Raw genomic sequence first — 126,755 nt, forward strand, 5'->3', positions numbered from 1 at the left:
CCTCCTATACCCAATATACCCTTATTGTGGTTGTAACTTTCATGTCCTTCACCTTCTTCTTTTGGGCACCTGTGAAATTTAGACTCCTGCTTTGCAATCTAATCACCAAAAATGACCCCTGCCCATCTCCAGCACCTCACAGCCTTTTGATGGCAGAGGCTGTTTGGCACCTTGGTGAGATTGTGGTGTCAGAAATGACCCAGCAACCAGTCTGTGACCAGGACATTTTTTTCCCCCTCCAAAGTAATGCAGATTGTTGTGGGAGAGATCAGTAGAAACTGGGGATTTGTAGCAGGGGGCTGAGCATCTACACAGCTCTCACCAAGGGCAGGGGATGCCAGTGGTGTCTGCCAGTGGCTTGGGACATCTCCTGGCCACTGGACAGATAAAAGGGTGCTCTCAGCCCTGCTTCCCTGACACTGAGGCTGGTGCCACCAGCACCACTGGGCTCTTTGCCATGGCCCCACAGTGCCACAGCCTCAGCACTGTTTCCAAGCTGGGAAACACAGCAGGAGACACGCAGGGGGTTAGAGGTGAAGTGTGGGATCACTTCCTCCCTGCCAACATGGGTCCAAAACACATTTTTACATGTGTGCACACATCACTGAACAGTCCCTCCCATTGTGATCACTGGGATTGCCTGGACAATAACCTACCCTCTGTGTTTGTGTTTCCAGGGGCTGTCCTGCAAACTGTCACGTGAAAGGTGTTTCACTCACAACAACCCAAACGAGTTTGGCCATGCTCACATCTCAGTGCTGGCTGGGCAGGGTCACGTTCTCCCAGCCCAGGGACACACCTGTGTCCATGTGGGGGACAGCAAGTTCAGTTTTCTTCCTATTTCCACCCTAGAAAATTACCTAACAACAATTAATGCCAGTGTTTAGGTAGTATATAACAGCAGTGCTGTAATGTGCCAAGACAAGGAAGGGCCTGAGAACAGCAAAACATTGTTTGTATTTTCAGCTCTCAGCTCTGAGTTAAATGAGGGTTTCAAATACGTGGCATGAGTCCTCTTGGATCATGTTTAAAATAAATTTTGTATGTTTGGAAACAGTGAAACTAGAAACTGCAACAACAAATGTTGTGTTTGGGGGAAAAGATAGCAGGGAGAGAAGAAACAAGCCTATCTGGAGATCTTATCTTCGTTTATCTTGGGAGGACAATTTATCTGGCCAGCACTGGAAGTTGATCATGGTTGGGTGGTTCCCAGCAGCCACATTTGGAAAGGAAAGAGAGGCAGCAGTAGGCCAGGTAGATATCCGAGTACTTCCATGCCTGCTCCTTTAAGTCAAATACCAGATGTTCAGGCTTTGCCTGTAAACCTTTAATGACTCAGATGAAAACAAAATGTTTGCTGCATTCTCTGCCTGGCTCCATTTCAACACCACACAGTGCACACATATCCCCCGTCACCTGCACTTGCCTCTTTGCAAATGGCACAGATTTGAGTTTTGTGGCTATTTCCAGGACTCCTTAGCTTTCCCTTATCCATTCTAGCAGGAAAAGAGATGGAAAAAGCTAGATCTAATTAAGCAAAACAGACCACAGTGGTCACTGGTGCAGCACTGGTGATAAGTGCTTTAGGAGATCATTTGTTCAGCCTGCATAAAACTCCATCCTGCCAAGGAAGTATATCCTGATGAATTGCATATATTTATGGATATATTCCATGTGTAAATTTTAAAATCATGCTTATTGCACAACAGAGACTTTATCCAGTTCCTGTGATGCCATTCTTCCTCAAAATCTTCACTAGCACAAACATTTACAGGTTGCAGTGACCTGCCTGTGTTTTGGCCTGACACCTGGGAAATATTTTTATTACACAAGGTTTCCTTATCTGCTCCAGCAATAAAACTAATGGAGCCAGGTGTCTGCTAGGTCCTGTCTGCTTGGGAGGCAAATGAGAGCCCTCCTGTGAGCTCCTGCCATGGCTTGGGATAGTGGCACTCCTCCCAGTGTTAACACCAGTTTAGCATCTGAGATTGCCAGTGGATTTTGTTTCTAATTAATATTTGCAGGGTAAAAGACATTTATTTGTATAAATATATAAAAGGGTCACATTTTACAAGCCCCAGTTCCCATCCAAAGTCACTGCCTTTGTGAGTGAGGCCCACTCACCTGCTGAAAAATCCCTTGAGCCTGAATGTGTTGAAATAATTTGGTGTCTCAAGCTGTATAATATATTAAATGAATCACAGTACAAGAAACAGATGTTTATTCCAGTGAGTGCAGGACTCCAGACACAAAGTATTTGGTTACTGTCTGTCTCAGATAACGGTACAGAGAAAAGTTGGGATTAAACATTCTACATGTGTTCAGTGTAGAAACTTTAAACCTTAAAAATGTAGCCTGGGTTCTGTGCCTGGCCCATGGGAACAAACCTGCAGTTGCCATGAGGCATTCCCAGGCTGTGATCAGCACCTGGGCACAAACCTGGATGCTGGCACATGCCCTGCACATTACACCAAACTGTGAGGATTAGGTGCTTTACTTTGGTGTCTGGCCGTGTTCCTTAACTCGTGTGCCCAAGGGACAGTGATCCATAGCTGATATCTGTGACAGATTTGGGACATCTAAGACCCCACCTATGACATTTCAGTTCTTTAGATACCGTTGTCCTGAGATCTAACTGCAGAACTGGGCTTTTAACATTAGCTGCTTTCCTTAAAATAAAGGCTCATTATATTTGATTAGTTGGTTTTGTCTGTTAAACCAAAACTCTAGATTAGGAGTGAGAAAACCTGAGCTGATTTTTTTTTTTTTCCCCCAAATGAAACATGAAATATGAGGCACTCCAGAGAAGTCTGGAGGCCAGGGTGTCTCTGTCAGGCTGGCTGCTTGACTCTTAGCAACTTCATACAGGAAATGTTTACTCAAAACTCTTTACAGGAGAAAGCAGGAGCCCGAGAAAGCAAGTGAGGTAACTTTTCTCTCTGTGTTAAGATCATGCATATACAGGGATGCTCCTTGCCTGCAACTTTTGTGCCCTGCACTGATTCTTTTATCATCAGCATTACCCACCTGAGTCCTGCTTGCAGTCATTTCTAAAAGACCTGCAGGTCCAGGCTGTGCTCTGTGCTTGGGGACCCTGAGGGATCTCAGCCTTTGGCCCCACAGGAAGGCAGTCAGTGCTAAGCAGTGTGACCAGATCTCCAGCAGCTCCTGTCACCTGCAACCACTGTCCTTCAGCTGGCAGCAATTGTGGAAAGGGAAAAGCACCATTTTTACATTATAAAATCTGTTTAAACAAACAGACCTTTGCTCAGAGAGAGCTTTGCCTCCTCCCACATCCCACCAATTGCTGTATCACAGGCAGTGCTTCCTGGCTGCAGAACCTGAGCTTCACTCATAAAGGAGGAAAGATCTGCTTCTTTTCTGTTCCTGTTTGCATCCCTCACCACTCTTGAAATGAGCTGTATCCTGAGTTACTCTTGTACAAGCCTTCCCATTGTTCGCATCACGGGTTATGAGTTCTGTCCCTTTGAAGAAATATGAGCCATGTTATGGAAAAGTGAGAATGATGTTGAGTCTGCACGAGATACTCGTGGATGTGACATACAGGAAAAGGATGAGTGCTTTGCTCTGTCCTCATGAATGAAGCCACAGGAAGGAGATGTGACAGGGCACTGGGTGAGCTGCTGAGAAATTTCCATGGTTCCTGATTCTGCACTGGCTCAATTTGCATCCTCACCCTGCATTTTCATTGACTGAAAATGTTCCTCATAAAGGGCACCAAAAGTCTTGTCTCTGCTAAAAGGTTTTTTAAATACCTGGCACCAGTGACTCACACTTGATTTGCAACATTTGTATCATGAGATCAGGACACAGGTACCTGAGTACAAACATCACCTGGCATTGAGCAGACCTGGTTATATGCACATGCTTGGGAAGGAGAGGCTGGGAAGCAGCCCCACAGGAAGAGATCTGGGGCTTTGGGTCGATGGCAAATTAAATATGAGTCAACAGTGCCTGTCAGTCAAAAGGGCCAACCATGTGCTGAGGTGCACCAGGCACAGCATCACCAGCTTGTCAAGGGAGGAGATTGTCCCACTCTGCTCTGCACTGCTGCAGGGTACTCTGTGTAGTTTGGAGCTCCTCAATATAAGAAGGGCATCAAACTATTAGAGCTTGTTCAGAGGAGTTCAACTAAGATGGTGAAAGGCCTCAAGGGCAAGACTGAGAGGAGCAGCTGAGATATCTTGGTTTGTTCAGCTTGGAGAAGAGAAGACTGAAGGGTGTCTTCATTGCAGGCTACAGCTTCTTTGCAGCAGGCAGGAGATGGGCAGGTGCTGAACTCTCTCGGGTGACCAGCGACAGGACAGGAAGGAAGCTGTGTCAGGGGAAGTTCAGACTGGACGTTAGGAAAAGGTTCTTCACTGAGAGGGTGTTGGTCTCTTGAACAGACTCCCCGGGGAAGTGGTCACTGCACCAACTCTGCCAGAGTTGAAGGAGCATCTAGTGGATGCTCTCAGTCATAGGGTTTATTTGTAGGTGATACTGTGAGGAGCGGGGAATTGGACTCAATGATCCTCATGGGTCCCTTCCAGCTTGAGATATTATATGATCTTATGACAGTCATTGGTCCCTTGCCCAACTTTCCACACTACACTGCTCCTATATTGTCATCAGTACCGCCAGCTGAACATATGCAAGGATGGGAGAAAGCACTTTGTGCCGATAGAGACCTCTGATGGCTGCAGTCTCCTCCCCAGAATGCCATTACCAGCCACACAAGGTGTATATTGCTGGAACAGGGGAAAATGCCAAAATGCCACAGACAAAGGCCTGATGCAGGCAGATGCTGAGCATCACCAGTCTGGAGCATTTGGAGTTTGCTGCTGGGGCTCTGTGCCTTGCACTGTCCCTGGGATCACTTGGCATTTTGTTCCCCAGCCCCACTCTCAGCCCTGGCAGTGCCCATGCTCACCAACATGGGCTGTGCTGCCCAGCCCGAGCTCCTTCCTGTGCTCCTGCAGGCTGCTATCATGTGCAAAAAGGAAGGAGAAGGCAAAACAAGCACAGCCAGGAATCATATAATATTGCTGCAGTCCTGCCAGGAAACAGACTGTAGAAGTTCCTGGATTTAAAAGCCAGGAGATGAGTTTTATTGTTAGTAGTTGTTATAGCAACCTGAGGTGCTGGAGAGTAATACATGCTCGGCAGACTCTGACAAGTTCAAGACTGTTGCCTTGCTGCTAAATCTTGTTGCCAAGGCAATGCAACACAAGGCAAGAGCCTAGAGAAATGAATACTGCTGACAGCTCATGCCAGCAGGCCTGTGCTGATTAAAAGGGAACTTTTAAAAGTGATGTTAACTTAAAAAGCGCAGCAGCAGAAAGGAAATGGGAGCACAGATATGGAGGAGAGGATCCAGAGGAGGAGCAATGGGTTAATGTCCAGCAATAGGTAAAGGAAAGCATTTGATTAAAAAACAATGTGGCTGAACAGGATGTCTTAGCTTGTGATGCAAGAAACGCACCTCATTTTTGGAGGGAGTAAAAACAAAATTACAAAATCTTCACTTTTCAAAATTTGTTCAAATTTGTTTAGCCTGGGCAGTATTGCTGTAATTTGAGTGGAAACTTTGGCTTTTTCCCAACAGTGTTGACAGCAAAAATAATTTTCTCAGTAAATTTGTTTAGTGGCACAAATATTGTTGCTGCTGTAGTAAAAACCATGAAGTAGCTCAGTCAACTTTCAATTTTATGTTCATTTCCAGCCTTTTAAAAATGCTTCATGGCGAAAGGTTAGCTGGAAAAGAGATGAAGCTGCAAGCTGATTATTCTCTCCTGTCTATGATTCACTGTTAATGATGACACTATACTCTGAATTGAAGGAAGAATATTACCCCAAGGACCACAGAGTCAAAATAAATGATCAGCACTGAAGAAGACAGGTAATTACATTAATTTCAACTAAACATACAATATTTTTACATTGCTATGGGATACTAGGGTTCTGAAATTCAAGTACTGCAGAAGTACCTCAGACACACAATGATCTCAGATGAACTTGTTGACTTGTCAATTGGTTTGTGAATAAAAGCATAACATTTCTTGGACAATAACCATAGCAGTATTCTGTTCCACTCCCACTTATGACCCATATATTTTACATTTCCATGAATTATCAATATCTATAAATGACCTCATGTTTTCCTATTTCATGACTGCTCCATCATGTGCAACTTTCAGTACAGTAGTACTTTACCTGTGTAAGAATTTTTTCTTCTGGCACCTGCTGTGGATCATGGAAAAGTCAGGTCTGCAAGTACTTTGTATTATATAAAAATGGGAAACTGACCGGGGAGTGATTTGCCAGTTGTGCTGGATTTTTTTTTGTGTGTGCATTCCTTGGCAGAGCCATCTCTATTGACCTTCATAAAAGTCAGTTTTTTAATTAACTGTGAAATATTTTTGTACTATTTTGAAGTTCTTAAGCCGTGGGCCAGGAAGCAGGCAGGTGACTGGTCATATGCTTGTAGCCATCATTTGGTTTTCAGCAGCTAAATTATACTCAAAAAAGCTGGCAATGTGTTACTTGCACCCTTACTACTGTTACTGGCATTTTTCCACAATTGCCACAGCTAGCTGTGAGATATTATACAATCAGAAAGAAGGGAAAAAATATTCAGGCAATTGTGAAGGGAACATGGCATTGCCCCAGAGGATGTTTTTATTTTGAGACTGTCCATTAGATAAAGAAACATGAGAGTCCGAGATCTAGGCATTAGGTTGTTTTTTTTGTTTGTTTGGTTGGTTGGTTGGTTGGGTTTTTTTAATAAAAAAGAAAAAAGAAACTCTATTTTTAGTCTTAGTTTAATTTCTCTTCTGGTGATTCCACACGTGGTGTTATTTCTTAATATATTCAGGATAAGGTTTTGAAGCCTTCCAGAATATCCTTTGCTTTTTCTGAAGGGAAGCATACACAGAAGTTAGGCTGGTAAAAAGGCAAAACCATATGGGCAGGTCAGACAGCAACATCAACATTTAGTTGAACTGCAGGGACCCCAGAGCACTTCCAAGACCTGGCTCTCCTATCTGCAAGTCCCATCTGCCCCTAAAGCCTGTGACAAGAGGTTCCTTCTTGGAAGCTTTCTAGACCATGTTTACCAGCCCGAGCCTGTTGTGTGATGCCTCCTCCAGGACAGATGGGATGCACAGGGGAAGCTCAGACCCCCCCAGGAAGAACCAGGGCTGAAAAGCACTGCAGCTAAACACACCTTGGCACAGCCTCTAAAATATGGATGCACAGCCCAAAGGCATCCCCCTCTGCTTCCTTCTGCCTCCTGTTCCCCTTCCCTGCTGTGCACTTGCTCGAGAGCCACCCCCAGAGAGCAGGGAAGCAATGTGGAGCTGGGACAGTGTGTCATCAAGATAGCTACTGATAGCAGAGCAGACAGAGCTATTTCCAGAATGATTAATACTATTAGCACATGCTGAAGCTTTAGGCTAAACATAAGCTTTAGAGGAATGGATTTTGATGTAAAAAGTGAATAAATGAGACAACTGTCAGAACAATGAGTGGTGAACCAAGTAAAGATTCTTAGTGTAGGAGATGCAAAGCACTGCCTACTGGCCTGTTTTCACTGAACCTGCTGGTAAAATTCCCCCTGCACTTCAGGCTGGAGAAATAGCTCAGCAATAGCATGTGGCACAGAAGTAACCCAACCAGCAGGCACCAAGGCTGCTCCCACAACTAATTAGCTGCATGGCATTTGAGCAGAGGCACGGCGATGGTAACACCCCAGGATCCAAGGCACCGATCCTCCCCCAGCCCAAACCATGCTCCACTGCGCCTGGAACCTCTTTGAAGATCTTTGTGCTGCCCTTTACTGTACATACCTTGAGTGCTTGCAAGAGTACCAGTGTGAGGGCTCGTCTGTCACTGAATAAAAAGCACGTCTCAAAAGGGCCATCTGACTTATGCTGTCTTCTCATAATCCCCATTCCAGAGGTCTCAAATGCCATAATTGAAAACCTGCTGTTCATCCCCTGAAAGTCAGGTTTAACTTATTGTAAGCAGCTCCCAGAAGGACAGTATTTTGCATAATCAGTTACAGGGGATATGTGTAGCATTTTCCTGTTTTTCTTCTCCTGACACTTTCCTACAGGAGAGCAAGTAAATAAAATGTAGGCATAGCTGAGCAATGTCCTCTACCCCACTTCCTTTTATTTACCCCAATCATCAAGTCTACTTGTTTTCTTATGGCTATAGCATTGTATGTACAATTCTTAGTTTCATTTTTGAAAATTTATTCTTATTTTTCTTACATAAGACATCTTAAGAATAGATGTCTTGAATGGATTCACCAAAATCAGGTGGGTTTGTTACTTTAGATCCGTGTCTGCAAAGAAGTCACATGCTTAGGGTGTGTGTTTGGAGTAGCTAATTCAGCTTGGGCCCAGCCACATGATTCCCCTTTCGAGTCTTGCCTTATGGCCTCTGAGGAATGCTGCATTGGCTGCGAGGGAATTACTAGGTCTTGGCAAGACATGTTAATATCTTCGCAAAGACTTGTTAGGGACCAAGACTTCAGCCTCCAACTATTTCCTCTGATAAAGCAGAGTATTCACAGCAGTTCATTAGTCTTGAATTGCCAGATTGACTTTGAGAGAAATGAAAGTTCCTCAGAAACCAGAAGGGGTCTGTAAGTAAAGCTGGCTGGTGTTGGCTGCCTGCTATCAGGCTTCAAAACAGAAGCATAGTGTTGGATCCACTTAGACAAATCAGTGGCTCAGGACACTTTAGTCAAGGGTTGGGAAAATAAGCACCCAGATAGAAGAAATGTTATGAATTATGGCCATACCTGCTGTAATGGGATTTGAAAGACCATCTGTCAGGACATGGAAAATTTTGACATAGGCATGCAAAATTGATGTTTTCTCCTGAAGATCTACCCATGTTCATACACCAAATTTGTAGCAGTAACAGAATTACAGTCTTGTTTTATAACAGAATTACAGTCTTGTTTTATAACAGCAGTTGTTTGGGGTTTTTTTTAACACTCAATGTATCTTTCCATTAGCATCCAACATTACACTGATAATCCTTGAAAGCACCAGAACATGAGTATCATATCTGCAGCTGGATCTCTCTGCTAGGAAGCTCGTTACACAGCGTGGAAAGAATTTTTGCTATCTCATTTTGAATCATTGATAACAATATCACAAGTGAAGGGAATGTATTGTTCATCCATGAGATGGGAAGGAATCATTCCCACAGTCCCAGCACATAGCTGTCCCAAGCAGCTGCTTGCAAGGCAGAGAGGCAACATCTGAGTTACACATTCTGCAAACCAAGAGCAGTTTTACCTAAGTGTGGGGGGCACAACACTGGTGCAAGGGACAGAAGGTGTATCACAAAACAGGTCCTCCAATGATACAAAGCACTTGTATCATTGAGCTGAGCTCCAGAGCACAGCGCAGAGAACATTAAAGGAGCCTGAGAGCTGGCCCCTAGCAGCAGCAGCCAGCTCCAGCAGCTGGAGTGCTCCATCCAAGGAAGGGTATCTATCAGTCAGATGCTCAGAAATCCCAGCTGACTCACGGCCCCATTTCTTGGCTGCGCGCTGGCCTCTTTACACCTCTGGTGCTGGAAAAGGAAGTGGAACAGCCGGTTCTCATGTATACGTTCAACAGCTTTGAAAAGCCCCCCGTTGTAGAAAAATGCAGCAGAGCTGCGAGGTCTGGAGCTGGTTTCCTATCTGAAAGCCAGGCAGGATGCCTGATCTGTAGCTGCAGTTCAGCTTGACAGAGGGCCAACTCCAACACCGCTGTTCTCATCTGCTTCAGTGTCAGCTGAACACTTGTGTGCCGTTTTCCCATCCAGCATCATACAAGCCTAAACCAAAGACTAAAGTACCCCCAGCTTTCTATAGAGTGGTGGCATGAATTACTGTCTTGTTCAGTGCCATTTTCTGTCACTCAACAGACACTGGGATCCAAATCAGGGCCCCAGTTCAGCAGCTACTCTGTGACTTGTCCCATTCCAGCCTCCCTTGCCCTAGTTAGACACCTTTGAAGAACTCACTACAGCCATGCTTAAGCCCTGAGAAAAAAAGCATCCCAGCAGAAGGGCAGAGAACCAGCTCAATCAACCATTCACAGTGAGATGTGTTCAAGCCAACTAATGGGAAATCCTGTGTCTACGTACCACAAATACACAAGATAACTCACTGTCCTGCTTGGCAGAAGAGTGTTATTGCCTCTTGGGGAACAAGCCTTCCCTGATCAAAGATTATCCTTGCAGAATAAATAATCAAACCAAACTAATGCATGTGTATGTGTGTGTATGTATGTATGTATATGTATATATATATATATATATATATGTATATAGTTCACATGGATTCATTTGACATGTTGCATATGCGCCCATCTGATGGGGTAGAAATCAATGGGGAAGTTGTAACTACATGGAAAGAATGGGAATTTTCTGGTGAGCCTCAGCATGGCAGAGACTGTTCTCAGAGGTCGTAAAAGACTTCTGCAGCCTGCTAATTATACACTAGCCAAATCTTATTACAAACAAGTAATAAGTATAGGCACGTTCGTTGGTTTTGCTAATGACATTAATGTCCTTTTTGATGATTTGCAGAGCTCCAGGAGGCCAGAGACTCAATTTGTACTGATGTATCTCTCACTCTGGTGAAGTCTAGGAAACTCTGGACGTTTGATAGTTTTTCACCATCTATATTTAGACAATCCAAGATCTGTTTTCTGCACAGTAGTTTGAGCTGCTTCATCTGCTCTATAACACACACATTCAGAACTCTAATTAGATAGTGGATCTGTGTATTATTTTCTGGTATGTAAGTGTTTGTATGTAGAATTACACATTTCTTCTTAAAGGGAATTTGTGCTTTTACTTCTCCACAGTTTCCTTATCTCCCTCAGCTGTGACACTGAAATCTGCTCTGTAGATTCATTTATCTTTCCCCTGTGGAGTCCCAGAGAGTTCAGATATCCCAGTTAAAACCACAGGCTTTGCAATTTAGGATAAATCATCACAGGGTAAGAGACAGACTTGGAACTGGTAAGTACACATTCTGAAGAATTACCAGGATTTGCTGGGCAAAGAGAAGCAAAGGTTTTTTTTCTTTTCTCTCTATCCACATACTTCTGTGAATGATTTGTTTTGAGTTTCCAGTGTCTGTTTGCACAGACCTGATCATCGGTCCCTCTGCCCTTCTCCACTTCCTGTCTGAGAACAAATGGAGACAGTCAGCAGCAGCAATCTCACATCCTTTTGTATGAAAACCACTGAACACAATTTATCCCACCAGGGAAATCTGTGCTTTAAGTCTGTGAGTGATCCACTGACTTCATAGGAATATCTCGGGTTGTTTTTTTTTCGGCCTGCTCCAATGGCTGCAGTGACAGAAGGACACTGCCCTGAGCACACTCTGGCATGTTGCAGGCGGGTGCCAGGAGCTCTCTGTAGGCACTGCTGGCCCATGCTGCAGTTTGGGGAACCCTGCTGTGCTGGGGCAGCCAGCTCCTGCCCCAGCTTTCGATCCAGCCATTCCTAGCATTACGCATCCCTGGGAATACACTCAGAAACTACAGATGAAGTCATTCCCAAGAGTCTGCTTAGGTATTTGGGCCCCTTTACACTGAGAGGAGCTAAAATCTTACACTCTATGAATGGTTTTTAAAGGGAAAGTGGAACTCTTTTTATAGCACATTCGCTGTTTGCTAATCTCGAATTGGTAAATTATTAACTCCTCTACAATTTGTTTATCCTTATTGTTAGATACTGCACTAATACACATTCTTCTATCTTCCTTGCCTCCTAAGGAGCTTTGGGAGTGACAGTTGCTTATCAAAATCCAAAATAAAACATTATTCATGAATTAATATTGTTTGTGCATATTAACAAATCTGAGGCTAATTTCATTGCCGTGCTGTCCTTTCAAGCGATCCATCAAATATGAAAAGCAACAGTTGGCCCAAACTGCTGTGAATTTGACTTGATGTCTAAACTTCGAAACATTTGTCCAGGAAATTACACCACACACCCCTCTGCGGGCCCTGAGATAGCACAAAAAGCACAGCCTGCAAAGATACCTCACCACTGAGGAGAGGGGATGACTCTATCTTTGTCCTATATTCAGTTTGTTTGGGGTAATGAAGAAGAAAGTGGAACTCCAGAGTAGTTACACAGAACCTTTTTCAGACTCACTGAGTCAACATGCACATCCACCAGCCCATGACCTTATGCTCCCATACTTCCACGCTCCTCTCCCCCAGGCAGCTGCCCTGGGCTTCCCGGCTGGTGTGTGTCTGGTGAGAGCACACCCATGTCAGAGATGGCACTTGAGGTTCAAGTCACCATTAATGTGCTGACAAAGAATCCCTGCCTTGTTGTTCAACCAACACAAACCTGAGTGTAGATGGTGCTGAGGCAACAAACATGGGTTTCTTGATGCAAAGGGATGTGCTGTGCTCCAAATGCATCATCAGAATCACAGATTAGCGATGTCTTTTTAAAAATGTGCTCTGAACATGAGTTTTTCCTTCCAAAAATAACTTTTATTTTGTTCATATTAGAAGAGCAGGATGTTCTTTCCTGTCCTGAAGGGATAAGGAGGAAATGAGAACTATGGGGTTCTTATATGGTATGAGCTACTATTCTTCTGGACTAGTGCTGTGAATCTTGACTTTTTTTCTCCCCAGGCTTAGCATTTTATTCCCCATGGACCTCATTTTGCATTCATTCATGCTGATGTTACTTCAGTGAAGCTCTCTTTGATATCAAAGGCATTCCTCCATGTTTACAACCTCTCTCATCCTAAGGCCACAAACATTAGGAGGGAGGCAAGCTACCAAAGACAGTGCATGCTAAGTGTCTCAATTCCCTTTTCAAATGAGATAAAGTTGGTTGAGAGACATGAGTGGGGGCAGAAAGCATGCTTTCCTGTACTCTGTGTTCAAGGAAAGAGACAGCAGTTTGGAGGAAATGTGAACGTAATGGACTGTACATTTGTATGCCATTGTACCGAGGTCTGACAGGAAACACTTGGGGCTTGATTCAGGAAAAAGTAAATCGTATCCCTTTATAACACTCTCATAACCCCGGTTATCCTGCAGTATTTGACTACATCCCTGTCTTTAATGTATATATTCTCACAGCTCTCTCCAGAAGACCAGAAGGAAATCTGGTCACTGGGGAGCAGGGGAGGCATGGGAAGAGATTTTACAATATTTTCCATCCGATGGCCCTCCTGAGTGACAGCAAAAGACCAGCAGCTCTTCACTTTTAAACCAAAGGGACTCCTGAGCAGCTGCCATTATTGACTGCTACTATAAGCAGTTCCTTACATGAGGAAAGCTGCAAATACCAAACCTTGGGTAATTTCTGAGCAGCCTCTGCCAAGCCCGTGAGAGTTTTTTGTTGCCATTGGCTTTCACTGTAATGTGTAGATGGTTGCAGTGAGTTCCCACCACATGTGCAGGGCCAGAGACTCCTCAGCAGGCACTGCAGAATCCCTTGGTTAGAGGTTCGCCCTGCAGCAACATGGAAAAGGTTCCAGCTCTCAGCATTTAGCAGCTTTGTTCCTCAGGCAGCCCGCTGGGCTCTGTGGGATCTGTGCTGCTCCCTGGAAATGCCTTTAACTGCTCCCAAGGGAGCCTCCCTCCCGGAGTGACCAGGGTCAGGGAGCTGTTACAGCCCTTTGTCTGTGGGGAACATGCAGTACCACCAGGGTCTGGCATTTTGCTGTACAGCTCACGAAGCTGCAAAGATTGAAAAAGAAACCAACTCCCCACACGTGACCCAGAAGAGATGGATTGAGGACATAATGCCCTTGATTGAAAAGGGAGGCACCCAGGAAACCTCGTGGTATATTTATATATATATATATTTCTTTTTAACTAGAGCTAAAGTAATTTGGCATGTGTGTCCCCTGAGCTGCTTCCTAAACCACAGCTGCATGAGGAATTATCTAGCTCTTAGCTGAAGTAACTTCTCAAAAAAACCCCAAACATGTAGGTCATTAAAGTGCTAATAAAAAAAAAAGTTGATGAATCTCTGAGCAGTGCTCTGATTATCTCTCAGTGGGGAATGAAGAACTCATTAACATGAGCTCCATGCCACTCCCTCGTCCTTTCTCTGAGTTTGGCATAAAGCAAGGAAACAAATGTTTGTGGTTTGGCCAAGTTTCTAATGAGTAGCTCAGCTAGGTCCACTGATTAGACACGTGGCTTCACGGAGGTGAAAAGGCTGCTCTACCATGTAAAGTGGCAAAGAGTGGCAAAGAATTTCTGCCACACTGGGTTCCTGAAAAGGAAACACTTTACTTATTCTGTGGATTTTTTTACTACGTGTTTAGCAAGAAATGTACACAGAGAGGGTTTCCTTGACCTGGCTGACAGAGAGAAACAGTGTGAGGTCCAGAGAGAGTAACAAAGGCAGGTGTATGTCTGAAGGGTCACTCTCCAAAAATTGTTGCAGCTTGCTGTGTGTTTGGTTTCACTTGTTAAGGGGGGGTTTAATGCTAAGATACAGTCGCACCCCAAAAGAACAGTCCTGCCTATCATGTGTCCTCCCTGCTCTAGATGTTAGCTGTGCCACTCCACAGAAGGATTTCTGCCCAGCAGCCCCCAGGCACCGCAGGAGCCCGCAGGCAGAGGCCTCCATTTGCTGCATCACCTGCAGGGCTGCAGCACAGAGATCTGCCTAAGAATGGCCCACACCACTGACTCTCCAGAAGCAACTGGCAGCTGTTTTGAAGGAGGGAACAAAAGCTCCAGAACTAATGGGAGAAGTCTCTTCCATGCAGGAAAGTTTCTCCTTGATCATGCTTGTAATCCATTTATAGCCTGAATCATCAGTACTTGTCAGCTTCATAATCCTTCCAAGACTAAAGTAGAACTCATCTACATGCCCAGGAGAAGAAAACTCACCCTACAATAAACCTAAAAGGCATCTGCTGGGATAAGCAACTGCTGCCTCTGAAATTCAAATATCAGGGCGTGTGATCAATGTCACGCAGCACCTTAGCACTCCTGAGACATCAAGTCTGTCCCCTGCTGCTGCAGACAATGCATTGTATAATGACTTTAATAAACTACAACTCAAAAGCAGTGAGATTTTCCATTCCAAATACCCCCTTGGGAAAGGCAGTATTTGATTGCTCTAATGGTTAAGAAGTCTCTTCTGGTTTCCAGCTCAGATTTGTGTGTGGCCAGTTCCCATTCAATCACTCATGTGCCAGCACCCTCTCTTGTAAGAGTTGTCTGGGCCAGACCTCAGAATTCAAGGCAAATCCCGATCTACCAATCTCATTCCAGTATCACCCTCACTTTCAAAACCACACCTAAAGTTTGTAATTTCTTGGCCTCTTCAGGTTCAAGGTTTATTAAAACATGATACAGCTGTAAATTTTTTCCAAAAGGAAATTAAAATGAGGGGATGAACATAGATGGAACAGCCCTACTAATTCCATGAGTGTTAAACTGAATTAATAGGCAAATTGGAGAAAGCAAATTGCTCCAACCTTCATAGCACACTCCGCACGTAGCTATATATTCTTCCTGTGCCCAAGGTAAGTTTTAATTTCCAACAGCCACCAGATAGTTAAAAGTCCTCTATTAAATAACAGATGCTGTGCCACCTCATCCCCTTATTAGTGGCCGGTACCTGCAGATTCCCGTGGTGTGGTCAGGTGGAGCCTGAGCTGGGTACACATTTGCAAAGTTAAAACGTGCTCTGCACCCTCTCCGTATTCAAATCAGACACCCCATGGCTGGACAGTTTGGTGCCTCAGGCGCTTTTTTCTCCAAGGACCTCTCTAGCTCCCAAGGGCCCTTGCCCATCACTTTTCTGTGCTGGTCCTGTAGCTCCTACACTGATGTGGTGGCAGCAGCCAGCCAGGCTGGAGCCTTTCTGGTGACTCCATCAGAAGAGGGTCCTGGCACACAGGGTCTTCATCCTACCCTGCTCCAGCCCTGCTGCTTTCCCCATGACCACAGTCCTCGAGGGGCTCTTTAAAAGCAAGCAGTACCCAGAATTAAAAGGTTGTGTCCCCCGAACCTACATGGAGTTAATGTGTAATTTTACACCTGTAAGCAGCAGTGCTGATTTCAAAGGGACCTTCTAAGACTTTCAAACATATTTTACAAAGTTTCTACTTGATCCTGCTTGTAATTCACTCCTTGCCTGGATCATGAGGACTTGTTGAACTTGAGGAATTCTGCATCTTAGAAATAATTAAAAACATAATTAAAATACAGAAGTTTTTTTTTTTTTTTAGTTTGTTCTGTTTTGGTTTTTTGTTTTGTTTTGGGGTTTTTTTGCATAAAAAGGAGAACTATCACCACTTCTGTGGCTACAAACGTTTGATCAGAGCCGCTCAGATGTAACAAAACCAGCCCTGAAACCGAGAAACCAAGTAACTTTGGGTGGGGAACCAAGAAGAGGGATGATTTCAGCCGCAAAGAGGAACAACTACAGAAAGCCAAGAAAACAAAAAACAGGGAGGAAAAAAAAAAAAAAGAGAGAAAGAAAGGACAGTGTTTGCCAAGATGACTTTAGAATTTTGTGCAGCTTTTTTTAGCCAGGGCTGCTCTCGGCAAAAGAGCTTTCTTCTGAGCAGGACGAGCCATCTGGAGAAGCCGTCTGCCGCCTTTCAGCCCCAACAACTGTTAAAATTTCTCAAAATTTCACTTCCAACCCAGGGTTTTGTTGTTGTTGTTGTTCGTTTAGGGGGCGTGGGTTCTTTATTCCCTTTTCCCGCATACACCTCCCTGTATCCCCTCGCCGCCCCAGCCGTGCGCCGGCCACCGCGGAGTCCCTGTCCAGCGCCACGGCCCCTCGGGGCTCGATGCTCCAGCCCCGCACTGCAGGTACAGCAGGGGCGCGGGGCGGGGGACAACAATGGAGGGCAGCCGGGCCGGAGGACACTGGCGGTGCCGCCGCCCCTCGGCCAAGTTGGAAGCCGTGGGAGGGCGAGGGAAGGCGGCCGCAATTCCAACTCGGCCGAGGGGCGGCCGGGGAAGGGCAGCGGGCGAGCCCCCGCGCGCTGCCAGATAGTGATCCACGGCGGGCGGGCAGGCGCGGGAGGAGGAGCCCAGGTGTCCCTTCCTGCCACATAGTGCGCCGCCCCTTTCCCCGCCCGCTCCCGCGGTGGTGCTGGCGCTCCCGCCGCCGGGCGCGGGGATGGACTGCAGCACAAAGGCGCGGGCCCGCTGAGGTAACGCTGCCCGCGCTGCGGGCACCGGCAGGGCGACGGCGGGGGAGCGGGGATCTCCCTTCCCGCCGAACGCGGGGCCGTGGCCGCCCCGGAGCCGCGGTCGGGGAAGGGGGGGCGGCGGCGGCCGGAGGCCCCGAGCGCTCCGCGCGTTGCCGCGGCCGCCCCGGGGCTGCGGGGGGAGCGCGGGGCCGCGGCCGGCGGCGGGATGGGGCGGTGCGGGGGCACCGCGGGGCCGAGGGGGAACTTGCCCGCGGGTCTGCGCCAGCTCTCCGCCGGGGGAGATGCTGCAGTGCTGTCGTTCTGCCTCGCCGCTGGGCTGAGGAGGAGGACGGGGCTTTAAATAATGCGCCTTCGCTCCGAAACTCCGCTAATCAAATAAAACCTTGGGAGTGATCGTTGTAACTACGGACTGTCCTTGCTCCGCCGCAAGGCTCCGGACTCCCTACGCGTCTCGGAAAACTTCTTAAAATCTACATTATTTGGGGTTTTTATAGTGGCGCGCAGCTCCACCTTCGCTGTGGATCGCGGTGCGGAGAGCCCGGGATTGCGCTTCCCGGTGCAGGCTCAGGCATTCCGGTCACGGCAGCGCGGACCCACCGGCGTGACCAGCATCAGCCCAGCGCCGCTGCCGCTCGGGCTCGCTGTGGCACCCAGCCCCCTGCTCTGCTCGCAGTTTGGAGTTACCTCCATTCTGTGCTTGTCTTAGGGAGGAGGAAATTCAAGATTGCTGCCTTGAACTTTAGGCTCCAGAAATGAGGATTTACGATGGGCCTTTTGGGAGTTTGTTCCTCGGTGTTGGTCAGTTTTCATCTCGCATTAAAAAGCTCATTTAGGAATTCAGAGCGGAGTTATCAGTCAGTGTTCACCGCAGACTTCAGGGCAGGCATGGCTGAACGATGGGATTTTGGCCGGGAAGCCCTGGAGTGGCTCTGTAAGGAGGGTAGAGCATGCCTCAAAAGCAACAACGCGGTCGTGGAGGTGGGTTGCCTCTGTTTCTGTCTCAGCATCATTATCTTACAGGCAGGTTGAGCCTGAATCTGCTGTTTTTCATTCACATGTCCTGGACTCGTGTCTGGAGGGTAGTGATGTGATACCTAGTGGAGGGAAAATGTGTAGGCATGTGCCTCATCTGTGTAGTTCCACTATGTGGAGGAGTTAAGTTTAAAAAAACAAATAGATAAAATCAATGACAATGAATATCTGGGCCAAAAAAATGAATGGCCAAGGGTTATAAAAGCATGAATGTATGGAATTGCTGAATTGTGTGGGAGAAGTTGCTGCTTAAATGAGCTTTGGTACCAAAGGAATGAAGCTGACGAATGTAACCTCAGCCTTTCAAAGAGTGCTTTGGTGTGCCTGGGGCAGCTTCAGGCTGTCTCGCTTACCTTCTGGTCCAGTTGCTGATGGCTGGAGTGAAGCACAGGTGTGGCAGAAGTATGGCTGTGTGTGATCTGCTGGGAAGGGATGGTGGTGGCTTTTGGGGGGAGCGGTGCAAGACAGGGCAGGTTCTGCTCGTGTCTGATTTGACAGCAGTTCTGCTGTGAAAGTCTCCCTTTTGCCTCCCTGCCAGGGTTTGCCTTGCACCAGGGAGCTCTCAGGACTACACACCCGGTCACTTCAGCCTTGCTGGCTGAAACCGTGTGTTAACGAATTGTACAAACCTCCCTGGTGGCATCCAGTGCTTGCAGGGAAAGAAAGTGTCCACCCAGGGAACAGCATGAGCTCTTTGGCTGTTATCAGACAAGCTCCTCAATGCTGATTTGAGTAAGAAGTGCATGTATTTCTCAATGAAACAAAATGAAAATTGTGTAACTAATAGAGTATACCAGTTTTAACTTTAGATGTTGTCACGTTACTGACAACTGTGTTTACTGTTAGTTGCATTATTTCTCAGAAGATATTATTACTTGAGTTTAATTTTTGCTGGAAGAATGTGAAGTCCCAGGCAGGAAGGGGTGGGCTGCTCAGGGGTTGAGTGTTTAATGATAGAGGTTAGTGCACAATGATGATGATGATTAAGCACGTCCTTAATTCCTGACCAATAGATGGAGTGCTGCTATGCTTTAGGATATCTGAGGATTTAATGGTCTCTTGGTTAAATCAGTCATTATCCTTGACTCTTGCCTGAGGATTGAGACAGCTGACATTATTTAAGGGAAAGGTGATTTTAGGGTGGTGCTTTCAAGCTGTCATGTACCCCACAATCATCGAATCCAAAGAGAAGGTCCAGGTGATGCCTCTGACACCCCGGGCTTTGCAGTGCTTGCAGGGTGGTTGGACTGGAGTGATCTGGGGGAACGGGGCAGTTTCACTGCCTTGGCCAGCAAGGTGTACTGCAGCCCTCGTGGTGACCCTTTGCTGGTTATGAAATGAGCTGCTGGACAGGGCTGGCTGAGCCCAGCTGGGCTCAGTGTAGCTGTGCTGGAACGGTCCCTGTTGCATGTGATGTTAGAGGTGACATTGCACGCAGGGGTTGCCTGCTTTTGTTCAGCTCCACTTGTTAGAGGCCAAATGACCTGGCATAACACTCTATTTGCTGTGAAAATCATGAGAAATTAACATGTAAGAGTGAAAATTGTGAGAAATTAACACGTAAGAGATGAGAAATGAAAACTGTTTTAAGAAAGGCCGGCATTAGTTTGTTTCCTTTTGAAAGGGAATGTTTTACGGATCAAGAACTGAACTGAAAGAAAGTAAAAGGCTGCTGGTTCTTCCCTTGTTAAAATCATTGTTGCCACTTAAAACTGCAGTGCTGTCCTTGCTGCGCTGTGGATGGTGCTGGAATGATAATGCTTAAACAAAACAATTTTAATTTAGGGGAATAACTTGCTTCACGTTGAGATGGTGCATAAAATTGCCTTTTTGCTAGCGCTTTTTAAACTGGATATGAATTCTAGTTTCTTTAAAAAATGTCCTGTAACTTTAGCAGCCATAGTAACCTCTGGCTATTAATTCCCCTGTAAATCAATTTTGCATTTTCATACTGCTGCTGCTTCAAAAACCGAGTTGGTCATTGTTTTGGTATTGACTTAGAAGTATGCAATCTATATTTTTTAATGGCATTGCTTCCCCTTACATCACAGGCTTTTCTTCAAGCGATGTTTTGAAATGCCTGTTGCCATATGAGAGATGGTGGTGTGGCTTCTGGTAGGATTCTTGGGGGTTAGTTGTCTTTTGTGTCATGTTTTTTGGCAGATGAAGATGACTAAAACCTACTTGACCCTTAGGGAACAAGCAGTAACTTACTCATTGTGTGTTAATATTAGTTCTGTTTGCCCACAGAGTCCACTCTGCTTCTATACTAACTCTGAGTCACTTGACACATGGGAAAACACTTTTGTTTCTTTTCTGTATTCAAGATAACACATGTCATTGCACATCATCACAAATGGGATTTTGAGGGATTTAATTTAAAGATATCCTAGCAAGTACATGGCTTTTTTGCAGATAATTTGTGATCCAGATTATTAGTTAAGAGAAACACATTTTAATTGGTTAGATAAGAAAGTATGTTCAGGTATGGCATGCTCTAAATCTGGGCTGGTGGCAGAGGGATGGCAGTTCAAAACTGTAGCGTAAACTGGAAAATGCTGACTACTGAAAACTTGAAATTTTCTACAGATTCATTGAGAAGTTGGATAGTGGGAGAAGGCTTGAGAGCATCAGACCTCAGTGGGAAAGTGATGGCTCCTGGTGTTTTATTGCCCCTGGATCTTTGCAGTCTGTGAATGTGATGTAGGTATCTGTTTATTTAGGAGAATATTAAACATCATTTGTGTCTTACGGTAGTAATGTCAATTCCGCTTAACAAGGATGCAGTCAGCTGTTACAAGTGCTAATTAGGGAAATATTCCAATAGCCTAATTCATTGTTCTCATCTCTTAAACTGTCGTGGTCTTGGCTAGGAAGAAACTCTTCTCTTGCCTTGTATTGTCTAGCCTGTTAAAATCCAAGTGACATCAAAGCAGGAGGCAGTTTTCATGTGAGTCAGCAGCTGAGGTGAAGACCTGTAAATCACGGGCTGGTGTGAGAGCGGGGCTTGCTCTGTAGCATTTCACCTTGTGTTTTCTTGACCCACAGCGGCTAACAGCTGGCAAATCCCTTCTCCCTTGTGCGGTTGGAATCTCCTGAAGTTACTTCTCCAGCTGAAGTACGTGGCAGTGCTGAGCAGCACGGAGTTGACAGCAGTTTGCTGCTGTTCCCATTGTGGCTGCGCTGCCCTGAACGAGTACCTGGTGTTACTGGCAGCATTTCAGCCGAGAGCTGAACACTGCTGTGTTGGCCCAAGAGAATTCATTGAACTGCTTTGAAAGTCTCTGCTTGTTGTCTTCATCTGTACCTGTAATTACTGATCGCAAGCTTTTTTGGTTTTTTTTAATATTAATGCATATATTCAAGTGTTAAATGATATGGGAGTTTTGTTGTTTTGTTTTTGTTTGACTTTTTTTTCTTGTAGAAAACAAGCATCCCTCTGCATATCATCCATTGGTATTACACTAAATGCAGCCTAGGTTAGAGGCCAGGCGGACCTGCATGTTCTGTTTGCAAATACACAGTAAATGTCAGCCCTGGAAGGACACCTGCATGTGTTCTGATGGTAAATAGAGTGCAAAAATAGGAAAAGCTTACTTGATGGGTAAAGCTTGTTTAACTATTCAATACAGTCAAAACAAGGAAGGAAAAATATAATTGTAAATATGTATTATATTACCCCTATTATTCCCTCCTACAAATGTAGACCAGCTTTTCTTTTTTTTTTTTGGACAGCTCTAGAAGTCTTGGCAGAATATTGTGGGAGCAGTTTGGTACTGAAGTTGTCTGTGTGATTCAAATAAATAGTTTCTAGAGCAATGTAAATTATAAATTGGCTGGGTTCAGAGAGATTGCTGGTATTAATGTAAGTCATTTCATATAATCCAGTATCACAGTACTGTCTTAACAACCCATATGATGTTTTAGTCTTTATGGATGTATATACAAAAAACCTCTGTATTTATAAAGAGCATCACTAAGGCCACAAAGTCAAGTGTTTGAAAGCTGGATAGTGCTTTCCAAAGAAAATATCCTCAATTTAAAAATTAAATTACGGCATTGGAAAGTACACTTAGGAGCCCTGTTGTCAGTAAGAGAGGAGTGTTTTGGCTCAGATGCTTCAGATCTAGCAGACACTTAGCAGAGGCAACCTTCAGCCTAACATGAAAAATTAGGTGAAATTGAAAATAGAATTTTGGGACGGAAACAGTGGACAATACCAGGCAGTGCATCCAGCTCTGTCTAGAACTGAATACAATAACTCGAAAGTACTGACCTCATAAGTACCTTTGTTTTTTCCTGACTCAGATACACAACCATTTTTAGGAGTGTTAATGAATTGTATAACAATTTCTCCAGGCTCCTGGTCAATGCTAAAACAGGAGTAAAGCACAATTTAAGCAAGCTGCCTTTCAATATTATTTAAATTATTGCTACACACCAGGCAACATACCATATTTGCTGTGTATCGTAAACCACCAAAACCTAACCTAAAATTTTGTTTTTGGAACATACAAACTGTGTTTGAAGGTATACCCTGTGGCAAGTCAGATCAAGTGTTCTCAAATGATTGTTTTCATCTGTATTCACTACAGTTCTTTGAAAGTGCTGAGATTTAGGGTATAAGAACTTGCATATGAAAATAATACCTGGCATTCCTATGCTACATTAGCCTATGTAGCTCTCCTGATACACCATTACTGCAAAAATAAATGAACACCTAGTTCAATATATATTTCTGTTACTGTGTTTAAATTATGATAGTACCCACAACAAGCCCATCATCCTGTTTCAGATCTTGATTGCAGATGAAGCTTTGCACTAAATACCTGGTTAAGGGATAATTGTCTTCGTAGTGTTCACAGTTAATCTGTACAATTTCTGGCTTTCAATTGCAAATGTCTTTAAATGCCTAAATATGTATAAACATAGAGGCAAAGGCAAAATGCTTCTAGTAACTCAAATGTTTTTGGATCCAGCCATCAGGGCAGAAGGCAAAGATGTTCATGGTCTTTAATTCACCCACTAAATAGAAGCGGTTCCCCCCTAGGACAAACTGTGTATTTTCAGGCCAAAGTCTGTGTAACTTTCTTATTCCTAAAGTTACTGAGGTTGTAGAAGCATTTGTGGGTGTGTGGTGGTTTTTTTTTTTCGTTCCCATCAGTGGGCATAATACTGAATACAAATGAGATTTCTTACTGATGTGCTGATTGGAATGGGTTGGCTGTGCAGAGCTGTTTGTCTTTGACACGTAGCTGACTTGGCATTCAAAGGACACGTGCATGTTCTGTGTTAAATGGCTTAAGGACTGGAGTGACACAGTTGGAGAGCTTGGCAGATACCTCTGTGTGTGCATGATTTGGAACAAAAAACTCCATCTTCTAAGACAAACTGTTCAAAGTAGATCTCTCAGTCAAAATTTCATAAATATTTTTATTGCAAAGATTTAATCCTGAGCATCTCAAGAAGAAAAAAGGACTTTTGATGCATGTTTTAATAATGGCTAGTACGATGTTTTGTAAAACCAAGTATGTCTGTAACCAGCAAAGCCCTCTTTAGGTGTTTGTTTTGTTCCTTATCAACTTGATCAAAATTACGGGTCTCGTATGGAGCAGGAAAAAAAATGCAGAAGAATTTGCAAATACATTGAATTTATGGTGTTTCAAAATAAATAAATTAACCCAATACAAAAGCAGAAACCAAACCTAGTGGTCTGGCAGTCAGGTTCCCCCCTCCATTTTTTACTCTGTTTCAAACTTTGTTTAAATACTTCTGCAGTATGCAGAGAGATTGAATACATCTGTGTAGTGCTAGCATGAGAGAGTGTGCTCAAAAACAGGTTAGTTCAAAAAAAAAAAAAAATCTTGAAATGAATCCAGGTAGCTTCCTAGTTAAAACATATCAAATAACATAAAGTATGTGAACTCAAGACAACTCAGTTTAACTATATAAAACATTCAAGCTGTAAAGCATCAGGAGGTTTTTTTATAGGTGCCTGGATAATTTGCCCTGAGGTGGCAGGGGGGCAGATTGGGTTGGTTCCCTTTTTACATCAGATGTTTTCCTGTGAGCCAAGAACTCGGGGAGAAGCTGAAATACTGCTTCCTCTTTAAAGGGTTGTTGCATATACATTATGCTCTTTGTGTGTGTTTGCTTAAACGCAGATGTTTTTAAAGGTCTGTGCCCCTCGTTTTAACATGTCCTAATATAGCTCCTGGTTAAGGGCTGGATTTCAAAGACTGCGTAGTTCTTCTCAAGCACCACACCATTCAAAATGGAAACTTTTGCTGTCTGGTCAACAGAAAGTGTTCTTTTGCCTTGCCATTCCTAACATGAGTGTTTTATTGCATGTCAGTGCTTCTAATCAAATCAAGTGTCACTTAATGTATTGACTGGTGGGATCCAGTGTCCTTCAAAGTATCTTAAGCCTGAAAGTCTCCAATTGCCTGAATCAAGGCGCTGACTCTCAAGCGATGGACCCGAAGTGGCCAACGGAGGCTGTTAAGTGTGATTATTTCTTCTGTACCAGCAAGGTTGGCCAACATTTCAGTCCAATCCTTTGGGGAATTCCCCATTCCTTTGGAGAATCTTTGCTTAGATATGGTGATTTCCATCTGAGGAGAGATTTGGCAATCTGAGGAGACAGGAGGCAGGAGCGCTCTGCTCCACAGGCAGGGCCAGCAGGAGCCCAGGCTCATCCAATGCTTCCAGTGCCAGCAGCTTCATCTGCCTGGTCCTTTCCTAGAGCTGGAACAGCAATGTGTGCATGGGCAACGGTTTCCAAGGACCTTGAGTGCTGTATGGCACTTGTCACTGAGGTTGGGTCTGTGAACTCTTTCACAAGAACCCATGAGACAGACCATGTATATTGGTCTTATTGTCCCAATACTTGTCTTAAGAGATTCTGTCTCTCCACTGGAAAAATGATCAGTTTCCTTGTTGAAAAAGGTTGAAATTCTCCCCTTTATGGGAAAAATATTTAAAAATCAAAACAAAAAACTCCCACGTGCATCACTTCCTTTCCTATTAATATTAGCTAGTATATTGCCTAAAACTAATGCATGTGCAATGTTGATTAAAAAGAATTGGCTAATGGTGAGAGTAAGAATAAAAAATTATTTATAGCCTGGGCTAGCCTTTAACAAGAGAAAATAGCTTGAGGTATACCATGTAACACTAGTGTCTGGCTACTATCAAACATGCTGCAAATATATAGTAACAGATATTGTGTGCAGTAAATTTATCTTTGTAGTAGAAACCTGATGTTGTTGCTATTCCCAGGGGCTAAGTTGAATTACATTATTACTGAGGCTGAGCTAACAGAGCTTTGCTTATAGTATACATACAGACAAGGGCTTCTTCACAGAGAGGTGACCTCTGCTGTATTTTGGTTTCAGATTTCACAGGGACCCATTTCAAAGTTTTTAGCTTCAGTCCACACCCTGCTGGTAGCTAGCTATAAAACTCTCTTTGAAGTAAGTTAAAAAAAAAAAAAAAAAAGTCTGTCCTTTATTACTTTGATAAAATCAGATAAAGGTCATTTGTTTACTCCTTTTGTGATATACACTGCTGCCACTGTTCCTTGTCAATATAAGTGATACTTGAAAGATGGAACTAAAGCAACAAAATTACTGGTTGCAGTGTGCAAATGCATAGTGTAAGTAATTATCTTTTTTATGGGTCTTTTGTTTATTAGTTAACTTGGAGAATGTGCACAAGCATATATTTGTGCCAGGGAAGCTATTATGGTTGATATGGCATAATGTAGTGTACTCCCTCCAAGGTTATTCCACCCTCTCTCTAAACTTTTTTTGTGTTTCTCTCTCTCTCTCCAAAACCAATTTAAAGAACCAAATTAAAGCCCTGTAATCCTATTTAAGAGCCCTGTCGAATAAGAAGTCTGCATGTCACCGTTCCAGTAAATATAATCACCTCTTTAGTGTAGTCGCTCCTCTCTAGGATAGATTTCCATCCGATTGAAACGTGTGGGTTGTACATTACAACCAAGCTAAAGGGGATATCCTGCTCTTCCCTCCTGGTCCTGTGGTCCTGCCTCATCCTCTCTTGTGTAAGCCCTGCTGAACTTGTGCAATTCATTGTGAATTGCGGCAGAAAAGCTCCTCTCCCCCTTTGACTGCATTAACTCTCTTTAAGAAGTTGAATTCACTCAAGAGAGGGTTGAGTGAACACTAGGGTGTGTACAAGGTGTCAAACACAATGCAGAGAAGGAGGGAAAAGGAGGGTAGGCAGATGGGGCACTGTCAGTGCCAGGCTCCAGGTAGACTCCAGCCCCTTAATCCTGGTGTGGCGATGCTCTGCAGGTGGGCACTGCCTGCAGCACTGGGAGGCAATGAAAACTGGATGTGGAAGGTGTCGGTGAGCCGAGTCTTCTGCAAGGGGACTGGCTGGTAGGAGAGCAAGAGTGATCAAACCATTTCTCTAGGCTTTGAGATACAATGCAGCAGCCCCCAGATTGCAAGGTTCCCCTTTACCCTCCCAGTGCCCTCAGAATCTGAGGGGGAGCAGTCATGTTTAAAGGCAGATTCTGGGATGAATGCAATGTTTTGGCAAAGCGACATAATTTCAAAACTATTTTAATTAAAATAATCTCAGCGAGCTAGGCTGTGTGGCTCTCATATCCCAGCTGCATGGCTGCCAGTGGGTGACAATCCTGTGTGGTGTGCTGGTCTTGGACACTTTGTGTTGCCTTCCACAGCAGTCTTCCCTTGCCTCCAGAGCCTGCGTAGCACAAGATGCACAACTGAATTTTCTACAGTAAAATTCAAAGGTTTGCACTACTGAGTAGTATATACCATTGCTTCTCTTACTTTTTCTTTATTTCATAAGTTATATATAAGAAGTGGAGGCTAAATACTGCCATAGGAGAACTTTATTACATCAAGTAGGCCACACTGTCTATATGTAGAGAACAAATTCTTTCTTTGCTGAGAGGGAAGGGTGGGGCTGCTCTTGGTTCTAGTAATGAAATTCTGCATATGTTTAAAAGATAACTTTATATATAAAGAACTCAGAATTCCATTGAAGAAAATGTATACAAATAAGTTGCTTAGCATATCTCAGCGAGCCACCCAAAATACTAATGCTAGCTTGCAGCCTCTTACGTGCCTTTGACAATGGCATTGCCTCTCTTCTCCTTCCATCCAGGTTCTCATCAGTTAAACAATGTGTAAGAAAACCTAGCATTGCTTTAAACAAACTTGGCAGAAGAATTGTTTTAGAAGTGTAATGCCGAGTTCCTAACAGCAGAAAGCTCTTTGCTGTTGGAGTTGACTGAAATTGTTCCATCTCTGTGCAGGTGGTGAATGATAGAAGCTCTCAGTGTGAATAGCTGTCCTGCAGATAGCACTTTATTGTCTGCAGTGCCAGGTCCTCCCAGCTCTCTCCTGCACCTCTCTTCTCCTTTTTTCTCTTCTTCTAGCTGCAGAGAAGGATTGTCTTCCAAGGTTTGCATTTTCTCTGTTTCATATGATATGCAGGCTTCAGTGTAGAGACTTAAGGAGTCTTATCAAAGTAATACTGGCTCAGTCAGAGTAAAGATGCTTTAGTTAAATAGACTGTGGCTGTGTTTAAAAATAACAGCTCTAGCTGTGTCAGCGTGTTGGACGACCTGATACTGACTTCAACAGATAGAGCTTCTGAAAATTACTTTGCCTGTTGCAGTATTGCCCCAGTGTGAACTTGGTTTCTCTTGGTAGCATTTCAGTGTTAGATAAACCAAAACAGAGCCCCCAAATTTTAAATATGAGTAGCCATATGGCTTCAGAGAAAGCTTGTTGTAGTGGGCACCTTTTGAATGCACAGGAGTAGCAGCAGTTTTGCTCCTGTTCACATTGTCAAAACAGCAGTGCCTGGGTTTGGGTGCAAACACCACCCTCCTTTAAGCTCAGTTAGTTTTGTGTTCTCAGCTGTTTGACAGTAAAAAGGTGGTGTGGGTATCTTCCAACCCGAGGTCTGTGTGGGACTGCCATGCTTGCACACGTAGCCTGTTGCTTTCTTGTAATACTATAGTGTGTGGAGGGATTTGTAGTAATTCCTGTGCAATTGTCTCATTTTGCCTCAGCCCTGGTGTGTCCCTGACTTCTGCCTTTCTGAGGACTCATTTAAAGCACTGATGTTCTTAAATAGTCTGGTTAATGAGAACTTTTTGAAAATACTTTGTGTTTCTGATGTTTATTCTGTGTTTTACAGTTCTTGTCATGTGTGGGTTTTCTGTCCTTTTTTTGTTTCTTGGCAAGGAAGACAGTATTACATTCTTGTACCAAGAGGAAGAGTATTAAGCCTACTCATAAAAAGAAGATTTATTATCAAATGTAGTTTTTCATTTTGTCCATTGGAAATATTTTTTTTTCAACTCTAACCATACCCAGATTACTGGCTTCATTCATACAGTCGTTGTATCAAGTTTGGATGCTGTCTTTGTTAAATTATGGCTCCTGAGGGTTTTTTGTTACAGGGGTTTCTTCAATCAGGGGAAATGAGGATATAATAAAGAGGATTCAAGGACCAGACACAATGATTCCATATAACTGAAACAAACAATGCCAGATTTGGCTGATGTTGGATTTTCCATCAAACTTTTTTTATTGGCGTTCATTCATTTTACTTTAAGCAGAGTTTAAAATTGAGGCAGTTTGAGTGCCTGAAGGAACTGAGAGACCAATAGCAGATGATTTGGGCAATACTTTTAATCACTATATCCTATCTTTGTGCATTTATTTTGAATTCTGGCTTACTCAGGAAGTTGCCTTGATTCAAATGCCATTAGAGTAGTAAATCCAACAGGAGACATCCAGATTCACTGAAAGGACTATCACTAAAGCCAGTGTAACAGACCTGACTGTGCCTGCGGTTTCTGAAACACTGATTCCAAGCATTGAGCTCATGCTTAGTGAAAAGCAGTGCAGTTCTCTGGCAGAGTGAGTACCTGACCTTCATTTCTGTAGCCTCTCACTCGCTGCAACTCCCTTAGCTGTTATTGGTATATTTTGTGTTTTACCACACTTATAAAATGTTATTAAGTGTAATGTGCTAAAATAGGGACAAAATAATCACAATGCACTTCAGGATGCAAGCAAAATTGCTGTGAGATTCTATATATAAATGACTGTCAGCCAGAAATACAGTGTGAAACGAGAGCGCAGGGTATGCTGGTAGCTTTCTCCCTTTCTCATGCTGAGCACTGCCAGAAGGGGAATGATGCTGAATCTGTTTTTCACTGCTTCTGCTATGCCAGAACATTGGTCTTTCAGGGTAGACAGTGTGCACTGCTGCAGTTTTCTGCAGATACTTCTCAAGGAGAGAGGAGGAGAAGAAAACATAGTATTAGTTTTGACATTTACAAACTAAGAGATACTACATTAAAGCTGAAGTCAAAACTGTAGCTGTTGCTTAAATGTCCTTTTAATTATTCTAGAATGCTTTGAGGTATTTTTCCCTACCCTTCTTCTCAAAAACCTCTGCATCTGTGCGCATTGGATGCAGTAGTTGAATCATACCCAGTACACAAAACTCTTTCCTCTTCCCATCTTTTTCTTCAATATACCTTATCCAATTCTTTATTCAGAGAAATCTAGGAGAAGCTTTCCTAATGCTCTTTCTCTTATTAGGGTTCAATGGCATAACTAAGTTCTGTTCCTGCATCTTTTCTACCTTTAGTGGCTTAGAAGTAAAAATGGTAAAAATGAAAGCCCTTACAGTGGCCTAACATGCAGCACTTCAGAGGAGGAAAATTCGATTTGTCATGGAGCAAAAAGCTGTATGTGATTTGAGATTAGCACTTGCAGTGCATCAGCCCTGTGCATTATGGTCAAATTTATTTGACACAGTGTTTTTAGACTTTTTATGCAATATGTGGTAAAGGAGGATTCTGCTTGATGAAAGAAAGCAAGCTGACAGAAGGAGTAAAACTACATATTGCCCCAAGGATAAAATTTTGAAAATATTTCTCTGGATTCCAGCAGTGGGCATTACATAAGAAAGAAAATAAGTTTGCCCTGAAGTGCCTAAGTTATTGAAGCATTTGAAAAGTAGGATTTGTCTATCCAGAAATTTATTGCAATGTCTACTTGTGACCAGAGGTGACACGAGTACAGATGCTTTGTAAAGAAACAGGATCTACAGTAACCTGTGGGTTTTGAGGATTGCAAGGTTGTGTAACTCGGTGTGAAAAACATAAAAGGTTACAGCTGATATCTTCAAATTATTTATTTACCTTGCAGTTGTGTGAAATTAAGTTTCCTGAGAGGTCTGAGTGATGTTATTTACTGTAAGAGGATCTGATCTTGTAGTTGTTTGTTCTTTGAGGTAAACTGAACTAGCACAAATGACCAAAAGTGTGCAATTGTGCAGCTTTCTAATGAGAGTGCTCTCTTTGGTGTATTTGGTAGATCAGCGTTGAGGGGTGGTGGTTGTAAGAGCAGAAAGGAGAACTGTCATCACTGTGAGATGCAGTGACTTCCTTGTAGCATCTTGTGAGGAGGAGTTTGCACTGGACTTGGACCCACAGCCACTGAGGCACAGCTCTTTCTTTGGCTCAGCCCTTAAGGGAGCAGAAAGGCAGGAGGCATTCACAGCACATTCCTGCTTTGAATTGCTATTTGGAGAACACTCTAAGGATGCTGGAAGCCTCAAAACAAGGCAAACCCAAGTCGGGCTTGGCTGGCTAATTAAGGTAGCCCAGCAGAGCAGTGAACAGCACACTCGGGTTATTATGCCTGCATACAGATTCTTGGTACAAGGGGCCTGGATCTGTGCGTCCTCTCAGCTCTGTGCAGATAACACCCAGATAACAACTCTCTGTTAATTCTCAGCTCATTATTCAGATTGCTGTTATATTTAAATATTCTGTCTGCATTTTGGCTTAATCTCTGAGCAGACTTGGGCTGTGAGGTTTTTTTTTTTTTCCAAACTTGTTAACGCAAGCTGTGTAAGTGATGCAGTATGTTATTTTTCTCCTTTTAAGATATTTTATCCCGTACTGATGTGACAGCTGTTCATGTTCACCCATCTTGGCAACAGTTAAACCCTTCATGTTAAATAGTTGGCAGCTGGTAGATGAATGAAGGTTTTGCCATTGATTCATTAATGTGTCCAGAAACCATCTGTAAGGTTTTGGGTGTTCTCAAGCAATTCCATTTATTTGTCTTCCCTCTGAAGAAAATAAACAAATACACACACATCCTCATTTGTTTCTCCTACCCCCATCCATAGGTAGGCTTCTCAAACTGGGGTTTAAAGAAAATGCTTTGCTAGCAAGGCTTCTGTTATAAATAGTAGGTAAGTGCACCTACGCATCAGGGCTCTCTTTTTAAGTGAGGCTGTAGCAGCTGAAGTTGGGAGGTAATTTTTAAATACACTGCAGATAGACTGCATGTGGGCACAGCCTCTCACCTGCATCACACCCACAGACCAAAGTAGCTGGAAACACTTGGGTGAGAGCAGAGCTGAGCTTCAGAGCTTGGACACTTCAGCAGCCTCTCTCACTGAAGAAGCTTTTCCTGGTGGAGCAGGAGCAGGTGCAGGTGCTTTGCTCTCCTCTGGGCTTGGAGCGATTGTTTATCCAGCCTCGCCAGAGCTTCCTCTCTGAACAAGGTGTAACCACACTTTCAATCAATTCCCCCACTAAAGACAGTGTTTATACAGCCATGCATATATATTTAATCCTGTTGAAAATGATTCTCAAAACAGATGTTTAAAGCTCTTGTTAAAGGTCGCTTGGGACATTTTAAATAGTTGTGCAAAATTCCAGTTGTCCCATCTTCCTGCCTCCAGAAGCAAGTAGCGATGTACTTGTTGATTAGAAATTGGCTGGTCGTGAGAGGATTTTAACATTTCAGCTCCATTCACATCATCTGACACTGAATTTCTTAGGTGAAAGTAGGACTTTCCTCTGTTTTGATTTTTATTTTTTAACTTTTTCATCATTTCATATGACCTTTTTAATACCTTGCTTGGAAAAGATAATCTAGATTAATCAAATATATGAGCTTTACCAATAAATATAGGTGCTCCTAAGTGGTGCAGTCCTCTGGAAGAATTACTTAATTTTATTTTTTAAAGGTCTAATCAAAAGATAATTTGGGGAAAGTGGTTGCTTTCTTTTCAACTGTTGGTTCTCAGTGATGTCACTGGTAGTTAACTAACCCAGCTTTTCAAGTATTTTCATTCCTTCTATAAATACATTGCTAAGGGAATAGTGTCAGTAACCACTGAACATTTACTAGTTTGACTTCATATGATCATGGATGTAGAGTGAGAGTAATGTTTATATAGAGAGACAATTTTTGTTAAGCATTGGATTCATATGAATATGAGCTTGTCTGATCTAATTCAGGAGTGTGTTTGTTAAGAGGACTGTTCTTAATTAATTCAATACTTTGATATCAAATATGGTGAAAATCTCTTAGGTTCAAATGTGGAATGATGCAGTTAGTCTTTCTGTACTGCTTCTTTTCTGTTGTGAAAAGAGTTTGAGCTTTATTCTAATTTTCTTGAGGTTTTAGATAGGATTTTATAGATCAACAAGCATGAAACAATGGAGTTCTTATTCAGACTTCACTGATTTTGAATTTAAACTTTTCTGTTGTTTCTGTTCTTGTTGTTGGTTGCTCAGGGTTTTATCAGAATTAAACAACCTTTTATATGCTAAGCAATCCTATAGTACACTAATAAAATCTTTATTTTATATATTAATTGCCTTACTGAGAGCTCTCTACATTTTTAAGAGATTTCAAGGATGATATTATTAATCAAAAACTTTGCTATGTTTCAGTTGACTTTTAATTTTCTTTACTTAAAACGCTACAAATAATTGCTTAGAGTGTCTACAGTTTCCGCAGTTCTGCAAGCAGAGTTGTAGTAACTATTTTTGCACTTTGAAAATCAAATTACAAGTCAGGTGCAGTGCTAGCTAAGTAAGGAAGCTCAGTCTAGACTTAGATATTACCTGCATCTTTGCCTTCTCACAGCTGGTATAGCCGTGAGCTGCTACAAAGCAGGGTTTCCTCAGTAGCATGCTCAGGTTTTTTTTATAAGAGTGCTTGAATTATTTTTTTGGTGGATTTGTGAAAGGGGGGGGGGGGCATGCAACTTTTTCAGTTCTAGGAAACATTTTGTTTGTGAGTTAAGAGAGAAAACATAGAAAATGGGTGAAATTCACATAGAGAGAATTTCTCCTTAAACATTAGGTTCAGGATGTAGGCCACATCTGTAATCATGTTTTTAGAAATGAGTCCATATTAAATGGATTCTCTGCCAACAACATCTGGTTGCACTTTATGTACGTGTTTTCTTTCATAGAGAAAGCAAACCATATGACATAACCTCAGTCAGATAAAATGATTGTTTATAATGCTTTGTTTATTTATATAGCACCACAAGATGAAATACATCTTCATCTGAAAAACCTTGCAGCAGATTACCAAGGTGAGCAGATGACATCTGCATTTCCAGATGGCTGGTGTGGGGCACTGTGTTGTGTGGTTTATAAGCCCTGCTTAAAGGCATATAAAATTAGTAGCTGAATTTGCTAATTGAATGGGGGCTAATAATTCCAGGTGCCTTAATGAGGAGTGTCCCACATTCTGTAGTGGGACTGTGATGCTGGAAGTGCTCCTGATGCATTGCATGGGGTCAGAAAGAGCATTTCTGTGCAGTGACAAACCTTCACAGAGACAATGCCTTTTAGGACTGGTAGTAACCCTCTGGTAGTGGCCACTGCTCTGAGTAAAATTTGAGAGTAGTGATCTGCTTTTATTAAAGTGGACAGCCCTGCAGTTGCTGTGCTGAACATGGATTGTTCAGACTAATTTCAGCAGGCTGATCTTAACTGTGCTCTTAGAAGTGGCTTCTTTGCTTACAAAACAAGCTGTCTGTGGGGCTTGTAGTGGTCCAGCCTGGACTCACCTCTTGGGTTCTGCTTGGAAACAAGCCAAAAGATAAGAATTGGAAATACCTTGCAGACATCAGAGGTGTGATATGAAAAAAGAGTGTTGGGCTGTGATGCCCTGGGAGCAGGGGGAGCTACACAGTGGGGTGTCAGCTGTTGTAATCCCAAACAGCAGATCTCCTCAGCACGTGCCTGCCAAGGTGTTGAAGGGTGTCAGCTGTGTCTTTGTCACAAGAAAGTTGAGCCACCTGCAGCTGTAGAAGAAGCTGTAGATGAAGCCATGTTTAACTGAGCATGGATGGTACTGTACTCCTGAATCTGAGATATTTGAAAGGAGCAATTTCCACATAGGCCAGCAATTATTTCAGAAATAGCTTCATGTAGCAAAAGCTCGATGGGAGCTTTTCTACCCGGCCAGACTTTGTGTGTCAGTGAGGGACGTACTGGGGAGGGAGGCAAATATCATCTGCTGCAGGGTTTATTTCTTCCCTACAGTCTCCTATTGAATGTGCACAAGGAAAGAGCATTTTGACAATTTGTACCCAGATAAACTATCTTTGTGCGCTTGATGACCTCAACTGAGGTCCAGGGTGTCTTTCATTTTGCATTTCTTAACTGATTATTCATACACTAAAGCTGCTTAGAATATGCAGTACTCAACAAGTAATAATTTATTTGACTCTTCATTGCAACTGATTAACCTTTCTGTTAACAGCATAACTTCTTTTTTTGAGTCAGTCAAAAAAAAATGAGAGTGGTTTAGAATAGATTTTTCTTGCATTACCCAAACAAACCAGAAATTTAAATATTGTGGCTATTAGACCTTTTAAAATTAGGCACCCTAATTAACAGAGCTAAGCATCACTTAATTACTTAATGTAATTAACAGAATATCTATTACCTTTTTAGTTGCTAAGCTAAAAGGTTTTTACTCGAGTACAAGCTTTTGCTGTGCATGATGACCCTTTAAAGGCTTTTGGGACTCTGTCCAGCTGGCAGCTTGGCATTGCTGAGCAGATGTGGCTGGTCTCTGGAGAGCTGATCTCTACTGCTTAGCTTTATTAATTCCTGACATTCATATTGATCTGTGGGTCCAAACAAAAGTAAAGAGTCTCAGGTGGAAGTGGCATAATGTGTGGCTTCCTGTTGGCCTTTTCCTGCTATTTTCAGGATATATTTTGGTATTATTAGTCTTAGCAGCTCTTATTTTGTTGAATATGCATGTGCATGTTTTACTGTTTCTTGGCTTCATGTTCTGTTCTTGGTGATTCATAGAGCATCAAAATGCACAGAAATCATGTTCTCAGCACTTTGGAAGACCTCCCCAGATAATTCTGCACGCTGGTTGTTCACAGGAAGCAAGTGGGCGTGCTGGAAGAGCATTCAAGTTTCCCAGAAGTGCTCATGATCACTCAGGAACTGCTGTGCAGCTCCCTTCTGAGAAGCATTCTTCACTTCTTCCAATTATTTAATATTTAAAATATTGAGGTTGGGAGGAAGTCCATTTTTCCTGTAATAAGGACAGGTGGTGTTGAAAAAGCAATTGAAAATGTGTGCTGATGGACTGAAGTTTGGTTTTTCCTGAGATGCACTTTACATCCATAAAAAGCAAACAGTAGTAAGTTTGACAATAAATTCAAATAGCAAGTGACAGATTTTCCTTAGTGTGGGGAGTGTTGTAGCCAGATGTTCTGTGCATGGGAAGTTTTTGTGGGCCACCCATCGATGTATTGTTATCACAGTAGTAAAATGAAGGTTTTTTTTTTTTTTTAATGTTTATCAAATTCAAGAGGAAACATGAGGAGTTTATGAATAAGAAGAGTATGACCAGACGTTGGCATGTTGGAGGCACTGATCGCAGGCGGTTGCAGACACGGTTCTGAGGGTCACAGTGGAGCATGCCAGTGGGCTGTGGATTTCCCCCTTCAACCACACTCTGTCACAAATAAACATGGTGATTACTGCAGCACAGGCTCTGCACTAACACACACTGCTGACCTCATCCCCAGAAACGCACAGCACCAGCCAATTTCTGATATAGCTCGGGAAAAACATTTATTTAAATACTTACCGAAAACAGATGTTTGGGAGTTTTGTTGGGGTATATTAAAGTCTTCTAAAAAAATTTTATACCCTGAACTGTAATTATAGTAGCTGATAGTTTATACCTTTCCAATCCTTGGACTCTGAGGCCATGCTTTCATAATTTCTCCAAGGGAAGCACTTGTTGGTCAGAAAGTGGGTTCAGATTGAGACCACCCAATAGTCACCGAGTAGAAGTCACGGCAATATGTGTGTTTTCATTTAGTATAAACATTTTTAACTTAATGACTTCCTGTTTCTAAGGATGAGAATAATTTTGCTTAAAAAAGAAGGAGGAGGAATACTGAAACAGGAAACTTGCATGCATGACTGTCTTTTGCTAACAAGCCTATAGGCAGATGCAAACTTAGGAGAAAGCTCATGAAATGTTTTGATAATTGCAACTTGTAATTCCTTAGGTATTTGTCAAGTAGTTATGGTTGTTTTCCTACAAACACACAAACTTGTGCATTTTGCCAACAGAAATGGACCAAGTAACAAGAGTTTGTTGACTGGAACAGCAAATGAGGGGTGAGTTCATGTCAGGAAGACAGAGAGGGGAGAATACAGACAGTGTTTTAAGTAGTGTCGTAATAAATGTTACACTGGATAGGATTTCTGTTTAAGTAGGTAACAAGTCCCTGTTTACATTTTTGAAATCTGGTCTGGATAGGCTATAGATATTACTATAAAAGAGCAAAAAGAAAAGCTTAGCTAAAACCTCACAATCAGACTTGAATCATTAAAACATTCAACAAATTCAATCTGAAGGTGTCTCTCCTAGTTTTGTTCACTTTCCTAACTGAATTTGATGTGCAAGTTCTCAGTGTGACTGCCTTGTGGAAGTAGCACATGAAAGTGGCTGGTTTTTTTCTTGAGTTTGGCAGTTTCAGTGGTGGAAAAAGTGAGTTGCAGAGATAGGTAAGGGCTTGTATGTGCTCCTTGGCTGAGGTGCACATACTCAGGAAATCTTACAATTCTGTAGTACTGTTTTATTTTACACCTGGGTGTGGATAAATTCTGCTGGCCTTCAATGTGTATCTCATGCAGTCTTGCATCACCATTTAATGGAGTGTTCTGTTTGATCAGCATAAAATCCCTTCCTTTCTTTAAAGTAACTTTTGTTGAAGGGATCCAGGTGTGTGCAATAAATGCCTTTAGCCTAAGCTGAGGATCTTGTTAGCAATGCAGCTACTGAGAGGTGACTTTAAAAAGTCATGCATTTATTTTCCTGTATTGTTACTTTCATAGGTTTTCTTCATACCTTAAAACTAATAAAACTGCAGCATGAAATTTAGTATCTTGTGTTTTATCTGTAAGTGGCCAAAGGTGTTAGAAAGGAAAGCCTGGGTGGGAAGTGAAGACTGCTGCACCATAGAGCAGACAGACTTTCCTGTTGCTCTTAGACCTTTCAGTCACTGTTAGCCATAGGTGCCACTGAAATTCCTAATTTTGAATTTCCAGCCTCAATTTCTTAAGCTGTGAAACTGTCTCATTAAAAGCCTAACCTCCCCTTAATAATAAGGTTTTACACTTGCTGAAATTTGTCTTAATAGCATGGGCAGTGGTGCAAGGAATTTTTTAGTACCAGGCAAAGAGGACAGCAGTGGTTTCCACTGCCTCCCTGGCATGTCTAAACTGGGCATTCTCATCTATTCAGTTTTAGCCCTTCCTTTGGTAGGTCACTTGATTTCTGCATGGTTTTCTTGCTGTGTTAGGAAGAAGTAGGCTGAAATGAAGAAAATCCTACCTCCTAAACATGCCTGGAGTGTGTGCTAGGACTCATTTCCACAGCAGGCATTAGGAGGTTAGTTCCTTGCTCTGGATATGGCTTTCTTCCACTCTCTTAAGCTGGTTGTGCTCCTCAGCACAGGAGCTTTTGAGTACAGCCACACTTTGTGGATATTTTGGATACAAAACCAATCACACTTGGCTTGAACGAAAGTAAATCAGTGAACAAGTTTTTTTTTTTTTTCTTGCTTTAGTGTTTCTAGCAGGGCAGTAAGAGGCACTCTCCTTCTGTTTGGAGAAATACAATTCATCTCTCTTGAAATAACCCACAGAGTATGTTTTGTAAGGAAAGGTTTTGAGATTCAGCAGGGAAAAATGCTTCATTTTATGTTTTTTATAGATATCTATAAATATATATGTGAATCCTACTGAATACAGAAGGTAATCTTAAGAAAGCGTGTTCTTGCCAAAGACCAAAGTTACTTGATGTTTCCACGTTGTGTTTACAGCTAAAAACATTGTTCTGATTTGCATTCAGAATGATGTATGTGACAGGCCATTATCTGGATTATTCAGTGTGTATAATTAGGCATTTAGTTTCTTTTCCTTTCAGAGTATCTGTGCAGATTTTAAAAATTTGAAGTAAAAATTATCTGTGCACTTTGATACAGCATTTGCAGAATTAATTTGAGAGGTTGGTCAGAAGGATTTGTTTTGAAGCTTTTGTGCCTAAAATAGGAAATAGGTTCCATTGATTTATGGACAGAGATGAGTATTGATGTGTGTTCTGCAGTGGAATAGCATAGTGGAAATAATACCCCAGCCTGTGGCAATGTAATTGGGATTTCAGGGCTGGGCTGTCCCTCTGGCTGTCAGGCAAACAGTTTTACTCCCACTTAACACTGAGGTTTTGAGGTGCATTGATGTTTTCTTTCTGAAAAGGAAAGCTGTGCAAAAAGAATTCACTGCCCAAACCGACACAGCAAACCAAGAGAGTTCCTTCCCTCTCAAGTTGAAATTAGCCTTACACGAACACCTGTATTGAAACTGCTTTAGAAACATTTTATTTTCAATTCACAATCTAGTTTTCACTGAATGTAGAGGGGACCTGGATTTATATTGAAATGTGAATTTAAAGTAATTTTAAAAAGCAAACAACAAACCCTGTGTATACTCAGAGAGAAATTGTGTTGCTGTGTTTTGAGAATGATGGATAACGAGTTGTTTTCCCTCTTGCAGACAGGTACACGTGTGCAACCTCTGTTGCCAAGCAGTGAGTTATGTGGCTGGTTGATAGGAGGAATGTTTCATTTCAGAGTGTACCAGGTACCTCAGAAGTTTTAAATTCTCCAAGGAATCCTGATTATTTTGGCCTGGAGGATCTCATCAGCTGGAGTTCCCTGGTGTAGCTGCCCTTCTTGCCTGTTTGCCTCCTGAGTGCAATCCCTGCACGTAGGGTGCAGCACCAGCTGGGGAGAGCATCCGGAACAGCCCCATGCCATCAGGTTGGAGGGATGCTCTCCAAAGTCCAGCTCACCACACTGGGGAAACCTGCTTGGCATTCATGGTGTAGAAACCTCTCTTGAAAATCAGCACCTTTTATCTGACCCACTTTGAGTTCTTGGACAGAAAAGTTTTCTGCCATACTAGTTAAAGATTTGTTTTTCCTCTGAAAGAGGAACCACGAGATGTGGGCAGTTAGATTTTCTAAAAGTCACAGCAGAGCCTCTGCATGCCTGAAGGAGCAGACTATATTAAGTGCCAGCTGTATTATTTTTAGTGTCTCTTCCTGCGCTGCAGCTGAGAGGAGTAGGCTGGCAGTGGCTGTGAGCTGGTGTGCATCCTGCTTACACCTCTGTGCTCTCCCTCGAACAGATGAGTGCCTCACCAGTGAGGCTGCCAGTTGAATTGCTAATTCAGGATGCCAAAGATCCAGTCCCTTAATCGGTTTGGAGTTTTGCTTCATGTGCCTTCTTCAGCTGATGCTGTGTTTGCTACAGAAGCAGCACAAACACAGAAATTTTGTCCCTTGGATTCTGCCCTGTTTCCTTAGAAACTAATTTCATACCATAGCTGCAGACTGAGCATCAAGTCACTTCTTGTTCTCTCTGTTAGAAACACATAAAACCAAATTGAGGCAGACTAAGTGCAAATATATTAGTCCTCACTTCTTGGCAGATTCTTCTCTTCTTTACAGTGAATATTCTCCTACTAATCATTTTTCAATTTGGATGCTCTAGAGAACAGGGTCCATTAGGCTGTGATTGATATTCCTTTGATTAAAGTTGTGAGGAGTTATCACTCCTGGAAGTAAAACTTATTTTTAGTAGTTTGCATAAAACGTTCAGCTTGTGTCTCAATAAAAGGAAGTTCAGGGTTGCCTGAAGGTTTATCGTCCATGTCTTCAAAAGGAAAAAATATTGCAAAATTTGGGGGAAATTTGAACAGCTTGAAATGGAGGGAGGGAAGTCCTTTTTAGTACAGGTATTGCTCAACTGATAACAGATCTCCTGGGGTTTTGTTTCTGATAAGTAATTTGGCTGTGCTTCCCTAAAGCAGAGATGTTGCATCCTCACAGCACTTCAGCTACTTTTAATGACAAACTGTGTTTATTCGCTCTGCTGGTCTTTTGAGTTTTGGAGATAAGGAGGAAAAAACTGGGAAGGGACAATGTTGAATCATTCTAGAAACTGGCATCCTTAAAAGAAAGAAAACAGAATGTGGTAGTGTTTGGGTGAGTTATTTCAGTAGTTATTTTTTCATGTGGGCATATATTCATTACATTTTTAATTCATTGTTACCTCTCTGTGGCATGCAGACGACCATACATCTTTAATTGAACTTCTAGTCCTTGGTATTCCAGAAGAGTTGCTGAAGACACAAGAAGATGCTTGACATGATCATTAAAACTCATTATGCCCCTGAAGGGTCACTTTGTTGAATTAAATTCAGAGGTTCAGCTTGAAAATAAACAACGTATGTAGTTCTCTTAAAGCAAACACCCCTCTAGAAAGGTATTTTTCTTCCTATTAAGTGTTTTCTAATTAATGTTACGTTGGCATTTTTCCGTCATACAGGTATTAAATTAGCTCATTAAACTGAATTAATATTTGAAATTAGTCAGATGTTTGGGTCAGGCATCACGAAGCATTGGGGCTCTACAATTCCTAGTTAAAAAGCTGAATGTCAAGCATTGCTCATTGCTTTCATTAATTTTCCATGTAACTAAGACACCAATCTGGCTTTCATTTAAACTTGATGCAGATTTCTGGTGCATGTCAAGTGGAGCAGAGTAAATCTGCAAAATAGCTTTTAATGATAAGCTATAGTTATAGACTACCTTTGATCAAAAGAGATAGTGTGCCCTGAAAAATAGGGTTATAAAATACTAAAAGGCAGACTTATACTGCAGCTCAGATAAAATAAAAAATAGGTGGGGTTTAAGGACATGTGGTTGAAAGTAAAACCAGTTTGAAGTAGTTTCTTGTGTTCTGCAGTTTGTGCTTTTTCAGTACGTTTCCTCAGCACACTGGATCAGCAGTGTTGGGACAGGGGTCGCAGCACAGATAGTTTGACGAAAATGCAGTTTAGAAGAAATTGTGTGCTCCTCTGTCCTGGAGGAGCCAAGATGCAGCAGTCATTGCCAGGGGGAGGAATGCCATTAAAATGGATACAAGTCCAAAAGTAAATGTTTGTCTGTGTTCCTTTTAAAATTTGTCTCTGATCTTAGTTTGGCAATAGTTCATTTTATTTGCAAAGCTGTCACTTTTACTGTCTAAATAAACACTTTGGTACAATTACTTCTATCCTAATCTATCATTCATGAACTTTCATGCTGTTTGTAAGGGCTTTTGTGAAGACTGGGTGAAAACTGAGGGGAAAAATAGTAATTTCTGTTTTAATTTTTTTTTTAAGGCAGCACTAGGAAATGATAAGCGAATAAGTTGTATGACATCAGTAGAGCTCGTGAGGGAGATTGAGTGGGGTCCCCAGAGAGAACAGTAATTTTTTTGAAAAAATAAGAACTTGAAAGATAACTATAGAGACAAGACAGAAAGATAGTAAGGAGATTTTTTTTTGTTCATGAGCAAGTTTGACTTTCTTCTTAGTAATGTAAATACAGTCCAGATGGCTGGAAAGTACAAGATGCTCCCAGGGGTTAGGGTGGAGGTTGGCTGAATTAAGCTTTGCAGAAGTCAAAAGTGAACAAGTGAGATACAGAGTTTAAAAAAATAAAACTATAGTTGATTTTGATCCTTTCTCAGGTTTAGGGGCTGAATTGACTGTTTCATGAGCATAATTGAATAAAAGACTATAAAGAGGCAATGTTTCTGGTTCATAATGTCATTATAAAGTAGGACAAATACTGATGAAAACCTAATTTTCTTTCACCAGTGGAGTTGGTCAGTTTGTAAACAAATCATAACCTCAACTTCCAAATACAGCTTGTTCTAATAAATAAGGGGCTTGGTATTTCAGTGATGAAGAAAAGTGTTTCAAGATCTTTATGAACATTATTAGCTTTGCAGCAATAATTTAGTGTCGTGGATCCGGCTATGGCTTTATCCATAAGTTAATGCTGGAAGAAAATAATATCATACATTTGAAGTTTATGTTGTGAAACATCTTCTGATCATCTGTTGTCAGGCAAAAATTCCTTGTGGTGGTTTTGTCCTGCCTTGATGCAACTGGGCTAATTGCCCCACTAATCACCATTGGGAGCGTGGGGGAAATCCTCTCCAGCCCCCTCAAACTTCAGCTGCAGTCTTCACTTGCATTTCCACTGTTCTCTTCTGTTTGCAGGCACAGTATGAGGGGAGTTTTGTCAGTCTCAGAAAGAGCTGCAGAATGCCAGTAACCTTGCTGGGAATACTCAGAAGTAATGTTGCTGCAGTAGAATGATGCTAACACTTCAGCTTCAGAACTGAAAGACAAAATAGTATGTCAGTGCAGGTTAAGAGGTGCTGTGGATTTGATGGCTTGCAAAGTAAAACCAAAATAGCATTGAAAGAAAAAGTGAGAATAGAAAGGAATTAGTGTCTGCTCAGGTGATTGAAGCATCAATTTAACAAGAATCCCTTCTTCCTGAATGGACGATTTTAGGACTGATGTGACAAAGGCAGCTTGCAAAAAGAATTGCTGAGAAATTAAACAGAGTAATTGCTAGGTCTTGCTTTTACTTTATAGGAGAAAACATATGGAAAGAGTCCATATGAATCTTGCCTTGCTTTGTATCCTTAGGCAGACCACTACTGTTATACCAGTGTTGTAATTGTGAATATTTAAGTGTATTTTTTACATGTTAATCTAGTGCAAATGCAAATACCTGAGTGAGTTGAGAAGTTGGTCTTGTTTCCTTGTGTGGGAAATGGAACCCAAGGGAGCAGAAGTCTTGCTCCATGAATTGCTCATTCCTTTCTTGAAGCTTTGAGGCTCTGTAGGGTCTCTTGGGCAGAGTAGGAGGTGGGTGGTCTGTGTACAGCACCAAGAAGTTGCTTCCAGTTGTGCATCTGAGGTGGTTGGCCAGCACAATGTGTCTGGGCAGTTCTCATGGCAGGAGTTCACATGGCAGTGGAAGAGGAGGAATGGGCTGGTGGTGCTGAAAACAGAATGCAGAAGTAGCATGACAGAATGGACTTGCAATGGGTGGAGGGTAGGATTTCTTACAACCATTAGTAGTCTTGGAGTTTTGGAAGGAGTGTTTATTGCTAGGAGTGGGATCCTGCAAACCACAAGGAAGGAGTGATTGGAGCGGATGGTTTCTGGTGAGAAACCAAGAGTAGCTTTGAAGATGCTAAATTATACATGAGTTGGTGGGGTCAGAGGACAGTAATGAGACTGCAGTAAAAGCTAATGGGTTGAAGTTGACACTGAGAGATTGGCAGAAAATGTGAGACTTTGTCTCAGGGAGAAGAAAGCAGGAAACCTGTGTTAACAAAAGGTGAGAAAGGATCATGCCGGGCCTTCACATTTCCTTTTGTTTTTAAAAAGGAATGTAAGATATTTTTTCTTTCAGGAGAGATTTAAAATCTCAGAAGTCTGAATACAAAAATATATGTGGAGTGAGACCACATATTTAAAAAAAAAAAAAAAAAAAAAAAAAAAAAAACAACCAAACGGGGAAAAAACAGGTTCAGGGGCATTAAATAGCAGCTGAAAACCTTGGACATAGCTTGAAAATTATTTTGCTTAAATAGTTTTGGTGTAGCTTTAACCTATGCTTTTTCATTTTTCATAAGGAAGGCTAAAGAAGCACTGTCTGCCTCCTCTTGACAAGCTTTTTGGAGCTGCAGTTAGCACTTGTGTTTTGTCTGGTTTGACTAACCCATTACTGGAAGAGATGCAGTATATTACAGTATATTAACACACACCTTCTCTCATGCCAGTCTCAGCAGGGACCTCACCTCATTTGAAGGGAGCAGAGGGAGCAGAAGTGTATAATGCAGTATAAACTACTTCCCTGAGGCCAGTTAGAAGATCTGTTGCAAAACTGTACCCTGCAGTCAGATAAGGGCATTCAGATGATTTCTGACAGTGTCATTTCCCGTTGCTTAGACTGTATTTATGTGAAAATTTAGTAATGCAGTACTTAAAATACCCCACCTGAAACTAATTTTATTATTGCTGAGAAACAGTCATTAAGATAGATACCAGAGAGCAACTCTATTCTTTACAACACCAAACTGTTGAGCACTGGGCCTTTGTAAGTGGGGTTTATCAGAAGACAAAGGTAAAATGAAATAGCCAGTATTACTATAAACAATAACCCATAAGGTAAGTATGAATTAACACCTTCATTTTCATATGTATTTATTTCAGTCAGAAATAATAATGAAAGGTTTTCTGTTTGCTAATTCAACTTGAGTATGGATGTTACATAAATTTTGCCTAGTAGTTTCTTGCCATTCTGAATATGCGTCTTGGTGCAGTGACTGTAGGAAAAATTAAAAATGAACCGTGCATTTTAATGAAAACCAGCAAATAATTTCTTGCATCACTTGGTATTGCTATGTTCTAATTATGGTGATCGTGGTGTGCTGTTACTACTGCCTTGCTTTACAGTCTGCAGAGTTTGGGTAGTTCTCTAGCAACACCAGGGAGATTAAATTGAAAAGTTTTTGATGCATATTTTTTCCTGAGGATGTTGACAGCAGTAAAAGTAAAATATAGTTTTTGAGTTCTATTCTAAATTTCAGCACACTTTGATGTATCGGCTAAAGGGTTTTGTTATCTACTTAAGATAAAAACTGGAAAAATAAGTTTTGCTGTACTATTATAATTAAACCAAGCTGTTTCTTTGTATAATTTATGTTTAGAGCTTCAGAATCATCTACACAGGAGGGTAGGTTTCACATGTTTGTAACTTCAGCAAAGTTGAATTCTCCAAGACCAGCAGTGTGCTGTGATGAAAGGTCAGCTTTTGAGAGTTCAGTGGGCATCCCTTTGAAATAAAAGCTCAAGAAATGCAGTAATTTAAATAAAGCCTAGCTTGAAAATTTTAGCTACTGGTTTAGTAACTCCTGGTAAATGGTTTTGTATGTGAAAATATTATGGGATGTAAAGGCTATTTTATCATTGATGAGCTCAGACTGTGGAAGTGCAGTATTGACATGTTTCAGTAATGGTGGTGACCTCTTCCTCTGCGGAGCCATTGGAACCTGTTTGTTGTCAAAGCCTTGTGGCTCTGTTTGGGACACTAGAGCCATATTCATTCTCCTTTTGGAAGAGCATGGAGTATTTTCCTATGTTCCCTCTTGAATGGGTAATTCCAAAATTTGAAATCCTGTAAGAGTGGTTTCCTTTACTACAAGAGTAATAATCTCTCTGCCATGGATTGTAAACACTTCCATACTAGCAAAGTCTTTTTATGTCTCTATCTGAAGTTAAGACATTTGTCTGTCTTTTCTACCATCCAAAATTCTTGACTTGTTTGGCAAACTAACTCCATAAAGCTTTGTCTTTCATTGGCTTTGTTTGTTTTGGTTTTTCCTTTTGAAAACAATTTGGTCTCTTTGTAGCACATTCCAGTTTTGTTCTCCTTTTATGATTTGTTCCTCTTGCTTTCCTTCAGCTTGAATTGAAAGAATTAAGTGCAGTTTTAGCTCTGATTAAAATCTTGCCTTAATTGAGTTGCAAATTTGCAATGACATGTATTAGTCAGGGTGCTGATGTAGCACCTTTCCCATTCCGAGTGCCTTCCTGAATTCTGACAATACTGTTTTTTCAGTTGCCTATGTTCATTTATCCTATATTTCTCTCTTCAAAGCATGAAGTTCCGCACAGAGTGTAAATTGTTTTCTCTGTGATGGTGACTTGTTCATTATCTGACAGGAAAATTAAGTCCCTTTGTAAGTCCTGTTTTGCCTTTCCTTTGAAGTGTCTCTGATACTTGGTCTCCTTGTGCAGTTCTGAGAACCGTTGCTGTACAGATCCACAACATTTCCAGCTTCCTTTGGAGGGATTCATAGTATCAGTTGGCATTGCTCAAATAATCCTAAATGAAGAAGGTGGTGAGGAAATCTATCCATTAGATTTACATGGGATGTCTTCTAAGGTACAAAGAGTAGCATTGCTTTACCTTTCACTAACTCAGCTGAGTACCAGCCCATGTTTTTGTGCCTCACCTGCCTTACTGTCAGGGAATGTGTCTTGTTACTGATATGCTGAGTTATGGTTGGGGATAGGGGTCTGTTTCAGGTTGACAGGGATGCTAACAGTATTTAGGGGAAATTCAGCAAATAAGTAGAAGATCGCATTTTTGTTACTCAAAGGTGCTAAATAATTAGACAGAAATTCTCTCTGTAACCCTTAGGAAATACATTTTTGTTAAGTTTCTCAGGTGCTGATTTGTAGTAAAGATGTCTTGTGGCCCTGGTATGACAGTTCTGTATTCTATTATATCATCTGTTTTGTATGCTGAGTGCTGAGAATGGAAAAGATGGAAGCATGGTTAGATTGTCAGTTGTTTCCAATGAAGAAATCTCTGTTTGGTGGAACTGTTTGCATTCCTGTGGTCAGCAGTATAAGGAAATACCATGTTATGAAAAATTTCCAATTGTTTCCTTAAGGGCTCTTAGAGTTGCACAATCTTTTGATGGTTTTGTTTGTTAAAAAAAAAATGAACTTAGTTGCCTGCTCTTCAGTTTGGAACTCTTAAATATTCTCTTAAATATTTACTAGAGCTTTGCTTTTATACTCAAGGTTAGGATTCAAACCAGAAGTGTATTTTCCTAATGCACACTGATCAGCCATTATAATATGAGTAGCTGAGGAAGATTATCATTTCATTCCAGGGCATGTTTCTTTGGGATATCCCAACAGTTTCTGGACTATCCATCACTGTGATTACTCATAGTTTCTGAATGCAGCTCTAAAACATTACTTCTCTAAGAGAGGCAGAGGTAGCTCTCAAGTAACCAAGTGGCTTTTGTACTTTAATTCTCAAGATAAATGGTATTTCTGACACACAAATTCTTTTGTCCTACAGGCTGAAGCCCACATTTAGCACTTAGTTTGTACTTGCATTTAGGATTTGTGTAGTGTGTCTGATTTCTGACATATGCGGTTATTTAGATGTATTGAAAATTTATTTGAAGCTGTTCTTGTTCAATATCTGTCTAATTGCTGTCATCTCTTGAGTTCTTGAGTTAAAATCCATCTCTCTTCCTAATTTATTCATCCAAGAATGTATATTGTTGTTGTTTTCCCTGATCTGAGAGCTGACTCTGAGTTTGTTCTTTAATGTGTGACTGTTACTCCTTCTCAGATTTTCTTTTTCCCATTCTTGATATGATCTGCATCCTTTGTTATTGATTATATGATTTTATTTTGGGTATGGAGACATTTAACTGATAAACAAGAGCTGAGAATGTGACCTAAACAATGCAAAGTGCAATGAAGACATTTCTTGATGAGTGCCTGTGTAAAAATTTCTTGCTCATACTCCAGGGGTATGAGCAAGATGGGTAGAATGGGATGAAATACCCTGGTGAGTTAAGCAGAGGGAATTAAGTCATAGCACTAAATGGAAGAGTAGTTTGATAATTGTCACATATTTTTGTTGTTGTTTTAATCATGAGAATTTTGAAGTGGGGGGGATGAACAGCTTGTGAAAGTGCATTGAGTGGCAGTAGGGAGAAGTGATGCGAAGTAGAAGAAAGAGATTGTAACAAAGAGCTTGTGACAAAGGACAGGAAAAAAAATTGCTCAATAGCATATTATGTTTGCAGTGTCACAGTTTCTGGCTTTCTCCCACAGTACCTCCTTCTACTGAGAGCGGTAGGATCTCCAGCCTCTGCAGTGCCCAGGGGTGGGGACAGAGCTGAGCAAGCTCATTGCTGTCCTGGGGCTACGCTGGCCCTCCTGGGAGGGAGCAGTGCTGTGCCACTCTAGGGAAACTGAAGTGGTGTCAACCACCTCAGATATGGGCACCTCTGTGTTCTGCACACCTGTGCTTCTAGACTCGAAGCTGGAAAATTGGAGAGACTGAAATTTTCCTGTTTGAGAGTGGTCTGTCAATGCCCTCTGGCAACAGTAGCTGCTAGCCTGGAAGAGAGTCTCTTCTTGCCTGTGAGGGCTACGCTTAAAATAACATATCAGGAGCTTGCGTAAAAATAGTATTCCCTTATCTCTAACAGTGTGAAGTAGATGAAAAATAAACTGTACTTATGCCAAGAATAAACAGTCACGTTAGAGTGTTTAAATTCCTGATGCTGTGGAGTACTCACGCTCTAGCATGGCATTTTGGTGCCAATGAATTTCTTCTTCTTTCCCCAGTCACTGCCATTGCTTTGTGTGTTCTGCCAGGGAGCACTTGGCAGGACAACAAAATGAGCAAATATGCCCAAGCCCCACAAAGAGCACCTAGGTAGAGAATTCTGTCCCCTCAATCTCCCCTAAATCTGTATTCCTGACAGTCTTGTAGCTGTTTACCCGTATTATACCTGTAATACTCCGTATAAGTGCATTGTTCATTCCTAAATGCAAACCTGCTGAGCAAGGCACTGCCTTTATATAAGTAAATAATTCAGGGAAAGTAGTCAATTTGAGCAATAACACGATGCAATAACATCTTATTTTTACGTTTCTTGGAATTTTGTTTTTTGCTTTTGAGTATCTTCCAGTAATTTTGTATAATTCTACTTGCATTATTTTTGTGCACATTGGTTTTTTTGGAAGTCAGTTCTTTATACCTGAAATTCATAGAGCACATTGAATAATCCAGCTTTTAGTGCTGATGGGAAATGGTATAACCAGGCTGCTGAAGTGTTGAAACTGGTGAAGTATTTGTAGTGTGATATGCTGAGAAAACCTAAGCAGTAATGCTTGAGGATACTACAGTGCAGTCATGAAAGAATAAAAAGGAAAAGCTGAGAATGGTTGAAAGAGTCTGTTACAGCCTGATGAATTCGAATGGGGTAACAAGTTGGTGAGAAGTACCAGCCTTGCCTTATGGTAGGCTGAGCTCAGTGTTTTCACAATGCATAAAATGTCTAATGTCTAAACAATAGATCTAAGAAAATGTAGTATATGTTTTGTATGCATGTATGAAAGGAAAGAGTCTGGCCCCTGTCCCCCAGAAAATAACTGGTTTTTCTTGGTGGAGTGGCTGAGGGAAAAAGGAAGGTGATGGAAATAATTCATCATGTTATACTGAAGATAACTTGTGGTCAAAGCCTGTGAAGACAAAAGATGATAGAAGTAAACAATTGCTATTTTATTCACTCATTTTGCTTTCATGTTGGAAGATGAATGCAGGAGGAAAACCCATTCCTGCTCAGTGGTGGGAAAGGGTCAGAGCAGGGCGGTTGTTTCCGTAGAGCTCTGGGCACTGGCCGCTGTCAGTGTTCAAAGGGAGGTGTTGTGTTCCTGTGCTGTGCTCCTGTCCCAGCACAGCAGCTGCTCTGGAGTTCACCTTCCTCAGGGCTGCAGGAGGAGTTGTGGATTGTGGCTGTTATGCTCTACTTTAAAAATGCAGCAGGTCGTCTGGATTTTCTGAATTGTAACCTGAGATTTCCAGCTAGGCACGCTTAAATGAGACTTCCCTTTGAGATTTTGTTGTATGAAAAATGCATTATATGACAACAAAATAAAATGTATTTCAATGAAAAATTCTGAAGAGGGGTTTAAGAAACTAGATGTCATGTTGATGCTTTAAGTATACAGTATATTCCAGTAATGTTGAGAAGCCTGCCAGGAGTCAGACATGTCTTTTTTCTGTTTTACAGGTCAACTGTATTACTAGAGAGGAGGAGAGCTGTGGAAAAACTCAAGGTACCTAAAACATTTTATTGCCTGAATTCTTATTGTGTCCTAGTGCAACAATATTAAGGGGGAAGAGGGAACTGAATCAGTGAACTGCCACTTTTAAAGTGGTTTTATTAAAAACCACAGACAAAAAAAAAATCACAATAATTTCATTAATGTGCGAAATACTTCTGTGGGATGAAGTTTTACCTTAGCTTTGATGTGTGTACAAGAGTCTGAATAAAGCTGCATAATACTTGATGTAAATATATAATAGAACTGCATAGATAAAAGGGTATTGAGGTGTCCTGCAAGTTCCAGCCCCAGTGAGGTGAATATTCCCTCTTTGTACAGTGGGGTACAGGCAGCAGCTGATGATAAATGTCATCAGAGAGTGTGGTGATTGCAGCTTTGACTTTCTTCAGGGCAGTTAACAGCAGCTAACTGCTCCATGTACAGTTCCTAAAGATGCAAAAGGAGTGGTATGAAGATGGCAGAACCTGACAGCAGCCTGGATTCTACAAGCTGGAACTGGGGACTTTTATACGTTTTTCAGACACGTCTGTTAATGTCTTACAAGTGTATCTGTGGTATAGATAACATATATTGTGTTGTGGTCTTTATCTTAATAGGAGCAAACACTCTTACAGTGGAATATTTTGGGGACTTGAGTGCCTAATCTCTTATCTGAAGTATTTTTTGTCTAGCACTCTTTTCTACAGCTCCCCAGGTCTTTATTAAAATAAGACAGTGTTATAACTTGCATTTTCATGTCTGTTATGTAACTAAAAAGACTGTATTAAAATAATCTTGTTGCTGGCACTTGGATAGGGTTCTTTTGAAAGATTTTTCTTAGTTGGAGAAAGTTTTTCTCCTTTCTTTGCTGTGAAGTATTATCTGTGAGATGCTACATGTACCTCGCAAATGGAACACTATGAGGCAGAAGCAAGGAAGAAGTCAAAATATTATCACTTCATCAAAATGGAGAGACAATGGCTTTTAGTAATAAAAGCTGATTTTATACTTCTGTGCACTTCAGACTGAGAGGAGCTGAGTTGCCTTCTTCCACTAAGAGTGCATCAACTTGTTACCTGTGAGTAGTGACGTAGTGAACTCTGGTCCTTTCTGCCCTGTTGATGCTAAGTTTGAGTTTCTTGTAGCTGTGTAGGTTGCTTGTGCCACACATGCAAAAGCAGTTTGCTACAGAGGAGAGTAGAGTTTATATGGAATTAATTTCTCAAATTTCTACTATAAATACAGCTTTTAGAGACAAGTTACATTAAGTCTTTGTGATTGATTGAAAAAATAATGGACGTTTTCTTTTTGTTTGAAGAGTATGAGAATTTAAAAGAAAGGGCAGCGCAACTTACGGTTCTGGTAAGAACAAAGTATGTTCAGTTCTTGACCTGCTGGTGGTAGTTATGCTTACATTGCAGGTGATACAGAACTACTCTTATCTGTTATTTGGACAGAATTGAAAATATAGGAGAGCAAAACCTGTCTGCTGTCCGAGAGCAAAACCAACAGTGTTGTCACTGATGTGTTCATCAATAATGCCTTTTATTTCAAGAAACTGGGTAATTTCTTGGTCCCTTCACTTTTGCTTTAAGAGCATTCAGTTCATTGGTTCCACCTTGAAACTGAGGTCTTCTGTGATTCTTGGAGTATTTAAAGTACAAGATGTTTTCCTGGGATCTTGGGAGACTGCTAGACATGGAGCCCCAGTGTGGCTGCATTCCCTACAGTGTTGGACTGGCTTCTCCTGCAGGCTCTTGGTAAGATGAGAAGCTGGCAAAAGGCATAAAAAGGAATTAATGTGTAGCTGGAAAAAAGATACAAGGGACTCTTAGACATTTTATCTGGCGTCTCCAGTGCTGAAGGAGAGGTTTCTATCTCTTTGCTCATTTTAGACAAGGGATTTTACTCTTGACTTTTTTTGCCCCTCACTGTGCAGAACCTGTCAAATCCTTTTCCTGACACTTTCTCCCCCATCAGTCCCTCAAAAAGACTTCAAAAGAGATTTTTCCCAACTGCAAAAGGAACCAGGCATGGCCTTTCTAACTCACCCTACATTTGAAGCATTGATAAGTAACATGTGGCTGGCTCCAAACTGCTAACTTTCCCAGCCATTTAAAAAAACACAGACTATGATTTTAAAAGAAACTACAGGATTGTTCTCTCTTCTTTGCAGTTGCCTTCGTGCAATATGTCCCAAGAGGTTTGATTCTTTTCTGTCTGAAGCAGTGAGAATTCACTACTGTCTTTCTGATTAACACATATTGAAAAGAAATGTCAATTTTTAAAAACTTTTCCATATGGGAAGGTTTTTTTTATTCATAATCTGTGTCACGCTCTTTAAGTTGTAACTTTCTTTTTCTTTAATGCCTTTGGATCATCACTATTTGGAGGTGCCCTAGCAGAAAGAAAAATATTATTTTTAGAACTTGAGACTCGGTAAGAGGAGCCTGGAATCAAAATCTACTGTCTTGCATAATTGTTTAAACCTGCCACGGAGTTTGGCAAAGGTATAGACTGACAGGTCTTTTCCATGAAATGTGGTTGGGGCTTCATCTTTAAAGACAGAGTATGCCTGAGGACAGCCCTGGTCCTTTTAATAAGAGTTAAGCTCGCTTGAAAGGCAAGGCTGAAGATGAAGAAGAACATAACCTGGGGGGTTTTGAGCTTATTCAATAAGTCCAATCTGATGAATCTCATTATAATGATGGGAGAGCATGGTAAAACAATGACCTTCTTATTTCCTGCTCTAAGGAGCAATCTAAAAGTAAACTGTACAAAAATACAGTAAGATGCAAGACTAACATAAATCTGTTTTCCAATCTATCACCTGAATTGATTTTTCTTTTAAAAAATAGTAATAAACCCCTAATCCCTCCCTGAAATACGGATAGTGTAGCTGTATTGCCCATTTAACTTGGTCAAATAAAATTCAACATTGTCTCTTAGCTGTTGGGAAAGCTGCACTCTCTTCATGTTGTCCCACATGGTTTGTGTGAGGAGAGCTCAGATCTTGAACTATTGAAACATTCCAAGGGTTTGCTTGGGCTGTTTTTGAAAACATTTCACAGAACTGTAAGATTCAGCAAGTTGGTAAAGTTGATAGTTCTTTTTCAATGTCTCTCTCTCTCTGATATTAAGCATATTTCTAAGCTGCAGGTAGCATTACTCATTTAGACTTTTAAAATCCCCTTACACGTAGTACTGAGGAAGAGGTCATAGTAGGGCAGAGCAGGACAGTTGCCAAAGTATTTTTGCATGTTACCAGTGTAGAGTTGACTAAACCTTTTGTCTGTGCCTTACTGAAGTGTCAACCTCTAGTGTCCCATTCCTGCCACCCACACACACCCTGTTTTCCAGGATGACTGCAGCAGCTCTGCTGAAGGTCATGTTCCTAACTAGGCTGCAGTAGTGTTAATAGTTTTGAGCCCTGGGCTTTCTAATCCTTGAGAGAGGCTAGATGTGTTTGTGGGACTATTTTAAGCATGCTCTTGAGTGCTTTCCTCCCACCCTGCTCAGTGCATCTTTCAACATTCCCTCTCCATTCTCCAAACAGCTCTCACCCTTCCAGCCCATCGAGGAGGAATTGGGATGAACATTGCCTCAAAATCCCTTTAGGCATTATGTTTCCTAGGGTCAAGCAAGGGAAAGTGTTTAATAGGTGTTTACTCCTGAATGTACAGTATTTCATGCAAACATGGCAATACTGTGTTCTCCATCTTCTGTCAGCTACCAGCCCTGATGGAACCATGTTTAATCATCCTAGAAGCCTGGGGTCCCCTGGTTAAATGTAAATTTATTGTCCCCTCTGAGCCCCATTGTCAGTGAACTTCCTGATTTTGGTCAGTTTTTTAATTGGTGCCGTTTAAGTTGCCCAGATGTGGCTCTTCAAATGTCAGTGACTGTAGATAGTCCTGTCTGCATGAATGATGAAACAGAATATGTGACACAAATGTATTTCTGCCTTAAATGCCTGTTTTCAGTAAAAAGAAGTTGTCTTGCAATCTGATAAAAAAGACAAAATTAAACACGGATTTGGGCTTATGCCCATTTCATACAATTATGTAATCTGATACTTTTTTCTCTAGAGAATCAATTTAAAGCTTTTTTTATTCCTAATATGAGAAGTTTCATTGCATAGAAGTCTGAGTCTTTGATTTTTTCTCACTAAATATTTGTAGTTGCAGACAGTAATATTTGTTCATGCTGTATCTGCAATCTGTGTTTTTCTTGTTTGGATTGAAAGGTAACCACATTAATTGTGAAGATGATTTGCATTTAACGTCCTGCATTGGTTGGTCTTCTCTTTCCTGTTGAGATGAAGAAACACTCTGGAACTCAGTTCCTGTTTACTTGGCTGTCTCAGCCTTGTCCTGTGTGGATGTGGCAATGGTGCTGTATCTCTTCCACTTCTCCAGCTTTCCCTGCTGGTGGTAGTGCTCGTGCTGAACTGAGCGGTTCACTCTGACCAGTTCACCAAAGCACTGGAGCTCTGCCCAGATACTCATAACAAATGAAATAAAATGTGGGATATATACTGTGCAAGTTAAAGTAATCAAAGAGAATTAAAAGAAAAAAATAAAAGGAGATCCTGTTCAACATTTCTATAGTTGTTGCCTTTCTCCTGAAAAAACACTTGCTTTGTGTGTAGCTCCTGTTGCTTTTAGTACATAAGTGAAAGAGCTGTGGGGTTGTTGGTTGTGTTTTTAATAATTATTTTAAAAGCACAATAATTTTCAGCATAGATTGTTGCTACAAAATAGAACCTGGTTCTATGTAACCTTGGCACCAAATGATGATTGTCTTGTCTCAACAGAGCCAAACCTAAACTTTCTCTGACATATACAGACTAAATTTGAGCACTTGTACTGCTTCTCTCACTGTGATGGAAAGCTGGAGTAGCTTAGAAGTTGAGTATGAGGAAGATTAATAAGTAAAACAGGAAAACATCACTTTAGGATACTTCCAGAATTGCTGCTATCCATAGCAGTAAGGAAGGCTTATCCAAATTCCTGCAACCTTTTAAATGCGCATAGGGTGCTTGAAGTAAAGATCCCAATCCCTCCTCAGGCATGCTGCTAATCCCTGAGTTTGTACAGAATTCTGTAGCTGTTACTTCTGCTGAGGATTTAGGAAAAAAACATTCAGGCTTTCCAAGGCAGCACAGCTTTCAAAGGCTTTATTTCACTTATGTTAAAATACTGATTTGTTGGTGCTGCTTTTTTTTTTTCCTTTTGTCTTTTGCTTTTTTTTCCTCCATGAGTGCCTGGAACGTGTTGAAGAGTGTTGGATTGCTCTTTGCTGTTTTCCGTTTCCGAGGTCCTTTTCATGGAAACAGTTTGCTGGCAGCAGATAAGTTTCTGTATCTCGTTCCCCGTCAAATTCCTCAGTCCATGTGATAAAGAGTTTCATGGGAGGCAGGAGGAGGAAGAGGATAGCATTCATGTGAATTCACTAATTGCAGCAGGGAGCATAGGAGCTTGGTGGGCACCTCCAGAAGGAATTGTAGGGAGTTGCTGGGCATGGGAGAGAAGCAATGGAGCTCTGGCATTCACCACACAAAAACCTTTTCCAGCTGACACAAGGAGGCTGTTAAAAGTTAGCAATACAGATTGTTTTATCACATCCTGTTAATTATAAATTAATGAAGAACAGCTCTGCAAAGAAGAGCTGATGTAATTCTTTAGTTGTTTGTGACATGGCGATCAGATTTTCAGCTCTTTCTGTATGATGATGGAATTTAAGCTGGAAATGCTGTTCAAAATTGCACACTGGTATATTTTAAATAATCAGGCTTATAACTGCAAGAGAACAGATCTACCTTAAAATTAAATATTTTTTCCAAAAGATAAACTCATTCTATTTTGCTAGCATTATAGCTGCTAAATAAATGGCTTTAAATGTGTCTCTCTACATCTACCACATTGTACTTAATTTTTTTTAATTGCTCCTTGACTTAGGAATAAATCTGTCCCTGGTGACTTAAAGCTCCTGAATCTTTGTAAAGCATAAAAAACCCAAATGTGGCTAGATGTGTATTAGCTCGCCATTGTGTGTTTACTGTGGAGATTGTTGGATTTTATCAGGTTTGGCTTTATTAATCAGCTGAATAGAGTGAATGAGAAATATGTGTTTTAAAACTGGATTTTTTTTCCTAAAGTAGTTGTAAATCTTGAAACTCTCCCACTCAATACCAATTTAACTTCAGCAACAGCCTGTGGGTTTGTGATTTTTTCCCCCCCTTCACTTATTGAGCTGTACTCAAAAATTATAACATCCTTAGCAAATGTTGATATTTAGAAAGTCAGGTTTTTTGTTTCACCTCTGCTGAAGCTGGATTTGCATAACTTCTTGACAGTTCAGTTGTAGTAACATGAAGGCTTTCTCTGCTAATGACCAATGACTCTTCATGGAAAAGAGTCTGTTAAATGTGGAAGTAAGTTAAAGGCTTGGCTTTGTTGTGTGTCAGGTTAAAACAAACACAGTCAAGTTCTTTGCAGCTGATGCTCCCTTAATTCTGCTCCTCCTGCTAACTGAGACTTGCCAGCACTCAAGTCTCTGCTGGTTATCAGCGTAGAGTGCTAGGAACTGTGATTTGTGTTGTGTCATCTTAGGCTCAGGGGAGTCTTGGTTGAAGGGGAATGGGGTAAAAACAATCACTAACAAAACATGAAAGTCTGATTTCTTTATGCTCCACATTCAGGAGCAGTTTTGCAGTGGTTGACAGTTGCTGCTATTGCCCAGTGTCTACACCTTAAGGTAGAGATAAGGAGAGTTTCAGGTCAAGAAGTTCAGTTTGAAGCTTATCTATACCAGTATTTGGAGTATTTATCTTCATTTTAAATTCATTTTAATCATGTTTTTTGGACTACAGTAGCGCAGCTACACAAAGTAGTGAGTGAATTGCTGAATGAAATGTGTTTATTCTCCATGGAAATGGACCACTTATACTTCACAGAGGCTGTTAGTTTAGATTGAGTTGATTCTTCTAATAAACTAAAGCAGTCAATTTCTCAAATATTACAATTAAACATCAGTAAAACAAATCCATTTGCATTCTGTTTGCAGTGTTTGAGTATGTATTCCTTAAAAACGAAAAAAAGTATTGAAACATTGTAACACACAATACCAGTAGTGGTTATACTACATTGAATGTATTCCTTGATGTTTGGGGCATCAACTTGCTACCATGAAGGTATGGAAGGAAGCAGTTTTGTGTTTCCAAAGCCTGAAAGCCTGTGCATACAAGTCTCCAACTTGCTGAAGGCAGTGGCTTCAGAAGGCATCAGTGTTGCTCTCAGTACGTTTGTGTCTGGGATAGCAAAGCTGTTCTTCCCTGGCTCCCAGGAATGTGTTTGTATGATTCAGGTTCAGTGGTCTGAGCTGGGGGACTGAGCAGTGCAATTTCCCTGCCAGCCTTCTGCCTTTGCTAGTCATAAAAATGAAAATGCTTGTTATAAGGAAGTCAAAGCCTGCAGGTAGCAAAGTGGCTTTTAAAGAATTAAATAGAAGTTGGATAAAATATATACCCATCTACTGAAGACTTCGAACTTTCTGTTGTTGCTACTTTTTCTTTTTAAGAGGCAAGGAGGGGTTTATACAGGGTTTAGGAATCTCTTAGCAACAAGGAACCATCTTTCAAAAGCTGAAGTTTTTGCTGAAGAAAATATAAAGGGGAAAAAAAAAACTCACAAATTAAATTTTAAAGTATAATAAGTCTGGCCAAAAGATATTCTGAGAAACAATTTGCTAAAGATACCAGAGCCAACAATAAATCCTTTAAATTGAATCATTTCAAGTACATCAGGAATGAACATCCTGCCAGACAGACTGGAGAGCTGATAGATGACTGAACTATAGAAGAAATACATGGTGAAGATAGGGCACAGGAAAAAAAGCTAAATGATTTTTATCCAAGATGACTTTCCTGAGAGATTTTGGGCAGAAACTTCACTTTGTAGGTCATCTTTTGAGAATTGGTCTCAAATTGAAATGTTGGTAAAAAGGATTTTTAGAACATAGAAAAAAAAAAAGTAGCAAATTGCCAGGAGTAGATACCATTTACCCAAGAGAGCTTACAGTAACCACCAGTGACAACACTGATCTGGCAACTGTGATCTGTTGCTTAAAATGGCTACGAGATCAGAGCAGGAAGATAGGCAAACACAATTTCAGTGTATTAAAAGCATTCCAGGAATAGCCAGGGTACCACAGACCTGCAGGTCTGTACAGGCAAGTTGGTATGTTTCATTAGGAACAGAGACCACAAAATTGGTAAACACGTGGGCAAATATGCGGGCAAAAACTTATCTCAGGATTTGAGAGAAGTACTCGTGTACATTTCAGATAGATGGCCTTTAACCTTGGGGTGGGACATGGAGTTATTTAGGTCTCATTTTCCTCCTCTTCAGCTTGCAGAGTTGAACTTGCTGTTGGTGTGAAATGCAAAAAAACCCCAATCATTTGCTCTGTCATCATACAACTCTTTGAAAAATGTACTTACTTAACAGCCAGGAACAGAATATTATACCACAATGTAACTTTGTGATAAATTAGATGGACCTCAATAAATAACTGGATTATAGGAAACAGTGGACTGAAATTAACTGTGTTGCCTCAAGAACACTAGATGACACATATGTAATAAAAATCTGTGACTGCTGATGTACATTAATTTAGGTGTGAATGTTTGTTTAATTTTGGTCAGGTTCTGACCACAAGATGTAGGTGAAGCTTACTTTGTGGTACCTGTGGCATTGTCAGTAGACAGACTCCTATGGGATCTGCCAAGTCTGAATTTTCTCCTGTCTGTGTATGTGACTGGCACACATCACACTGAATGTTTGTGACTCTTTCGTACATTACTGATAACATACACTTGTTGGTAAGAAGATACAAAATAAATAAGGTAAAGTGTCATATTGGCATCCTACCAGGCTTTAGGAAGAAAATATTGTTTGGACTAAAAGTGGCTTCAAGCTTTTTCATGGCTAGAGCCTCTTTAAGGTACTTAATGATGGTGAAATAGCTTTAAAGTGAAACCAGCCCAAAGGCCTTCTCCAGCATCTGTCAACTTTGCACCAGTTTTGTACCAAAGAATTACAAAATGACCAAAGGTTACCAGAAAGGTGAGGTTTCTTCCATGGAAATATTTTCTTTCACCAAATCTCTCCCTTAGGCTTTGGGAGTATACACTGTAGATAAAATTATGCTATTCTCTTTCAAGCATAAAACATGAAGTTTGCACCATTGCTATTTTGCACATTGTGTCATATGGAAGAAAGCATATGTTTGTAGGTGGGTACTGATAAGCTTGTATGATTTAGAAAAGTATTCAAAAATCCTCTCATCTTCACCATAGCTTAGTGTTGCGTGTTTGTCATGCATCATGGCAATTCAACCCTGGCTCATCTAACTGTCATATAAGGAGGAGGAGAGCTTAAATCAGCTTTTACAGAATACATTTCAGTGCAGTACATTCAATACTGCAATAAACTCTTTATTACCATGAATACAGCAAGGTGCTTGTAGTGGGCTGATGGATGCGAGGGGTTTGTTGTTGCCTTTGTTCCACTTTCAGCATGAACCATTAAAGGATTTGTACTATAAAGGAATGCTTTGTTTATTTACATGTCATGCTAACACTGAGATGTAGAGACCCTAGTACCATGCTGATATCAAGAAGTGTGAGTTGTGCAGTGCATTTGCTAACTTTTGGGCTCATTTTTCTTTCTTGACAGCAACAGTAAAATACAGAAGTCAGTCTTTGAGATGCACATTAGCTTCAAGCACTTACTGAGAATGGGAGAGAAAGCCTTGTCATTACTTTAAAAATAATTTATGGAACTCGTTAAACACTACTTTCTATTAAGCTTGTTTGCTTTATAGTAGTCTCCATGGATGAACATTTTTGCAATCAAATAAATTTATATTTTGATTGCAAACCCAATAAAACATATCTGCTACCTTTCCTCTGTTCCTCCTTCCTTCACTTTTCCTCCTGTTCTATTCCCTACATGTTGAGATTTTATTCTTTTATATTTTTTGAGGAATTGGTCATATATTTTTACTTAATGATTGTTGTGATGGCAGCTCTTGCACTTGGTATTCTGAAACCTTGTTTGTGCCAGGTGACGGTTTCTCACAGCATATTTTAGTCTACACTCACACTGTTGCCAGATCTTGGGATGTGCTTGGCGCTGTGAGGTTCTTGTTTTATACTGTGTTGTATCTCACTGCTGAGAATTAGTCTGTAATATGTGTTGTTGACTTGGGCAATGTAAAAAAAAAACCCTGGTTGTGAGATGCATAGAAAAGGGCATTATCTTTTGTGCAGGTGAATTGCAAGAATTTAATGAATTGTTTTTATATCTGCCACTTGGATTTTTTCCCCCTGGGCTAGTAAAATAGTTAAGTGATCTCTTCTTACATGTTCATTCTGTATTGCCTGTAGCTTGTCAGTGTTTCAGAGCAGCACGTGCCTTGCATAACATGAGATCTCTGCAATATCAGTGCCTGCTTGTGGACTGTGTGCCTCTGTTGGAACAACTCTTAGTCTATGGCACGGCCAATGAAGTCTAGATAATTACTTCATGCCGGAGAGCGCTTAGTTAGTGAATTCAAGTGGTATGTAATTATCTGAAGTTAGGCAGAAAGAATTGCACTCTAGGACCTAATGGTTTCACAAACACAAATGCTGAACATGAAGATATTAAATGTCAGTACTCAGTAGATAATATAGATGATAAATGAAAACTGTTACTTTTGGACTTAGGAATTTTTCTTTTAAACTGGGAACTTTTAGACATTGAGCAACTTTGTTCCTGATTCACATCTCGGAGAGAGAAGAACTTAAGTCATCCCAAATGACTCACAAATTATTTAACTGTGAAGTATGAACTTCTCTTGCAAGTTCAGATGGTGCTATTTATCCTTAACCATTATGTCTTGTAGGCATTTCTAGGCACAATCAAGCAACTTCCATATTTCAGTAATTAATCCAGCAAATGTGATATGTGTTCATATTCGCCATAAGTAAAACAATTTATCTGTATTGCAGCTGGATGTGAAAATTAGGGACTTTCTAAACCCCTTTTACATTCTCTTTTGGTGTGAAGTTTTTTGCTGTCTATCAAATCTGAGAGGTGTGCACAGCTAAACCTCACTATTCCTCACCTATAAGTCTGGTTTGGGACATAAGTAGTGTGTGGACTTGGAACCCTCTCTGCATCTGAATTTAAGCCTTAGTGACTAAAATTTATCCCCAGCTTGAAGCATCATGCCTAAATTTAAATGGTAAATCCTTAAGAGCCGAAGAATTGTGGTTTATTTCTGGGACAGATCTTGCACGTGTTTAAGGAATACATAGATCTTGGATAGGTTTGCTTCACAAGAGAGAATTTTGCTCTGGAGAAGTAGCGAACTGAAGAGACTAGTCAGTGAAGAGTTGTGTTTAGTTAGCCAGTTGGCATATGTGCACTTGCAAGACTCACTTGAATGATTTCTATTTGTAGTGCTCATCTGAGTTCTACTGATGCCGTGAGACTTACTGTTATCACTTTTAACATCTATCAGTATTTTTCACGGCCTTCTATCAAAATATTGCTGAAAACTGAGCCTGAGAAACAAATTTGAAATCAATAACTGACACCCATTCTAGTTAGTGTGGCTGGGGGAAGAGGAATTTTTAAGCTACATTTTTTTTAAGGCATCTGCAGCTCTGTCACCATTTCCTTCTTTACTGAGATATCTTCCATTTTGAGGTAAGTCTAAAAAAGCCTTTAATCCTTCTGGGATTTTAAAAGACTTCTCCATGTTCTGCTGTTTAAAAATACTCTTGTCTTGTATTGTCCAGTATTTAGAATAAGCGGTATATTAAGAAATAAAATTATTTGCATTGCTGAACTTCATGTGAAAAGAACTAATGGTCTTGGGATGGTGGCCTACGTACCTTGGAGGTCTTGGCATTGCTCAGTGTGATGTGATTGATTGATCACCTCCAGAAACTTTCTCTGAGTGTTTGTAATATGTAAGAAAGACAGGTTTTGCTGTGGCAGACAATAAGCAACATAAGAAATCATCCCCCAGTGGATTTTCCCAATGCTGAGTAGCTAAAAATGAAATTGTGGGAAGAATGATGAGTGGTGTTCTTGCTTTCCAGCAGCAGTGGAACTGTTCATGCAGCAATATAGTGAGATTACATGCAGTCTAAATTCTGCTATGCTTCTGATTTAAAAATGTGCTGCTTCTGTTTACCTTTTATTGAGTCATTTCCCAAGAGAGAAAAAAGGGATGGTATTTTAATCCATTTGTACTAATTTGAACAAATGATTGTTCAAATATCTTCCGTCAACCAAATATCTTCCAGTCAACCATAGGATTTGGATTTATTTTCCTTGGGAAGCTGTAAATTACTGAATGTCCTCTGCTTTTCTATTTTTCAAATCTTAACACTGCATGCTTGTATCATGGTTTTGGAGATTATACCAACCTTCCAGAAGCATAGCTCTAAACTTCAGAGATCCTTCTTTGAAAAGGTAATATTTAAATATTTTGTCAATCTTGTTTTGCTCGAAGGATGTTTTTCTACCATTGGTTTTATTACTGTATGGAGATATCACAGAATGTTTTTCTTTCCATGCATTGGGACACTAGCGTGTCGTTTTAGCAGACTCCATTTTTTCAGCAAAATACACAAGCTGGTACTTCATTGTTTTTTTGTGAAGGGAATAGCCCTGTGATAGTTAATTCTTACCACAGGCACTGGTCTTGAAAATGGTCAAGTGAAAATACTTTTTTATTAGTGTCATTCTTTTGAATACCTGTGCAATTTTGAAAGGATTGATTGCTCCATCCAATGAAAAGGTGACTTGCTGCTACCAAAAATCAAAGAAGCTATTTTTTACTAGTGGTGTTGGAACTGAAGAAAAAAATACCAATAATATATATTAGAAGTGTTTTGCTGTGTGTGGCTTTACCCAGCAAAAAGGAATCAATTTGGAATTTTTATATGGGGACCAACTTAGATTAACAGCAAAAAAATACATGTTGAGTTTTTAAATGTATTAGAGAAAAAAATGAGCTGTTCATGTAAACTGGTGAGTTTGAATGGGAAGAAATTTTCAGGGCTCTAACAGGGTGAGGTTTGTCGATGGTATGAATAATATCCCCCTTTTATATACTCTGTGCCTTTCCTGAAATCCCAAGGGTGGCATGAGGTGATTTCATTCATAGGAAAGACTCTAAAGGACTGAATTCTGCCTTAAGTTCTGGGGCTTCAGGGCTGCAAGTTTTGGTGAGATTACTTACCAATAAGTAGTAATTTCTGACCAATAAGTTTTACTCTAGAATGGATGGAGCCAAGTCTCTATAGCAACTTTGCTGGGAAAGCATGGTCCCAAGTGTAAGTAACAGCTTTTGTAAAGTGCCCCCAGATCTACCTATCTGACATCAGCCGACATAAAAACCTCTTGGCAGAGCTGACACAGACATGCAGGTTTCTGAGCTCATCCCACCTTGTCTCTGCCAGTGATGGTTGTGTCCTCCATGCTGAGCCTGGCTTTGCTAGCAGCTCCCCGACCCGCCTCGGCCTCCCTCTCCCCCAGATAACTTTATCCTCATAAGGCAGATACTCAGTCTGGATTTCATTTCTTCCCTCCAGCTCCGTGTGATCTCGCGCGCATTCCTGACGCGTTACCAGCAGCCCACGTCTCTGAAAGTGCCATATCAGCTTTCAGTGGCCAAAGCTCAGAGGGGAAACAGCCCAGTTCCTCCATGCACAAACAGCTGGGCAATTGTGGATGGAATTAATTGCTGATATGCACTGGGCTGTGGTTTTTTTTTTTCTCTTGTCATTTCCTTTGCAGCTGTGAAAGGCAAGGTTATAAGGCTTTGAAAACAACGCAGACTTTCTCAGTGGAGTAATGTAAGAGTACTGAAATGTATGTGTACATTAGGATTTGCATGCGAAGTAAAACCTCTCCTAAGATGTAACAACCAGCACTGTTGACGTCGATATTCAAATTCCAGGTGCATCTTGTGAAATTAATTTCTGACTTTGGATTTACAGCTTGAGAAAAAAATCTGGTTGAGGAGATTTGGATTTCTGAAAGCAGTAATCATTGTTTTCTGAACATAGGAGTCGGAAGTTGAACATTGAAAGCAATCTGTTATGAAAATGGTTGTATTCCATGCCTACTCTTGGAGCTAATTTATAAAATGGACTGATACTGCTTTAGCCAAATGTGAAACCGTCAGATTGCTGAAAGTCATGTTCCAGCCCAGCAGTTATGGGAAATTTATCACGGGGTTGGAAAATACATATGTTATCAACAGGGCTGCATGTCTGCCTCGAGGCTTCACCCAGCCCATAACAATCCAAAAACAAGCCACCCATCACAAATGAAAAAATGCTGTCAAAAGTAGATTCTAAGCCCTAATGGTGTCAGAAGCTGCAGCATGCTGGGCTTAGCTGTAAAATCAGTGGAAAAATGTGTGGTACCTGTTGTTGAAGATAATATTTTGTGAGCGTCCAGTATGAAAGTATAACAGATACTTTTCCCCTTGTTTATTAAACTGTTTTAAATGCACTTTTGTTTTATGGAATTGGTACACCTCCCCTACTAGTAGGCTTATGCTGCCATGCAGTTTACTCAGGGGAAGATCTCTAAGCTCTTTTGCCCAAATAATTACAACTCTTGTAGGTATTTTACTAATACACAGTATTTGCATACCATGTATTTATAAACAGTCTCATACCTGGAATGGATTATTTAAACAAATGCTTGAAAAAGGTTTTGTTGTATTAAGACCTGGTCTTAATAACTAAATAAATGAAGTTGTACAAATATGCTGAAAGTGTCCCCACCAGCTTGGTTTGTGTAACTCCTTGTACCGTAAGATGAGTATTTCAAAGGTCCACTGAAAGCAGGGCCATTATTTGTGGTAAATACTGTGCAGAGTGAGGAAGGATTGACAGACCAAGATCTTTAATAAATAAATAAATAGAAATTGCACAACTCTTGAAAGAAGCCAAACTTTCAGTCTCAGCACCCACATCAGCCAAACTCTTACAGAGACTGCTGCAGAGAGCTGTGGGATTGTACTTCCAGCAAATACAAAGGACCGCATCCTTACATCCTAGTTTTTCAGCCTTCCATGCAAGGGACTTCCACTGTGACCTTGTCTGTCGTGGCTAACAGCACGCAAGGGGACACCAACCCAAGTCTGGCTCACATGGTATGCAGGAAGTTCAGCTGTAGTAATTTGATTGTAAATCTGAGCCAGAGAGTCAGTAACTTAAATCATGGCTGTTACTTCAAAGAACGAAGATTGCCTCCTTGAAGGGCTTTTAGTTTTTATAGCTATACAAAAGTTAACTATTACATAAGTTGTATGTTATACATATCCATAGAGATGTTCATATCTTATTATAAATATACATGTATCATAGGCATCCTGTTCCATATCTGTCATACTAAGTACTTTTTTGGCAGGTAGCAGAAGTTATGGAAACAATTAAAATTCCTGTGCAACACTGGGTTACTTATTTGTTTGGAAGAGTGGGTGGTTTTGTAGGGAGGGGGAAAAGGCAGATCTCTGCTTCAAAACCAAAGAGTAAAAGCATTCTGGAGTGGTTTTGCTAGAAGGTCTTTTTGTCAATTTGTGTTTGGACAGAAAGGTCTGAGTATCAAGAATAGAGTTCTGGGGTTTGCAGTCTGGTGTATGTTGTTAGTAATTATTTAAGGAATTATAGAGCTGCCGTTGTTTTTATGGCCAGTAACCAACTGGTGATCCTTTCAAGGCAATAAACAGTGTATGAGAACAGTGTTTTTAATTGCCCTGGCATGTAAGAAGTTGTTAAAGGTTAGAGACTGGTTGTTCTCTGCTCTGCCTTCACTTTCATCTAGGGCCTGTCTGACTGAGAGATTAAGAGTGGCAAAAAAATCCAACCAGTTTTAAGGAACTCATATAGCAGCTGGGCAATTTAATTTCATCAACAGTGAGTATCTTGATCCAGACTGTCTGCATTGTGTTTTCCTGTGGGTTACATGACAGGTTGGTGGCAAGATTTGCTTTGCAAACCTGTAAATGAGTTCATGTTTGCGAATCTTTTAGCTGTGATTTCTTTCTCCACCCTTTTCTCATGAATAAACTTGAAAAATATTTAGGACAAGATTTCTCTGGACTCGCCACGTCTGATGGTATCTTTTTCAACTGTGGTCTTTGTATATATGTACTTCTGAAACAATTGGGAGGTGTGGTGCAGTGTGCTTCCTTGGAGGGAGGCACTGTTAGTAAAGATTACTGATCTGTGAGAAGAGTCAACTACAGAAAATGCTGAAACTAACACTGCCTGGGAGGAGTCTGAGGCTTTGGTTTTTAACTCCCTTTGGGTTTTGTCAGTGACTTGGAGCAGGGAGTTGTTTGGTCAGCTGTGGTGTAACACTGAAAAGATTCTTGTCTTCCTGGCAACTACATTTATCAATATAGTAATAAGTTCAGTGTCTTAAACAACCACCTGACTTGCTACATGAAGAAATTGTATGCAGTTAATAAATACTTCAGATTGTTCTGTATGTGACTGACAAGCCATAGCTGACTAATGAAATACAGGATTTGGCAGTGCTAAAGCTCGAGACATCGTTGAGTGAACTTTGTGTAAGAGTGGGTTCATTCAATAAAAAATAAAAGGAGGATTTAAAGAGCCTTTTATTCCTGTCATAAAGATGCTTTGTGCTGTTGCAGTTGTGTGTTTGACAGAATGGTTGGGGATGGATTCTGCAGATAGTTGTCTTGTAATTTGAGTGTCTTCTATTTGACACCAGCATGATTTTTATCTTCAGTGTTGTGACATGACTGGTGAGTTACAGTTTCTATGTTTGAATGGAGTTTCCCACTGCAGTTAGTATCATGTATCCATAAATCACTCTTAGCATTCTGCATATTATGGCATGGGTTGGGGTTTGTTGGTTTTTGTTTTGTTTTGGTTTGGTTTTTTTTTTGGTTTTTTTTGGTTTTTTGTTTTTTTTTTAGGAAATGGGATATGATTTTGCTTCTGCTTAAGCCAAGGAGAACACCAGACTCAGTAGGACTGGGCTCAGAGTTTTGAGTGTTTGTTGGCAGCTAAAGTGAGCACAGCCACGTGGGGCACAGGGCTGATTCCGCTGTGCTGCAGTACCATGGGTCCATGTACCTTTGAGGTTTTAAGTCTGTGAAATAAAATGAATCAATTATATTTTGGTTTGTGGTTGAGTTTGGTTTGGGGTTGTTTTTTTAATTGTTGTTGGTTTTGGGGTTTTTTATAAGTAGGTAATCTTGATATGTTTAAACATATCAAGCTCTAAAACAGCTCATTACTGGTCACACAGTTACAACAATTATTGCACTGTAGTTCCTCATCTCTCTTTACTGTACCAAAGTAGTTTAACTTCTGTGAGTATGTGTGCTAATGGGTTTTTATCATGTGTGTGAGTAGTAGCAGACTAGATATTCTCCCATATTAGTCGTTGCAGTGTGATAGATAATAGAGAAGTCTATTCTCACTTAAAGCTATAGCAGAGTGCATGAGGCAGCCTTCATTAATGTATACTGCAATTGTATTGAATTTTTTTGATTACATCAGATTCTTCAATTACCTCAGAATCAGAGACATTCTTACGGTAAAGGCATGACCAACTAGTTTAAAATTTTCTATTAAATTCAATTTCTTAGTATCCAAAAGCATACATGCACCCTGGTCAAAGACAAAAAAAAAAAAAAGAGCTATGTACCCTAGTGTTTTAAAATATATAAATATATGAACTGACCAAGAAGAGATGAGCAAAAAGCTTCTAACTTTCAGTAGATTAATCATGCTTTCAACATCTGGAATGAAGGTTTTTCTTAAGCACAGTTTTGAGATATGCAGTATTAATCCCAAAGCTTTGTGAGGGCAAGCAGAGCTTAGCCTAGGAGGCAGATACTAAGTTCTGGCATTAGTTTTTTGTTTTTTTTTTTTTTTTTTTTGCATTGTTTCCACATTCTGGCACTCCACTCCATTTCCTCGCCTCACTGAGCACTGAAAGGGACATAAATTGACATAACTAGATTTTTGTGACTGGGGCAGGGAAGCAGCCTGAAAGATAAACTTTAACCTGTCATCCTGTCAACAAATTTGCATTGTTAGAAAAGTAAGAATTTATATACCATGGAGTCAAGAATAGTATGTAGGGACAATGCATTAAGAAAGTGCATATCTGAAGTTAATTGTTTTTCAGCCTGAAAATAGAATCTTCAGATTCAGAAAATAGAAAAAATTTACTTTTCCATTTTTCTGTCATAGAAAAAACTGAGTACTCTCACTGCCTAAAGCAAGGAAGTCTGAACTATGACAAAAGCTAATGGGAAAGTAATGGAAGAATTTGGCCTGTCCCTGTAGTTTTGAGACTGCTGACTTCTCTTAGCAGTCTATACTGTGTCTTGAGCATGCTGCAGTTCAGTTATGCAACCTTGGGAAGTTTCTCTCCCACTGAACGCACTGTTCCTTTATTAAGGCTAATGGGAGTCATGTGTTCGTGTCAGTGGGAAAGCAGACCCTTAAAAATCTTTCTGGTAGATTTGGTGGAAACAGAGCTCACGTTCGTTACTGCTGTTCTGGGCAGTTGGATGTCTCATTAGTGGAATGCTAATGATGTTCAGCGAACTTCATTACTGGACAAGAGGATGTGGTGAAAATAAAAAAACGAGTGACTTTTCAATCTTACAATTTCCTGTATTGTTGGATTAATTTCTGCCTGTTGTATCCTTTCTCCCATCCCAGTTACTTACACGTTGTATACCTGGAGTCTGGTGGATGTGCTGCTGGGGGTGCTTCACCCTGCTGTCGGGCTCTCTGCCCTGAGCTTGTCTCCCCTCTCATGCGAAACTTAGAGTAGCAACCATTCGATTTTCAATCCTTCTGCAATCTCAGGCAGGAAGCAGATTTTAAACATCCAGCAGGTAGGAGCCAGATTTTAGCCGTGGGACTGTCACTGCAGTGTCTTTACTGAGTGCGGAGGGAGCAAACACAGCTTTGCACAGCCCCGCGGGGAAGGTGATGCTGAGACCCACACCATCCCTTCACCGAGCAGATGTTCCTGCAAGCCCCCACTAACAAAAACAAACCCACCGCGTCCCCGCCGAGCCGCAGGATGGGCTGGTCCCCTGTGAGGCCGAGCCCTTGGCTGGCAGTGGGTATTCGCTTAGCCTCGGAAAACGCGGCCTTTCGTTTTATCTCGCCGAGGCGACCGCAGGGGAACAATGGGTTATGAGAGCATTGGAACAACACGGGCTTTGAGTGACCCCCGTGTTACTGTGTTCTGCAGGCGAGGCTAAAAGGAGAGATTGGCTGCCCGCAGAGTTAATTTGGCAGCCGCTGCCTGGGAGCCTGGGCTGGCGGTGGGTGTGAGGAGAGGGTGCCCATGAGGGAGCAGGGAGGGCTTCCCCTTAGGGCCGTCTCTGGGAAGGGGAAAGAAGTAAACACAAAAACAGGGCTGGCAAAGTTGAAAGTGTTCAGTTTGTTTTCTCTTTCTAGTACAAAATCTGTTTTCCTTCATTCTTCAGCTTTTCAGACAAAACTGTTACATTGCTGGTTTTTGCGACCGACAGTGAAAGTGGCTGGAAATGGCTGAATGGCAGGTGAAGTGTCCGGTCACTAGCAGAAAGTGCTGACCTCCCCAGCTCTACATGGAATGGCAAAGGCAGGCTTTCACATCCCATGCAGGGTCCAAACACTTTGATCTTAAATGCAGCCTCTGGAGGTATCATCCTCCCTGAGGCTCATCCCCCCTGTAGCTGTGCGCATCGATGAGCAATTAGGTAGATTATGCCATTGATATCTCAGAAATTAGAGTCCCAGAATCACAGAACAGATTGAGTCGGAAGGGACACGCAAAAATCAAGTCCAGTTCTTAGCCCTGCAAAGAAACGTCCCCCAGAATCACACCCTGTGCCTGAGAGTGCTGTCCAAGCACTTCTTGAACTCTGTCAGACTTGGTGCTGTGACCACTGCCCTGGGGAGCTGTTCCAGTGCCCAACCACCCTCTTTCTGAAGAAGCTTTTTCTAATGTCTAACTTGCTGTACCAAAAATTTGTTTTTTCCGGGGAATAAGGATGTAGGGCAATGTTTTAGCCTACAAACAAGGTATGTTCCAGGTATGTACACTGTTGGTCTTAAAGGTGCACTTTTATTGGAAGCGCTCATATTTCAATGCTGGTAAAATATGTAGAGCTAAAGAGTGGACATGAATTTTGAGCAAATCCAGAAGGGACACAACATTCAGATGTTTGCCAGTAGCAATACTCCTCTTTTGTAAAGCAGAAACCAGTTTTTTAGTTCCTCAGCTTTCACTTACAAACTTACCCCTAACAAGAAAAAGGAAAAACCACCCCTCTTGATCACACTTCACTGTTTTGGGTAGAATTTCTCTGCTTCCAGGGCTGAAAGAGGAGCCCATCTGGTGAGTTATTTGTAGGTCAGTTGGTCTTTTCATTATGAGAAATAACAAGGTGATGAAACTAGTTTTATCTTCTGAACCGGTGTACTTATTGCATGCTGAGATTTTATGTGTATTTTTAATGTGTTTTTCTCAAAGCACATAATAATAAGGAATTGTGGCATCCCCTTCCTGGGTAGCTATCTACTCAATATGCAAATGTATTCCCAATGCCCTGAGTAGAAGCCTGCTGGAAGCCTCCCTGTCAGTCCTCACTGAACAGTTCCTGCATTGCATCTGGGAGTCCAGAACCAAAGACTTTGCTGTCAGTTTGGTGAAGGCAAAACAGGCTCTCCATGAAGGAGGAAATATTTAATAGTTATGATGTGCACATATTTCTTTTTTTTTTTTCCCCTTTTTTATCAGCTGGGGGAAAACAAGCGGTGGCAGCAGCTGTGCCATGTGAGCAAGTGTGTCATGAGCCTGCTGGGCAAGGCATAGTGAAGGGCATTATTCCACTGGGAGGTTGGCACTGGCCATGGCCCTCCAGAGTTGCCACAAAGGATTTTCTGTTCGACATCTAACGCAACAAGCACATTCATATGTTTGCAGAGGGTTTCCATGGAAACTGTGTAAACTGTGATGCTGGCAGACAGAGGCAAAGGTTATACTATTGCAGAGGCCCTTTTGTATTCTCTTTAAATGTTTCAGAGCAGCTATATTTCTTAACTGATATTCCGAGCCTGTGCAGCAATTTGTTCAGATTTTTGGTTTGGTCTTTTGTTTTTCCTCCTTCCCCCACACCACCCTTATCTTTTTTTGTGGTTGTACTGAGGAGGTCAGATGAGATGCAAGAATAACAATGAAAATGTGATTTTTTTTTTTTTTCTTTTACATGGGATCACTTGAGTGTCATTATTTGAATTGACTTATCTTTCTGTTAGTGGTAATGATGCAATTGGAAATGGAAGAAGAGGGCACACAAAAAAAATTCAACCCCTACTAGTACATTTCTCATTTTTGTCGAATGCTTTTGTTGGTCAGGTAGAACTAACTCGGGTCATTGCTCACTGGCACTTGGAGAATTTTGAATGCTGGTCTCCTCTCAGAACAATGAACTTCTGCTATTTATAGATACCAGTTTTAACACTGGCTGGCCTTTAGTATTTTATGAGGGTTCATGGTGTTTTTAAATTTAACCTACGAATTTAAATTTCCAAACATACCTATTGCTTTGTTCGTGTTTCAGAAGTATTCCCACCATGGGCACAAACACTACTTATTAAGAATAAAGAAAATTATTGACTCTTCTATAACCAAGTTCCCCTTTGATAGTCCATGTTTGCAAAATTATGCTCATTCACAACTTCAGCTTAATTATCATGGGAGGTTATTTTAAATGACTGAATCTGTGTCTGGGCTTAGCTGCAGGTCAGAGAGAGGTCCAGGTACTGCTTGTTCACCTGCTGCTCTATGAAAATGAGATCTTCCCTGATCACACTGTGCATGTATTCATTCCTGCCACTTAACCTTTGAAGCTATTGCTTACTTTAAGCCAAACTTGGTACAAAGGTAAAAACATCATTTGCTTTTGCTTTACAGAAACTGATATCTGATTAAAGATGTAGATTCTGATGCTAAGCAGCATCCTCAGTACTTGAAGTACAAGTTTCACAGTCCATCTGATTATAGGGCACTGACTAAAACAAAGTCCAGGTTAAGTGTAAATAGTTAACTGAACTTGATCCCAAGTTAATCTTGCAGAATCAAGAGATTATTTAAATTCTCAGTTTTAAAGACTAAAACATACTTTCCTGCAAAAGGGGCAAAAACCTTTTAGGTGTATAAAATATTACAATCTTAAATAGACAAGCAACATTAAGGCATTGTGTTTCTGAACTTGTGAAAGTGCTGTCATAATTACACTTACTTTTTGTGGATACAAGAATGAAAAAGCCAAGTTGTAGAACTTATTGTTGTGGGAGACAGTTTCTAACAGAGAATGAAAAGGTGGAATGTGCTCAGGATGGCTGCTGATTTGATTTGGACAGCCAGGCATGCCCACAACCTGCTGCACTGTGCCAGGAGTGGCCAGGAAGGGATAGCTTTGTTTGTTTACTTATTTCTCATGTTTTGCTATTTATATATCAGATGTATAATTATTAAAAGTTTCATATCCAGTGCCTCGTGAATGTGACAGTTAAAAATAACTTCAAAAAAATAAGCTATCCATTTTAGTCTTCTAGAAACCACTGGTCTCCCAGTCCAGTATCACACAGTTACAAACAACATGTTGAATATGACAGGAAAATGAACACAGGATAGATGTAATGAAAACCTTTCTTCAAGTTTCATCCAGCATAATTGTATAATTGCAATGTCTGAGGGATGGGGGTTGTGTGCCAGGTAGGAGTGTTTCTCATTATGAATTCCACTTTCTTGAGTTTGAAGCCAGAAGTCTCAAGAAAAAGTCTGTTCATATAACACAAAACTTTGCATGCTTATATCACATCATGCTGACTGCTTTGCAGTACAAACTTTGATTAGTTTTGATAATTTATCACAGAGAGAGAATGTGTACTGATGAGGCAGGCCAAAATCAAAATTCCTTAGCAATTTGCCAGAGAATTAAAAAGAACAAAATTATAAACCCACAGCAACCCCCAAATGGTATCTTACATTCTTGTTTCAATGCACACTGGAAGCATCACTCATTAATTAAAATAAAAATAGAAATCCAGCTATCTCCCTGCCCAAAATGATGCAATAAATTAGCAAGTTAGAGGAACACAGCTTACAGAAAAAAAAATAAATCTAAGTACTGCCCAACTCTAAAAGCAGCATCCACTCCTGTTCTTCCAGAAACCTTTGAGATCAAACTCCTGAGACCAGATCAGTCCTGCAGATTCCTTTTTATCTCTTTGGATTAAGAAATGAGTTCCAAAAAAAAGATGTGGTTCCTCCTCATCCCCACTGTGGTTAAGGCAGAGCTCTGGCTGCCCTGGGTCAGTGTTGTCCTCCACGGCATTCCAGCACGTCTGTGAGAGCTGTCATGAAGGAGCCCTTGGCAAGCATCTAATCACCTATTATTCAGCACTGTATTAATCAAGTTTTTTGGTATTTTCTGGGCATGTTCTTGCATGGAGATCTTTAATTCTTTGAACAGTGTTAGGTTTTTACAGATGTTTATAAAAAAAACCCTCAAAGCACCCAGCACAAAAGTGGGGAAAAAAAAAAAGCTGAAAGACCTAGAAAAGATGTTACTTACCTTTATTCTTCAAGCAGATGTAATCTCTGTAGCCTCAGAATTTTTTGTATCATCAATAATTTTCTTATGATATAAGGTGAAATGCTGTTTACCTAGGATAATTTCCATCAGTTCTTCAAATACTGAGGGAAAAAAGGCATCACCAGTGCTCAGAACATAATATCATTTTTCTAAAAATCACTAATTGACTTTTAAATTTGTTGCTTTTAATTCTTATGTTAGAGTTGGGAGAAGAATTTGCCTCCACATTTCAGGCTCTGAACTTCAGCCCATGGGTAACATGTCAGATACTTCCACTCAATATAAACATACACGTTTATTTGCAAACAAGCCAATAGCATTTTCAGGCCAGGGTTACTCATGAGCTTTGGAAATTCAAATAAAATTACTCTTAAGTATTCAGTTTTAACTAGAAGACAGATCCATCTAATATATTTGTTGGCTTCAGAATATTCTTGAAATTACAAACAACAACAAAAAAAAAAACCAATAGAAGGCAAAATTGGAAGAATTGTTTGGAGAAAGATTTGTGGGAGAGTCTTTAGTGCTGCATGTGACTGATCAAAGGCTGCACATGCCTTCAAAATTATAACAGAGTCTTTGCAACTGGAATTCTGAGTTACTGGTGCTGCAGCTCCTTCAAGTCCCTAGTTAGAGGAGAAACCAGGAAGCTTTTCTTCATTCTTCACTTACATGACAATGCTGTAGTATAAAGTGAATGTCTTCTGAAGCAGTCTGGGGTAAATGGTTGCTTGTACCACCTTGGCTGCTGGGAAGTTCTGTTCTCAGTACATTGGACCATCTCCTCTTTAGATATGAAATATTCATGCTTCATGCAACTGAGTCAGAAGAGAGGGTGCTTTGAATCTCTAGGACAAATGTTCAGTGTCAGCTGGTGTTCCATTCTAAGAACAATCACAGATGTGCGCAAGTCCCTGTGATTTTGTGTAGCATGCCAAGATGCATCCATGCTCTGTAATACCAGAGAAGTTTGCCGTGGAGTGTCGTTTATTTTATCTAAGTTTCCAGGGCTTACAAGTGATGATGGAGGAGGAGAATTATGGGATAACAGTACATGCTTGCTTGCACTGGAAAATAATAGTAGCCCAATTATGAAATATTTATGTATTCTGCCTTTGACTTTTAAAATACTGCTCTTACTACTGGGCTGGATGCTGACTCACCCTACCCCTCACTGTTTGTCTTACCAAAGCTTTTGTTAGTAAATCTTTAGCACTTGTTCAGAGATGTGCTGGCTGCTGCTCTGGGCACATCTGCTTCTCTGTTCAGTGCTGTGGTTAAGTCCAGAGTGACCCTCTGCCATCAGCTGGGCTTGCTTGAAATTCAGTGGAATAGTTTTCCATTCCTGAAGGTGTAGAGGACCTTTGGTTCTCTAAATTCAATTTCCTTTTCTAATACCGTGAGCAAAAGGTGGCAGAGACAAGAAGGAGGTCAAATTCAGGCCAAGTCAATTGAGATTGATGTGCATATTTGTATAGGTTAAATTTTGAATGCATGTGAAACTTTCTGCATATGCTAGTTGGGTAGTTTGTTTGGGGGGGTTAATTTTTTTCTAGCAAGCTGAAGACAATATTGACTATGTGACTATACACAGAAAAAGTGTTTCTCACTACTGTAAATCCTAGGGATTTCCCTGGGAAGGATAATTAAAGCAACATGCTGTGAACACAGCTAATAAAGTAGTTGCCTTTTGAACTTTTGAGTAGGTCAGCCAGGTCTTTGTGGCCCTACTCTGCTCTGCTCCACACTTTCCCCTGCTCTCCTCCCCCAGATTATTTTTAACCCTGATGCCTTTGTGTAACCACTGTAGACTCAAGCTTCATGGAGAGATGTACTTAGCACAATTAGGGAATGGTATTTTCAGAGGTGGGGGACTGAAACATGTGCACTGGGAAGGGCAGGATTGCCTCAAGGCAGCCAGGAAAACATGAAAACTAGCATAATGTATGTGTAACTTAAGTTGTCTAAAGATGATAATTTTGTAAGTATTAGGGATGCAACTATAACCTCCATCAAATTCTGTGTGTTTGTTAACTTCTCCCTTGTTATGTTTTGACAGTCACAAACATTTGTTTGTAAATGGACCAAGGAGGGGGGAAAATGTCTCTCATGCTAAAGCAAGACTAATTTTGGTAATGGAGAAAAAAGAAAGTCTTGGAGCCTTGAATGGGGTGAGAAAAGACACTCTCAGCATAATCTGTGAATAGTGATTTACAGTTTTTTGTCCCTTGTGCCATCTCATGGCTGATATAAGCTGTTAGTCCTATTAACAGAGCCTTCCCTCTACACCTCAATTTGAGCTTGTCTTTTTTAAGCATTTGCTAGAGTAAAGGGAGAGCTCTTTTCTCACAATGCTTAAGGTTTTTTCCCTTGCCCATGGCCAGTCAGTGGCAATGTGCCTGCTCTACAGTCAGGCCTGCGCTTGGCTGGCATCATTTGTCTCACACTTTCATCAATCCCTAAAATTACTATTTGTAGTAATTATAGTTAAAAACCTTAAGACAACCATAACATTTCCACTAAGCCTCTTCTTCATATGTGAAATCAATGTACGTAGTTGTGTTGTTTTATCTAAAATATTTTGAGTTTGAACTGTAGCTATCATAAATCAGCTTTTTGAAATGATCTTGTTTTCTGTTTAATGTGAGAATGATGTATAAGTCAGTAAAATGTTAAAATTCCTTTTTTGAGAGGCTAGCCAGTTTATTTTGACATGGTCAACCTGATATTGGTGTATTAATGTGACTTATGTTATTGCACTTCATATAAAATTTATGGGAGAGTGATTTAGAGATCCCAAGATGAACTGGGGAGAGTTGTGCAGGGTGTGGTGCATAATATTAATAAAGATACAATTTGTCCTGAAGACTGTATGATCGAAGACCTGGCACAATTTCATCTTTTCCTCAAGTTTCCAGTTACAGTTGTCCTACTGAGATTAGCTGTTGGCCAGGTTTCCCAGTACTCACTTGTGAGTTATGGAGGGCGTTGAGCTGCAATTCCATATGGTCAGTGCATGGTGGTGGTCTTCAGTGGGGTCTACACTGAGCTGTCAGTGGTGCTAAAGGTCGGGATTTGATGTGAAGAGAGAGGAACTCCAGGGGTTTGGGTTATAAAAAGGTTTGGCTTTGTGCTACCATACACAAGATCAGTTGATGGTGTAAATATTTGTAAAATCCAGCAGTTGCCTCGTGTCGATCATCCGGATTGCCCACCTTTGCAGCTTCTGACCCTCCAGTAAACCCAGGAGGCAGCTGCTTTGGCCATGATGTTTCTCAGGATAATCAAACTGCCATAAATCACCAGGACTTTTCATGTGCCCTGGGATTGATAAGAGGTTTCCCTGCTCTCCAATGTCACACATTGTACCAGTGACCTGGGAGGGCTCCTGCAGGTTGCTGGGAGTAGTCCTTGTTACTCAAATGGCTCTATCCAGGTTGATGTGAATCAGTGGATTTCAAAAAAAGTACTTACATAACAGACTTATTTCTTCTACTCCATAACCTTATGTAGATCTGTATATAAAGTAGAATTGTTTTCTCCTGCATCTGTGCAGGTCAGGGACAGCCCAATTAAAAAGTCACCAGAGGAAGCTGGAGACTTTGCAAGAGAGGGAGAGGAAGTGTTGCAAAATACGAAAGGCTGTGACTGCAATCAGCTTTTCCAGTCAAGTTTTTTTTTCACAGAGAAGTTCTTATTTTATACTGTGGAGGAACCCAGGTTTCATGTTTTTCAGGTGACATAGGGACATTGTTCAGGCATTGTCTCTGTGTGTGGGCTATGTGTGTGTGCCTACTTTCACAGCTTAATACGGATAAGTGCTACCAGAATGTAATCTTTTAATTTAGCTCTCTGTTGTCTACTAACTCATGAAATATTTTTAGGTGACTTAAGTTCAAGTGATTATGTAGATAAGCAGGGTTGAGTCTTTAAAAATAAAGTGCTTTTCATTGTCAACCTTGAATTGTTTCTCCAACAAACTCTGTATTCCCCCTCTGCTACTTTTCTGTAACTCGTTTGATTGTGTGACTGGATTTGTTCTGACTTGCATGTTTTGTGTACAGAACATCATAATCTCAAAATGTTCGTATTGTCTGCACGATCTTAACAGTTTTTGTGTAAAACAAGAAAACATTTCATGGAGCAGAGCAAGGAAACCATTACACTGCTGGCTGCTCAGGTGTCACGCGATGCAGCAAGGGCCATGTCCTGGTTATGTACTCCTTTCCTTGGCACAAGAGGTTCCACAGTGGGCAGGGTGGACCTTGGATCTGAACTCCCAGGGTTGTGCTCTTGAGACTGGTTTTGTCTTTTATCATACTGACTCTCAGAAAAGGGTGACTGGATAACTTGCTTATCAAGGGTTCCCTCCCTTTTTTTACATGAAAAGCTCATGCAGCAGTGAAGGAAGTAGTTTGGGTCTACAGGGTTAAGCATGCAAGTTCATTTATGAGACTCCACGCATGCAAATAGCATTTATGGCCATGTGGTAGAGCATATTGGATACATCAAACCAGCATTCTGGGCTCCGGAAGTTTTTTCCCCACTTGTGCTGAAAAATGTTGGCAGGCCGGGCTGCAAATGTGGAGGTGCAGACTGCACCTGCTACAGGCTGAGTGCATTATAAGGAACCTTCCATAACGGAGAAAAAACATCACCCCTGCAGTTAAAGGTAAAGCTGCAGGCCTCCAATTCTTGTGTTCTGTGTGGCTGTCAGCGACCCACTTAGTTCTCACTTCTTGACAATAAAGTGTGTCTGGCTCAGTTCCAGTTTACACTGAGTAAAGTGTGAGTTGCACAGCTTGACTATTTGTGTTGACTTTAACATTGCACAATGTAACTGGGAAAAAATAATGCTTTAGATTTAACACAGCAACACAAAAACAAGGTTCAAATGCACTCAAGTAATTATTTCTTAGGAAAAAATATATCTTGCTGCCATACAGTCTCTTTAATGTGGTATCTGAAAAGAGATGATCATTTTATTAGCTTGCCCTCTTTAAAAGCAGAGGGACTTAAATATGCAGTGCTGGATCAGACTATTTGATTAGTGACCATTTTGGGCTGTAGTATGACAAATTGTTTATGGCTGCATTGCTACTGGAAGAAATGGTGTTTGACACTCCTGTATCATCATTATCTTTATTTCAGAACAAACATTTGTGTAGATGTGCAGTTAACTGGCAGGGTAACTGATACAGCTGAAAATTAATCCATTAAAAAAAAAACCAAACCAACTTTAAAAACCCTTACAAGCATTTGCTGGTATGAATCTGAAGATGTGATAGAGGGGAAAAAGATTGAATGGCTGGGCAGGCTGGGAGGAGATGCGACTATTTTTAAATGCAAATTAATTTGTGTCAGTTTAAGGGTGTAGTTTGGCTTGAGTACTAGTGTAAAGAATTTCTGTAAATTAGTAAAATCAGTTCATAAAATTTTGAACAAATGCTACCTATCTAGTTATTTCCAGTTCCACAAATTGAGTTTAGGAAATACTAGCGTCTGAACACACATCTTACTCACCTGAACAGAGTGTAAAGTAAGAAAATCCCAAATCCCTTGTAATAGTAAAAAAAAAAAATCTTTCAACTCAGATATTTCTGGTATTTGATGTCCCCATCAGATGAATTCCAGAATTAATTTAATTTTGAGGTGCTTACCCAAATTTCTTTTTTGCCTTGAAAGAGTTGCAATGATTCATTTCTGTGTCATTACTAAAATATGTTGAAGGGAGGATGAACAGTTAACTTTATACTGCCAGAAAATAACACCGGTGACCCTCTTCTCTGCCCATATTCTCCTACATATTTCCCCTTCCCTCTCCACCATTCCCCCATATTCCTGAAGTGTGTGTGCTGCTGCCAGCTGACGTACGTAGCTGACGGTGTTTGCTAAAGCCAAGTCTTTGATTCAGACTGGAACCTGTTTCATAGGGAGGCTGGAACTGAGATCAAGAGACGCCCAGTTTGCTTCCAACAAGTCTCCTGGCAGACAAGATATTGGAGGGGGGTGGGGGGAGAGAGAGCAGACTGTTCCTTAAAAACAAGCAGGCGAGAAATCGCAGGAGCAGAGCAGCTCAACGTGCTCCAGAGAGGAACCGCTCCGATGCGGGGTAGCCCAGCCCGAGTGCTCAGACCCCAAATCAGTCACACCAGTTAATGATGCTGTGCACACACTGCTGGCTTGCAGTGCTGGGAGCTCTCAGTAAGATGGATTGCACTGCATAGAGAAAATGGAGATGTCTGAAACCAGCCAGAAAAGATCAGCATAAAAGGTAGGTTAATGTTCTGTTGCTAGGTGATCTAATAATTTGGTCCCTTTCCTGTTATTCTGTCTGGTGGTATTTATTCTTATATACATTCAGTTCATTATGAAAGATATAAATATATCAAGTCAGTGCTTTCTGGGGGGTTCTTTCTCAATATAAATTTTCCTCGCATATGGTTTCCTGCACTTTTTTTTACTTTAGTACTTCTTGTTTCTCTTACCTCATTATTATTTTTGAGCTGTTTTTGTGATTTGACATTGAAAATAGGTATTGCAACAAAAGCAACACAGGAGATTACTTAGATTTTACAAAGTGTCAGATGGGGATGCTCAGGATGTAATGTTGCAACACGAAATCAACAGTTCCAAGTTCATGGAAAAAAAATTGAAGCTTTCATTAAATAAGACTTACTCCTAAGCAGAGAGATAAACAGCTTCCTGACAGAGGGGGTATGTTCTACTTTCTCTCAGTAGCCCAGTTACGGGTATAAAATACAGAACAGGATGTGGAAGCCAAACCCACGAGCTATATAAGGCATCAAAGCACCAGAGGACACGACCTGTTTTCTTTTGTATCAGAATTCAGTTCAGCCTGAACCAGGAGGGCAGAGCTGGGACGGGGAAGTGGTGTTAGATTAACAAGTTACTTGTAGCAAGATCTTGTGAGCCTTTTTGTTTTACAGGTCCTTAAAAGTATTTTCAGCAGAGATGAGGAGTCTGTGTAACAAAAATTTATCCATTCTAAATTTCAGTTCTTAGTTAGGCCCCACATTGAAGCAGTTGAACCAAGTGTGGGAAAACTACTCTTCTTTAATTTTGAATCTCTTTTTTAGCGTGTCAGCATGTGCATGTTAGATCAAAATGTGGACTAAAATGTGTGCATCAGCAGACCACGAGTGATGGCTTTCACCAGGATATAATCAGACCTGAATTTATTTTTGATTTCTCGGTGTATGTTTCTCTGTTCTGACCAGTCTAGATATAGTGTCTTGTTGCTATTATGGTTTCTGATTTCTACCTGTGCCCTGTGCCTCAGTCTCTGCAACCACTCTGGAGCATGCATAAGAAATGTTAGCTAGTACTGTTCAGGAAGGTGGTACCTCACTTTCTTTAATTCATAAACAGCATTGGAGGAGTGGAAGCCAAAAGTAGCCTTGCAGCAAAGCTGATTTCTTCTCTAGGCACAAGTATCACACACACACAATTAAAAAAAAAAAAAAAAAAAAGTTGGGGGAGAGGATCCTCTATCACAATTCATAGATGTTGAGATATGGATTTCCTGTAAATACTTTTGTCTTACTGCTGGTTCTGTGCTGAGAAGGAGATACTAATTTTTTGGTCCCCTAAAGCTGATGGCATTTTAAACAAATATCCTCTTTCTTAAAAAAAAAAAAAAAAATCAGTTGAAGATGCAAATAAATTACAAAATAATGGTTGATTTGTTTGAAAATTTTCCAGGAAACAGTAGGGGTTATATGAGAGTCAGGCTGGGACCAACAGAGTGGGCATTGAACCAGACCTAATGAGAATAATAAGAACAACTGGACCCAACACCCATATTATGTTCAGTAATGGAGGGGTTTTGTACTACAAGGACTTCAGTGTTGTAATCTTAATGGCTAGAGGTAACAAACCAGGCTGAAAGGAAAGAGGAAAAACTAAAGTCCAAGGCAATTAGAAAAATCTCCTTCGTGGATTTTGGGTATTACCAGTCACATTTGTGCCATTTTTACAGATGAATGGGCTTTTCTGTCACTGTAAGAATGAATTGTAAAGTAATGGACTTGAACTAATTATGTCCTATAAGCCTATAATAATAATAACAATACATGTGTTTTGAAGTTCAGACATGCATGTAGTTGATCCAGCCAACTGAGTCGATCAGCAGCTGAGCAAGTCTCCTACTTGGGGTTAACAATTCAGGTTTTAGGGAAATAAATGGTCAGATAAGACAACTCCAGGGAAGGAGGAAAAGAGCAGGAGTCACAGCTGGTCACCAGTTCAAGCAAGGTTCTTGCTATCTGCATTTCTAGACTGCTTTTAGTTACCTGCAGGTGATGGAAGGTGTCTGTTCTGGCTCAGATGGAGGTTCTTATCCCAACACAGATGGAGAGCAGTGAAGGCTGACAGGTCTGGTCTCGAGTTTTTCATGCTTTGTGGCATATAGCCAATGATCTCATGGTCTTATGTTTTCTCCTGATGCTTTTTTTTTCTTTTTCTTCTTAAACCTCACCATTTTGGGCAGGGGGAAAGGAAAGGTACACAAAGGACGGTGGAGCAGTGACATAATACACAGTTACATTTATAAGGGTATTTTTCCTAAGCTGAGTGGTGGTCAGATCCCCAGACACTACCCCAAGAATTAATTCTTTAAAAAAACTTAAGCTCCTTTCATTCTTCTACCAGATTTTTCCCAAACTCTCACTTCCTTGAAGCAAACTCCATTTTCTCCCCAGCATCCCCAAACTGATCACACATCCCAGGCTTTCCAGAGGTCAGTCAGCAAATGCTGAATGAACTCCTACTGCACCCGAGCAGCACATGCAAAACTCACCAATGTGTTTCCCCAGCTTCTGGAATGAAGCCATCAGAGTTCATGGAGCTTGTCTCCAGGATGTGAATTATACATCCCAGAACATGGTATGTTCATCCACCATGCCAAGTACCTCCTGGGAGCTCTGTGTGTGCAGCTGGATAATGTTGCATCCCAGATGAAGTTTTCTTTTTCTGTCTCTCTGTGGAAAAAAATGGCAGGAAGAACAAAACCAATTAAACCTGTAGGAACTGTTGTGTTTCATCTCAATCCCAAATTTTATCATAATCTGTAATATACAAGAAAGTCATAGACATAGTTGGCTCTTACCTGCTAATGTTTCCCCACCTCTGTTGGTGGTTTCTGTCTGGAGTTTCATACTTGGTTATAGGGCTGCAGTGCCCCAGGATTTCATCCTTGTGCTCTTGCACTGTCACCAAAGCCGTTTGGGAATCAGTGTGGGAAACTGGCTGAAAACCAGTTTGCATCCTCCTGCCAGCCTGGGTCATGGTGTGGCTGAGCAGCAGAGGGTGTTACAAGGACTGAAAGGACTTGCTGCAGGCAGGAGGAGGAGGGCTTGGGCTGTTGAAGCTGGTTTTGACAGGGCTTCCCAGTGTTTCACCTGGGAAATATGTGAGATTACAGTGGAGGCAGTTTGGATGCTCCCGTTGGCTCACTGCTCACAGAATACTCCAAAAGGTAAATGCAGTGACACAAATGAGGGATGGGTGAGCTGTGCCACAGAGCAAGGACACTTTGATCCACTGATACCAGAATGTCAAACCATGCTGTTGAACACTGCTTGATATGGGCTTTTTTCCTCTGAAGATGTGAATTTACATACCAAATATTTTTTCATGCAAATATTTTTATATTAAATGTATTATTGACTGTAGATATTTGCATGTTAAAATGTATTTTCATAACACACTTATCTCGTCCTTCAAATCTTGCTTCTCTTTGTTCCTCAAACCTGAGAAAGTGTCCCTCTTCAGTAGCTTTTGAGGAATGGTGTTCCTGAGTATGCTTTTGAGCCTGATTCTTTGTATGAAAATTCAGGTGTCTGCTTCTTTTCTTTTGATCCAGTTCTGTTTGTGTTTACAAATGCTTATCAGTATTTTTAATGAGATTTTTAAACTTTATACCAAGATATGAAAGTATTTTTGTTGGATTTTTTTTCTTTTCCTAATGTAATGAGCCTCAGTGAGAATCTTTGCATACAATTGCACACAAAAGGAGAAAAGCTAAAGCTCAGCTGTTTGCCATGGATGTGGCCTCAATGCTGTGTAAGCCAACATACAACCTCTGCAGTTCCTTCAATATCTCCAAGTGTTTTGTGAAAGAGCAGGCACCAGCTGGAGCTCAGTGGAGATTCCCTGGTGGTCATTGAGTGTCCTAAAGCCTTGTCTTTAAGCTGTAGTTATGAGATGCTTTGAAAATGCTGTAATTGAGAAATTTCTTCATTCAAGTTGGGAGATGAGCTCTGAGCAGATATTAAACAGGCCTTCTCTTCTGGGTGTTTGCTTGAACAGCTCAGGAAGGAGAACTGTATAAAAACCTTGGGAGGTGGTAAGTGTAGTGTAAAATTACAGAGGAACGTTTGTCATAAAATGTACAATGGTCATTTCAAATGCCACTCCTAATTGCATGCTTTTTGGTTTTTATTTTACCTCAAATAAAGATGATTGTGCACTCTCAGAGAACTTACTAATAGTTTTTAGCCATTTGTCTAGAATCTTTCCTAAATTTTCTGGTTGTGATAGTTACTCACTTGCTCTCCTTTCATTTTGGATGATCTGCAGAGATGCAAAGGGACATTAGTTGTGTCCAGACTTGGAAGTTCCGTGCACTGCCCTCCTTTGAATGAATATTTTTCCCTGTTTTCCTTTTGTTTCAGGGAAAGCCTTCCCTGCACACTGTTGAAGCATGAGTGCTGATGGCAGCCAGGTGGTGATCACTACTCCTCCCCCCGCCACGATGCCTCACAAAGAGCGGTACTTCGATCGCATCAATGAGAATGACCCGGAGTACATCCGGGAGAGAAACATGTCCCCTGACCTCAGACAGGACTTCAATATGATGGAGCAGAGGAAAAGGGTCACCCAGATACTGCAGAGCCCTGTGAGTGCCACTAATGGGGAGTAAAAAGGAAAGGGTGTTACAAAAAAACGAAATCTGTGTCACAGCTAGTAGATCTCTGGACCATCTTCTAAAAAAAGGCACTAAACAGATTATCCAGCATTTTGTTGATGTGGTGTTTTGTCTGTGGACAAGCAGCCTATATTGTGTTGTTTTTTCTCCTGATACTTTTATGTTCTTATGGTTCATTGCATTGTTACAGAAAGATGTGGCTGGCTGCAGGGTTCCTAATTAAAACTTAGGGAGGGGGAAGAGAGTGAAGGAGTCACTGGTCAAATAGGAACAAATTAGGGCATTACGTGGTGTTCTGCTTTCTGGGTTTGAATATTAACCTATCATTTGCATCAGGAATGCTTTAATTAACATTTATAATTGGGTTAAGTTTATTTAAAAGCTAGACTATGTTCTTTTTATGTCCTTGAGGGTGATCATACCCCTACTTAGCCATATTAGTGCTCATCTACTGGTTGTGTAAATTCAGTACTTGTGTAGACTACATATAAAGCTATTCAATCTATTGAACCAAGTTTGTAGTGGTGTTAATTTATATTTTAATACCTATATTCTTTGAGTTTAACCTGATGAATACATTGGAAAGTAAAGCTGTTGCCTTGAGTATTTTGAAGCCATAGGGAGTGAGTAAGGCCTGTGGAATGGTCCTTTAGGGGTATCCATGTGTAATGTGAGTATTGAGGATAATGGGACTGGGAAGGAACTAAGCAGCTTTACAGCTCTTTCTGTCTTCAGTTCCTCTGTAAATTGGGGTGCTTCTGTAATTTTTTTGAAGCTTTTCCATATGTAAAGAGATTGCAAACAGCTGTTAGTAATCACCCTATTATAGTCATCCATGAATAACAGGATTGTTTGCTAAAGTGTTGTCGTGCAATGTCTCTTGGATCTGTGTGTTGCTTTGAGTATAACATGAACCTGTTGACTAAGGAATTTATTATTTTTCAAGTCAATTTGTGCAAGCTGGGGTTTGCAGCTCGGCTCTTTTATAAGGAAAATACTCTAAAGAGGTACTGCATAATGTTTTAATCATGATAATTTTATGTTAAATATTCAATTGTAAAATGTGATCAGTCTATTCATTCGTGTTAAAATACTCACATTATGAGTAGCCAGGACTCACTGAATGACTAAATCTGTAGCCTAACAGATAAAAATAAGTTGGAGAGATCATTTGGTTTTGTATGTGGGGGTGATTTTTTGGTCCTTTTGATGACAGTATTGACCCTGATGAGTGTAAGTATTTCATTAACATTTTGGGGCATCTTTTGCCAAGTCTGCCAGATGTAATTAATGTCCCTTTGGTGCAGCCTCTGTGGTGTTTTTTTTAGTAGATGCAGTGTCAGCATGCAGATTTTAGGAAGGAGTGTGAAAAGGGGCATCAACCCCTGAGTTTAGGCTGCTGTTTTAACAGAAAGTTGTGGGACAGAGAGTTGCTGGGCTGCTGTCAGTGTCCTGCTGCAAGAGAAGCTGAGCCAGCACTTTTTGGAAAGTGACTGTTCAGAGCTGCCAGTAAGTTGCAAGTTTTTGTTGTGTAAGGGAACAGTTGTCCAAATAAGCCAGGGGCCTGCTGCCTGCTTGGCTTAGAGAGAAATGGGAATGTGGGAGCTGAGTGTGGGATCAGACACGAAGAGGAGTTGTCTGAGCTCCCACTTCCCCTCGAGTATCTCCTTTTATCCTCCCTTTTCCTGATACAGAAAATTTAGAGGAACTCTGCTGTGATTTCTCACGCAAGGAAATGAAAGCATTTTTGTACAGTATCCATGAGCAAATGTCCATCAAGTGAATTTCATCATTTATTTGGGGTGGAAGGTATAGTGCTTTTTCCAGGCTCCAGCTGCTGAGTGCCATACTGTTCCTGGGACTCAGGACTGAAAACATTTACCTTGTTCTCTTGAATTTAGAATTCATCACACAATGGCCAGAAAGTATTGTTTTTGTTACCAGTCTGTGTAACACAGGTTCAGGATTGAACTGATGAGCATTGTCCATAGTGTTTTTGTTCTATAGCTGCAGAATTACATTGTGTTAGATATTTTCATAGAACTTTGTTGCTCTTCTGGATTACTCCACTTGACAGAGAGAATATAGATGTAAGGTGTTTAGAAGAAGAGAAATTATGAGATGCAGTTTAAGGAAGAGCTTGCTTTGCTGGTAAATCTTCACCCAGTCTCACATATATAAATGCATTCAGATCAAGAAATAATCAGTGACACCTCTTCTAGCAAGTATTAGTAAATGTGAAAGTGTATCTAGCAAGGATAGTAACTGTCTTAAAAGTACACAAACATGTTATGGTGGTGATGAGGTGAGCTTTGAACATGCATTTTCTGTGAGCAGAGGTGCAAAACTAAAGGGTTAATCACTGTCACATAGTAGCATGCTTAGGTGCTAATTTAATCTGGTTTTATTAACAGGCTTTTTTTTATTTCTTTCAAGTAAGAAAATCTAAATCCTTTAGCAAGAAAATAAATTAGAGAATATATTTCAGGAACCACAGTATATTTTACTCAGTGCATGTTGTTGTAAGGGCTACAGGCCTGACCAGACATCTTCAGACATCAAGCTGCTGCATCTCTCTGATGTACTGTTTGGTGCCCATATTAGTGTGCAATCTGACTACTCCTCTCTGATGTGCAATTTCCCTTTCCTAAATTAAATAATTTAAAAGCTACTGAAAAGCTATTTGCATTACCTCTGATGTTTGCTAATGTGTTGGACTCTGTTCATATTAAACCTTAAACAAATCATAGTTGTTTTCTGACCACTGCTCATGGAGAATGTCCTGACATTATCAGTGAGTTCTCAGATGTGTTTGCCTAATACTGCATGTAGCCCCTGAGCATCTGATAGCCTGGAAAATCTGATAAACTGAACATGTTTGCTCTTCTGTATCTGTTAGAAAGGTGGAAAGAAATTAAAATCAGCTGGGCCTGAGCAGCCTGATAGCATCCAGAAGTACTGCTGGCCAATCTCAACATAAATCCATTTAGGCTTGTATTAGTAATGTCTTCAGTTTCAGAGGATTCAGGTTGTATGATGTTATTTTCAAAGAAAGGCACTACATTTATGCAGTGGACTAGTTTTATTGCTTATTGGGCCCAAGATACTTGCCCTGTAATATATCCAAAATCTGAAAAGATGGATTAGTTTGTTGGTTTTTTTTTTTTATATTTTCCAACTTAACTCTGCAATTAAAAACAGTTTTGTCTGTATGCTAAACAGTCATATGTTGCTTGTTACACAGAGTAACTGTGTTTTTCACAGAGCAAAAATATATTTGCTGTACCATCAAACTCCTTATTTCACTTATGGTATACAAGTCCTTCTGGCCTTTATTTCTTTCTAGCATTTCTCTGATGCTGTCACCACAGCAACCAGAAACTCTTAAAACACTTTTAAAAAAAAGGGCAGTGGTTGTGCAGTTCTGGTGTTTATGAAAGCTGAACAGCCAGTTCAGCACTGAGGAGCTGAGTGAACATGCAGATGAGGAGAAGATCCCCACAGCCATCATGAAGCAGGGAAGGTATTGGATGTTTCTGCAGGCAGGCAGCAGTGTCATACTGCTTCCAGTGCAGTGAGACCATGTGAAACTGTTATCCACCAAGCAGAAAAGCTAACTTCAGGCTTCAGCTAGCAGGACAGTGTGTGTAACCTAACAGGAAATTAGGATCAGGGCTTAGGCTGCTCTGAGGAGTGCCTTCCATCCCTTTATATTGCTGTATTGGAAGGAAAGCTACAGGTAAGGGTGGAAATGGGAGAGGATGCATTCCTGTACAACAGGTGTGCTTCATTATTTTTACTAAAGTAAGAAGAAGTTGTGTCTGAAGTGATGAGTCAACAGCTGTTTTATGTAAACATAAAAATGCCCGGTTATTGGAATTTAAATGTGCAGTTTATGTTTTTAATTTACCAGAGAAGTTTTGTGTGGCTTCTTGAGACCCATTGGATGTGCACTGGCTATTTTTACATATAAAACACAGCTATTTGGAGCTTTTTTTTTTTTTTTTTTTTTTTTTTTTTTTTTTTTTTTTTTCTTGAGTTGAGTTCTGTGTTGGCAGGATCACATCAGGCTTTACTTTAATGCTGGATCTAGAGAGTGTCTACCAACCCACCACAACTCTGCAGAGTATTCAGGGCCACTCTGGCTTGGTACTGCCATTGCAGGAAGGCTCAGGTGAAACTATCCAGACTGCAGAATTTTGGGGGGTAATACTGAGGTTAAAAATGTACTTCTCTACTGTGCCTCCCTTCCTGCCTTGCCCATGCACACACCCCCCTGCCTCCCACACTAGCTGGTCTTACCCATAAAAAGGTGGGGAGGTAACTATATAGCTTAGCAACTCTTCTATTCAGAGGTCTGCCTTTGCATGCAGCATGCAGGCAGATTTTTCTCCTCAAAAACAAGCAATCCCACCCACACTTGAATTTTTTTCCTGGATATGTTATTTTCAAACCATCAGGACAGAGATGAAGGATGATTTAATTTATTTTTTTTCCCAAGCTTTTGCAGTTGTTTAGCTTACTTTATTTTGTATTGAGTGAACATCCAGTATTTTTGCAATACCACTCCCTTTTGGGGCAGTTTATTTTCTTTAAAATATCAAAGTCCTTTCAGTTCCTCATATGTTTTGGCTTTTATTGCTCTTTTCTCAAGAAGTTCAAAAGCCTTTCACATCCTTCAGAAGCCTCACCCTTTGACCACAAAGGACTCACAACCTTTGGCATCACCTGAGGACCTCCTCACTGGGCAGTCCTCTCGCCTTGCAGCTCCCTACTCTGGCTTTTGTTTTCTCTGACATCTTCCTGATATCCTGCTGGGAAGTCGTGAGTCTCCTCCCACTGCAATAGCTTATTTAGTTGCATGCTTTCATCATACAACCTGTGCAGCATTTTGTTCACCCAAAGGCAAGAGCTCAACTGGACACACCATTGAAGACATACTACAAAATGTCCCTTAAAGATCCCCTGTGCACTGTGACATTTTAAGTGAGAGGGAGTGTGTGGTCAGGGTAACATTGTCTCAAATCAAGACCATCCACTAGGTTTCTGTGAGGACCCAAGAAATCCCACTGCCTAGCTATCATTCGTTTCTGTAGCTGTGATGGAGCACTGGAAATTCACACCAACGTCCTGCACCACAAATGCACATCATGAGAATTTCCCTTCTTTCTTACTGTAAAGCTGGGTTCCCTTCACTCCACCCTATTACCATATTGCTCCTTTCCACTTAGTTTGAACTGTGGTTTTTTTCTCATTAGATATAAATGCCAACAGATACATGTTGAACAATACCTGGAAAACCTTGGAAATCCATGACTGGTGACTTTTCTCCTTGGCTGCAGGAACATGTGCATCCAGAACACCCTGCAAGAGTTCTGCCATCCCTCCTCATGCATCCTCACCATATGTGCTCCCACCCTTCCAAGTCCTGCACTTACTGAAAACCCCAGTTAATTATGCTCAGAAATGCGTGAGACCCTCGACAAGCTGAAATTTGATTTTGTCTAGCATTTTACATTTCATTGTACATTCCATTTCCATGCATTACATTTCATTTACATTCTATTTAGCAAGATGTATGGTATGGATTTACTCCACGAGAGAACACAAGGGAGGGACCCAGACCCCCATGCAGAGCAGCAGTTGTGTGAGTGGCGGGCTCTGGGTTGCTGGGGATGGGCTTGGCAAAGGAGTTCAGTGCTTCAGGTTTGGCTGTAATCATGGGGTATCTCTGGGCTCCTTATCATAGGAGTGAACACTGCTGCAGCTCATGGAGGAAAGCCAGTGTGCACCAAGGTTAGAGGAGCTGGAAAAACTGGCACAGGCTGAGCTCTGTGTGGGGAGCGCCTTGCTGTCAGCCCAGTCACTAAATCCAGCCCAGGTACCCTCACCCTTCAGTGCAAGTGAAGAGATTATTATAACTTCAGCTAATTCCCCGTACTTATTACCAAGCCTACTTTTTGTCTTAACACAGAAGCCCCATCCCCCTTGTTCTCTTGCACAGCATTGACAAACACTTTTTGTGACTCTTATCTTCTCCCCGCCAGCCTTCGCTCCCTGGCGGTTTTTTTGTGGCCAGCTCCACCCTTTTCCACTGAGGGCACTGGCTGTTTGTATCTAAACTTCAGTCTTGAAAGAACCTGTTAGGGGCCGCGTTGGCTGTTTCAGTGAAGGTCTTCCTCTCACGGGCAGCTGTGTTTACAGCACAGGAACCAAAATTAACGTCTCTTCACTCTCGGGGACAAAATACCAGTTAAGTTTTGAAACTTTTCTTCAGTGGTGGAGATTTGGCTTAGAGACTCTGTGTGAGTATGTTTAGATGCCCTTTTAAAAAATGGATTTAAGATATTAGGAACTCTAATCAAAACGGGCAAAAGTGAAAATGGTTGAATGGGTTTTTGTCGCTTTTAGTCTAACAGCAGTGCTGCTGTGAAAGGTAGGGACCTCACATACCTTTTTTAGCTACTTTCCTGTAGAAGGATGTGAAACTGTTTAGTCATTACTGTTATGAGTCCTAATGTGAGCATGTGCTTTCCCCTCTTAAAGGTTTGCAGTGGTGTGGAGTATTTGTAGATGACTTGTATACCATTATTATTTGCTTGTTATTTTATTTCCACTTTTGATTGGATACATGTAGAAATCAGTGGTCAACAAAAAAGAAACAGCATAGATAATCAAAATACTTATAAGCCTGTGTACTTCTTAGCATTCTTAGAGAGCTGCCTAGCAAGATGAAGAGACTAATACCAAGTTTTTTAGTAACATCATTATTCTGCACTATGTATGTGTGTATCCATGTAAAATAGGTTATTCTAGCAAGTTGATTATTCTAGTTCTTCCTGCATATATCGACTGAAAAATACTAGTTGTCAACTGGTACATGCAAATGTTGCTTTGATTCTTAAAAGCCCAAATTTACAGTGTCAGCTCACAGTTAGACTGTATTTCTGAAAGAAAATGGAAGTAAATGAATCAGAACTGAGCTTGTTAACTTCACTATTGACTTTCAGAGAACTTTTGCAGATATAAGTTGAAAGATTTTTCCATCTAAACTGCCTGAGTCTATGATGTGTATTTGGAAGATGATTGCAAATAGTTCTGGAGAAGTAATTTTATGATATTAGAAAGACCTTGACCTAATCATCCTACTAATGACTCCATCAAGAAAAGCTCTGTCTGTTCTGCAGGCTGTGCAGTACCATGTAAGGCTGTCTAAGCTGGTGTAAAAAAAAAGCTGACTGCAGTTTTGGAAAGAGTGGAATTCTGGAAACAGTTTTAGGAACAGGCTGAGCTGCCCTGTTCATTTTTACTGGTGAGTGGTGGGGAAATTCGTGTTTCAGAGCTAGGTGGTGGAGTGGCACTCAGAAGGTGGATGGGGTGGAAGCAGAGCAGCAGCCTGCATTCTGTCAAGGTCAGGCTACTCACTTGGGTACCTAAAGTAAATGCCCTACTCAGCATCCTCCTGGTTGTGCACCTTGTCTGAAATGTCACTGTACCTCCTTCCCAGTAGCTGTCATGGGCCCAGTTCTCATACCATGGGATATTTCCTATCAGACCTTCAGTCTGATGCTTGAAGTGCTGTTTCAACACAAACAAGGGGGACACAGGTGCTTGGCTGGGCAGGTGAGATCCCTGAAGACAGAAGGATGCTTGTGCAAACAGGAAATGATTCCCAGCTGTGGAGGGATGGGTCAGCCAGGCCACATCCTTGCTGTGTGCAGGCACAGGCAGGTGTCCGAGTCCAGCTGTGTTGGTAGGATCATGGGCAGCCAAGAAGTGCTGTGCTGCTCACTTTGGGATTTGTACCCTACTGTAAAAAGTCACTGCTCTTAGTGTCTCATGTCTAAAGTTGTCATGGTTTCAAACAAACAAACAAAACAATGCACATGTACCCAAAGAGCCTACTAAATCCCTGAAACTTGCTATTGATTGAGCAATGCTGAGCATGCAGCTGAATAACATCATTTTTCATTCATCTGACAGTACAGTTTTTCTTTTGTCAGCATTTTCTTGTCAAATACTACATCTGAAATTACCTTTCTGCTTGAGAAATATCTGCTTTGTGCCAGAGCAGCACGTTTGTCATCTCTTTGAAAGGAACTCTCTCCAGTATGACTTACTTGTATGACTTTTGCTTGATCACTTGTGAGCAGTGTAATGCCACACATATATAAATATATTGCAATCTCATGAATCAAAACAAAACCAAACCACTTGGTCTCCAGGCTCTAGTTAGGTTTTAGAAGCAGGCTCCTGCTGTTCTGGTCAGATCCCAGAATCAGAGCCCTGCAAGCTAGTGGTTTTACAGAAATCAGTCTTGTACAGTAAAATAAATACCCAATAAATATAATTCATTTAATGCTCTTATTAAAGGTAAATTGTTGACCACAGGAAGGTGGTGCCCTTCATAGGAGCCCACTGAGATTACCAGAAATGGAAGAAGGTTGTGTTAGCACATGTGGGATGGTTACCTAAGGTTCAGAGGTCTGTAGCAGTGAATGAAATGTAGTGAAATATTCATAGATATCCATGTGGCAGGCTGAAGGCTGCTAGAAAACATCATTATGCACTGGCATGTGGATAAATTGCATACCTGATTTTATGCACTTCATCCATATTCTCACCTGCTTTACAGCTCATTCCAAACCCCCACATTTCCTACTTTCCTGGCTCTTACCTATCTTCTCTTATTTCTAAAGCTGTTTTTAAGGGAAACTGCTTATTTGGTATAACAAAGCTGTTGATACAACACTAAGTCCTCATTTCTAGTAGTCTCAGCAAATATGTAACATATTACTGCTAGCATTAAAGTGCAAAATTAAGCTCAGAAGAATGAAAATAACATGACCAAAAAGCAGAAGAATTAAAAATACAATATGCAATAATCTAAGAAATCTTTCTGTCAGAAATTTCCCAAAATATATTACATTACCTTTTTTCCTGCTATGTAAGTAAAATTACTTGTACAGGTTAAAAAAACCTCCAAAAGTCTGACTATGACTAATAAGCGGTTACTATTCATGTTTTTGTAGATCTTTTTTATACTCCTTGTTGAATTGAAGGAGGAATAATTTAATATGATGCAGAGAGCTGGGCAGCCTGGTCCAGTACTCTGCTACCCTTGATCTAAAGTTCTTCCTCATGTTGAGCTGGAACTTTGCACTTTTCATTTTATGGCCATTGCTCCCTGTCCTCCACTTCTTTTCCCCCAGTTAGGTTTCTTTCCTCTCTCGATTCTGTGTTTTTTCTTTCCTTTTCCTCCTCTGCTCCTTTCTCCTGCTGCATAGACCTCACCAACAGAAGCCACAAAAGAGAAAAATCTGATTTTGCCTGTGCATCTTCAGGTTGGTGAGAGGTTCTTCAGCTGTTTGGGGCATGCCGTGTGAATATTCTGGTCTACACTGAGAGGTCTGTGCAACAGATCCACTCAGAGTCAGTCAGGGGGAATTTTTAGAGGACTTACAGAAATCTGGCAAGTTTCAGGTACGGACATGATCCTGACAAAATTATTCTAAGGAGAGCACAGATATCTGAAAAGTTGGTAATTAGTAGTCATGTAGACTCAACTGTCCAGCTGAGGAGGCTGTATCAAGTAGAGTCTTGAGGATGTCTTTGTGGGGCTCAGTGGCACTCTCTCTTACTAATCAAAGCCTGTTGGTGAACAGACCCAAGGGATTGGTGGATTTTGCCCAACAGAGTGGGTGTTTTGAAGGATTGAATTAAAATTCAGTGAAGAAATTACATTTGTCATACAGAACTGTTTTCTTGCTTTAATTGAGAGCAAGTGCTGTGCCAAGGAAGGTAAACTGAAAGGAGCACTTACTTACAGGGAATAGTCTGGAGTTATAATAGGAGCCAGCTGCATGGTAAAGACACCAAATGTCTTTTTGGAAGGAACCAGGAGGACTGTTCACAATGCACCTCAGCTCGTGTTGTGTGCAGCTATGGGTACTGCAAGTTTGAGGAAAAGCTGCAAGATGCTGCCGAGAAGTAACAAGAGGGCTGGGAAATGTAACCTGTAAGTTTGAAGGAACAGAATTTATTTAGTCTAGGAATGTCAGGACTGCAGTGGTCCTGGGACAGGGGTTTGTTGTAGATAGGGAATAATCTGTTTATCATCTCAAAGGAACAGGCTTTATCCACAGTGCATAGTATATTAAATTTGATGCTATGAAAACTTTTTCATTGTCTATCTCTTGGGCTTGCAGTCACTTTATTCAGAAAAAGAAGGAAGGGTTTTTCCCTTTGGGGAAGGAAAAATAAATAAGAGATAGCATTTCCTTCTGGATTTTGCATGTCTGTGATATTACTTGAGAATGGATGAGCTCCAGTTTTCCAGTTGTTTATAACTTTATCAAATTTGGATGGGTTTTCAGAGAGATTACATTATCAAAAATATCCAGCACAGAAAGCAAGACATTCTGATACAATTTCAAATATGTCTTCCAAAATATCATCAACATTTAAATTACTGATAAAAATGGGTTTAATAATTAAAAAAAAAAAATTACCTTGTGGTGTACTGGGAAATAGTAAATTCTCTGTGACCAAACTCCTCCTTTCTGCCCCCCAAATTGCCAGTACCTACCATACAAAGTTTGGGTTGGATGATTAAGTCTGGCAAAGTTAAAACAGCTAAAAACAAAGTCTACAGGGAAGTTTCATGTAACATTAATAAAAGGCAAAACTACCAGCCCCACCTATAATAAAAATAAAATTATCAAGGCTAGGTTTCCTTGATGATTCTCAAATGTTTCTACAGGCTTTTAGAGAAGATCTGGAATGCCTTATTCAAGAACAGATGAAGAAGGGCAATAACCCCACTGGACTGCTTGCTTTACAGCAGATTGCTGAATACATTACAGCGAGCACTTTTACAGGTTTTTCCTCATCTTCACTCAGTAAGTGAATTATACATAAACTGCTTTTTTTTTTATTTCCATTTGTTACCAAGGCTTAAGAATACTGGGATCTCCTCTTTTCTTGAATAAAAATTCTGTCAGAGCTTGCTTCAGCTGTGAAGTAGTGCAGATGGTGGCCTTAGCTTGCCTTTTTAGGCTTCCTTCTCTCAAATTCTTTGACTTGTATAATGATATCCAAAATGGTTGGGATCCTCAAACTCAATTATTCTATAATTTGTTAATAAAAGTTGAACTGACATAGGGAACAAAATGTTGTGTTTTGTTACTTTTAGGGGTTTAACATGAATATGAACTGAGATGTGAAATACATTACCATTTAGTTTCTTTATTTTTCTACTCTTGCATATAAATCGTTACTAAAAAAAAAAAAAAAAAAAAAAAAAAAAAAAAAAAAAACTCTGAGGTGGGGAGAATCCCCTGGCAAACTGAATTATCAGATAAACATCTCCCACAGTTAAGAACAGCTTCTAGTCTGCACTCTACTTGTAAAGATGTCACTGGGATCTCGCAGTTAACACCCAAGTTCTTTCCAAGTCGTGAAGCACTGAGACATTCAAGTCAATTTAAGTTCTGTGGGTGGACTTCATATGGGAGCTTACAAGCCTGAAGTACAGTGGCAGCTGTCAGCATTCATCATCTTTGGAGATTTGGTCCCAAAATGGTATTTCAGGGTTTATTTAACAAAACAAGTGGAAGAGAACAGAGAGCCCAAATAACCTCGTGTTCACGTCTCTGGTTGGTTACTGAGACTCTGTGTCCCACTGTTGTCTCTGCTGTGTTTGCCAGGGACAGTGGGGACAGATCTCAAAGTGCACACTCCTTTTGTTGAAAACCAAAATGACTTTTACCTCTTTTGGTCTTAACTTTCCCTCTAAACAAAGGTTGTGGGCTGTCAAAAGGCTGTCATGCATTCATGAAGGGGAGAGGGCTATGTTTGTGTAGTCACAAGTCAAAGACAGAAACTGATCTTTCTGATTTCTCTGTTAAGAGGTGATACCTGCTGTCTAAGGGTTTGTGGACTCTTGCACTAATCCTGATTTCTTCACTAGGGCTGAATTAAAGTGCTAAGACTGAGATATCTCTTCAAATTAGTTTTGCTGGTGTCAGAAGTCTACAAGGAATCTCTTCTCCTGTAACAAAAAAAACCCTCAAAGTAACATATAAAAATACTTCATTAGTGACAAATATCTTAGAGCACAGTTCCAGTCCTATGTAGGATATTGATTCAGGCGACAGCTCAGGAAAACCTCTATTCGGTCTCATAAATGCTAGTACTGCTTTGCTAACCATTTAAATACACTGCATCTGGAAGATCATGGCATAGCTGGAAATATATTTAATTGTCTAACTGGCCGTCATCTATTTTTGTCTGTTTTTCAGGCCATGGAATGATTACACCCATCAATGACCTACCTGGGGTAGATACCTCCTCGTTTGTTAAGGGGGAAAAACTTACTCGTTGCAAGTTAGCCAGTTTATACAGATTGGCTGACTTGTTTGGGTGGGCACATTTGCCAAATACCTATATCACAGTAAGTATTTTAGAGAAAAAAAACTTACTTAGGATCTCACCTATTCATTCAAATTATTTTTCCCCCTGATTAATATAAATTAGATCAGTAATCCATTTCCTGTCTCCTTTGCAGGTAAGAGTAAGCAAAGAACATGACCACATTCTAATTATTCCAAGAGGGCTGTCCTTTTCTGAAGCTTCAGCTTCTAATTTGGTATGTGATTCACCTGCTGTAATAAACAGCAAGGCTCATCCTGGTTCTAAAATACTTTTGTGGCTGCTTAAATGGACTTCTGTAATTATGCTGTTGTTTGGGTTTTTTTAATATTTACCCACCAGATGAAAAGCTGATTAAGTGCTTAGATGGTACCAGCCTTTGTTGCCAGTATTTCTTCTTGGGTTTAGTTTTACTTTCTGTTTCTTTGTCTCCAGCTTCCATGTGGAGCAGCAAAGTTCTGTGTTCCTGACTGATGAAGCTCACCAGTAACCTCAGTGTAGCCTTTTATAACCTGAGAGTGTGGCAATATATGTGAAATGACTCTGTAGGAGTAGTGTTATCAGAATCACCTCTTGCCTTTAGAAGTGAGGAGATAAAGTCAAATAATCTTCCAGCCCAGCAGATGAGCTGGGTGAAGTTACAGGCTGGTATTTAGGCAGTTGTAACTGCTAAATCACACATCTTTTGGTGCAGAACCTGCCATATGCTCTTCATGTCAGTGCATATCTGTAAAGAAACTGCCTCAAGGTGAAAGGGGTACCAAAATGAGATTGATACTATTACACAGCAAACACATAACCAAAATACCATTACACATGACCCTGCTGTAGTATTTTGTTGATCCAGGAATTACTATTTTAGTGTTCCAATGAATCTGAAAATTCCTTGTGCATTTCCCAGGCTCTGAATTATCTTTGTATTTAAAATGTAGGAAATGTTAATGGGATGCATTTTTGAAAGTCAGAAACAAGGAAAGTTCAGCTAGACTGAAGTAGAATATATATTGTATCAGGGTCTTATCCTTACTTCTTCCATGACTGAACCTCCAACATCTGTCAAGGGCTGGTACAGCAGGGAGGTTTATTGACACACACATTCATGGCTGCTCTCCTACTTTGTTGTGCTCTGAGCCTTGAATGTGTGGGGGGAAATTTGGTGCTAAATAAGAAAGGAAGGCTATTTTCTAGATAACTGAAGTTGTCACAACCTTTCTGAGTATCATTTGTCTGTTTGCCTTTTTCAGGTTAAGGTGAACATCCTAGGAGATGTGGTGGACCAGGGAAGCACAGCTCTCAGTATTGACAGTGTGGGCTTCAGTCCACACGTGGCCATCTACTCCACCCGCCCCGACGTCAGATGTGTCATACACATCCACACCCCTGCCACAGCTGCTGTAAGGCTTCCTTTGGCACAGACTGAAAGAAAACAGCTTTGCCTTATAAACTTTGGGCATATTTCTCCTCACAGCACTTTCATTTTTGTTTTAATATCGACTCTGCACTGGTAAATAAAAATGTCAGAGAGGGCTGGGCCGCCACAGTGGATTGGCATCAGAATAAACTGATGCTCAGAGATTATTATACTGAGGTTGAGGAGGTTGTAAAGCAAATAGTTTACACTGGCTTCATTTATAGCATCCTAGATAATATAATATATTGTATAAATCGTCTTCATTTGCATTATGCAGCTCCATTTTAAAGTGGTTTGATTAGTTGTTACACTTAGTTTGGATTTGCCTCAGTATTTAAATGTTGTAGTTAACATAAACTTTAAATTATCTGTATAATAATGATAAAAATGTAAGGAGGCCTGAAAGAATTGGTTTAAAATAATTAAATTATATTATTTTATCTAGAAATGCATATCTATATATATATAGATATAGATATAATGACACACACATTCCTTGCCTACAGACAAAATATAAAGGAATTAATAATTTCTTTTATGCTAGCTTTTTGAAGTAATGAATGTGTGAAAGAAGGATAAACCATTAAGTAAGCTGAGAATTAAACATGAATAAATTTCACACAAATTTCCTCCAATAAATATGTCCCTAGACTGGGTAGCAGCACCTCTCTCACCGTATTGCAAATTAGGCTGGTGGGGGGGTTGTTTCTAAGCTCTCCCTGTGGAGTTTGTCTCTCTTCTAACAAAGTACACCCTGCTAAGGCTTGGGTGGTAGAGATATGAGTTTTAAGAATTCCATTTTTCCCTAGTTACCAGCATTTCATTTTCATGAAACAGGTTTCTTCTATGAAGTGTGGCATCCTTCCCATATCACAAGAGGCTCTGATTCTGGGAGATGTTGCTTATTACAACTACCAGGGATCTCTCGATGAACAGGAAGAGAGAATTCAGCTTCAAAAAGTTCTTGGACCCAGTTGCAAGGTATTCAACTTCATTTATGTTCTTCATAAACAATTTTCATGTCCTGCTCCAGTTTCTACCATTTAACATTAGTGTCTTCATTTACTAGGTATTAGTTTTGAGAAATCATGGTGTGGTAACACTAGGAGAGACACTGGAAGAAGCATTCCACTATATTTTCAATGTGCAACTGGCCTGTGAAACCCAGGTGAGAGAGAATTTATCTGTGTTTCATTTCAAACACTTAAGCTGCAGAGTTACAGATTGTACCCCAGATGGAAAATCCTATTACATGACACAGTTTTGGAGTTGTGGGATCCAGTAATCCTGTATACCTGGTCAAAGAGAGACTGGAGTGATCAGGGAATCACTGAGTGGCACAAATACTCACTCTAGGAACACTGACACAGTCTCCGTGGTGGTACACTCTGAAGGGTACAGAAGGTTTTGTTCCATGCTGTGCAGAGTGAGCGTCATGCAGGGAATCTGTCAGATAATAGATTTGCTGGTACTCACTGCATGGGGAAGTGTGACTTAAGATCTCTCTCTTGAGCCAGCTCCTTTACTGAAGCTGAATGTTGTGACAAGAAAAGAAGCCTCTCTCTGTGATCACAGATTTGTGAAACCAAATTAAAAGAAGGTCTTCAGAGCAATGGTAGTGGGTGGCATATTTAAAAATAACTTGAATCACAAATTCAGTTGTTTCCATTCTGTCTAACTTCAGCTACCTGGTTAGGTATCCAGATGTTACCTATAACATGTGAAGGGAGACCACTGAAAGTGTTCTCACCTTTCATAAGTTTTAAGCCCATCCCCAGAAACTTCATCACTTTGTTCTTGTTCCCCAGTGATCCTGTCCTCCCAAAGAGGCATTTGGATGTGCAAATGGCAGGCTCCCATTCCTTTCCTTCCTTGCCCTACCATTCATTTTGAGTTTAGACATTCTTTCATTTTTAAACAGCAAGAAAAATGAAAGATTTTTAATCTTGTGATGCAGAAAGATGTTTTTAAGGTACTCTGAAAGTAAGTGTTTGGATCTACTCCTTTTGAAGTGCAATAGCAGATGATATAATGCTTTCTGTAGCAGTCACTTGCTATGTATTTTAATACACTTTTTAGATAGTAGAAAACTAGCCTGAGAAGTAACCACAGCATGTATTTAAGCAACCTCCTGCTGCAAATTCTGAAAAGCAGAGAATACAAAAGCTTTTTCACAAATGAAATACACTCCTTGATGTCTCCAGGTTCATGCATTAGCTGGAGCAGGTGGGATAGACAATCTCCTACTACTGGATCTTCAGAAGTTCAAGCCTTCCACACACGCCGTGGCAGCAATGGGAGGAGGTGGAGTTAATATGGCTTCACAACAAAAATGGAAAGTTGGGGAGCAAGAATTTGAAGCGCTCATGAGGATGCTGGACAACCTGGTGAGAGCATGCTGCTGGTGGTATCTATGTAGTCCTGTAAGGTTTAGAGTGTAGGATTAGATTCTGTAAAGCAAATAATTTTTTAGTCATACTATTTCTGACAGCAGTATTCTGTCTTAATAAGAATTTATAATGCTTTGACCTTCAATTTTGTCCCACCATCTTACAAATTTATAGCAACTTAATGGTAAAAAACTTAATTTTCATTTTTTTAAACCTTTTTTTTCTTCCTTTCCTCCTCCACAGGGATACAGAACTGGCTATGCCTATAGGCAACCATTAGTCAGGGAAAAACCCAGACATAAGAGTGATGTTGAGATCCCAGCCACTGTGACTGCCTTTTCCTTTGAAGATGATACAGTCCCACTTTCCCCCCTGAAATTCCTTGCTCAGAGGCAACAGAGAGAGAAGACAAGATGGCTGAACTCTCCAAACACATACTTGAAAGTTAATGTGCCTGAGGAGTCCTGGAACGGGGAAACCAGTCCCAGGACTAAGATCACGGTAGGTTGGTATGTCGGACAGTCACTTTGGTTTTGCCCTACTTGAAAGTAAGTTATGCACAGTTTATATGTGGAAATCCCATTTTATATGAGGAAATCTTGAATAGGATTAGCAAATAAGTTTATTGAGTACATTAAAATAGGCTTTTCAGAGCCTTAATGACATTGGTACTAAGAGTCTCCTCTCTTTGAGGAGAGAGGGGTTGACTGTAAGAGTAACACTTTATGATAAAATTTAACAATTATTTCACAGTTCTAACCATCTCTTCTTATTTCTGAAGTAGAAAACAGTTTTTCTACCACTTCTTCTTGTGCTCTTAGTTATCCACCAAATATAGTAAGGCTTTAAGTCAACCGTGGGTTGTTCTTTTTTCACATGAGGGAGACATGAGCTCTAATTCATCTCTTGCTGTCCCCTTTCTATTTGTGAGCCTACTGAAAACAGCTTTCGACAGGTCTGTTCGTGCTACAGGCTTTTAATGATGATAAAGATTTTCCCCCTCCTGCAGCTCAGCAAGATGCTTACACTTAGTTTCCTGCCTGCAGAGAGGTGGCCCTCGTGGGACTACAGAGCGTGTTATTGCTCTTCAGCTACTCCCAGTACAACTGTAAAAGCATCAGCTCCTCCTGCTGGCAGGCTGGCAGATTTCTGAACTTGAGTTTGGGAAAAACACCCTCAGAACCCTGCTTGAGAAGGGAAAAAACTGTAGTCAGTGTGTGGTCAGCAGAGGTGGAAGCTGGTTGCACGAACAAGGGTTCTGGATCTACATGCCAGTTACTAGAAAGTGTGATCCTTTCTAAATTCAGCATCATTAGTACACAGCTAACACTGCATTTTTCAGGAATATATGTATTTACAAAAGTAGTCATGTTCAAGGCAACTTAAATCCTCTTGTGCAAACACACAAGCCTGCAAAGGACTTGGGATTATTTTTTTAGGTGTCATATGGAATTGAAAATAAAGTCAGAAAGTCCTTTCTTGATGTCTCTTCTTTAACAGTAAGACAACACAGAGAATTGTTCCTTTCCATCATACTGGGTATTTTAGCTTCTATCTTTTTTATCCCCTCTTTAAGTGGATGAAAGCTGATGACTCCTCCAAGACCAGTGGAGGAACGCCAATCAAAATTGAAGATCCAAACCAATTTGTTCCTCTAAACACAAACCCAAGTGAAGTGTTGGAAAAGAGAAATAAGGTAAAATGAACTGAAAATTGTAACATTTCCAAATAAAATTATGTGTTCAAGTAATGATTCAACAGAGCAGTAAAATAACATTTTCAAATGTTTTGATTTTATTAAGAAGGTTCTTACACTATATGTGATTTTTGGCACCAAAACCATTTATTTAAATGTGTAATATACATAAAATCTGTAGATACGTATTCAATATTTATATATTTAAATTTTGAATGTAATAGTCTGATGAAGGATGAGTGTTAACTCTGGAAATGATAGATTGGGAATGATAGTCCCTGTTATTTAGCATTTTATTTAGTAGATAATTAGGTGTCAACACCAACAGAATTGCTGAGCATCATCTGCAGCATGATTCAGTCTCAGACTCTAATCTCGTTCTGTTCTGTTTTAATTTGTCTAGTGCTTGTTAAGCTGGAATTTCTGATGGCAGTAAAAAAAAAAGAAAATGAGAGATTATTGTTGGATCTCTCTGTAAACAGAAATATCTCTCTGCTTTTCCCTTCCAGCTCGAAAGACACTGATTATCAGACTGACCAAATACTCCACCCTCGGCATAACTGTATTAACAGATATTCAGGACACTTTTCATTGCGTTGCATATTTTTTTATTTCTTGGAAAGCACTACATCAGTGTCCTTGGGGACTGAAGTGGAGTTAGCAGGAGCAACTCCCTTCCTCAGAACTGGAAAGGCACCCTCTAAATTATCCAGAGATTAATAATACATGTCCCAGGCAATGATTTTTTAAATTCATGCATGTCACTGGCTCACAGAGAGTTTGTTCCTAATTCTCTGCTGTAGGATTTTCTTTATATGATCTATGTTGGTATTTATATCTGATCTGTCAATCTCTTGAGCTCTGACAATTAGAAGCTGTTAGTTTAGGGAAAACAATAAACTATTCACAGAAGCAAGAACTTTACCAACCTTTGTGACCACAGAGTTTCCTCCAATAGCTGAACATGCATCCTTTATGAGGTGGAGAGGACAGGTTCAGAGGCTATTCCTGGGAGCTTATTTCTAAATGTTGGCTGACGTGAAGTGCAAGAACTGGGACTGGGGTAAATATCTGTGAGTACTGAAAGAGCCAAACAACATGTGCTGTGTATTCAGAGGTGGAAGAAGAGTTCTTAATCTTTAGGTGCAGCAGCACACAGCTTGAGTCTCCAGCCATTCACTGCTGCCTGTGTTAGTGGCTTTGCAAAGCTGATGGGCATAGGGTTTGTTAAAGGAAAATACCTGTTTCTAACCTGGTTTATTTTCACTCTATAGATAAGGGAGCAAAACCGATATGACCTAAAGACAGCAGGACCTCAGTCTCAGCTGCTTGCAGGGATTGTTGTGGATAAAAAGCCAAGTTCAGTGAGTACAACCTAATTAACTAATTTACAGCTGTTCAGGTTATTTGGCTGCCTGTCTTTCAAATGTCAGCGTGGGCCATTTTCGTTCTAAATGTTTTGTTAGAACTGATTATTTTCATGCCAGTTTTAGAGGTGTGATCCATCTTATTCATGTTTAATTTTAAAGGTTTGAAAAGTTACTTTCAAATTGAGACGTGCATATTAAGTTTGCCATCATTAATATTAATGAGGTACGATCTTTGTCGAGGATCATAGAAGTGAGAGAGGAAGAACTTTGGAATGCATGGGGCCAAAAATAGCCTTCATTAGTCTGTGGAAGTGATGCTAAAGATAACAACTGAATCCAAGAAGTAGCTCAGTTTAAAAGGTGGGATGTGACCATGTGGAAGAGAGCTTTCATTAGAAACAGGCTTCTTACTGCGAGAGAGGGTTTCCAGTTTCTTTCCTGCCCATATTAATCTTTTCTTGAATAGAATATACTTCCAAACACTACAGATATCCCTAATAGGGCTATTCAACATACTGTGTTGAATTGGAATTCTAAGAGTTTCCAGCTATCCAGCAATTAGTACATCTGTGTTTTAATTCTGTACTCCCTGCCAAAACTTTGTCATCAAACTTTGACCAAAAAAAAAAGACCTGAACATTTTGCTTGTTTCTTCTTATTTTTTAACTGTTAAATTCTATGTCTTTCTCTTTCCCAGCCAGTGCAGTTTGATGATGAGCACGCACCGCCAGCACCACCCAACCCGTTCAGCCACCTCACCGAAAAGGAACTGGAAGAGTACAAGAAAACCATTGAGCGCAAGCAGCAGGGGTTGGAAGGTCAGCAGTGTAGTTTGAATTGCTGGGGTTTGCATTTTAATAATAAGCTTGAAAATATCTGCTGTAAAAAATGTGTACATGTTAATTATTAGCATATACTGCTGGCAACTAGCTTAGAACTAATTATTCCTTGAGGTGGTAGAATTCTTTTGTTAAATGTGGTTCGTTCTTTTACATTAGTTAGTGCTGAAATTAAAGCAGTGAAAGGTTTGCAGAGAAATGGGGTTGACAAAAACACAATTAACCATAATGAATTTTTGTTTCATAATCATAGAATAACTTGAGGTGGAAGAATCCACAAAGGTCATCTTAAGCCAACTCCTCCTCAAACCTGATACTAAAGTTCAATCAAGTATCTCAAGTCTGTACCCAGCTGAGCAAAAGTTTACTGAGATGTTCGGCCCTGGCTTCTCTAATTTTACTTCTGTTCTCTCAGTGTGCAAGTCTCAGCTACTTTCACTTTTCATACCTTCTTCCAATACTACTGTTCCATAGAGATTTACTAATTCAGGGTTGATTTTAATTTTTAACAGTAACGCTTACTGTGAATTCTTCTTCACTAATTCTGTGTAATAAAACAACTTTGCTATATGTCACATTTAGGACATAATGTAATAGCTTACTGCACCAGCAGACTGTGACAAGATAAAACAATGGGGCATGCTACTTGGAATGCAACCCTGCCACCTTTTTTAATGCTTACTAAGAAAGAACTAATATATACCAATTTTTAGCAGATAAAACAAATCCATAATTTTTTAGAGTTTCAACTGTGTATTGTAACTTAGTGCTGTTGTCAGCATGAGCAACACAAAGCTGTAGCAGACCTGTAAATCTTGTAGCATCAGCACTGACACTCTTGCTTGATTTTCACTTTTGCTTGGCTACTAACTCGCATCTTGTCCTGCAGATGCTGAACAGGAATTATTCTCAGATGACGGTTCATCTGTGTCACAAATTCAGTCACAAACTCAATCCCCGCAAAATGTCCCAGAAAGATTAGAAGGTATTCCACGCAATTTCTGTTTGATGCCAAGGGCTCCAATAACCCAAGTCCTTGACTCTTCTGCTGCACTTTTACACTTGCATGAAGTCAACTGAGTCAAAAGGAGCCCTCTTTTGCAAAGTTTGGGTGGTACTCTGTCCAGAAAACTATTTTTCCTGGTTTTTTTTAATACAACATTCTCACAAACAGAAAACAACTCAGGGCATGCTGAAACTTAGATATTAGCCAGGTGGAGCAAATAGATATTATGTTTATATTATTTTACTGAAAATGTTAAGAATAGTTCTTTTGCCTAAGACTTTTCCAGAAGTCTAAGTAGGCATTTTAAAATGAAAGTTCTCCAATGCCTTCTCTGTGGAATGGCTGTGTTTTCATAAATCAGTCTCTTGCAGTAAAATTTAATTCTGTCTGTGCTTGAGGCTGTGTGTGCTGTGTAGACTGTATTTATACATACTCTATACAGCTTGAGCTGTGCATGCACCTGGCAAAGATACAGTTAAATTTTTCAGCCCATTTTCCCTTAATGACATTTTGACTTTGTTGTCAGCTTACAGCAACTAAGACTGTGGATAAAAGGGAAAAAAACACATCTAAGCACTTCGGGTTTCATTCTTTGGATCACAGTCCAGACTCGCAGGCTTTGTCTCAATACTGGGTTTTTTTGCATGAAAGTGTACATAAATAATTGCAAAATCATGTGCTCTTTCAGAAAACCACGAGGATTTCTACACCCAGAATGCCAACCTAATATCCGTGGAGATGCCAGTTGTGGTGGTGAACGGGAAGGAAGATGCGCACGACGTGGAAGAGGATCTCACCAGGAGGGTCAGTCAGTTGAGTACTGTGGAGAGCGTAGAGATTACCATTAAAGGCTCTGAAAAGATAGAAGAGGCTCTGTCCCCTGAAGGGTCACCTTCCAAATCCCCTTCAAAGAAAAAGAAGAAATTCCGCACCCCATCCTTCCTGAAAAAGAGTAAAAAGAAGGAGAAGGTAGAAGCGTAAGTGCAGTTCTGTTGTGAGGAGACATTGCACATTTTAAACCTTTAAGTTGACCATTAACAGCGTAGTGTTAGGGGTGTGCAGTAACTGGACTTTTAACCTAAACAAGTAGAAACTGGAAGAGGTTTTGCTTTAAAGAAACCAAACAAAGAGACAAACAAACAAACAAAAAATCTTTCATGTTAATTGCAAATTAATTCATCTCTCACTTAGCTGTGTCCAAAACTGCTATGAGGGTTGGAAACATTGATTAGTTTCATGTAGAACTACACTGGCAGGTGCTCAATTACCATCATAGCAAGGTCAAACACCATCACAGTATGCAGCAGCAAGTTCTGCTTGGAGTATTTTGCAGACCTGAAAATTTTCAGTACAGTTAAAGTCTTTAATAAAGTTACTGTTGAGTGACCATATGACTTTTTAAAACTGCTGTCTCATTTGGGAACCAGATCATACATTTTTTTATTGTGGTTTTTGACCATATATTTTATGTTTCTGTACCCCTATTTGGGTGGGTACATATTAACAGCACACCTTTGCATCTTTTTTAAGATTAGCTCATATACAAATAATATACACTGGCACATAATACTAGGGGAAAAACTGTGTAAGAGAAAGTTTATTTGGAATTATACAAAATGTCTAAAGAATTCCATTATTCAATAACTTTTTTGCCAAATATTTCATTTTAGTGAAATATAATTTTTGAAGACTTCTTTTTTATTCTATCAGTTGGGGCGGGGGAAACCCTTATTTTTCAAGAAGGGGGATTTTATACACTTAACATTGATAATTTAGTTTAACTGACAAAACAAAAAGAAGATTTTATATGTTCAAATGTTTGTATACCATTCAGTATAAAGGTATTATGAGCATGTGAACCAAGCATTTAATAGTTAGACTGTATTTAAGAATGCTTGGTTTAGAGTATACTTAAATATAATTCAGGAATCCAGGGTCTTCAAAATCAAAGGATAAAAGCATAAAAAATTGAACTGGATTCATGTTTAAAAATTATTTGTGGGTTGTTCTTTTTCTCTCTCATGGTATTGCTAATGAATGAAGAAAAATAATCTCTTAACATAACCAAATGAAGGAAACAAAAATGTTAAAAGGGAAAGTGAAATAGTAGGGAAATAGGAGGAGACAAAGAAAGTAAAAGTTCGGTGATTATTTTTTTTAAATATATGATACGGATTGCGGGATATTTTTATTAAATCAGCAGAGTGACATTTCCATATTAGATGTTTTAAATAATTTGTATGGATTCATGCAGAGTGCAACACTTTGGGATTTTTCTTCAGTTTCATTCACATTGTAAAAGGGTCTCGTGAATCTGTGTTGTCCTTTGGATGAACCCAGAGCAAATCAGAGCCTAGTGCCATGGGTAAGGGTGGTACTGCCACTTACTCATTTTTACTTGTGTGTCATTTTAGTACTTTTACTGTATTGTAAATACAAACTAAACCTAGAAATTAACATAGGGGTTTCTTCGCTGTGTCAAATGTCTGTAAATCAGTCATCGCAATAGGAAGTACATCTTTTAAGATCCATGTGATTCCCAGATTACCGGTTGAAATATTATACAATATATAATTGTTAAATATGGCTGGAGAGTGGTTTGGCATGCAAAAATGTTGATTATAGCATGTTTGGGGGCTGGTTAGCTTTGACCGTGTAAGTGTGATAATGCAATGTTGGAATGGATCCTGGAAACAATTTTCTAGCTGTCACTAAATACTGGAATCAGTGTTTTTAATCATAGTGGAAACTTTCAGTTGCTTACTTTGTTTTTTATGTTCTACATTATTTGTGTTGTATTACAACATATGTAGAAACAGTAACCTGTGAACTACGCTTTTCATAACTTTTTTAAAAATATATCTAAATGAATGCAATGTGCATAAATATTTTTTAAAATGCAACCGTGAACTATTTGCACCTTTTGCTAATGCCTCTATTTACTTGCTTTGGCATAAAGAATGAGCCAGCCAACTCTTGTGTCCTGTGGAAAATATATAAATGTTATCTGAAATTGCTCATAGATGTAATGCTAATTAATGTTAAATCACAAATAAACAGTATTTTAAATAGATGGATTTCATACAGCAGCCTTTTGTTTATGCACTTACATTTCTTGCTTGTAGAGAAGATGCTTTGATTTTGCACGTTGCTTCTCAAGAATTTTTTCTGGAGAGGACTTCTTGCTTGTGCCTCTCCTGAGAGCTCTGCAAGAAAATAACCTGATCTGGCTGTTGAAGAGCTTTTGTCTCTGTCACAGGTGCTGAAGGGGAAAGAGGACAGGCCCGTGGTAAAAGGCAGGGCACTGCCAGGCAGTTGTTCCGAGCCCAGGGGGTCTGTGCTTGCCCAGCCTGGGCTGCCTCCTGCTCTGCAGCACATTGCATCACAGGTGACATGAGGGACTGGGGTCGTTTTAGTGCTGAGTAAGTACAGAGCAAGGAAATAGATCAAAGAAATTACCTTTTTTTGAAATTATTATTAATAAAACAAAAGTTTTCTTATAGAAAAAGCTTAATGCAAAGTTATTTGAAGGTATCTGTGTCACACCCTGCCAACGTATGGTGTATGTCAGAGCCTGTGAAGCTGCAGAAATTGCAGTGTTTTGTTTTTGTAGCTGTATCAACTCTGTGAAATGTCTTTAAGGACTGCACAAATGTTTATTTTCCTTGTCCTTCCACAAATCAGCCTTTTGTTTCTGTTTACAAGAAAGTCAAAATTCAGCCCTCTGAGTCTGGTCACAGTTTGATGAACTTGGTCCCCATGTGGTAGTATAATTTTGGTTTAGCATTTTAAGTAAATCTTGACCAAGATTTTAGTATTTTGCTGATTATCATTTTTCTCCAGAAGCCTCTACAGTCTTTTTAGTGCTGCACTAATGTGAAAGTAGACACTGTATCAACATGCAGGAGTGTCCACTGTAAGGCTAAGGGCATATATGATTTACTTCTTTAGGTTCTTTTTATTCCCAAGAGTCTACAAACCACATCAGACCCTTCATTTTCACTTAAATCTTACTCTTTCACAGTGTTACTCAAAGGATGGGATTAAAGTAGATGCTTGTAACAGGCATAATAAACATTAAAACGTAATTTTTATGAAGTAGGAGCCCTTGGAAAGATGAGCTTCAAAATGGATCATTAATATGATAGGAAATAATTATTGTCATTAGGCTGCTTAACCCAAGAGAGAGCAATACAGAGAAGCAGTGTTTACTGTGAGGAATTGCATGCAAGCTACCACCCAAGAACATTAAAAAGGAACAGGATGTATAAAGCTGTACATCCAGGTGATTGCCTGTTGTTGTCTTTTAAAGACTTGCAGCTGTTCTGGAGATAAGTGTTACATAGCAAAGCAGATTTTGCAGAATCTGCAGAATGAGGTGTATCAGGCTTTAGAGGCCACAAGGAGACAGACATAATGTCATGGTTAGGGGTTTAATAGGCCATTTTGACTCATATTTTCCTGCCTTGCCAGTTGAGTCCATTACACACTGTTGAGCGCGTGGCATGAATTGCTGTCATCTCTGGGGCAAGTGGTTGAGGATTTTCTATTTTCTACAGATCCAGTTTGCTGGATCCAGTTTTGTTGAGTTTTCACTATTTGAGCCCATGGAAACTTCTCAAACAGGATGCACTGCAGTGTATCCAAGGACAGGGAGAAAGGGCCACGGTGTCCCATGCTGTGCACGTGGGTCTGGTGGAAACTTCTGATGTGAGCGCCGATGTTCTCTCTTCCTTTCTGCAGACTGGCAGGGAAACACATCCCCTCACCCATGGGGTTGCTGTGGGGGTTGGTGTTCGTCCTTTCAAAGACCCAGGGTGTTACAAGAGGTGCAGGGCTCTGAAAGGCACTGACCAGAAGCTGCCTGGCCGTGCGTGTGTGGGCAGCTGGAGCGGGGCCAGCCCGGCCGTGGGCGTTGCCGCGGGCACGGCAGCGCGCTGGGAGCACCAGGACAGCGTTCAGTGATGGTGGGCACTTCTGGCATGTTGGCTGTCACACAGCCTGCAGGAACTGCTCTGCCAGAGACTTGCAGCTTGGCCAAACTTGCAGACTCTTGGGGAAATAGTAGAAAGCACATGCTCAATATAAACATCGCTCAGCCCTTCGCCACAGTTTCTAATCTCAATTTCAAAGCCAGCAGTAATTTAGGCTTCTAAGTGAAAAGATTGACAGAATACAGTATGAAAAAACTTGCATATTTGTACAGCCTTGTCCTTTGGAAATGTTAGGCTACAATGGCTGTACTTTTTACATGTGCCAGCAGTACATGAAAATACACCCAGATGGTTTTTGTGTGGAGCAGCACACAGCGTGGACAGCTTCGGTCAAGTTTGATCAACTTAAAGGCAAACAAAACAAAGCCTGATGATGGGAACTGGAGGGAGAACAAGAGTTCACACTTTGAAATTGTGGTTGAGAGTCCCAAAGTCAAACAGAGCCTCTGGGAGGTGAGAATTCAAGCGGCCTTTAGGTGGCATCAGACCCTCGCGTCTGCTGCCTTTGTTCCCCACAGTCGCAAAGCCGGCAACAAAGCGCTTTCAAAGAAGGTATTTTTGGTGGAGATTTTGTGGGCTTTATTCCAGTTCCAGTGCAGAGAGATGAAAGCAGACATCTGGCTGCCGGACTCATTTTCTATATTGATTCATTCCAAAATCCAGCAATGGAGCAGGCTTTGTCAGGGAGGCAAGACTTCTCCTCTCCCCTCCATCCTTTTGCAACAAGCTAAGAATATTGGTGAAATTTTTTTGAACTTTTTAACTCACTCCACTGAGCAGAATAATATCAGTTTGTTCAATATTTTCTCTCTATCAACCTTACCCACGGGCCAGAGACTTCTCAGTGGTTCTGAATGGTAGGGCAGAAACCACAGGAGACCCCAGTGGAAAACCCCTGGTGCCAAAGGTTCCCACACCCTTCTGTCTCACCTACGTCCACGTCATAAATTCCAGGTGCGTTTCCTTTCACATTGGCAGCGGTAGCTCGATACAACTGCGTGTCTCTGGACACTGCTGGAGCTTTTGCAAATTTTCAATTTGCAAATGTTATTTGTAAAAAGAAAACTTGTGCCCTGGGTTATTAGGATGGTGAGTAGCTGAACTGTATAAGGAGACTGAAATTCTCTGGGGTGGTGACGTGGTCCCGGGCATGGTCCTGACTGCTCCCAGCCCTGGCTGCCATAGCCAGCTGGTGCTGGATTTGACCTTCAGCCTGTCAGCTGCTGGCTGCTCTCTGACCTCCCAGGCACGGCACTCATCCCTCTCCTCCCAAAGGTACAGAAAGTTCAAACGTCGACTGAAGTGAGGTGCTTAACTTAATGGCCTGGCTTTTCTTGAAAGGCTGAGCATTTAGCCATGCCAGGGAGAGCTGCAGAAGAGCAAGTTGTTTAACGCTCAGCTTGATGCAGTGAGGGCCAAATAATCCCTGGACTGCAGGGAACACGTAGCCCCCAAAATCAGCATTTTGATGAGCTGTGCTTGAGGACTTTGCAGGGACTGAATTTCTCAGTGAACATCCTGTCAACCCAGGCCCTTCCCTCTGCTCCACTGGGATGGAAAAGGAAAGGTTGCTGCAGATGGCTGAATTTCTGTGTCCAGGGTGTTGAGAGCAACTGATTGACCCCTAATAAACATACCATGTTGGAGGTCTCTGAGCGTTAATGGCATGTGAAGACCTGCCTGAGCTTGTCTCTTAAGCTGATGTTTGGCACAGTGGCACTAAAGCTTGGGGTCTGCACCAATGGCCATGTGGGGCAGATGTGTACCCAGACAGGTGCTGAGCTGGGGCCTCAGAGATGCTCAAGAGAACCAAAGCCACCTCATCTCCTGAGCTGTACCTTTGCTGGGTGCCAAAAAGGACCTACAGAAAACTCTGAACACACTGCAGCAGCTGCAGTTTATACACAATGCTTTGCCCTTGGATGTTGGATACTTTCAGCTCCAATCCTTCTTTAAGTGGATGGACAAGACAGAAGCTGGCTATTAAATGCACTCAGCAGAATGGGAATGTGGGACAATAACTCCCTTTCCCAAACAGGAACTACCAATTTCTTATTCCAGTGAGTATAAGCATCCTCCCCTTTCTAGCAGAGAGGTACAGTGTTTTCAATACTTACTCTTTCCATCTGGCTAGACAGCTCTCTCAAACACCAATACCTATAATTACATATATTATGCATATTTGTATATACATATTACACATGCTAATTACATCTACAGAGGCATTAAAACGTTTACCCTGCTTGACTTCAGTTTTATTTTAAAGCTGGCAGCATCCAACCAACATTAGGAGTATGCTGTATAAATAAGTAGAGTTTATTTAGATTTATTCAACAGTGTTTACAGCTAATAAGTAACCACATCCATTAAAGTCCTGATCTCCTGGCTGGCATGTCACCTACATGTGATCATTCACCTTCAGCTGGAGCAGCTGGTTCTTCCTGGATTTACTTAATGAGGCTAACTTCACAAATGACCTGGAAGAGGCACATTGGGCAGAATTTGATCTGCCACTCTCTGTCTAATGGGAGAATATTTGGGCATTGGAGTAGTTTTCTTACAAACAGATATTTTGGGCTGTCTTACTCCACTTGTCTTGGCTTCTGCCTTTCCAGTTGCTTTATGGTACTAGGGATGCCCTAAATGCCTTCTCAGGGTGAGGGTGAAGGTGCTGTGTCAGTGTCACCTGTTCCATCCTGCCAGCACCAGGATGTCTGGGGTACCAGCTGCTCTCTGGGGTTACTGGGCCTCTTATGGATATTTCAAGAAGTAACAGTGTCCTGTCCCTTCATTGAAAATGAGCTTTGTGCAAATGAGGGCTGGCAAGGGAGCTGGGCTCGATGATCCTTGTTGGTCTCTTCCAACTCAGGCTATTCTGTAACTCTGATGATTTCCTTACATTGGGCATGTTAAGTTTGAAAGCAAAGTACACTTTGCTTTCACTTTCAGTCTCTTCCTGCAGTTTAACAGCCCTCATGAGTGCTGGTGTGAACACGGTGACAATGCTGCACAGGGAGCAATTTGGCTGGGAAACTTCTCCCTCTGTGAAAATGATCTCATCAGAGAGGTTATTTTCAGTCTGTGAAGGATTCGTGTGAGCTGGTCAAAGGCTCTCCTGGGGGCTTCCCAACAGCACTTCCAGCCTCCCTGAACCCCACTTCAGCATGGCACAGCTCACTGACACTCGTTGTGTGCAGCCAGTGCCTTTTCAGGTGGGTTTTGTGAAGCCACACACATTTCATCAACCTGTAAGATCAGGATTCTGCCTTTGCTCCCAGTGCACACCCGGTGCTGCCCCTAACGCACAGGAGGGCTGCTGCCCCCACTTAGTCCTGCTCTCATTTAGATCTTTTCAAGGGTGTGAATACCACTGATTTACTGGGCACTCAGCAAAAGCACATTTACTTGGAGAAATCAGTATGATGAGAAAACCAAAGTGGTGTCTGGGTGAGTGGGAACACAAGGCTCTGTCAGCATCTGTACTGAGCCTTCTGCTCCACACACCACACAGCACCTGCCTCCCCAGAGCCCTGGACATCCCACAGAGGGCACAAAAGCAGTGCAGGATCCCTGTGCAGTGCCAAGGGTGCCCAGCCCACAGCAGACATGGGTTCACAGAGTGTCATCTCCGTGGGTCAGTGCATTCAGTGGCTCTTTGCACCAGCAAGGTCACAAAATGCCGTGGTGTTTCAACAAGAAATTGTGATCCAGAGCATCTTTAGTGCTTTGATTTGTTCCTTATGAAATGAGCAGGTTCTGTGAGAGGTAGCCCCAAGCACTTCTACTTGGGCAGGGAACTGATGCTTCTCACTGAGAGCTCTCTGTGCCTAAACAGGGGCTTGAAGGCAAAGCTGCAAATTATCCCTGTGGGACAATCCCAGCTCTGGCAGTTTTTGAGAGAGGAAAAGTGGTTTTTACCATAAATAAATAACTTTGAACAGAAGTCTGAGATCTGCAATAGAGCTGTCAAGGATGGCAGAGACTCGTCCCCCCTGCAATTCCTGCCTGGGCACCATCCACACTGTTCCTCCAGCCTGTGTGGTGCAGTCCTGGACACCCCCAGCTGCAGTGGGATGGCTGGAGAAGGGTCAGAGCAGCTGCTCAGCCCGCCTCCCATCACTGTTGCCCCTTGGCTGATACAGACTGCAAAGCCAAAGTTAAGGTGCTGCAGGAGCAGTGCTGGGCACACTGCCCTTTCTGAGTTGCTCTGGGGCACAGGCAGGCAGAAGAAGCCAGAACCAACCTGGTTTTAGGCAGGCTCTAAAAGGACAAATTCTTCAGGTCCCTGGGTCAGCAATGAGTTTTTCCCCTGCAAGATGAACCACAAAAGCAGCTCTCCTTGCCCTAATGCCTAAGACTTTGTAGCCCACAAATGTTTTACTATTTGGAAAATTCCAATTAAAAGGGGCATATTCCCCTTAGAAGAGAAGGTCTGGCAAGCAGGAAGCATTCCCCAGTGTCAGCCCGTGCCCAGCATATAGATTAAATAGCTTTTGCTGCACAATGCCAGACGGGCTCTTTGGGCAACACAAAAGCACGTGTGCAAGTGCCATTTTTGGCAGCTGCCTTTAATTTGATAGATGCAGTTATGAGCTGATTTTAGAATTTTGGGATTTAGACAGTGCAATTTTTCCAGTCATAAAGGAATGACAGCACCTCTTAGCTCCTGTGTTAACCAAAATGCTGTGGCCAGGAGCTGGGATGGCTATTTCCATGGTCCAGTTCCAGTGGTGGGAAGGATGCTCCTCCCTGCCAGCCAGTGGCTCTTGGATGCCCTGTGCTGCACTTTGGGCAGCAGGGATAATGTCAAGTTGCTGATGGCTGCCTTCATCCTGTTGGTGCAGTGTCTGTTTCCTGTCTCTGTGAGTTACCTTGCCAGTCTCATTAATGCTGTGTGCCACTCCAGTTCATCCAGCTGTGGTTGTCAGAGAGAGCATTTAACATGGCAAGGGAGAATGGGAGTGTAACTGAGCTTGTCTTAACATCACTTAGGCAGAGAGGTGAAAGGCCCCTTGGGTGGTAACGTAGTGAACAGGAGCTGCTCCAACAGCACTGCCAAACCTCTGCCTGTTCCTGCCTCCAGCCCAGCACTTGGGAAACAACACCAGGGTGTGATTTGCCACCAGCCATGGCTCACCCTTACTGTCCCAGCAGACAAGACAAAAGTCACTAGAAGTGAGGATGTGCAGTAAGTTATCAGCAGCTCCCAGAGAGCTGATGAGCAGGAGTGAGGTTTGCTGTTGCATCACCTGCTCCCAAACATGCTCGGGAGCACTGCTGCACAGGAACCTGCCCCTAAACCTACCCACTGATGGGTGCTTCCAACCACCCCAGGGAGAAACATGCACTGTGGGTGCTGTGCAGCCCTTTGCCATTGCCCACATAGAGGGTGTGGTGGAGCTTTGGAGGAAGCCAGGAAACATCCCATGCCTGCCTGCCAAGGATGCAGCTCTGCAAAGGCAGTGGAACCACATTCTGGAGACTCCTGACCCCCAGGCTGAGAACTTGGCCAGGGCTCTCCAGCCAGCCCATCCTGCTGTGCCAGGGGCTGACAGACACAGACTCCTCTTCCATCTCTTGGTGGGATAAAAGCCACCCACCCTATTGTTCACAGCCATCCTCTCCAAGTTTATAAATAAACCCCATTTCCCTGCTGTCTTTGTGCTTTCCCATTTTGACGCACCCTTGATTTCCTCCTGTTCCAGAGGCCTTCAAACAAACAGCTCTTTTTTGTTGTTGGTTTGCTTCCTCCCAGCCCGTGTCGGAGCAGGCGCCGGTGGCAGTGCCTGTGCCTGGACACGCCGGGTGCCAGGTGCCAGGACGCCAAGCGGGGGGACAGGGTCATCTGACAGTTTCCCATAAATTACCCCATGTCGTGGGTGTGGGTGTTAATGTGCAACCTGGTGACAAAGCAGCTGGTTTTATTGCATGTGCAGCGTGTGGGGGAAGGATGCTGAGAAGTCTGGGGATGGGATGTGGGAGCCTGGTGCTGTCCTAAAAAAGTCTTCCCTCTACAGGGTGAGGCAGAGCAGTCAGACTCCTTCGAATCTAAGCATGAAGTGGGTGATCCACAGGATTCACCGCTGCCCAGACAGCATCACACCTCTACTCTCCTAAAAATACTGGAGTGTTTAATACAAGGTGATTCCCCAATTAATTTTAATGGTGATACTTAATTTCTAAGCATTTTAAAACTCACCTCTTGCTGGCAATTTGCAGCCCTTTAACAGTGATACTGGTTACCAGCATCTTTTGGGTAAATATTTAAGGAACACTAAAATCCACCCGTGGTCTATATAACTTCCCTTCTCTCTGTATCAATATTGGGGATTGCTCATGTAATACGTGGCTGTATTAGATGTGGTCATAAATGCAGGTCTATGCCCTGGGCCAGCACAAGGAAGGGCGTGTTTTGCTTTTTCAGCACTTGCATTGCAAGGGCAGGCTAATTTTTAACTCTCTCCTAATATTCACAGCACCTGGGTGAAATCTCTGTCCACTGACTGGAGCCTGGGGTACAAGCAGAGCTGAGGAGGGCAGGGATGCTCTGAGCATCATGATGCTGCAGGGTGAGATGTGGGTATGAATGTAGCTTTCCCTTTTTGTTCCTTTTTGACTACTTCTGCTGAAACCAATCTCCTGAGAAACACTGAGGGCTAGCATAGGTGTTATAACAGCCCTTCTACCTCCTAAGTTTAAAAAAAAACAAAACCTGTTGGGTTTTAATATCCAGCTGGGTCATTCCCAAGCAGGAGTGAAGTTGCCATCTCCCCAATCTTATCTTAACCACTAAGGTTAAAAAAGAGCAGAGAGAGAAGTCTTAAAATACCTTGATACCTGAAATTCAGGAAGAAAAAGAAAAGCCAGGAAAAGGGATGTGCTGAGCTGGAACAACACGTGGGCAGCCCCTGTGCTGGCACACAGCAGCCCAACCCTGGTGACGTTGTGGGTACTCATGACTTCAGCCCAGCTGGCCACAGTGCAAGCGGGTGTCTCCCTTCCTCCTCCCCAAGGCTGAGACGTCTGTCTGTCCATATCCCGCCCATGTCTGGAGCCACCAGCTCCAAAGGGGAGCAGAATCAGACGGCGGAGTTTCCCCGCTCCGCTGCCTTTGTGTGCAAACCGGGTTTATCTGTATTGTTTGACCAGCGCCAGCAAATTACACCCTGCCTAATGCGTCGTTAGGGAGAGGCAATTAAATACCGACCCGACGAGTATTGCGGCCAGCGTGACTGGGGAGAAACAGCTGCAATCTGCATGGCAGCTGGGAGAGTCGGGTGGAAAACATGAAGCTCTTTGTGTATGTCTTTGCTCTACCCTCTGCCGTGTCTGGCTGCCCGGCTGGGTGAAACCTGCGCGGGCAGGGTTTGGCAGGAAGCAGGCAGGGACGATGCCTGGATCCAGAGAGTTTTCACTGGTTTGACTTCAGCCCAAGTGGCTGGTGGTGCCCATCCTGTGCAGTGCTGGGTCAGCTCACCAGAGGTCACAGGACTTTGCTTTTGCCCTGCAGAGCATTCCTCCAGCTGCTTTGCAGCCGTTGCAGCCCTGCGGGCTGTTCTTGCAGGCACAACCTGTACATCCCTCTAGGGTTTAGCGCTCCAGTTCAGTTTCCCATCAAATCAACTCTGTTTTTCTATGGCATCTTCTTCAGTGCCCTTGCACCCAAGGCCCTGACACTGAGCTTGTGTCAGTGCCACTCCACCAGCAGCCTCCTGTGCTGTCCCCAGGTGAGATTTTCTGTCCCCATCCTGCTTCACCTACCGTGATCAATACCACAGTCACATCTCTATCCCTCAGACTCCAATGCTGAATCACCCCAAGTGTTTTGTAGACCACGAATCCTGTTGCTAATCCTGGACACCCTAATGAATATTTTTTTTCTTCCCAGATGCTGTGAGCAATCTAGGGGAGGGAGCCATTTTGCTGTGGCCTGGAGCGTTTTCTCAGTGTTGTACAAATAAACAGGGGTAGGTTTGAACCAGGATCTCTGGAATCACCTTCCTGCAGGTGCTGAGAGAATTTCTGGGTAAATTTAGAGGGCTACCTTTGCAAACAGCATCTTTAAGAATCACTGAAGTGATTTTCTTGGTGAAGTGCTCTGGCAGCTGGAGCAGGAAATGAGAGAATCATCATTGGAGTCTCATCAGAGCCAAGGATTTAAGCTGGCTGTGTGGACCAAGTCATCTGCCACCAAGTTCAGCCATCTGAAATGTAGAGCAGATAATTTGTGCTGCTCAGTGTTGCCAGTTGTCTGAGAGCCAACAGTCCCAGGTTTATAGAGGGTTTTGTGAGCCCTAAACAAAGGGTGCACAGGGGGTTCCTGGGAAGGGGAATACCCATGGCAGGGCAGCACATCAGTAACACAGAACAATCATGTTCCTGCCAAAGCCATTGCCCACAATCAGCTGCTGATTTAAACAAGGGTATTCTGCCAGGTTGGCTGTATCAGGAACCCACAGTCACTTTTTCCTGCCCTGCACATTGGTTTGGGGCATTTTATGTGGTTTTACTCTGCAAGTTGTTTGCTCTTTGGAGGATCCTACAGAATCTGAGTCCTGGGGGAAACAACAGTCACAGGGAAGGGCACAGGGTTAAAAGTGCAACAAATGGGTCACACTGATTATTGTCTTTACAACCAGAGATTTTTCTAGGCCAGGCAGTGCAATAGACCAAATCTCTTCTTCAGACAGGTATCTGACAGCACTGTGTGAGTTGTCATCAGTGGAATCAGAGCAGGTGAGGATTAGGAAATGGATTGCAAAGTGAGTAACACTGGCTGAAGGGAGCAGAAGGGCTGGAGGCATCACCCCACTCAGCAGAGCTGGGACCTGCACAAAAGAAGAGTCAGGACCAGCAGCAGAGGGTTTTGCTGTGACGTGATTGCCGTAAGATGTGGGGATCTCAGTCCATTGGAAACCATCCCTGTGGGATTGCTGTGGGCAGCAAACCAGGGGCTAGGATGCTGAGACTTGTCCCTGGTGCTGGTGCAATGATCAATAGCCAGGGTGAGGACTGAGGATGCCAGGCAGGTTCAGCCTGGGATGATGCATCATCCTTCTCCTTAGTTACAATGACAGGGGGCAGAGGAAGATGAGGAGGAAGCTGTAGGGAAATACTGGGGGGAGGAAATAGCTTTTAAACCACAGATAATGTTGGCACATGAACAAATGGGTATTAAGTGGTGGGGGCTGCTGGGAGACTGAGAAATTTGTGAAGGGGATTATATGACGTGGCTGCTCAGAATAGTTGGACTAAATGACCCAGCCTATCCCCTCTGGTTTTGCCCTCCCCCTATGGCAGCAGGTGCTTGGAGTAGCAGCAGAGCTGGTCTATTTGTATTTCAATATTAGGATGTCAAGCAAGTAAAATGAGAAAAACTGCATCCAAACATTGGTGTGCTTTTTCTGTTCTTGGGATGCACCAGAAAACCCACCTACATCAGCTTCTGGGGTCAAAACTTGCCTGCCAGTGCCCTGCAGAGGCACAGTGAGCTGTATTGGAAGGAGATGCTTGTAAGAAGTGAAGGAAATCATTAGGCAACAGCAATTACACTGCAAGAGTCACGAGTTGTCTCTCGATGCATTGCACTGAACCAGCAGAGCTGCTGGCTGGTGGCACTGGAGGCTCCCAAGGTTCTTCCCAAAGCCAAGCTCCTCCTGGAAGCATTATCCCCTCCACACCATATGCTCCCTTGCCCAGCTGGTGTCCATCATTGTGGTTCCACAGCCAGAGGCTGCATTCCCCTGCCCACTGTGGTGTGGCATTAGGGCCAAGAGCAGCATCCTTGTGCCTCCCAGCCTCCAAACCAACCCCAGGAGTCTTTGCCCATCAGGTTCTTGCAGTCTTTCCCTGTGCACTGACCCTTTTCTCTGCCTGCAGGTTAGCAGTAACTCCAGGTCTGACCTCTTTAGCCAATGACATTTTTTCTGAAGTTTAACAAATCTTTAACTTTAAACCTTCATCCAGCCTTTTATTTGGAATAACCAGCATTCTTCCCTTCCCTTTGAAGGGAAGAATGTCATTTTTCACTATCATTTAGTTGCTGTTGTTACTGGAGTCAAGTGTCAGCTGTGCTCTGATAGATTTCCTCATCTTAACACCAGACCCAGGTACCACAAAGCCCAAGTTAGCCATGAAATCCAAGGAAACTAATTTTACTGTGCAAATGAGGATCTCCTCTTTGTAGAAACTGTCTGATGAGTCCAAGCTGCAAAAGCTTCGACAAAGCAGAAATAAGGTATTGCTGAAGGACAGTATGGGGAGGCCAAAACTGAGCCCCTGCCCCTCCAAAACCCTGGGCGTCATTTCTGCATACTCCATCTTGGGGTGGGGATGGCAGGAAACCTCCCTGGACACTTCCCCTTTTGAAGCCTCTGCCTTTCTTTTCCTCTAGGCTTTTTCTTCTGCAGCCGGTTTGCCAAGACATGAGGCCTGAGGGGGTGAAAGGGAAAAATGAGGCACCTGAGCAGGTGCAGTTTGTGCACAACCCCAGAGATGCCTGGCTTCATAGCAGTCACCACCTCAGGAAGGCCGTCCTGGACTAATGCATCAAAACACAGGGGGACCAGGAGGTTGTGTGCAATGACATCAGTTAAAAGGCCAGCTCAGTGGAGGGACACAAAGCATTCAAAAGTGGGAAGAGGCTCAAACCTCCACTGGGAAGTGTGGGATCCTCTTTCTCTACTCTTCCCACAGTGAGTCCTGCTGGGCTCATCCTAATGGCTCCTCAGCCTAGCCCAGAAAGCACAAATCCCAGAAATGTGTTGGAGATGTGTTGGATGTCACATTACTGAGTCTAACATAAAAACTCAAAGCTGAAGCATGCAAAATTGCCCACTGAGAATATTACAAGATCCTCCTGCCTGGAGCAATGTCAAATGACCTTCTCTTGATCTGCCAGTCCAGCCCAGACTCAAGGATCAATTGGTGTATTCCTAGGAGTGATGTACAGCTTTCAGCTGAACAAATGGAGAACTAGATCCTTCACTTGACTCTTTTCAGCAGGGGAGACACTCTTGGACCTTTTGCCACATCCATCCTCCCACCTGCCTTAGCAGATCCCATCCACACCTTACAGAGCCACCCAGACCCACCAGGAATATTCAGCATTTAATCCACCCACCAAGAGATGTGCCTTTTTTCTGCTGGCACAAGGGAATTTCAGACCATATGTGTGCTTTCCCTTAAGAGTGGGCAAGAAAAATACTTTATTATTTTTATATCAGAACTGCATGGCAACTACTGTGAAAGGCCAAGTGTGAACGGCAGAGAACTAGTAGGAGCTGAGAAGAGCTCGTGCCATCTCCCAGCCTCTGAGACAGAAGACCTACTATTACAAAGATGGAGAGTAAGGAGAGCAATTAGAAGGCTGGAAGTAAAAAAAAAAAAAAACCAAAAAAAAAAAACCCAAAAAAAAACTTATTGTAAAAGCAGAGATCATAGCTCAGATTTACCTGATGAATGCTGAGATCAGGGGGCACCACACAGGATTTCCAGGACCGATCCTTACAGGATTGTTAGGAGGGATTTCAAAGGAAATTAAGTAGAAGCTTTAGAGGTACTAGCAGGACGAAACTGTAAATAACAGCATCATAAATGGATCTGAGAGAAGCAGTATGGCTAGGCAAGGCAGGAGCAGGCAAGAGGGACCATCACCACTATTTGTAGCTTAGTTATTTCCAGCACACAGCGAAAGAGAGCGTCAAGGACAGATCGCAGAGGCGATGTGGCAGCGTGGGCAGCTGGAGACACCCGGTGAAACCACGGAGCTTCCTGAGCCCCAGCAAAGGATCAGGAGTCTCCAGAGCCTGAGGACCCACCTTATGCACGACAGCTGCTGGAGCAGACACCTGAAACCCTGACAAGGGCCTTTCTCCTGGAGCGCCTCTGAGTTACCCTGATCTCTTGTTTCACTGAGGGAGCAGTTGGGGAAATGAAAGGCCATTGTAATGGTGGCTTCATGAGAGGGCTGGATGCATCCCCCCACTCTGGGTCTGGCCAGGTGAGAGTCAGGCTCTGACAGCATCCCTAAGGACATGGAGCCTTGGCTGCAAACATCTAGCAGCCCCACAGAAGGATGTGTGGCCCTCCTGTAAATCACAGTCCCATGCCTTGGGACAAGGGACAACAGGCAGCAACAGCAGGTGGCAGCCAGAGGCCTGGCAGGACAGCCTGGAGCCAATGTTCAGGGGAGAGCTACATGTATTAATTATTGACTAGTGAAAGAAGAGATATGAGATTTCACTGACCTCTGTGCATCTCTCTGTGCAGGCAGGTTTCTGCACCCAAAATAAATCATTCTTGGGCAAGGAGAGGGACGATACCTGCACTCACCATTGGGCTGGGGCCATAAGGAGTGATGCCAGTAACACTAAAAACTTCCTGGGTCTAACAGAAAAATCAAGGTTTTAGAAATCACCCAGGATCCCTGAGAGATCTTTTCTCCCTCTGGAGTACAGCTGCTCCAGACCAGCTCTAGCCCATCCCCACAACAACTGTGTCCATTAAAAAAAAAAAAAAAAAAAAAAAAAAAAAAGAGATATGTGATAGCCTCCAAACAATTTTTCAGTATCTTTATATCACTCTCGTGCAGCAAGAAATGCCTACCCATGGCAGACAGGCAGCACAAATATCACTTGGAAAATGAGTTAGTTCTTCCAAAATGACTGCAGCAGACTTTTAAAGGCAGGTGATATTTTATAAAAGGATTACATTAGGATAAGCCTGAAAGGAAAGAGAGCAGGTGCTTCCAGGAGCTTTTGCAGACCAAAATCCAGGGTTGTCTTGGCTCCCACCCTTTAAAACCCTTTCTGAACCCTGCCAGGTCTGTCCAGGGGGTGATTTACACTGGTGCTGCCACTGGAACAAACTGAATGGATAACACCTGCGATGTGGGGAAACAGCTGCTGTGTGTGATACCACCAGAACAAGGTCAAAATACACCCACCAAAGAGAACTTAGCATTTGTGCTCAGAGCAGTAGCTGTTTTCCCCTGTTCAGCCCAACATGGGCACCACACACACACACACACACGAGATGATTCCCATGGCAGAGGGAAGGGATGCCCACTCTCTACCCCAGGGGTTTCTCATGGCACCTCACACCAGCTGGCAGCTTTGCACCTAAACCCACACCTTGCTATGTTATGCAGCACTGCAAAACAAAGCACTCTAGCAATCTTACCTTTTATCTTATCCAATCCCCAAATGATGGGGTGGATATTTTCCCAACTTTTACAGCTGTGAATTTGGCAGCATCCCTGGGCCACGCTCCCCTCGCTGTACTGAGGGCAGCCTGCAGCCACAGGCTGCTGATAAAAGGTCCAGGGATGTCCCATGATGTGAGAGCTGCCTTGGCCACCCCCTGGAAGCAGAGGCCATGTGGGCGGTGGGGCTGAGCCAGGGGCTCACCCCAGCTCACCCCACCGCCCATTTCTGTGGGCCCATGGGGCTACACTCAGATTTTCCACTTTTGTCCGAGAAGGAGCTTCCCCATCCTCTTGCAGAGAAAAAATTGACAGTGAAACTTCAGGATGAGCTCAAAGGTTGAACAAAGTACAAGTGAAGGGAAATAAAGACAGCATGCCCTTAACTGGCTGTATTTAGAAGGCTGCAGTGCATGAGGGTGCTGGGCCATGGCTGCTGGATGTGCAGAACTGGCAATACTGCAAAACTTCTTCCCACATCACTCCTGGGTTGCCTCTCTGATTCTGGGTGCTTTCCACTGCCCACTCTCTTTTTTTGTACCCCACAGCCCACGTGCCCTAAAGCCTCCATTCCTCTTGAGCCAGTTCCCTTGCAATGCCTGCCCTTGGACCATTCCCTCAGGAATACTTTTCTCTGTGGAAATGCCTTTAAAGAGAGATCATCCTGCAACTAAGCTACAAGGGAAAGGGATCAAAATTATTATTATTCTGGCTTCAAACCTGGGATGTTGCTGGGAAAAGCAGTACCTGCTGAATCAGCACCAATCAATACAAAGCATTCCAAAAATTGCTAGAGAAGTGTTGTGCAGGGGCACAAGGAGGACCAAGAAATGCAGCAGGTAACAGAGGATGCTGCCGTTAGGCACAAGATCTACAGTATGGACTCTGGATGGCCATACACATCCTCATCTTCTGGGAGAGGGGCTGAGATTTTTAAATAATCTGATTTTTAAGCAATCTGATGCTGGCTGCCTCTGGTGCCTTTGGTGTGCTTTCAGTAATGATCTCTTGTACTTTAAGGTGAGGTCATGGAAAGCCTTCTGCCCGATGGTGAGCCAGCAGAGAGGTGCCCTCAGTGTCCAGCCAAGCTGGACAGCCGCTTGTGTCCAGGTCCCCAGTGGCTGCAACTGGGGTTGATTAGAGCAGTCCCACCAGCAGCTCAATCCCTGCACAATTAGAAGGCCAGAGACTTTCTGACTGATGTTTTAATGGGAGTGTTCACCCATGCATGCTTGTAAAGCGGGAATCGTGTCTTATCTCAGCTAGTCAGCGGAGTTAATAAAAGCCAAGTACATTCTGAGTCCTTCACTTGCCTGGATGTACCCTGTGGCTCAGCCTGGCTCCCAGCTCCACCTCTGCTCAGCCCTTGCTTTCCCAGCTGAAATCCTGCTCTCAGGGATGGCCAGTCGCCTGCGGGTGCTGAGCACACCTGAGCCTGGCAGCGGCGTTCTCTTCTGCTCCACTCGCGGCACACCAGGCTCTGCCTTCTCCACTCTTCTTAAGGCCACGACTAAATCTAGATGATGCTTTGTGTCCTCCCTCCTACATCAGCCCGTTCTGGGCTGCCAAACGCAGTGATGGGACAATTCGTGGCATCGTTGATGTGGCAGCAGCCATGTGGTGCTGCCGGCACGGAGGAGGTGCCATATGGCCGCGGGAGGGGCTGTGTTGAGCCGCACTGCACGGGGAGCCGGCCCAGCCCCGGCATGTGCCGTGGGAAGGGCATGTGACCGACGAGATCCTGCAGCCATGCTTCCCAAAAATAGCCTGCTGGCCCCCAGCAACTGGGTGCCGCAGGGATTTCATTGCATGCGCTGCAGTCTGGGGCACCGTCCTCTGTCAGATGATTCAGGTCCCGGTGATGCTGCGGGCTCCAGGTACCCATTAGCCCTTACTAATTAGCACTCCTAAACGCCACCACGACCCCTCTTCTCTGCTCTCCAGCCAGTTCCGGTCCCTGGGAGGCCGGTGAGCCCGGCGAGACCCACGGAGCCCCACGGCAGCCAGGTGTGAGCAGGTCCCCACGCCCCAGCACATCTCTGGGGTGATGCTTCTCCCCAGCCGCTCCTACAGGGCTCCTCAGTGGAACCAGACCAACCCGCCCGGCCGGGCAGGAGCGGGGTTTTGTGCTGCAAACGTAGCACCGTGTTTCAGGTGTTGCTGTCACGGACAGAAGGGGAGCCAGGAGGGTGTTGGAGGTCACTTGCTGCCAGCCTGGTGCGAGTAGAATCCACTCCGCCTACCCCCTCAAAATTCATGGTCCCGAGATTGCAAATGATTTCTGGAAGTGCAAATCCTTGCCCTTCTCCTCAGTCTGGGTCACGTCCTGCGCTCTCTCCTCCGGGCTCAGCTGCTCTTTCTCACCTCCCTGACTGTAAAACAAGGGGAAAACAAACTGTAGTGTGCCCGGCCCTGACCCCAGGTCTGCAGGGATGGATATGGACGAGGTGAGGAAGGCTGGTGCATCCCTTGCCTGCTCTCCACCTTCGATTTACTTTGGGGAA

At 41.7% G+C, this 126,755-nt stretch overlaps 1 protein-coding gene across 5 annotated transcripts; it reads left to right on the forward strand.

Annotated features, from left to right (window-relative positions):
* The first annotated feature begins 5,241 nt into the window (after positions 1–5,241).
* On the forward strand, positions 5,242–109,126 carry ADD3 (adducin 3). 5 transcript variants are annotated; one of them, XM_068198016.1, is made up of 17 exons: positions 5,242–5,412; positions 5,726–5,902; positions 50,183–50,228; positions 84,656–84,879; positions 95,672–95,810; positions 97,212–97,363; positions 97,478–97,558; positions 98,586–98,735; positions 99,590–99,733; positions 99,822–99,920; positions 100,957–101,139; positions 101,386–101,643; positions 102,719–102,838; positions 104,113–104,202; positions 104,906–105,026; positions 105,937–106,032; positions 106,742–109,126. In XM_068198016.1, the coding sequence occupies exons 4-17, from the start codon at positions 84,685–84,687 to the stop codon at positions 107,032–107,034; spliced, it is 2,121 nt and encodes a 706-aa protein (XP_068054117.1). In that variant the 5' UTR covers positions 5,242–5,412; positions 5,726–5,902; positions 50,183–50,228; positions 84,656–84,684; the 3' UTR covers positions 107,035–109,126. The 5 variants fall into 5 exon arrangements, with proteins under 5 accessions (XP_068054117.1, XP_068054116.1, XP_068054119.1 ...); XM_068198015.1 differs by lacking the exons at positions 5,242–5,412; positions 5,726–5,902 and adding an exon at positions 17,084–17,203; XM_068198018.1 differs by lacking the exons at positions 5,242–5,412; positions 5,726–5,902; positions 105,937–106,032 and adding an exon at positions 17,086–17,203.
* Positions 109,127–126,755: the final 17,629 nt, after the last annotated feature.

Source organism: Anomalospiza imberbis, chromosome 8 (assembly GCF_031753505.1).
Source record: "Anomalospiza imberbis isolate Cuckoo-Finch-1a 21T00152 chromosome 8, ASM3175350v1, whole genome shotgun sequence".
Taxonomy (NCBI): domain Eukaryota; kingdom Metazoa; phylum Chordata; class Aves; order Passeriformes; family Viduidae; genus Anomalospiza; species Anomalospiza imberbis.

What these genes read in the sequence shown, in the direction of transcription:
- ADD3 (XM_068198016.1), top strand. Translation starts at nt 84,685, where the DNA reads ATGAGTGCTGATGGCAGCCAGGTGGTGATCACTACTCCTCCCCCCGCC. An exon ending in ACACCCCTGCCACAGCTGCT is followed by an intron (nt 98,736 to 99,589) that starts GTAAGGCTTCCT and finishes TTCATGAAACAG; the next exon opens with GTTTCTTCTATGAAGTGTGG. An exon ending in CAAGCAGCAGGGGTTGGAAG is followed by an intron (nt 105,027 to 105,936) that starts GTCAGCAGTGTA and finishes CTTGTCCTGCAG; the next exon opens with ATGCTGAACAGGAATTATTC.